The following is a 144,179-nucleotide window of genomic DNA, read 5'->3' as shown; positions in this document are numbered from 1 at the left end:
TAACATAAAAGATTATGGTTTTAAAAAGTCTAACTACAGCGCTTTAAATTATTTTTTATGTAATACATACTGGCATCAAATTTTGTCGTTATCTAGTGGTACTCCGGCAGCAATTGATGCAACTATTATTTCATTTTACAAGACTTTGTTTTATTACATCAATGATTGTGTACCGTTGTTAATAAATCTGGCCCTCCTTGGAATTCAAAACCTCTATCGAGATTAAAAAAATATAAAAAATAAGTTTTATAAGAAGTATACACAAACTGGATTGCTGAATGATTACACTAAACATTCTTTTTACCGTGCTAAATACAATTTACTTAATTTTAATCTTTATAAAAATTATCTAAATATAATGAAAATGAACTTTAAACGCGACCCTTAAACATTTTATAAATTTGTTAACTCGAAAAGAAATTCCGTTGGATTTCCGTCCTTAATATAATACCTTGCAACCGATATTTCCAATTATATGGAAATAAGTAATTGTTTGGGGATTTTTTTGCATCAACTTACTCTAATGCTGAATATAATACATCAACAACTTATCCATATTATATTCCTGAACAACAACCCATTTCATTTCCATTCATCACTACTGCCAAAATGACCACTCTATTAATCAAACTAAAACCATCAGTGACCTGATGGTATTCCTAGCTGCCTTCTTATAAATTGTGCACAATCTTTAGCAACACCTTTAACAATATCATTTAATATGTCTATAAAGAACGGCTACTTTCCGAAATTATGTAAAAAATCTATTATTATTCCACTGTTTAAATCTGGGAATAAATCGAATATAATAAACTAAGCTTTTTGAACAATATCTTACTGAATTTTTAAGACATCAAGTTTCTTTCATAATTACACCTTTCCAACATGGTTTTCGTAAAGGATGTTCGACTACGACTAATTTGCAAGAACTGACAACAATAATTAATAATGGTTTCATTAATGGATGTTATATACACTGGCCCATAATCATAGTCAGAAATAAAGAATACTTTAAGAGAATTAAACTCGACTTTACTCAAGAGTGGACTTTAGGTCTATCATAGACAAGTTAAAGTATACTTCTGACGTTGAAGTCGACTTTAAATATAAAACTAGCTGAAGCTGTTATTAACTCATTTAACAACAGCATCAGCTGTTCTTCACCAAGTAAAAAAGTTCGTCACAAAGTAAAAAATGTTTAAGTTACAAGATATTGGTAGAGATTTTGCAATTATTGAACAGTTATCAAAAAAATTAGTACCAAAATATTCTAATTATGATATTCATCTTATATATTTCATTTTTCCACAACAAACTACTTTTTTTCTTTAGTTGTCCCGGTTACTTTTATTGTTCACCTTTTTTGTTTTTTTTTTTAATTTTGTATTTCAGCTGTTCAACGTTGCCACTTGTCTGTATTTTGTTGTATATTGTATGAAAACATTTTCTACATTTGCGGTGGCACCCAGTTAAAGTCGGTTCAATTTAAAACATACTTTAATTTTGTCTAGTTGCAAAATAATTAAATGCAGGTTTTTATTTTAAAGTTGTTTCTAAAAAGAAACGACTTTAGTGTTTGACTATGATTATGCGCCACTGAGTTTAGTAAAGCCTTCGATAGAGTTAACCATGATCTTTTGTTGCACAAGCTGTATATAATGGGATTTACGAATTGCTGTTTGGAATGGATAAAATCTTATCTTGTCCGTCGTGAACAACGTGTGCGTCTTAATAATGCCTTGTCTAAAAGTATTATCGTAAACATATGCGTTTTTCCAGAAAAACTAGATCAATTGGATGCTATTTCCTTGGTGATTTCAAACTAGAGGCTGTTGATGTTTTCTTGGATCTTGGTGTATTATTTGACACAAAGTTATCTTTTATCGAACATATAAATATGTGTACTAATAAAGCCCGTGGTGTATTTGGTTTTATTAAAAGATGGTCAAAGGAATTTTCTGATCCATCTCTAACAAAACAGTTGTATATAGCTCTTGTAAGACCTATAATCGAATATGGATCAATCATTTGGGATCCATTTTATATCATCCATAGTGATCGTATTGAGTTTGTCCAAAAACAATTTCTGATATTCGTTCTAAGGACCTCTTACCCAAATTCATCTACATACATATCTTCCTCCATACAGAAACAGGTTATTGGAACTCAATTTACCAACATTAAAAAGTCGCCGAACAATGTTGAATGTGATATTCCTCAACGCCCTACACATTATGACCATCCGTTAACAATTCAATATTTTCAACAAAATTATACCAATGCTGTATGTAATAAATATGTTTAAATTTTAATTATTTGTACAATATTATCGATACAACTTTGAATATTAATATTATTAAACGTAATTTAATTTTATTTTAAATAGATTACATTAAATTTGTTTGTAATATTTATAAAATTTGAATTTTTTGTCTGAAAAGAGTTAATCCATAGACTAAATAAATAAACAAAAATCACGAAAACGATTTCCGTAAGGTTGTTACCGTATTTGAAACCAAAAAAAAGTTTTTACACATTAAAGGTATTGCCTCTTGTATAGATCCTGAGGAAATAAAGACTGCTTTGGAAAATAACGTTAGAAACCGCGACAAAATTCCTTAACTATTATTTCGAGTTGAATTAGAACCAGGTCACATTAAACTCAAGAAAAATGAAACACACCCAATTTACAATTTAAAATATTTACAGCATCGTAAAATTTCAATTGAAGAGCCACATAAGTGATGGGGACCCATCCAGTTTTAAATTGTCTAGAATATGGTTATACTAGAGCATATTGAAAACTATTATGGCGGAAACCACACAGCAAATTATAAAGGATGCCCAATATATCCCATAGTTAAATGAACATTAACACAGAAATCTAGTATTTATCTATATTATTGCAAGCTATTCTAAGTAAGACATGAACTGTTTGAAAATATGTTTCAGGAATGCAAACGGTATACTCCAACACAAAATATTCATTAAGAAGGTATATTCTCTGCGAGTTGTTAAGTGTTCCCTAATTTATTTGCCACGTAAAAAACATAAGGTAGACATGTTATACATACAGTGCCGGACTTAAATATTCACACAGCATACAGATTTATCTTTAATCTTCCATATTTTTTAAACGAAGGCCACAACTTTCCTACGGGTTTCCAAAAATTATTTATTTACATATAACTTATTGAAATATATGGAAAAACTAAACATAAGTTGGCACATTTCAGAAAAAAAATTAACTAATGTTTCGAAGTTCGATATTAAGGGGACAAAAATATTCACATAGTTTCTTATTTTTAATAAGAAAACAGTTTTTTTTTAATAGTTTAATATTTTGTGGAATAGCCTTTTTTATGACTTCTTTCAATCGTCTTGGCATTGAATCGACCAATTTTTGGTGACGTCAGCTCCAATATTTTTCCGGACGTATGGGCAGTGTGTTTGGGGTCATTGTACTGTTGAAAGTAGAAATGTTCCCAAGCTTTAACTTTAGAGCGCGTTTCACACTTTAGAGTAGGTTTTCTTTTAAAATATTAAGGTACACTGTTTTGTCCATTGAACCGTCGATGAAAACTAAGTTTCCTACACCAGATGCAGCCATACAACCCCACAACATGACACCTCTTCCACCATGTTTGACAGTTTTTACTACATTGTTCTTTTCCAATTCAGTGTTTGGCCTTCTCCAAACTGTTACTCTGCCGATAAATTTAATAAATTTAAAACTATACTTGCAAAATTACCATGCCTACCCAGTATAATTTCTGTTCAAGAAACGTGGTTTAGTACAGATCTTGTACAATTATATAATATTGCTGGTTACAATAGTATACACTGTTGTAGACCGGATGGATACGGCGGTACTTCGATTTTTATTCAAGAACATTTTCAGTACAAAGTTGATGTCTGTGAGAGTAAAAACTTTGTTGATTCAATAGTTTTAACGATAAATAATTCAAAATTAAATGGAAAATCTATAAAATTTGTATCATTTTATAGATCACAAAAGTGTACAAAAGAAAGATTTTTATTATATTTTGAAAGTCTGTTAAGTTCTTATGGTCGTGAACATTGTATATTTGCTGGGGATTCTAATATTGATGGGCTAGATTTGAATTCTTCGGAAGAACTACTGAATTTGCTTGCAAAATTTTAGCTTCGAAAATTGTCACACAATGATTACTCGTCCAAGCAGTGGGTCATCTATTAACCATATATACTGTAATGTTAAAAATTATTTGTATTGTAGTGTGCACATATAATTGTTGCACCAAAACCTTTTATATGCCACACACTTAGTTATTGATGCATTCTTGTGTAAGTGATCTTTTACTTATCGTAGTTCTACTTTGGAGTTATAGACTTCCAATTTATGCTAACGTAATATGTTTTAAAATCAAACAAAGCGGTTGACCAAGAATTAGGTCAACAGCTTAACATTACAATTAAGAGTGAAAGAGTTTGCAGCTAATTATGCTCCTCCTTCATTTTTACATACTGCACATGTATGCATGAATACAATATTTGTAAGATAAATGTAAGTATAAGTAATAAGTAGAACATAAGTTAGTGAGTGATTTAGGAATCACTCAAGATTAGCTTTTAAGAATTTTAGTTATAAGAAATAAAATTCTAAATAAAAATTTAATTGTTAATCTGATTTAGAGAAAGAAACACTTCTTGTTTATATTATTTAAACGACAATCCCTACGTACTACAGTATATTGAATCTGTTGAATGTGGGCTTTCAGACCATAACATTGTTTCATGTAGAATTAAAACAATCGTGTAAAAGAAACCCTTAGAATTTGCCAAGATTATCTCAAACTGGAGACCCTTCTACTGATACAGAAATTTTAATATCGTGTGTAAATGACGCTGTGAATAACTCTACTTTTGAAAAAAGACAAAAAATAATAAAAAGGTATGAAATTACTCCATGGATAAATATGAACTTGCAGAAATTGATAGCTTACAAACAAAATCTCTTAAAAAGGCGGAAAATGAAGCGTAATAATTCAGATATTGAAGTAAGGTTATAAAGAATCAGCAAGGTAATTAAGCAAGCCATTAAAGAGTCTTTGAACAATTTCTATACTAGTTCTGAATAATAATTTAAACGAAACTCTCGGTAGAAAATCTCTTAAAATATTAATTTAATGAATGCGGATGGTGCAATGACCGAAAATGATTCTCAAAAAAAAGAGGTATTAAATAATTACTTTCTCCAGTCTATAAGAGAATTAAGGCAAACAATTGAACAATCTCAAGTAGATTTTTGAAATTCTTTAAGAACATTAATACAAAGCGATAGCAGATGTCAATTCAGACACACAACATATAATGAGATGCAGATTCTTATTTCAAATTTAACGCCGAGTAAAAGTGCTGGTCATGATAACTTTTTGCAAAAAATACTTTTAAATAACAATAGCGACTTTACTCCTTATCTGGTAAATATCTTCAATAATATTATTAATTCAAGCATTTATCCAAATGTTTTAAAACTCCACAAAGTTACACCGATTCCAAAAGTGAAGGGTTCCTGTACCGCCGAAATGTTTAGACCAATTGCAGTGTTGTCAGTCATTGACAACGTGTTTGAAAGGATCAGATTTCAACCTATATGAGAAACAATAATTTCCTGAATGATTTTCAATATGGATTTAGAAAAGGCTGTGGCACAGAGGAAGCAGTAGTTAATGTTGTTAATTTTATTTGCAAAGGATTGGATGAAGGACATATTGGCGTAGCAGGTCTATTTTATGATTTAACTAAAGCTTTTGATCTCATAGATCATGAAATATTGATAAGAAAATTGAGGTATTATGGCATATGTGGCAATGAACTGTCTCTCTTGAAAAGTTGTTTGACAAATCGCAAACAATTTGTACAAATTAATGGTCATAGGAGTGCATTTGATGATGTTGACCATGGCGTACCACAAGGGACATAAATGACATAAAGAATCTCAATCTTTCTGGAAAACTTTTTATATATGCAGGCGATATTTGTCTATTATACCCATACAATCATAAAATAGTGGCAAAGGCTTATATAGAACGTGATGCGGCATTAATTTCTGAATTTGTGAGGATAAACAAACTGTTTTTAAACGCAAGCAATACTCGATTGCTTAGGTTTAAACCTTATTCTAATCGAAATACCAATTTCAGTATATACAGTGAGCCTCAAAAGTGATTTAACAGCAGCGAATTTTTTGATTTTTTAAGATCATGAAAATCATTATAGTCCCACTTAAATCTATATTTTTCACAACCAAAGATATTATTCAAGCCAATCTCTATCAAACCGAAACTTTAAAATTTTAATCATGGATAAATTTTAGAATTTTCATTATCTTAAAAAATATCCAATAATTTTTGGTGTATACTCACTTTTGCGGCTCACTGTATATGGAAAGCAGTTCTATAAAGTACTTAGGTATTCATCTCCAAAGTAATCTATCTTGAAACCAGCACATTCAATAACAGCAGCACAGCCCATCGGTTTGTTGTATAAATTCAAGAACAAATTCAGTCGAAACACAAAATTTTTAATATATAATTCGTTAATTCAGAGCCATTTAAACTATTTAGTCATTTTATATGGATACAAAAACAGCACCGATTTAAAATCATTACAACGTATACAAAACAAAGCCTTGAAAGTCGTATCAAACCTCCCCATCAGATATCCAACGGTTTCAATTTATAAAGACATATTTAAAACAGTGTTGCCAATTTACGGCAATTACAAAATGCAACTGCTAATATATGTGTTTAATGCCATGTTTCCACGGCAGTCTGAATTACTTAATTCGGGTTTTGAATAACGATTGCGAATCAACCTGTTTACACGACAACATTCGTAATTCAGTTTGACATTTATTTATTTCTTCTTCTTGTTTTTTTCTTCTGATTACATGTTTTGTTTTTTTTGTTTATTTTTTGGGCTTGTTGTATTTTTCGCCACAACAACCACAAGTGAATTGACAGATTAGACCAAAGTAAAAAAAATAGTCAGCTGTTCTATTGAGTCTACTTTATTAATTTACTTTGATCCCTGCTTTAAAACAGTAATGCGCAGCCCATACCACAATTGTGGAAAATAAAATCACACGCAAGGCGAATTTATACAAGGTGGAGTCAGTCAAACAGCTGATAATTTTTTTTTTTGGTTTTAACAGTTGTCAAAGCTTGTTTTTATATTTAAATATCTACATATTCTAATCGTATTAACAAAATATTTATTTTTTACATAAATAAGTAAAGCCCTCACTATACAATTATCTACACTACATTAAGTTTTAATACATATTTGTTTATTTTTTCATTTTTGTTTTTTGGCATTTGTTAAGACCAATTGTTGTATTTGTAGAACTGATAGCACCTTGTATAAATTCGCCTTGATCACACGTATTCTTATGCTCTTACATTTTAGTAGTCGTTGTCCACTCAACGAGACAACTAGGAATACGCATGAGCACTGGTGTATGACTTTTTCTTTATTTTTTCAGTTTTTGTATTTGTGTGTTTGTAGGTGCACTGAATAAAATAAAGAATTGAATGTGTTGGTGAGAGGATTTATTTTTGCGAACCTCTGCTTTAAAACAAACTTGAAAAAATATTTATTGCAACAGATAGAAGAACTTCTGATTTAGATAACTTGTTATCATTCTTTAATATAAACAATATGTACATATTTATATATTCTCTTTTATAATTATTACTAGCTGACCCGGTGCGCTTCGCCACCCCAATTAGAAGAAAGAAATAGTACTATCAAGTCTCACTTTGCGAATCTAATTGAAAATGTCTAATTCATATTTCTGGGTCTATTATTGTAGAAAATGCAAAATGTGTTCTTGATTTAAAATTTTTAGGTTTATTATTATAAAATACCATTGATTATCACTTTTAAATTCGCATTCACTAAAACATAACCCGTCAAGTTTGAATTTTAGATTCGTATATCATTTCCTATATTATCAACTAATTTTGTTTCTATAATACATAATATTTAAAAAAATTATCACAAAACCGAAACCGCGGTTTTGAAATTCTTCGATTTTTTGGAAACTATAGGTCCATTATTATAGGAAGTTAAAAAAAGTACCCATGAGAATAAAGAAAAAGTACCACGAAGTATGCCCTTGAATTTTCACTCACTTGGGACCATATACGCCTAATTTCATATTTCTACGTCCATTATTACAAAAAATTAAAAAAGTACCATTAGAATATATAAAAAGTACCAAAAATCCCCCACTTGTGGTTTCACATTCACTCGGGTCCATATAAGCTCAATTTCATGGCTTTAGGTTCATTGGTGAAGAAATTACAAAAAGTACCATTCGAATAAAGAAAAAGTACTAAAAAGTCTATTGTTATAGAAAATTCAAAAAAGTACCATTAGACATAAAAAAATTATCAAAAAGTCTCCCCCTATAATTCTCCGTCACTTAGGACCATATACGCTTAATTTCATATTTTTATGTCCATTATTACAGAAAATTCAAAAAGTTCCATTAGAATATAGAAAAAGTACCAAAAAGCAGCCACTTGTGGATTCCCACTCACTCCGGTCCATATAAGCTTAATTTCATGTTTCTAGGTTCATTGGTGAAGAAATTACAAAAAGTACCATTCGAATAAAGAAAAAGTACCAAAAAGTCTCTCCCTAGAATTCTTACTCACTTTAGAACATATACGATTAATTTCATATTTCAATGACCATTATTACAGAAAATTCAAAAAGTACCGCTACAATATATAAAAAGTACCAAAAATCATGCACTTGTGGTCACTCCAGTCCATATAAGCTTTACTTCATGTTTCTAGGTTCATTGGTGAAGAAATTACTAAAAGTACCATTAGAATAAAGAAAAAGTACCAAAAAGTCTCCCCCTAGAATTCTCACTGACTTAGGACCTTGTATGCTTAATTTCATGTTTCTAAGTCCATTGTTACAGAAAATTAAAAAAAAGTACCATTATAATAAAGAAAAAGTACCATGAAGTATCCGCTTGAATTTTCACTGACATAGGACCATATACGCTTAATTTCATATTTCTAAGTCAATTATTATAGAAAATTCAAAAAGACTAATGGTACTATAGAAAAAGTACCAAAAAGCAGCCACTTGTGGATTCCCACTCACTCGGGTCCATATAAGCTTTATTGCATGTTTCTAGGTTCATTGGTGAAGAAATTACAAAAAGTACCATTAGAATAAAGAAAAAGTACCAAAAAGTCTCCCCCTAGAATTCTAACTCACTTAGGACCATGTATGCTTAATTTCATGTTTTTAAGACCATTGCTATAGAAAATTAAAAAGTCTCCCCCTAGAATTTTCACTTAGGACCATATATGCTTAATTTCATGTTTCTAAGTTCATTGTTATAGAAAATTCAAAAAAGTACCATTAGAATAAACAAAAAGTACCAAAAAGTCTCCCCCTAGAATTCCCACTCACTTAGGACCATATATGCTTAACTTCATATTTCTATGTCAATTATTACAGAAAATTCAAAAAGTACCATTAGAATATAGAAAAAGTACCAAAAAGCAGTCATTTGTAGATTCCCACTCACTCCGGTCCATATAAGCTTAATTTCATGTTTTTAGGTTCATTGGTGAAGAAGTTACAAAAAATACCATTCGAATAAAGAAAAAGTACCAAAAAGTCTCCCCCTAGAATTCTCACTCACTTAGGACCATATATGCTTAATTTCATGTCTCTAAGTCCATTGTTATAGAAAATTCAAAAAAGTACCATTAGAAGAACAAAAAAGTACCTATAGTTCAGTTCACACATTTTGGTACCTAAATATTATCCCCTGTTCCTAACACTAACTTCACTCAGATACATATCAGCTAAATTTAATGTCGATAACTGAATTAATTTAAAATGTTAAAAAAGTACCATTAGGAGAAAAGTACCAATTTCCCTTTTCTTCCTTGAACACCCCTCAAGTTTGAAATTTAAAAATATTCCATTTTGCCAAAATTGTTTATGCTACAGGCATGTCTGAAAATATTAAAATCTGTGTTAATGTGCCCAAGAATAAATATGTTTTAAAAAAAAGTACCAAACTGTTTACCCGGATTTGGCCCAATATACACCTTGGTACTCGAGTTCCAAATAACACCCTGTTAGTTAATTTTTGTATGAATCCAGGAACCAACGTTAACAAAATTATCAAAATTGGCTTAATAATTTCAAATATAATGTATTTTCCCGATTTTATCCCCTTTTTGGTACCTTTTTTATCCCCATTGAGGTGGTACAATTTTATTCAAATAAATTTCTATAACGTGGTGGGAGCTCATAATAAAATATTCGTATGTCTATGTCAAATTATAGAAAAACATATTTTATGAAAAAGTACCAAAAATAATCACAATTTTTATCCCTTAAGGTTTCGAATTTCCAAAAAGTACCAAACTTGTATTTTTTATTTTTTGATAAGTAAAGAATACTATTTAAAATTTGATTCTATGTTTATTGGTTTAAAAGATACATAGGGTGCCAAAAAAGTACCAAAATACAGTTTTTACCCGTTTTCTCCCATAAAAGTTTCGAATTTCGAAAAAGTACAAAACACCTGTCAGCTTATTTTTTGAATAGAGTAACATGCAATTTTAAGTTTTTTGTATCTGTGCGATGATGAATCAGCCAGTCAGTCAGTCAGTGAGTCAGTAACGTTACTCTTTTATATATGGGGAATTTCACGTCAAGTGAACCAACTTTTGAAATCGATGTCTTCCGATCGCGATGAAATTTGCACCAATGTTAGTTCTATTGGATAGTAATTCGGACACCATTTTTCAACAAGATCGGTCAAGAACTCTCTGAGTTATAGGAGGTCAAAATTTGACATTTTGGCCAAACAGGTGTTTTTTTTTATCCATATAACTTATTACCTATTGTTCTTAGCAAAATGTGTCCCAAATAGTTTAGATAGCTATTTATGCAATCTTTCGAAAAAAAAAATTAAAAAAATTTAATAAAATATTTTTGATTTTTTTTTTTTTAAATCAAAAATATTTTTGACTTTTTTTTCAAAATGGTCCCTTTTTATTTTATTTTTTTATTTTTTTTAAGAAAGCTTAGGTCTTTTCCTAAGCGACCTATATGGTCGCTTAGTGGGATGCGAGTGGGATATCTATCAAAAAAAAAATATTTTGTAACTCAAGATTTAAAATTTTAGATTTTTTTTGCAAAATCAAAAACTTTGTTGACTTTTTTTAAAAAAATCGACCCATTTTTTAATTTTTTTTTTTGCTCAGAAGAAAGCTTATGTGTTTTCCTTTAACACCCTTTTTGTCGCTTAGTGGGATGCGAGTGGGGTATCTATAAAAAAAATGTTTTGTAACTCAAGACATACAATTTTTTACTTTTTTTTGAAAAATCAAAAACCTTTTTGACTTTTTTTTTCCAAAATGGACTCTTTTTTTATTAATTTTTTTTTTCTCAAAAGAAAGCTTAGGTCTTTTCCTTTAAAACCTTTTTGGTCGCTTAGTGGGATGCGAGTGGGATATCTATCAAAATAAATGTTTTGTAACTCAAGACAAATGTTTTTAAATTGATTTTTTTCATATTTGTGTGTAAGTGTTTCTAAAACAGTCACGAGCAAAATTGGGATTCTAATGCACGCGTGCATAGGCCAAAAAATTCTGCTGACGCTTTGTTGACACACCTACACTATAAGCTTGTGTGTATTAGTGTGTCTGTGTTTTACTGAAATGACCACTTGTTTGTTGCTTTGTTACGATCTCAGAGATCAAAATCAAATCAGTTGCTGTTTAGCATTTGTAGAAGCAAGGTTATGTTGCGGATTTTTTTATGTTTATGATTTTCTCTCTTTTATTACAGTCAGTGCCAAGGCGAATTTATACAAGGTGCTATCAGTTCTACAAATACAACAATTGGTCTTAACAAATGTCAAAAAACAAAAATGAAAAAATAAACAAATATGTATTAAAACTTAATGTAGTGTAGATAATTGTATAGTGAGGGCTTTACTTATTTATGTAAAAAATAAATATTTTGTTAATACGATTAGAATATGTAGATATTTAAATATAAAAACAAGCTTTGACAACTGTTAAAACCAAAAAGCGAAAAAAAAATTATCAGCTGTTTGACTGACTCCACCTTGTATAAATTCGCCTTGGTCAGTGCAGTCAGTCATCTCTCTGCTGCTTAACGCACACAAATATACTCATGGTGGTATGTGTTTGCCCATGACTGTTCTAAAACCTTAAAAATAAAAACCACAACAACTGACCGATAATAGCCACTGGAGGGGTGCAATATGAGGCCGACCGCTATTAATTTTCCACCCCCAAAATTTGTCTGAGTTTTGTATCTTGCGGCTTTTTTAGTCAATCCTAGAGGTAGTTTTCAGCGCACGTGATTTTCATTGTTAAAATATCAGGTGCCCCAGAAACAAATTTTTGGAATCAAGTGGAAATATTTTATGGCCCTTCTCCGAAGTACCAGTTTATTTATTATTTTATGACATTTGACTTTAAGAAGTGGGCGGTGAGGTAGAAGTTGACAGGTAGGTTATTTATATGGTGGTTTATTTTTATTATTATTTGTAACATTTGGTTAAACTAGGTACTTTAGTATGTAAGTCCTTCTTGACCCTAATAAAAGATTTTAGACTCATTCATTAAAACGTACTACCTATATGATCTTAAAAAACTATTTATTGTCATTCTGAAGACATACGGAAATCAGTTTTTTAGAAACAGCGTTAAAGTTAAGACGTGTGTTATTTACATAAATACTTACAAAATTCAAAATGTCTACGACTTCTAAAAAGGCTAAGGTTGAAAATGAAATTTATTCGTCTTTTTGTTTTAATCCCTTTAACAAAATGAAGCACAGATCATCAGATATGCGAAATATTTCCGACGGCTTATTAAAAAAATTCCCTACGCTGTCAAAACGATTGAAAATTTGTGGATCATGCAGGAAAGAGCTCGGAAAGTTGAACGAATTACCGAATTTGAATAGTAATGAGCCTTGCGTTGAAGTTATTCCAGATGAAGACAAAAGTAATTCCGAGAATGAAGACAGAACTGTTGATGATGATGGTTATTCTAACTTTTCAAATTCAACGAATGAGTGTCGAAACCAATACCATAAGGATGCAGTAGAAGTTCTTGAACAAATAAAAGAGAAATACAAAACGTCACAGAGTGAAGCTGAAAGAATTCAACTTCTCACGCTTGCTCCAAGAACATGGAGTTCTGCAAAAACAATGACTGAGTTTGGAACGTCTCAACGAAAAGCAAGAATTGCTAAACAATTGGTTGCTGAGCATGGAAAATAATAATTAAATTATATTTGTTTAATTAACAATTTTATGTTTTTACTTACCTTTTTTATCCATTGCCAAATTACAAATTTAAAATTCGCACCAAAACAAACAAAACATGTAAACAGAAGAAGAAATAAATAAATGTCAAACTGAATTACGAATGTTGTCGTGTAAACAGGTTGATTCGCAATCGTAATTCAAAACGCGAATTAAGTAATTCAGACTGCCGTGGAAACATGGCATAACAAACTTCATTTTGACATTTTAACAAAGTGGGCCTTTTCGGAAATGCATCACTGCGCTGCATTTGATGCGCATCTGTGATTAGTTTGCGATGCTCATGCAAATCAGCTGATGCGCAGACAATGCATCAGCCACATGACATTTGCAGTGTTGGCAACTTTTGCATTTTAGAATGTACTGCGCATCAGATGCAGCGCAGTTATGCATTTCCGAAAAAGCCCAGTCAAGGCGAATTTATACAAGGTGGAGTCAGTCAAACAGCTGATAATTTTTTTTTTCGCTTTTTGGTTTTAACAGTTGTCAAAGCTTGTTTTTATATTTAAATATCTACATATTCTAATCGTATTAACAAAATATTTATTTTTTACATAATTAAGTAAAGCCCTCACTATACAATTATCTACACTACATTAAGTTTTAATACATATTTGTTTATTTTTTCATTTTTGTTTTTTTGACATTTGTTAAGAAAACAAAAATGTTAAGAAAACAATTGTTGTATTTGTAGAACTGATAGCACCTTGTATAAATTCGCCTTGGGCCCAGTATTACAATAACAAATTTTATTTTTTATATTCACCTCAACAAAACAAATAGAAACATCTACAGCAACAAAAAACAATCAGCTGTTTCCGGTTTGTTTTCTCCTGGTTGTTTTGTTCACGGGCGTAACAATAAAAGTAACCGGGACATCTAAAGAAAGAAAGTTGTTTGTTGTGGAAAAATGGAAAAGATAAGATTAATATCATAATTACGATATTTTGGTACTAATTTTATTGATAACTGTTCAATAATTGCAAAATCTCTACCAATATCTTGTAACTTAAACATTTTTTAGTCGGCGAAGAACAGTAGATGCTGTGTTAAACGAGTTAGACCTAAAGTCCACTCTGAAGTAAAATGTACTTTATTTTTGACTATGTTATGGTCCATTCAATTTAATGAATCGATCAGAGGAACAGAATTGACATTTTAATTTGGTGCAGCGAAAAATATAATTGATAACACATATGTGCGACATTTATTTTTAAAACATTCATTTTTTTGGGCAGCTCTTGTTTTTAAAATATCGCGGTTTTAATTTGTTTGGTTATTCTATATGTTTTTTCTTATTGGTTAAATATTGCATAAATTGAATAAAATGTATAAATAAATCTGATACAAAAAAAATAGTAGTGTAATACTCTACCTTTGATAAACATTTTAAGATATTTTCACCAAAAACGCTGCGTATCACGTAAATACAAAAATCAAATTTATATTGCTGTAGTTCGATTTAAATGTGTATTAAGAAATAAGATCTAATTACCTAAAAAATTAATTTATAAAAAAATATTTTTTTTGGGATGTAAAATCTAAATCGGTGTATTATCTAAATATTTCATTACATTTTTAAATAATTTTTCATTTTAATTGAAAACTATGTTCACTTTAATGTGCAGTATTAAATTTTTATTTAGAATTTTCGGAATACATTTTATTGAGGACAAAGCTAAAATAGTCAAATTTCAACATTCTTGAAATATCAGACAAATATTCCAAAACATCTACCAGAATTACTATACTCAAAAGAAACATGTTTATGTAGACCAGTATCATAGTAAAAAATTTCATATTCTAAGTTGTAGTACCCAAAATTTAGAAGAAAAATACCTAAAAATCAGATATGTAATGTGAATATAAAAACGGCGATATTTCGAAAACGCGAGCAGACTGGAAAAACAAGTTTAACATAGTACTGAGGGTTCATCAACTCTTACAAAACGGAATTGAAATTTTCGGCATCAAAATGTCATTTCCGCTGTGCAATTAAACCAATATTGGGAACTCATTTACATTCCTAAATCACAAAATCGTAAATATCTTTTAAAAAAATTATTCTTTCTCAAATCTTTTGATATAATTTCAAAGAGCTTGAATTGCCAATCACGATAGATATAATTTGTTTATGAAAACTCTCACGTAAAATTATACACCTACAACAAGTATTAACGCATTTTTAGTCTTAGACTAAATACACGATCTTGTTAGGATCGTATATTGAAAAATCTGTCTATAACAAAATGTTTTGAAAAAGTAACCAAAATGAAAAATAAATACACATCTACACATCTGGAATACAAATAACCAATTTTGGTTATAAATAACCAAACACTGTACGTGTGCATTGTAGAGAAATAAATAACCATAGATAACAACTATATAGGTAACTGAGAGCCAAAAACCTAAGTCTGTTGTCAGAAACCTAATTCATGAGAATGTATTGCATGTATTTTGTTATTGTATCACCCGTATGTGTGAAAAATTAGTAATTTTTCCATATATATTACTCTCTCCTTCCGTTCTATGTGTTTATTCTATGTAAATAACTTTTAATCAGTCTAGCCAGTCTAGCTTGAGAACTCAAACAAGCAGGTTGAGTATAGTTTTTTTATCGCACAATTTGCCAGTGAAAAAAAAATGTCCCAACTTTTAAAGATGTATGATGAACAATATGAGATTTTACATTTTTAATTGGGGAAAAGAGTCGAAAGATTACTGGCAACGCCGATTCGTGGTGAGAGTGTATAACTAATACAATCGTAAAATGCAATAGTATAGGTTGCCTTTCCCTGCCCAGCGGGAAAAAATGATAGGACTTCAATTTGTAGGCCTTCTAAAAGGCATACTTACACATTCTAAAAGATCCGATACTCATTCCACCCTGCCTGCTCTTAGAAGGTGTTCAAGAAGCCCTATGAATCCCCTTCTAATAACAAGTGAGCTTGTTGGCTGCCAACAGCCCATCATAAGTAGCCTTCTCTCAGCCCTCTAACAGCAGCGAGTATGCAAGGCCTTGGCTCGCAATGACACGCCGTGTAAAATTGAAATGATTTTGCAATGCTGCAAAATGATTTTGCAAGTAGTTGTGTCTGCAAAATGAGGCATTTAGGAAGGTCTCTTTACTGCATCTTTTTGGGTGCTTTAGATGCAATCAATGTTATTGCAGGCTGTGCTCAACAGACCATGAACTGCCTAAGAATATGTTTTTGGAACGCTAACGGCATTCGCCAACATAAAAACGAACTCGAGTATTTTCTAAAAAGTCATGAAGTTGATATAATGTTAGTTTAGATAAATGGACATGTTTTTTATGGCACAAATGATCCAAGAGATAGAGCATGTGGATGCAATCTGTATGGATGATTGCCACAGAAACCTATTAATTTCGTCGATTACTGAAAACAAATATGAACATTTTTACGAATCACTAGGACCACGATTCCTGGCAGCTGGCGATTATAATGCTAAGCATACTCACTGGGGATCAAGACTTGTAACCACGAAAGCTCGCGCTTTGTTTAATACAATTTCTAAATTGAATTTGGATGTGCTGTCGAGCGGAGAACCAACATACTGACCCAATCAAAATACCCGATGTCATTGATTTTGCAGTTACAAAAAATTTACCAATGCAACTAATTCAGGTTAAATCTTCATTAGAATTATCCTCGGATCACTCACCCGCCTTCGTTACTCTATTGAACCCCCGTGAAATAGTATCCCCGACTGGTCACTCTGCAATATCAAGCACGAAAATAAATTGGTTGAAATATAGAAAATATATTAGCACACACAGTACAGAAAATATATCGATAAGAATACCAGAAGATATCGATATCTCTCAAAACTTTTGAACAATACTTAAAACTTACTGTTGAACACGCCACTCAAAAATGGATCTTAGAAAATATCGTAAACGCCTCAGTATGCTTCTTCACAAACGCAAAACTGACTCAATTAATAAATATCTGGAGAACTTAGATGCCACCCAGTACTTAAATTACTCTCTATGGCGAGCTACAAACAAATTAAAAAGACCTGTTATGAGCAGACCTCCTCTACGTAATTCAAGTGGAGGCTGGGCGAGAAACGATACTGAAAAAGGAAACCTGTTTGTTAGTCTAAAGAACGTATTTTGAATGAGTCTAACGACATATTATATTCCAACTCATCAATTTGGATTTCGAGAAATACATAACACCATAGAACAAACTCCCAGGCTGGTAGTCATTTGAAGAAAAAAATATTGTTCTGCGCTCTTCATCGATAAACAATAAAACAATATGTACCAGTAAACACACATAAGCTTCTAGAAAGTTATTTAAGACATCGAAAGTTCGTTCTTTTTAAGAACGAACTTCATAAGTTCACCACAGCCTATTAAAGCAAGCGTACCCAAAGGAGGTATACTGGGTCTCTTCCTATATTTGCAATATACTTGTGATATGCCAACATACAGTCGAACCCAGATATCAACATTTGCTGACGACACAGCTATTCTAGCCATTCATGAAAACCCCCCAAGAAGCATCTGTACTTTTACAAGATCATATACTCGACATAGAAAAGTGGTTAAAACAACGGAGAATATTTTTTTTTTTTTTATTACTTTCACATTGCGTAGAGAATCGTGCCCTCCAATCCTAATAAATAATCATATAATTATAACGTGGATAAGTATCTACCTACTTCCCCGTACATAATATAAAATAATAATAAAACCATTTAAATCATAATAATTAAATTACCACCTAGTAATTCTCATTTAGTTTATAATAATTTGCATACAAGTTTACACACTGAAGGCGCGGTTCATACGAGACAGAATTTGTCAACCACTTTGATATTAATTTATCAAAGTAGACTGACATAAATCGGTCAACCCATTTTTTCCTTTTCGGGACACGAACATAGTTCGAGTACCGATAATACATTTTACCAGCGACTTCGGTCGACTTTTCAATACAGAGGCTTCGGCCCACTGTTCAATACAGAGACTTCGGTCGACTGTTCAATACAGGGGCTTCGGCCGACTGTTCAAAACAGAGGCTTCGGCCAACTGTTCAATACAGAGACTTCGGTCGACTGTTCCATACAGAGGCTTCAGCCAACTGATCAAAACAGAGGCTTCGGCCAATTGTTCAATACAGGAGCTTTGACTTCGGTCCCCTAGTTAAGTGTATTTACGTGTATTATAGACTAAGTATCTAAAATATTATAGTTTTAGTTATCACCCGATCCTGTACCAACAAAAACATCACCAGAACCGTCTACATCCGAAAGTAGAATCATCACCAGAAACCCGTAGTTACCCGCTTGTGACAAACTGCCCAGTTTGTGAGTCTTATCAATACATCGTACCGCCGACGATTATTGAAATCCCGAAGAATCCGAAATGCACATCACCCGAACCGTCTACATCCGAAAGTAGAATCATCACCAGAAACCCGAAGTTACCGCTTGTGACAAACTGCCTAGTTAGTGAGTCGTATGAATACATCGTACCGCCGACGATTATTTAAATCCCGAAGTATCTGAAATACACATCACCAGAACCGTCTACATCCAAACGTAGAATCATCACCAGAAATCCGACAACATCCGAATGTATTATCGAAGCTGTTCATAATTCGTTATATATAAACACTTATTTGTTCAATTCACAACTGACGTTGTACAGTCGTATGAGTTATAAGTCGTCTGAATCTACAATAGTTGTGGAAATGTTGTTGATAATTTCTATATAAATGTTTTGTACAACACCTACAACAATTTTAAATATGTTTTTCGAATGTTGTATGAAAGTTTAAGTGTTACCAAAAGTTCATATTTTTACATAAACGAAAAAATTAGACAATTTTAGTGTAAAATAATAAGCAAACGGTAAAACTGAAATCAGTTGATTTATTTAATTTATGAAAAAGGATAATTTGTTTTAAATATTCGCCAATTGTTTTCATTTTTACGCAGTGCAGATATTAGTTTGCTATTAATAACGATTTTACATATTATTGGACTTTGGAATCTTTTGTTTTAAACTCCTTCTTTTGCCATTTTCAAGACTTGACAAGGTAAGCTTACGATTTTTCGAAAATTGTGTTCACAACCACAATAGTTGTATCATACAATGTACAACATACAACTACGTTGTGAATTGGACAATTATATATTAACTGTATTAAATATTAAACAATAAAGAAAGATATTATTAACCCCAGAAAGGGTAAATCAATTGTGTTTTCACTTAAGGTTTGTGGATCCGTAAGTCTACCCTGGACTCGACTGAACTACCCCAGCCGACGACAAAACCACGTTATATAATACCTCAACAAACTGAAGTTAAATATCTAGGTCTGCATTTAAACCGACGTCTTACCTGGAAAAAGCATATATGTAGATACGAAATTGACTCAAATGAAGTTAAAATTACAAATTTACTGGCTAATTGGTATAAACTCAAGATTAAGTTTATATTGTAAACTTTTGCTGTACAGCTCAATAATAAAACCCATATGGTGCTATGGAATTCAATTATGGGGCACGGCCTCAGCTCCTAATATTGCAAATATTCAAAGATTCCAAAATAAAATATTAAGTTTCTGTATTTCTCGAATCGAAAAACTTGCCGCATGAAACGATTGAATTGTAACAAAAACAGTGTTAAATGAAACAAAATTTGTTTTTTCTCGCACAAGTGTTTCTGTATCTTAAGTTTGCGGGAATTATCTGTCATTTAAATAATTTTCCAGCAATTATTGGAAGGATTTGAAATTGGTGAGAAAAACTAAATTTTAAAAAATATAGATATTTTTAATTTCGTATGTATAAATTGGAACCCAAATCAGCCGAAAATGTAAGTAGCACAGAGTCTGAATAAAATAATTATATATACACATGTAAGTACACAAAAATGTGTTTCTAAATTATTTTTTTAAATTCAGCAGTTATAAGCGCCACATTATACTTTTTGTTTTATATTTAAATGATGACAATCAATAAAACACAATTGTTATATTTTGGCATTTTAAAATTTTTTAGCCTTTCACTGTTTTGGTTTTATTATAATTTCTTTCGTTGTCTTGCATTTGACACTTAATTACTGGAAATATTCCAGTAAAGGTAGGATCACACGATTGCCGCAATGCACCAATTATTGGTCTATTTTATACGTCAATCGTGTGAGTTCACAACTTATTGGCTCATATGTCAAACCACAACAATATTGTGCTTATTTGGCCCAATCAAATGCAACCCTGGTGCGGCAATCATGTGAATGATTTGTTAAATAAAAACTAACTAAATTGCATTGGCCTTAATTATCGTATAAAAAAAACAAGTAAGAGTGCTATATTCGGCTATGCCGAATCTTATATACCCTTCACCTTTGTTGTGGATGCATTATTATTTTTTATAATTAGTATATAGGTATGTATGTACATTGCCCACTTTCAGCGTACAGCATCCTAAATTTATCAAGAACACAAAAAACAACAACAACGCCAAACGAAACAAAACACCAAAAGAAAAAACAAAAACAAAATACGCAAGGCAATGAAACCAACACACATCCAAACATACGTTTAATTGTATAAAAAACAACAACAACGCCAAAAGAAACAAAACACAAAAGAAAAACAAAATACGCAAAGCTTGCACATCCAAACATACGTTTTGTTGTTTCTTTGTCAAAAAAACCAACACACAACCAAACAAACGTTTAGTTGTATAAAAAACAACAACAACGCCAAGAGAAACAAAACACACAAAAAAACAAAATACGCAAAGCTTGCACAACCAAACATACGTTTTGTTGTTTTTTTGTCAAAAAAACAACACACAACCAAACAACCGTTTAGTTGTATAAAAAACAACAACAACGCCAAAAGAAACAAAACACAAAAAAAAAAAACAAAATACGCAAAACATCCAACCATACGCTTTGTTGTTTTTTTGTCAAAGCATGCAATACATTGTGTTTTTTGATGAAATTTTCAGAGGTTGTCTCGGATTTTTGCTCATATCTCCGTTATTTATGGACGGATTTTGCTGATTTTAAATAGCAAAATTCTCGAAAGTATGTCTGACAGAATTGTTGAAGATTTGGATCCCGGAGATATCTGGGGCCTTCAGAAAATTGATTTCAACAGACAGACAGACAGACGGACAGACAGACAGACGGACATGGCTTAATCGACTCCGCTATCTATAAGGATCCAGAATATATATACTTTATAGGGTCGGAAATGAAAAATGTAGAAATTACAAACGGAATGACAAACTTATATATACCCTTCTCACGAAGCTGAAGGGTATAATAATAAAGAAATGTAAAAAGATATACATCTTTTTATAATAATTTTTTCACAAATAGTTTTTTGTTTACATTTATGTGAACAAAACAAAATTTAACATCTAGCACAACAGCTGTTTCTCTGAACAATCGTGTGACTGGAATGCGACAATTATTGCCACCAAATCGCTTTGCGCCAATTTACGACAATCAAATTTATATAAAACTAGCTGACCCGGTGCGCTTCGCCACCCCAATTAGAAGAAAGAAATAGTACTATCAAGTCTCACTTTGTGAATCTAATTGTAAATGTCTAATTTCATATTTATGGGTCCATTATTATAGAAAATGCAAAATGTGTTCCTAATTTTAAATTTTTATGTTTATTATTATAAAATATTCAAAAAGTACCATTGCAATAAGGAAATAGTACCATTGATTATCACTTTTAAATTCGCATTCACTAAAACATAACCCGTCAAGTTTGAATTTTAGATTTGTATATCATTTCCTATATTATCAACTAATTTTGTTTCTATAATACTTAAGATTTAATAAATTATCACAAAACCGAAACCGCGGTTTTGAAATTCTTCGATTTTTTGGAAAGTCTAGGTCCATTATTATAGGAAATTCAAAAAAAGTACCATTAGAATATATAAAAAGTACCAAAAATCCCCCACTTGTGGTTTCACACTCACTCGGGTCCATATAAGCTTAATTTCATGGCTTTAGGTTCATTGGTGTAGAAATTACAAAAAGTACCATTCGAATAAAGAAAAAGTTCCAAAAAGTCTCCCCTAGAATTCTAACTCACTTAGGACCATGTATGCTTAATTTCATGTTTTTAAGTCCTTTGCTATAGAAAATTAAAAAAAGTACCATTAGAATAAACAAAAGGTACCATGAGGTATCCGCTTGAATTTTCAATCACTTAGGACCATATACGGTTAATTTCATATTTCTAGGTCCATTATGTTATAGAAAATTCAAAAAGTACCATTAGAATATAGAAAAAGTACCAAAAAGCACCCACTTGTAGTTGCTCACCCACTCGGGTCCGTATAACCTTTATTTAATGTTTCTAGGTTCATTGGTGAAGAAATTACAAAAAGTACCATTTGAATAAAGAATAAGTACCAAAAATTCTCCCCCTAGACTTCTCACTCACTTAGGACCATATATGTTTAATTTCGTGTTTCTAAGTCCATTGTTATAGAAAATTCAAAAAAGTACCATTAGAATATAGAAAAAGTACCAAAAAGCACCCACTTGTAGTTTCCCACTCACTCGGTTCCATATAAGCTTTATTTCATGTTTCTAGGTTCATTGGTGAAGAAATTACAAAAAGTACCAATCGAATAAAGAAAAAGTACCACAAAGTCTCCCCATAGAATTCTCACTTACTTAGGACCATATATGCTTAATTTCATGTTTCTAAGTTCATTGTTATAGAAAATTCAAAAAAGTACTATTAGAATAAACAAAAAGTACCAAAAAGTCTCCCCCTAGAATTCTCACTCACTTAGGACCATATATGCTTAACTTCATATTTCTATGTCCATTATTACAGAAAATTCAAAAAGTACCATTCGAATATAGAAAAAGTACCAAAAAGCAGTCACTTGTAGATTCCCACTCACTCCGGTCTTAATTACATGTTTTTAGGTTCATTGGTGAAGAAATTACAAAAAGTACCATTCGAATAAAGAAAAAGTACCAAAAATTCTCCCCCTAGACTTCTCACTCACTTAGGACCATATATGTTTAATTTCGTGTTTCTAAGTCCATTGTTATAGAAAATTCAAAAAAGTACCATTAGAATATAGAAAAAGTACCAAAAAGCACCCACTTGTAGTTTCCCACTCACTCTGTTCCATATAAGCTTTATTTCATGTTTCTAGGTTCATTGGTGAAGAAATTACAAAAAGTACCAATCGAATAAAGAAAAAGTACCACAAAGTCTCCCCATAGAATTCTCACTTACTTAGGACCATATATGCTTAATTTCATGTTTCTAAGTTCATTGTTATAGAAAATTCAAAAAAGTACTATTAGAATAAACAAAAAGTACCAAAAAGTCTCCCCCTAGAATTCTCACTCACTTAGGACCATATATGCTTAACTTCATATTTCTATGTCCATTATTACAGAAAATTCAAAAAGTACCATTCGAATATAGAAAAAGTACCAAAAAGCAGTCACTTGTAGATTCCCACTCATTCCGGTCTTAATTACATGTTTTTAGGTTCATTGGTGAAGAAATTACAAAAAGTACCATTCGAATAAAGAAAAAGTACCAAAAAGTCTCCCCCTAGAATTATCACTTACTTAGGACCATATATGCTTAATTTCATGTTTCTAAGTCCATAGTTATAGAAAATTCAAAAAAGTACCATTACAATATAGAAAAAGTACCAAAAAACCCACACTTGTGGTTTTCCACTCACTCGGTTTATATATAAGCTTTATTTCATGTTTCTAGGTTCATTGGTGAAGAAATTACAAAAAGTACCATTCCAATAAAGAAAAAGTACCAAAAAGTCTCCCGCTAGAATTCTCACTCACTTAGGACCATATATGTTTAATTTCATGTTTCTAAGTCCATTATTATAGAAATTTCAAAAATGTACCATTAGATGAACAAAAAAGTACCTATAGTACAGTTCACACATTTTGGTACCTAAATATTATCCCCTATTCCTAACACTAACTTCACTCAAATAAATATCAGCTAACTTTAATGTCGATAACTGAAATAATTTAAAATTTTAAAAAAGTACCATTAGGAGAAAAGTACCAATTTCCCTTTTCTTACTTGAACACCCCTCAAGTTTGAAATTTAAAAATATTCCATTTTGCCAAAATTGTTTATGCTATAGGCATGTATCAAAATATTAAAATCTGTGTTAATGTGCCCAAGAATAAATATGTTTTAAAAAAGTACCAAACTGTTTACCCGGATTTGGCCCAATATACACCTTGGTACTCGAGTTCCAAATAACACGCTGTTAGTTAATTTTTGTATGAATCCAGGAACCAACGTTAAAAAAAATTATCAAAATTGGCTTAATAATTTCAAATATAATGTATTTTCCCGATTTTATCCCCTTTTTGGTACCTTTTTTATCCCCATTGAGGTGGTACAATTTCATTCAAACAAATTTCTGTAACGTGGTGGGAGCTCATAATAAAATATTCGTATGTCTATGTCAAATTATAGAAAAACATATTTTATGAAAAAGTACCAAAAATTAACACAATTTTTATCCCTTAAAGGTTCGAATTTCCAAAAAGTACCAAACTTATATTTTTTATTTTTTGTTAATTAAAGAATACGATTTAAAATTTGTTTCTATGTTTATTGGTTTAAAAGATACATAGGGTGCAAAAAAAGTACCAAAATACAGTTTTTACCCGTTTTCTCCCCTAAAAGTTTCGAATTTCCAAAAAGTACGAAACACCTGTCAGCTTATTTTTTAAATGGAGTAACATGCTATTTTAAGTTTTTTTGTATCTTTATTAGTTTTGAAGATATAAGGTTACCGAATTTACCCGTTTTTACCCTTTTTTACCCCCTAAACGTTCGAATTTCCAAAAATCCCTTCTTATCGGATCGTTTTGGGGAGGGAGGAACCCACAGTTAAAATTTCGTGATTCTAGCTTCAGCCGTTTGGGCTGTGCGATGATGAATCAGTCAGTCAGTCAGTCAGTAACGTTACTCTTTTATATATATAGATGAGGCAATCATGTGACTGCAGAGAATTTGATTGGGACAATTTCTTTATTGGGCCACAATTCAGCACAATACAAATTGTATTAAAATCCTACCTTAAGAACAGAATCTGTGTTGTCTGTTTTCGCATTCAAAAACAGAAACACTTTTTTCTCGCACATCGAGAAACGGTGGAATTTTTTGTATCACGCTTCATGTGAGAAATATTAACATTCATAAGGACATAAGTGTCTTTCTGCTGAAAAATTAAATAAAAAAACAATCGGAATCATATTTGAAAAAGTTAGAAGTTCACCCTAACCCACTTGCACGAACATTAATGAGAAGTAATGGCTATATCCGACTAAGAAGAAGGAATCCAACAGACCTGCGCTGATGATAGGATCTATAAATTAAACATAATTTTTCGTCAAATTGTGGTGGAACGTAAATAAATATTAATATTTAGCAACACATTATTTTGAGAAGATACAATAAATAAAAATACGAAAAAAGGGCAATAGTTGAATATTGACGTTGACATATTTACGCCTTGATGCGGGCGAAATTTTGTTGATTCGAACAATATTTGATTGTGGAGCGCCGGATTTGCTCTTGTGATTCTTGCTTTTCTTATATGTGAATTTATAATGAGATGAACTATTTTTACTGGTGGTCTTGCAGTATCCCTCTTTATGACCAACAACATTACATTGACTGCACTTGGGATTGATGAAATTGCAATACTTGGAAAAATGCATTGAACCGCAATTCCAACGTTGAGTTTTTGGAATGTTGTTGTTATCATCCTGTTTGGGTTTTTGAAATTTTGATTTAATTGTATTGACAGATGTTGTATTATCCTCAACCATAGCATGTTTTAAATTCATTATTCTCTGAGCTGTTGTTACTACGAATTTGTTGACTGTCTGACTTGAATCATCTTCCCAAATTGATAGACTTCATTCGAATCTCCATATCTAAATGAGATTGTAATCCGCATACAAAAACTAAACATTTGAATTGATCTGCATTCATTTCTGACAATTTGAATTGTTCACATGATTCATTAATGCGTGCTGCGTAAGACACTAAATCCTCTTGAGGGGTTTTTACTGTTTGAAGACACTTATACCGCAAACGAAATATTCCTCACATTTTTGGGAAGAATGTAAGCAGCATATTTACCATAAGCGATAGTGTTTAATTTTCTCATTAAAAGTCTACTCGTGTTGTGTCATCCAAATCTTTACATTCCACTAAGAATATATAAATCTTCATGACGGCTTTACCAAACATTGAATTTGTTAGGTCAAAATAGAATTCAGAAATTGAATTTGATAATTTGTCCATCAATTGTTCTTGAGTGTTTGAAACTCCAACGGACAATATTGCTAGGATTTCTCCTTGCTTCTGAAGTAATTCCAACATCTTAGAATGTGTTGCCATTATCATCGTCGCCACAAATATGTTATGCATTAAACCAAAGAATATAAATTATTATAATGTATATTCTTTGATTAAACACATTCAAGACAGCAGGCTACCAACTTCAATCTGTCAAAAATAAAATGCACACGTTTATATGAAGACGATTATTTTGACGACAGCACAGCTACACGGCCACACGACTACTCATGCCGATGTAACCGAATTAAGGCTCCATTAGTCTTTGCGTTCTGTAACGTTTCTGTTCTGTGCCGTTCTGAATGCTGTTATATTGTAGTTAGTTTTTCCGTAAGACGTATCAGCTGTTTTTAAAATAATAACCAAAAAACCATCTTGGTGATTTTGTTACTATTTTTAGTGTTTTTTGTATTTAGACCTTCAATATATTATTGTGAACATTTTTATAAATACATACATATATTTTTTGTTAATGATTTTTTTACATACATAGTACATACATTAAAATAAAATTTATATTTATTTTATTAAATTTCAATGTTTTTTTGAAAATATTATATTTTTTATTCTTTTGTTAATAATAAATATTTCCCTTTCAAAAATGTTGGCACCACTGCTCTCATATTTGTTGGCACTTTTGTGTATATATGATATCAGCTGTTTTAGCTGTCACTTAACGTTGCGGACAAAATTCTGTTTTCAACAGATTCATCCGCAACAGAACGGCAACGTTACAGAAAAACTAACGACATACACAACTTTCCCTATGCTAAAAACAAAACAGCTGATTCGGAACGGAACGTACAAACTAACTAGGCCTTTAGGCTAATTTCTTTTTTTGTCAACTACAAAACAGAAATAGTGTTGCTAATATAATAAAAAATGTAAATCAAATTAGTGCTTAAAAAATATATAAATTTTTACTTAATTAAAATTAACAACAGGTACATAATTAATTATAAGCATATATATATTTTTACTCAAAATAATTGTTTCAACCTTAATTACTTTGGAATTTTGTACGGTTATTTTTTATTAAAGTGGCACCACTGAATTATAATTCAGCTGTTTACTTTGTAGCTGTCGTCTTTAAAATAATTCAGTAGCTGCCACACTACTACAACTGCAGCCAGCAACTGCAGCCAGTTATAATTAATTATGTACCTGTTATTAATATATTTCAATATGGTTATCAGAAACTTCTCTTAATTAAGTAAAAAAATATATTTTTTTAAGCACTAATTTGATTTACATTTGTTTATTATATTAGCAACACTATTTCTGTTTTGTAGCTGACAAAAATAGAAATTAGCCTAATTCGGCTACATCGGCATGAGTAGTCGTGTGGCCGTGTAGCTGTGCTGTCGTTAAAATAATCGTCTCCATATAAACGTGTGCATTTTATTTTTGACAGATTGAAGTTGGTAGCCTGCTGTCTTGACCCTAAGTCTCCACGTAGCAATTTTTATTGCTAAGCTCAAGCAATAACGTCGGCAGAGCAACAGCAGAGTGATTGCTGATTGCTTTAGGTGGAGAAAACGTTCGTCACAAATACAAAATTTTCAAAGCGAGAAGTTCTATGAAAAACTGTGGTTTATTTTACGTTAAATGATTTTTTCATTAATTTCTTTGTTTTTTTGTTTGTTTTGGTTCTTAAATAAATTAAATATGGATGAATTAATCGCATCGAATCATAGAAAGAAGAAATTTTACATTAATGACAACTGAACTGACAGCTTATTGCTTAGCAATAATTGCTCAGACAATCAGCAGAGCAATCATTGCGCAATGGATTGCTACATATGGCAATTTGCGGTCTACACTCGCAAATTTCATTGACGCAATCAAATTTGACAATTGCAGCAATAAATATTGCTACGTGGAGACCTAGGGTGAATGTGTTTAATGCATGAATGTGTTTAATGCATTATGGTTTAAATCATAGACAACAACTAGATAGGTAACTGAGAGCCAAAAACCTAAGTCTGTTGTCAAAAACCTAATTCATGAGAATGTATTGCATGTATTTTGTTATTGTATGACCCGTATATGTGAAAAGAGATTAATTTTTCCATATATATTACTCTCCCTTCCGTTCTATGTGTTTATTCTATGGTTTAAATAATTACAAATATGTAATTATTTACAAAAGAAAATATAAGTTTATTTAATTTACCCCCATTAACACGAAGTTATACTGACAGTTTTCATACAAAAATAATTTTAAACGAAAGTATAATTGTTAGCACCTAACCAGATTTCAGAAGTTAAAACAAGAATGAAAATGTTTTCACACAAATATAAAATATTAAAAGTAAATTTCAATGAAGAAATGTTCCTCATATAAATTATAGTACAAGTAAAATTATTGCAAGTATTTATATTACAATAGAAATTAAAAAGTCTACCTCGCTGGAAATTTTTTCAAATGACTTCATTCTCTAAGTGTACAATTTTAAGTTGTTTTGATATCTGGCATCCGTTCACAATATACAACAATGTGTAATAAGAGTCCATTAAATAACATCACTGTATAAACTACCTTTGTTGTTGTTTTGTTATTTTTTTTTGTATACTTGTGTACATTTAACAGTAGAGATTGACATTGGCGTTCTTTATTAATGGTTTATTGCAAATAACATTTGGTTCTAATAATGATTACAAATCGATTTAGATTTTAGTAAAAAAATTCAATTTGAAAAAAGTTTCACAACAAAAAAATAAAATTATTATAAATGTAAACATTGGTGCTTCTGATGCTGTTTGAGTTATATTTAAAATTTTATTGAATAAATCGATTTATGTTCCTTTGTTCCAATGGGAATGTAAAAAACTAACAGGTAAATATAAATTCTCAGATTTTTTTTAATAAAAAGTAGAAGGAATAATGTACTATATATATATTACATTATAATTATCTATGTATCTAAATTACATGTTTAATAAAAAAAGTTTTTTCAATTAAATGATTCGATACAAAACATTTGTATGTATGTACATATGTACCTATTTTCATACATATGTGCATATGCATATGTACTCTATATTATATATCATGATATAAAAAAGTGTTTTATTCTCATATACAATATACATATATTTAAAAAATATTTCTATATACAATTTTTATTTAACAAACTTTTTTAACAACTACAAATTTCAGTTATAATTCATCTCATCAAATTTAACAAGATAGTTCGAGTTAGAAGTTTTAGCTGATATAATTTCATCAGTTAGATAGATTCTTAATGGCAGAATTAAAAAATATTCAGTTGTAAAAATATACCTAGGTAAAAACGAATGAGGAATTAAATTTTAGCTATTTCTATCTATGATTCATGATTTTATAGAGGTCTGTGGATGCTGCTGACATACATTTTCCAATTATACCTACTTATTTGTAGTTTCATTAATAAACAAGTAGAATGCTATATTCGGCAGTGTCAAATCTTAAATACCCTCCGCCTAACACTTGAATTAAATTACATTCACCTTTTAAATAATCCCATTCACACGCATACACACATTCGGTGAGTCTTATTGTTGATTTACTTAAATAGTGTAAAAATAACGATTATAGCTAGGTATAACAAAAATATACAATTTGTACATTAGGGTTGCCCCAAAAAGTAGTTGCGAATGTTCACAACTAAAATAAATATACAGTATTTCAAACTCATTGTCCTGACGTCAATATTAAAAAGGTAATTTTTAAAAGTTTTTATTTTATCATATTTCTCACGAATAAAAAAATATGAAATATTGGTATCATATGAAGCGTCATTGAAAACCAAATTTAATGTCTTATCTGAAATTATCGAGTAAGTCCAAAAATATTCGAACTTCTGTAGTTTTTTGCTAAAATGTTAAGTTTTTAAAATTTTAACATATAATTAGGGTTTATCCATTTCTCGAACTACCATAAAACAATAATATAATGTTGCAAGTATTTTAGTTAAATTAGAATATTTGGCAATCGTATGAAATTTGTTCTTAAAAGATCCTTGTTTTATACACTGCCGTTAAACTATACAATAACAATAGTAACATGAATCTTTGAAGGCGCTTTGGAATATTATATAAAGGTTTATTAAACAATGTGACTAGATGTTTGTGATCAACAGTATATTGATGGAGACGTGTGTACCCAAACAATATAGCGAATAGTTCCTTTTAAATTTTAGCGTAATTCATCTGACTGTCTGTCAAGGACGCAGATGCGTATGCTATAGGGTTTTCACCATACATTATATATACGGCTACCGCAAACTTCGGAGCATCCAATGATAGTGTAGTAGGTTTATTCTTCATATCATAGCACGCTAATCCCGGGCGTAATATCTTTCTTTAAATTCTCAATTTCAATCTGTTGTTCACTGTTCCACCCTCAGACAGCATCATTTTTCAAAAGATCCCTCAAATGCTTGTTCTTATGTGACAAATTGTCAATAAAAGATCCTAGATAGGTAATCATTCCCAAAAATCATTGTAATTCCTGTCTATTTTTCAGTACGGGCATTGTCACACCTCTCTTACTAAAATATGACCAATAAAATTTATTTCAGTTGTTCTATTAAATTTTAGTCCTTCTTTCTCTCCCCTTTCTAGGACTCGATTTAAAATTTCGTTATGTCTCTCCACACTTGATGCATATATTACATTACTAAACCTGATATATCACCAAACAATCTTATCATTTCAGCATGAAATATCTCAGGTGCTAAACTTATGCCAAATGTCAACCGTAGAAAACGATATCTCCCAAATGGGATGTTAAAGGTACATAACCTAGACGATTCATCATCAAGTCGAATCATCCAAAAACCAGAATTAGCATTAAGTAAACTTAAAAATTTAGAACCACCCATACAGATCTACTCTACTCTAGGCAGACAAATCTAGGTCTCACAATTAGGTTATTTACATTCCGTGGATTCAAATACAATCTCAAATTACCATTGGATTATGTTACCAGTACGATTAAATTTACCCAATCTGTAGGTTGTTTTATCTCAGTAATTACATTTAATTTAACCATTCCGGTCAATACCGGAAATTATTGAAATTTATTATTTGTATTAAGAATAACATAGCTGATCTATCGATAAATATTTCGATGTTCAAATACAGCGTTTGGCCAAAAAAGAATGGATGTTCAAAAATTATCAAAAAAAAAAAAATTGTATGTACGTAATCTAAATGTCTGAAATTTAGTCCAAAAATAAAGATACATAATGATCCATTGAACAAATTTCGACATACAAATACATGGTTTGGCCTAAAAAACACTTATATTTGTTCTTATTTAAATTACCAGAACTTCTTGAAAAATACATACTCGCATTGTGATTTAATCTGCCACATGCATTGCATGTAACACCTTCAGCTGGGCGCTTGTTGTTGTGTTTTTGGCCACATTTTTTACAAATGTTGTTGTTGCGTTACCTTCTGATATCGTTGTTGTTTTTGATAAAGTTGCTTCTTTTGTATACGTTGTATTGCTGCTATCACTGGCGCTTCCTCTTCATGTATATTTTAGGGACAAATATTCGAATTTTTGTTATCGACTGAATTTTATTTGCGATAATGCCTAAACGAAGGGATCTAGAGATCTATGTGAAAAAAACGTTGCCCGGTCTTAATATTTTCTAATAATAAAAAAATAATTATTTTAATGTTAGCAAATAGGGATATACATTAGGGATATAACTATTGACAATTTTTGCAAATATGCAAATTGGCATAGCATAGTCGAAAAGAGCATTAAAAAATATAAAAAACCACGGTATTATTTTTTCGCGGTTTTTAAAAAAGTTCACGCACCAAACGCAATAAAGTTTTTCATTAAATTTTTTCCTTATTTTGAAAAACAATATATTTTATTTTAATAATAACTGCGGACATACTTCAAAAGATAGTTTTTAAATAAGGGAAGTATCCCTCACACTTGCAAAAAAAATTATGAAATTATTTATATAATTTTTCAGAGAAAAAAAAGTTTGGTTTATTTTAGTAAAAGGTGTTGGTGCGTGATGTTTTTGATTCCAAATGTCCTAAAAAAATGATTTTCATTACATCATTGGCCATCACGTGATGGTATGCCAAAAATTTCGCCAACATTAGTAATATGCCTAATGTACATATGTTTATTTAAAATAAAATAATTTTTAAGTTGTAGAAAGAAATTGACACAGTCGGATAAAACATACCGCTATGTTATATAATATTTATTTTGCGTATAAGTTTCTGGGAAGTATCCCTCACACTTGCAAAAAAAATTATGAAATTATTTATATAATTTTTCAGAGAAAAAAAGTTTGGTTTATTTTAGTTGTTGTTGTTGTAGCAGCAGTGTTTGCTGAGTTGACAGCCCTTGGCCGAGTGAACTCGGGTCATTCCGGTGCGTAGAACCGGCTGTCGTGGGAATGTGGTTTATTTTAGTAAAAGGTGTTGGTGCGTGATGTTTTTGATTCCAAATGACCTAAAAAAATGATTTTCATTACAACATTGGCCATCACGTGATGGTATGCCAAAAATTTCGCCAACATTAGTAATATGCCTAATGTACATATGTTTATTTAAAATAAAATAATTTTTAAGTTGTAGAAAGAAATTGACACAGTCGGATAAAACATACCGCTATGTTATATAATATTTATTTTGCATATAAGTTTCTGGAAACATAAAAATTAATCGAAAATCTTAAGTTTTGATTAACTTTATTATAACAGAAAATTATATATAATTAAATTAATAGATATATCAGAATATATAATTGAAATAAAATTTCACAATCTATTTTCAGATAAAAACAACCGCAAAGTATTAATGCGTCATTGAAAAAGTCTTTCTAATGAATCGAAAATAATTATTATTTTATTTTAATCCAGCCACAAAGAAGTGAAGCATCATAATGATAAGTGCATTGTTTTCACGACTCATAATGTAAGTATATTTATATAGTTTTAGTTGAGTGTAAAATATCTATAGGTATATGTATTTACTATTAAATTGGTATCGAGATTTTAAATCTTCAGTAGGTAACTAATAGAATTTTTTACTGAAATTTCTCTAATTCAGTATTTATTGGTGTATTCCTAAAAAATGGTTTTACATACATACATAAATAACTAAGATTTCATTAGAACATGATCATTGATGAAAAAATATGCGGTTTAGTCTTGATTGTTTAAGAACTAAAGGTACCAATTTTACCGATTTTTCCCCCATTTTATCCCTTTTTTATATAGTCTATTGAAATTTCCAAGTATGATCTATCAACTTTCCAAATTTCTATGAAATCGGTTCAGCCGTTTAGGCGTGATTGCGGAACAAACAAGTAAACTAAATTACAAAGACATTTATAATATATATATCGTCTCCATAAACGCAAACGGACGTAACTACATAAAAATTCGAAATCCATTTTTTGATTGATTACACTGTGCTAGTTGAAAAAACTGTCAAGCGGGCACTCGGTGGGTTAAACTAATTCGGGTACGCTGAATTCAGTGGTGCTAACCGTTTTTTTGGTTAGCTCGTTTTTAATCTTTACAGTCGTTTTAGAAATATAAATTTTTTAGCAAAATTTCGAAATTTTTGTGTTTTAATACGGCATGAAAAATTGGAAAATGAAACTACGCTGTTAATTTTTTCCAAACAAAACAATCTCTAAATGAATAAAATCTGTCCACAACTTTTGATTTTATTAACAAAAGATAAAGCAAATATACCCTAATAACATTTTAAAATTTTTTTTTGCATATTTTTGCCAAAAGTCTTCTATAAATTTTTTAATTCTTAAAAATTGTATACATTTTTGAAAAGGAGACACAATTTCCTATACGTGGATATATAATATATTAGGAGCCGCAGAACAAAATGTACTTTTTGGATTTTTTTTTATAAATTGAGTTTTTGGTATTTTTATAATATTTGGGTTGAAATCTTCTACAAAAAATCAATTTTTCCACTAGTCAAATTTATGGATTCAAAATCAACAACAGAAAATGTATAGAATCTTTCCATTTTGTAAAAACGGCACTGCATTGCCGACTATTGCATTACTTAACACAGAAGAACACTGCACGACGTATCTTATCTTTTGTGAATAAAATTAAAATTTGTGAACATTTAGGGCTTGTTTTATTTGGAACTTCATTTTCTATATCTGTGAAAAAAATTAAGAGCGTATATATATTTTCCAATTTTTAATGCCAACTAATAAATACGAAATTTTTCTATTTCTTAACTCTCCATGTGCATGAATGTATCTGGCCAGATATTTTAGGAATTTAACTGTGATTTAAATATATTTCTAATTTGGCTAGGGGTTTGAGTCTCCAGGTACTCTCTACAAATATTGTTAGGTATCGTTTTATGAAAAAACACATTAAAAAAAAACAACAAACTAAATTTATGTGGATTTTTTCATCTATACATCGTATACGTAGCGCATGTATCTGGCCAGATACACCCACATTTTGTGAGAAGAGTACTGTACTTTATTGGTATTTTTTATTTTTTTTTAGTTGCTTACCTGAATGTTGATTGAAATCAACATTGCACTATCACTCAATAAAATTGCAAAAAATTTAGTTAGAACTATTTTTTATCAGCTTTAGTGATAATGATTATTTCTTAACTAGAAATAATAGTGATCATTTTTTCACTATCACTAAACGAAGATTTAGTGCAAAAATCTGCACTACAATTAATGGTAATTAGGGTATTCAATCGATTAACCGTTAATCGGTTAACCGATTAATTTTGGACGGTTAACTGTTCGAATAATTTAAAATTGCCGATTTTCAAATAACAAATAAACCGATTAATTTGTGTCGATTAACCGAAATTCCTTTTTTTTGCACTTTAAAATTATTTTTTGTATTTATTTTTCACTTTCAATTCAAATACAAATTTCAAATTAAAATTAGATACTTTTGAACATCCAATAAACATGATTAGTGAGTATGTATAACAACTGACATATTTAATTTACATGTCTTTGAAACTTTGTTTGTATTTACATGTATAGACGACATTTTTTTTTGAAATTAGTCTTTTATCATAACTAAACGAAACTTAAATTAATCAAAATCTAAAACAATCCAAAAAGGAATATTCTTTATCATGCTTTTGATTTCTGAAACATATACAATCAGCGAGAGAGTTTTTTTCCAAGAAAAGTTTTATTAAATCAAAAGAAAAAAAATCGTTTAAAATATATTATTTTTATAAACCATTATTTCAGAAGATCTCACTAAAACCCTAAAAAACTCACACATCGCCCATTTGCTGCAACAACGTCATAATTCTAAAAAGTCGTCTTTGAATTTTTTATGACATTTTATTATTTCTTAAATAAATTTTCAACAAATCATGCGATTTCAGAAATATAAATAGTAGATGTTAATATCTTTCTAATCTGTATTTAACCCAAATTTTTACTTATCAATTATACGAGAAAACATGAATTTTGATGTTTACAACTAAAAAACACTCTAACACAAAAAAAAAATTGACTTTTTTGAAAACTGATAAAAATATATGAAAGATTATATTTTGTATTACTAATTTCAAAAAACACGGATTTTGAGTTATGACGTTGTTGCAAATAAGCGATATGTTTACAAAAATGATCTCAAATGCCTTATTTGCTGTTTTTTATGTTTTTGTACACAAAATTCGTTGTTGAATTTTCAATTTAAAATTAAAATAGAAATTATTCGGTTAATCGAATAATTTTAAATTAACCGATTATTAACCGAATAAATCTAAACCTCGATTAATTATTTGCTCGATTAACCGATTAAACCAGAAAGCCGATTAATTGAATACCCTATTGGTAATTCATTCCAAATACGACAGATCCTTATTTTAAATGAATGTTCGAAAATTGAAAGATGTATGCAAGGTACTTCAATTTGAATATTCCGAGTAGACCGAATAAAAGAAAGTAAACCAACAAGATAATTGGTTTGACCAGTTTCCATAATCTTGTAAAAATGTAAGAGTATACGTAGATGTAAGTAATTTGTAAAATTACAACGAAGAAATATGGGAATATATTCTGAAACACGGTCATGATCACGCAGCTTAAAATCAAAAACATATCTAACAATTTTTCTAAGTATACTCTTTAGACAATCAATAAAACCTAACGTAGTACCAGATACGACCTCTAGGCAGTAATTAAACTGTGACATTAACAAGCCATATGCTAAACGGTATCTAACAAATTTAGGTGTGTAAGCTTTAAGAGAATAAAGTCTTCTTAATGTCAGACATGTTCTTTTAGAAAGCCAATCAATGTGCAGATTAAATTAAATAAAGCAAATATCCCCTAATAATATTTTTTCCCATATTTTTGAAAAAAAAAACAGGATAGGCGTATAACACAATCGGAATCTACACAAAATTCTAAGAAAATTACCAAAAGAAAGTATGGGTCTAAAATTAAAACCTAGCTCCCGCCGAGAGACATAAAGATTTAAGATTTGTTTTTAAAAATTCCTTTACTGTCTATTTTTAAGTCTCTTAGCGCGAGCTAGGTTTTGATTTTAGACCCATAGTTTCTTTGTGAAATTTTCTTAGAATTTATCGTAGATTACGATTTTGCTATACGACTGTTGACCAAACAAATTGTGTATACTGAATATTTGTTCAGAGTATATAATTTTAAGAGGCTTGGGTGTTGCAATGGCAGTAAATGGATTTATAGACTGATTATCAACATAAAATTGTTTTTAGAAAAATTTAGCAAATTTAGCTGTGAAATCCTTAATTTCATCAAACTCTGCTTTGTAACTTTTGAAGAAATTGTAAAATTCGATACCAATTATTCGGCAACTTGGATATGTCTATCGGATAGTGCATTTGCATCATGAGCTATAAATCCACTACAATTTAACCCATTAACTCCGAATGGGTAGAAAAATATCCAAAAATAAAGCAATTTTATAAAAATTCTTGAAAAATCTACGAGAGCGATATCAAAAATTTTTTTTCTGGAATAGATACAGTAAGAATCAGGCTACTTAAAATAATTGTTTCGATAATATTAGGTCATGCCTTGAAGGGGAACTAGAGGGCAAAAGTTGAGCATTTTAAAAAATCACAAAATTCGAAAATAAATTGCTCTAGAAAACGGCGGGAGTGGAAGTCCCCAATGTCCTCCCTGTGCCTAGTAGTCTTGAATGTCCTCTATCAGTAAAAAAAATTAACTAAGTGATTAGACCCACTTTCCTAAGCTACAAGTACGATTTTGAGGATTGGGTATAAAAATACCCACTTCGGCATATGTATGTGGTTTCTAAAAGATATGAAATATGAATTAAATTTTTCAAGTAAAAATTTTTTTTTTTTAGAAAATCATAATATAAAACATCTAAGGGTATAAGAATACATGATTATATAAAATATTTAGATGGGGGAAGGTTGACACAACCTAACTAAATTTTTTTCGCCCATGAAATAATGATGCCAAACTTGTTATTTTATACTGATGGTGATTACCGCAATTGTCTTATGTTGAAAAAGTGGCAGTTATGTGTGTGTAGGGGTTTTAAGACCCCACAGTTCGAGGTGGCAGTCCGAAACTAGCAATGTCATCTACTTTCGGGTTACCACAGAATTAGTTAGGTGACATAGACTTGTCCAAGGGGGAAGTCAATTGACTGGAGACAGCAACTGCATTTTGTCGATTGCAAATGGACAATTTACTCTGCATTCGATTTATTATGACAGGTTAATAATTGATTTCTGAAGTACAATACAAAAAACAAGTTTCAAATGTCCCCATCTCTAGATTACTTAGGACCAGTAAAGTGACGACTGCCTCCGCCATGCAATACCTGGGAATGTTTAAGTAACAACTGTCTCATCTCTGCATTACAACGAGTAAATTATTGACGAATGACCCAATACGTACAACCAGGTGTTTATACAATAGTGAAAATTAGTGTATTTTACGGGTATGTTGTATCCTTGTCGAACTGCTGGGGAGTGTTAGAGAGTTCCATTTCTCCTCAATTTGTTATTCATTTGTGAAAACTTTTAATAATAGTCATAGAAAAGTTGAATAGGCTTATTATATATATATATATTTTCTATATAATGTTTCCTAGAGTTTCTCTTCATTAACAACAATATAGTTCTATATTATGGAAACCAATATTTCCATTATTTTCAACGTCAAGATACAACTTTAGATCTTATAAATACACTCCATCTCTGACTTACCAGTCTTTTTAGTTATTAGAATTTCATCAGACATTATAAATAATATTTTCTGAAAGTATCAACCTTATCTGATGGGCAATATATGTGGTTTGCACCATTATTTTCCTCATCCATTTATAATTGCACTGTCCAACAGCATTTTTGGAACAGAATAGCTACCCTATAATTCTGAATGGGCATGTTGAGTAGAGCATTTTTGTAGAATAAACTTCTTTTTTCAAACTTTTAATTTTTTTTCGAAGGGAGCAGTATACTAACTGGAAAAAATGTTGTAAGTTAATATCTGAGAGAATTCTTATGGTCAGAGTTATATTATGGAATTTTATGGGGATCATTTTTGTGGAAGATCTTAACCCTTTAGCTCCTCTCTTTAGGGTCCTTTCAAAAAGGACATTTATGGATTCAAATATTCTACGAAAATGTTTGCCGGAAAATTTCAGTGGGGATACCAAAGTTGTAAATAAAGCTCTTTGCGCTTAATTCGCAAGATTACACGCCATCTTGGGTCTCACATTTTTTAAAAAAATCACAAAAAATCTATTTATGGTCCGAATGAGCTGATATTTAAAATATAAATAGTCCTAGAGAAGATCTATATACATATGTAAATTATCACTTTTAGGTCAAGAGTTATTTATGTTTATTTATTTATTTTTTTTAAATTTGTTCCATCTTTTTTTTAGTTTTTTAGATATGTCGGGCCTATGGTGGTTCGAAATTGTTTTTTAAAATATCACCAATATTTGCGATAAAATTTCGAATACTATAAAAATAAGTTGTTAACAGTTATGTCGACCCTATAAAAAGATACACGCATCCAAAGTTGGAACATGTAAAAATGGCCGTATTTTTTACGTTTTATCAAAAAACACATTTTGCATGGAATATACATATAAAAAAACGTTAAAATTTTTCAAAAGGGAGCAAGATTTGTGGAGCTACTGATGAACAAATATAAGCTTTTTCTATAAGTAGTTGGTATTGGTGAAAACCTTAGGACTTGAAGATTAACAGTTTAGTGAAATGAAATAATTTTATGAATTTTTCGGACTTCGTTTACCTTAGAAACTAAAAAAATTTTAATATTGGGATTTTCCATGAACAAAAATATAAAATTTTAATTAATGTAAAATTTTAACGGATATTATAACAAAATTTGGAAATAGTGTAGATCCAAATGTCCTTAAAACAATGGAATTATAATCTTTAACACTTTTTATTTTCAAATACCAAAATTCCTAATACGGGGAAAAAGTGTTCCAAAAACTGAGTTTTTTAAAAAAACACCCTACGCCGACGTTATTTACTGTGCACAGTGGGGCAGAATCGAAATTTTTTGGAAATAAATCTGGCATTTCTAAACGGCTGGTCCGATCGGGATAAAATTTGAATTCGTAGCGAAGCCAAGGAGTATTCGAGTTAAGTTATTAAAATGGGCCCAACAAATAATCCATGGGCGGCGCTATGGGGGCTCAAAGTAGGGTACCTTCGACATGTAAAATTTTTAAACACGTGGCATTTTTTTGTTCCCATCCGATTTGGAAAGCGCTCGGCTAGATCTTGAAAAAACATGCTTGCGTGTGCTATTTATCTCTTATAATTTCCTAGTTATAGGCATTACAAAATTGAAATTTTAAAATTTTGCCATACCTTGGTCCGCTTTTTTAAAAATATAGGGCGCACTTTTGGACCGACTGGACTCGAATTTTTTTGTTACTTAGACAACTAAATTACCAACAACATACAAAAGATTTCAGAGCAATATCAATTACGAATCCAAAAATAACAGATTTTCAATTCAAAAAATATTAGATTTTTGCTGTTTTTTGGGCGAAAAGGTGACTTAACTCCTTTTTTATTAAAAAAAACTTTTTTTAAGGACATATAACAATTTTATGTTTTTCTATAAGGTATCTTTACGGAGAATATTTTGGTATAAAAAACATGTCCTTCGGAATTTGACCTATTTTTTATCAAAATTTCAACTTTGGGAAACATGTTCTAAAATCCCAAAGCTGGGATGAAAAAACGGAAAGCAGCTTTGGAAACCTTGATGTGTTCCCTATTTATTCCCAAAGTATTTTCCCAGCCCCGAAGGAAATGTGGACCCTATCGGTAAAATTGTAAAAAATATAATTTTTGTGATTTTTGCTCCAATTTTTAGGATTTGCGGGATTCCCTTTGACCTTTTGACAAGTTTTTTTACACCTTGTTATTTAGAATTAAAAAACGCTGAAAAATTCATTGAGTTTCGTTAATAAATAAAGATTTTATTACATATTACATATTCATTGATTTTCTAAAACTAAAATTTTAATAGGATTGCAAATATTAGGAACAATTTGATCCACATTTATTCCGAGCTATATATTTTTTTGTTTAGATAAGTTAATTTTTGGTCTTACAAAAAAAAATTTTCAAGTCAATATCTCAATTAGATATTGATGAGATATTGACTTGAAATTTTTTTTTGTAAGACCAAAAATTAACTTATCTAAACAAAAAAAATATAGCTCGGAAAAAATATGGATCAAATTGTTCCTAATATTTGCAATTCTATTAAAATTTTGATATAAATTTTAGTTTAAGAAACTCAATGAATATGTAATAAAATCTTTATTAATTAAAGAAACTCAATGAAATTTTCAGCGTTTTTTAAGTTTCTCATTCTAAATAACAAGGTGTAAAAAAACTTGTCAAAAGGTCAAAGGGAATCCCGCAATTCCTAAAAATTGGAGCGAAAATCCCAAAAATGGTATTTTTTACAATTTTGTCTATAGGGTCCACATTTCCTTCGGGGCTGGGAAAATACTTTAGGGATAAATAGGAAACACATCAGGGTTTCCAAAACTGCTTTCCGTTTTCTGATCCCAGCTTTGGGATTTTAGAACATGTGGCCCAAAGTTGAAATTTTTATGAAAAATAGGTCAATTTCCAAAGGGCGTAGGGCCGACATGTTCGAAAAATAGGACATGTTTTTTATACCAAAATGTTCTCCGTAAAGAAACTTTATAGAAAAACATAAAATTGTTATATATTCTTAAAGAAAGTTGTTTTTTAATAAAAAAAGAGTTATGTCACCTTTTTGTCCAAAAAACAGCAAAAATATACTATTTTTTGAATTTTTAAATTGAAAATCTGTTATTTTTGGATTCGTAATTGACATTGCTCTGAAATCGTTTGTATGTTGTAGGTAATTTAGTTGTCTAACTAACAAAAAAAATTCGAGTCCATTCGGTCCAAAAGTGGGCCCTATATTTTTAAAAAAGCGGACCAAGGTATGGCAAAATTTTAAAATTTCAATTTTGAAATGCCTTTAACTAGAAAATTATAAGAGATAAATAGCACACGCAAGCATGTTTTTTCAAACTCGAATACTCCTTGGCTACGCCCAATTCAAATTTTATCCCGATCGGACAAGCCGTTTAGAAATGCCAGATTTATTTCCAAAAAATTTCGATTCTGCCCACTGTGCTGTGTGATAGTAAAATAACTTTGTACATGTTTAAATAAGATATAGGGCTATACATGCATGGAGCTTTTTCGAGGATCGGTGCTTTGCCTTTTTAGAATTTTTTGCTCAAATCAAAAATTTTTTTTTAATTGGCAAAGTTTGGATAAGTCTGGAGGCGACTAGGTCCACTTAAGTGAGCCAAGTTTTACTTTCTACGCTTTTGCATTAGGTTCTCTTTTCGAATCATGTACAAATTTTATATAGTCCCGAAGAAAATTTTTTTCTACAAAAGAAATTTTTTTCTAACTTTTTATAAATTACGTTCCTATCATTGTAAGTAGTTTGACCTAAAATAGGCTGGATCAAATCTTGACCAAGATAACTAGGGGTAGCGAAACGCATCGGGCTAAAGCTAGTTTTAATATAAATATATTTCGATAAATTATTATTTTGTGTTGTTGTAAAACTCTTGCCCAACAACAAAACAGCATGTACAATTTTCTTCTCCTTATCCCGACATTACCTCTGGCATCTACAAACAAAAGAGACTTGCGCAACTAAATTGCCTAGTGTGAAAGATGTCTTTCAGTTTTCAATTAAAAATGGTAGCGATACTAATTCTAATCATTATTCCGAGCAAAAAACTTTTACGCAAACATGTTTTGCTTCGGAATCTTCAGATTCAGTACCTACAGAATCTGAGAATGAGATTGAAGAAGAGACATGTGTGGATAAAAGGGGTTACAAAAAACCAAGAATGTTACCAAAGAGATTACAAAATAAGAAACAACATGATACTAGTGTTCAGCCGTATGTGCAACTAAAAAATGTCAAAATCATTGTGGCGATAAGTTCACCGCATCAGATCGGTTAGAAATAAATGAACATTTTTGGGGTATTGGCAACAAAATAAGACAAAAAGACTGGTTGGTGTATCATACAAATGTCCGTCCAAAGACGAAGAGGTGGTAGTACCAAAAGGCAATATACCTATAATTATGTTATTCATTATAATGATAATAATATTAAAGTGTGCAAACAGTTTTTGCTGAAAATAATGCAAGTGGTTTGAAACTTTTTAAATTTAAAATACGACAAATCTATTAAAGATTCAGTACCTGAAGCAGATCAAGATGACATTTAGTAATTACTTTAAAGTTAATTATTTTTAACCCATTTACAGCCAATCAAAAACTACAAGCAAAATTTTTGAAATTTCATTTTCAACAATACAAAAAACAAAAGTAAAATAAAATTAAAAAAAAAATAAAAATCAGGACATTAGAGGAGTGTTCCCAAATTGGCGCAATGGCCACTTATGACTGTAATTTTGCTAAACAAGTTTTGTCAATGCAGAGTGTTTTTTTGAACTCCAGCGGCTTCTCTTGTGGCAAATGGCACAACGCACACGATTAGGAATCTTTTTTAGAAACGTGATCACGCCGTCATTTTTTTTTCAGAACACCATCTATTAACTTTTCCTACTGGTTCATAAGAATCGTTATTGGTCGCCATTGTGCAAATACTGTTATCCTTTCAGCAGACCAGTAGTAACTCATTATCTTTGTCAAATCTGTAATTGAAGTCGGTCTTGATTTTTTCATCATCTCTTTTGCATTTGGCAGTGCAAATTTTTTAGTGCGATTTTCTCGAATTATTCCTGTGGTACGACCTAAATGACGCAAATCATTGAGTAACTCAAAACTTGTGCAATAACTATAAAACATTATTTTGTGGTTGGTAGGATGCATGGTAAATTTTTATAGCAACATTTCTACAATTTAGTACCCACCCAATAGCTCAGTAACAGGTGTAGTTGATTTACCACAATAAATATCAAGCAGTAACAATATCCAAAGGAACTTGCTGCGACCCAGTTATTATAACCAAACAGAATAGGTTTTCCTCGAATATACGGTTTGGCTGAATGGCGACCGTAATATTTCACCATGGATTCGTCGATAGAAATATGTTCGTGGAAAACACCCCATTGGTTAAAATTTCTGATAAGAATATCAGTATGTATGTTGACGTACTTTAAAAATGTTGTCTGTAGTTTTTGCAGCGTCGATATTGTCTACAAGGTGTAGATTGTTAGCTAATTATTTTTTGACCGTTTGTTTCAAATTAATAACTGCCAAACTTTGTGTAAAAAAACGAAAAATAATGTTTATAATTCCTTTTTAGTATACTTGTGGCCATTGTACCCAAACTGGCAAAGCATTATTTTATGCCTTCTAAGATTTTTTATATTTGGAGTATGAAACTAAAAATACTTTTATATATTTCCCTGTTTATTGGATTTGATATTATAATACAAATAACGATTATAAACCTTAGTCATAAAATATAACTGTGGTTACCCTTAACCTAGCTCTACATGTGTATTTTTAATGTTATTAAATAGATTATTACAACAACAAAAATAAATTTAGTTAAATTGTTTGATATAATATTTAATCAGAGCAATTTTCACTACTTAATAAATACAGCCATAATAATTAAGTGTTCCCAAATTGGCACAGCGACCGAGAATGGGTTAAAACCATTGAGCCATTACAGGATAAACATTATTTATATTTATGTAATTTAGAATTAATTAGAATTCATTTTCTACTATATGCATTTAACCAATAAATTTAATGTTAAAAATGTTAATTTGAATTTTTGTTATTTGTTATAAATTATAACATAAAGTTGTTTTTTAATAAAATTTTTCATGACAACAAAAAAGACGTAAGCGACATAAATACCCGTTATCGTGGAAATATATGAAATAAAATAAATGCAATGTATAGATAAGAAGTAACAGTGCATACATACTCAATTTCACGGTAATACTTCGACTTGAACCAAAGATATTTAAAAAAACCTTCTCCTTTTTTGGCTGTTATGAATCGATATAAATATCTTAAATACTGTCTGTATAACATTTCATCAAAATCGGAAACCGGATTCGGGGGTCAGGCATTAATTGATTAAATGATAGTTTTGCAAACACAAACAACCATAACCATAAATACTGCAGTTTATATTTATACAGTCCATATCGTATATTATTCAATACACATACCACAGGTTAATAAGATTAATGAGTATTAGCAATGTTGTAAATAATTATTAAGGACACAAACATCAGTTTTGTTCTAAATAATACAATTAGAACAGAGTGGCAATATTATGGAAAAATCAATCAAACAACGTTATGTAGTTTGGTAAATTTGTCAGTATAACAAATAACAAGTTATAGTACATACTATATTCGGATATGCCGAATGTTAAATATCCTCCACTTAAATATAGAAATTACATTGGTATAAACACTCTAATATCCCTGATTATGAAGATTGGTACAATGTTAATGTAATAGTGTTTTATATATTGTTAGAAAAACACAGAAGATATTTTATTTCAAACTAGTTGACCGCCTGGTATCATTTACTAATGTTAGTTCGTCAAGTTTCTCCAAGCCACATACACCTGTTCTAATTTATTTGCAAATATAATAATTTATTACCCGGAATTTTTGAATTTTTTTTCTTTACAAACCATCTCCTGAAAATTTCGAATCGAATAAAAAAATCAGCCAAATCGCTCCAGCCGTTCTCACGTGATGCCATTACATACATGGACCATTTAATTTTTATATATATAGATGATATAGATGTATAAAAATTGTGTCTAATTCAGGAATTTATAATTGAAATAACTACATATTCCTTCTATTTCCAACAGAGTCTATAATTTATTTTATTTATTTATTTATTTATTTATTTCACCACAACCTAGCCTATTATAGGCCATAATCGGTCACAAATTTGAATTATGTAAAAATTAATAATTTAATTTTATAATAGAAATAAAATGTGCTATTTAACAATTTTTATACTTAATAATTAGTTAACAATACCGTTTGGCTCAACATTTTCCTTATTCACCACAAGTGAAGAAAAATCGTATAAAGAAGTAAGAGTGCTATATTCAGCTATGCCGAATCTTATATACCCTTCAGCTTTATTGTGGATGCATTATTATTTTTTATAATAATTAGTATATATGTATGTATATTGCCCACTTTCAGTGTATAGCATCCTAAATATATCAAGAAAGCTTTTAAAAATTTTACATTTAATTGCTGACGAACAGATTACACAGGGCACTACACAATTTAGATGTATTGTGGTTTTAGATGTTTAGATGTTTCTCCACATAATGATAACTCAAAAAGGGTTAGTCCGATATTATTGAAGTAAGCTTAGAAAAGTTCAAATTTACATAACCTTTAATCTTTTTTTTTTTTTTTCGTTTTTATAGGCTCAGTAGTTTCGGAGTTATAATAACAAATTGCAGCAAAAAATATATTTTTTACGTTAAAATATAAAATTTTGGTGTTTTAAAAAACTCATGAAAAATCGAAAACGGCTGAACTTGTTCAGGTTTATTACTTTGTCGCAAAGCCGCGTATTTTTAAAAATATTACCATTTTTGTGTTTAGGTAACCGTGATGCATTAAATCTATATAGTGGTTAGTGAAGCCTTTTTGTGCTGTTGACCTGTGTTATATTGTAGAAGTTACAAACGAAATGACAATCTTATATATTCCCTTCTCACGAAGGTGAAGGGTATAAAAACAACAACGCCAAACGAAACAAAACACCAAAAAAAAATACGCAAAGCAATGAAACCAACACGCTTCCAAACATACGATTTGTTGCTTTTTTGTCAAAGCATGCAATAAATTGTCTTTTTTTGATGAAATTTTCAGAGGTTGTCTCGGATTTTTGCTCATATCTCAGTTATTTATGGTCGGAATTTGCTGATTTAAAGTAGGAAACTTTTCGAAAGCATGTCTGACAGAATTATTGAAGATTTGAATCCCGAAGATATCTGGGGTCTTCAGAAATTTGATTTCAACAGACAGACGGACATGGCTTAATCGACTCCGCTATCTATAAGGATCCAGAATATATATACTTTATAGGGTCGGAAAATTATATTGTACTTTAGTTCTTTCCATCTTTCACATTCCATCTTTCACATTGGCAAACCCGTTTGCAAATACTTATAACAAATCTGCAAGTATTTTCCTCTTGTTCCTTCAGAAATAGAATGATCTATTTCTTTTGCAAGTTGAAAATCTACATTATAATTTGGTTTCGTTATTGTTATTTGCGGTTTTTACATTTATTAATAATATCTTTTAGATTTTTAGCAATCGAAATATTTTCATTTTGTTCGAGCTCCTCATCTGAGATAAAATCAATTTCATTTGAAGAGGATTTAAATTGAGTTTTGTTAGATAACTTACAAAAAAAGTTGAAGAATTGATTTTCTAGAGCCCCACTCAAGGAAAACCAAAAATATCGTTTTCCTTTATTAACTATATTGTAGTAGGAGTTGAGCTTAACAACTTTGCTGAACATCACTTTGCGATATTCGGGCATGTAGAATGTCAAAATGAATGAAAAAGTCACACAAAAATGACAATTTCCCCTATTTATTTATGAAAAACGGGATTTGGAAAATCCCGAAAACCCCGGGATTTTCGGGAACGGGATTCCCCGTTTAGCATCTCTAGATGTGCATAAACATGTTGTTGTTATTTTTCAAGCAAATTTAAAAACACTTTTATGGAATGAATTTTTAAAAAAGAATTTATATTGTGCACATCTAGAGAAAATAATCTTTTAAACCATATAGGTTTCATCAATATTGGTGGACAATAACATACTTAAAAGTGTACCACAAAAAACGTGTGGCCTATTTATATATAAGAAGATTTTGTTTTTGTTACAATAACAAAACACATGTTAAATTTCCACTCAAAGTACTCGTTCGCTATAGAAAAACAGCACATAATCACAAACTTCAAATGTATGTTTTGGTCTAACTCAATTTTGCATATGGAAATGAGTTATAGGGATGTGGAACTTATATGGGAGATATAACCTATTATGGATCGATCGTCATTAAATATTTTAATATGATTTCTATGTACTTAAGGCCTATTTAGCTTGAATTTTATCTCAACAACGTTATTTACAAGATTGGGCCTAATATGGGTGCTATGGTCAAATATGGACCGTGTATGGATCGTTGTATGATTTTTAGTCGACAATTTCAGTTCGATATCGATATATTTGAAATATTTATAGAGGTTAATGTGTTTTTCGGAAGTGGGAGCTAAGAATAATTACACTGTGCTAGTTGAAAAAACTGTCAACCCACTAAATCGGGTACGCTGAATTTTGTGGTTCTAACCGTTTTTTTAGGTTAGCTCGTATTTTCTAGAGATCCGTTATTTCGAAAATGGAGGAGGTTGCACAACATATATTCGCGGAACTCAAAAATGGTTTAGCTTATTGAATAAACTGAAAAAGCAGAAATTCCTTTCAGTAAGGCTAAACATGTTTTTAATCTTCGCAATCGCTTTAGAAATATAATTTTTTTTTGGCAAAAAAAAAATAATTTTTTAGAAAAAATTTTGTTTTAAAACGGCATCTAAAATTGGAAAATGAAGCTACGCTGTTAATTTTTTAAACGCATAGAAAAAAGTTCCAAACAAAACATATTCTAAATAATTAAAATCTGTTCACAACTTTTTATTTTATAAAAAAAAGATAAAGCAAATATCCCCTGATAACATTTTAAATTTGTTTCCCATATTTTTACAAAAAGTCTTCTAAAAATTTTTAATTTTTAAAAATTGTATACATTTTTGAAAAGAATACACAATTTCCTATACGTTGATATATGTATAATATATGGGGGATTTAATATCAAGTGGACCAACTTTTGAAATCGATGTCATCCGATCGCGATGCATAGTAATTCAGACACAATTTTTCAACAAGATCGGTCCAGAACTCTCTGAGTTAGAGGCGGTCAAAATTTGACATTTTGGCCAAGCAGGTGTTTTTTCTTATCCATGTAACTTATTACCTATTGTTCTTAGCAAAATGTATCCAAAATAGTTTAGATAGCTCTTTTTCGGTTTTTCGAAGAAAAATATTTTAATAATTTTTTTCCGATATCAAAAACTTTTTTGACTTTTTTTGAAAATTGGCCCTTTTTTCTTAAAATAAAGCTTAGATATTTTTCTTGAAGACCTATTTGGTCGCTTAGTGGGATTGGAGTTTGATATCTATCAAAATAAATGTTTTGTAACTCAAAACATACATTTTTTTACTTTTTTTTTGCAAAATCAAAAACTTTGAAATTATGCATATATGGTCCTAAATGAGTGAGAATTCTAGGGGGAGACTTTTTGGTACCTTTTCTTTATTCGAATTGTACTTTTTGTAATTTCTTAACATGAAATAAAGGTAATATGGACCCGAATAAGTGGGAAATTACAAGTGTGTGATTTTTGGTACTTTTTCTATATTCTATTGGTACTTTTTTGAATTTTCCATAACAATAAACTTAGAAATATTAAATTAAGCGTATATTCAAAAATTCAAAAATTACCGTTAGAATAAAGAAAAACTTAGATCCTAAGTGATTGAAAATTCAAACGGATTCTTCATGGTACTTTTTCTTTATTCTCATGTGTACTTTTTTGAATTTTCTATAATAATGGATCTATAAACATAAAATTAAGCATATGTGGTTCTATGTGAGTGAGAATTCAAAGTGGTACTTTTTATTTATTCGAATGGTACTTTTTCTATTTTCATCACCAATGAACTTAGAAACATTATGCAAGTTTATATGGACCCGAATCTACAAGTAGTGACTTATGGAACTTTTTCTTTATTCTAACGGTAATTTTTGAATTTTCTACAATATCATAATTAGATATATGAAATTTAGCATATATGGAGCTTAAGGTGGACCTTATTTTTTTATTTTTGATTTTTCAAAAATGAAGGGCAGTTTTGTGTTAGGTTAGTATAAAAAAAATTTTGACAAAAGTTTAAGCTCGATCGGTTAAAAATTGGCGTGCCGCACGAGGGTTAAAGTTCGTGAGAACATTTAAAAGGGGGAAAAATGCTATTATTTCAGTTTTTGTAAAAAGTTTGCCATTAAATAATTACTTTTGCAATTTAATATAAAAGAATCGAAATGTGTACGTAATTGTCGTTGTAATGAGACATAAAAGACAAAAATTGGTTAAAAAATTTTAAAGTTATTAAAAATTTCCCAGGCCACTGGAACAAGAAATATATGAACAAAATTAACATATATTGAGAAATATTAAAATAAAAGCACATTTTTACTTAAAATATATCCGTATTTATTTGTATATGAGTTTTTGGCTTCGTAGGATACCGCTAACCTATTCGCAGGTATGACCAAAAAAATTTATTTTTTTTAACGGCTGTTTCAAAACTCCATTTTCAAATTTTTAAAAATTTTATTAAACAAATTTAAGAATTTTTTGATCATTACACATGGATTTATTAAGAATATAATAGGGAATAAAAATATGCAAAAAATATGTCCATACCTCCTACAGTTTTTCCGTACCTGCGGCTTAAATTTTGCGATTTTCGGGAAAAACTAATTTATTGGCCACATTTTGTCGAATTATACCAAATCCCTTACTGTTATGAATTTTAAGTAAAACCTATACAGAATATTATAGGCCAAATAATTCTAAATATACTCTGAAAGTTTTACTAAAACCGGACTACGTTAACCTGTAGGAGGTATTGACATTTTTTTTTATATTTTTATTCCCTATTATATTCCAAATAAATCCCTGTGTGACGGTCTAAAACTTCTGATATTTGTTTAACACAATTTTTAAAAATTTTAAAAGGGAATTTTGAAACTGCCGTTAAAAAAATTTAATTTGTTTGGTCATACCTGTTGTGTAAATAAAGAAGAAATAAAGAACAAGGAAACCAATATTTATCAGGGGGCCAAGCAAATAAACTGTTTCACAGTGAATAAAATAATTAAATCAACAAATTGGAATAACTTTATTTACCAAAGTGAGAATACAAACGATATTTATACTAAAATTTATGAAAAATTCTGTGAAATATCAACAAAAGATAAAAAACATTATAAATCAAGATCTAATAATCCTTGGATAAGTGATGAACTTATCTAATGTTGTGAAATCAGGGATAAACTTTACAAAAAATAACAAAAATAATAAAGATTATGAAAACAATTATAAAAAGTTTAGAAACTTATTAAATATATTTTGCCAAAAATAACTATTATAGAAAACAATTCATTCAAAATAGAAGCAATATGCGTGTCACGTGGCAACTAATTATTGAAATTATTGGTAAAAAAAAATTTCAAAAATGATAATATTAATACAATACTTAACAATTTTGCTAATGGTTTTAAGGAAAACGTAATGAATATATTACATAACTGCAGCATCAAGACAATAAGCAACACCGATATAACGGTAAGAAACTCAATGTATATATCTGCTACTAACGAAGAAGAGATATATAACATACTAAAAACACTCAACGTTAAAAAAAGTGCAAGTTTCGACGGAATACGGCCAAAGGACCTAAGGAATAATGCAAGTTTTATTACACCAGTTATAACTGGCCTAGTTAACTCATGTTTAGATAGCGCACTTATACCTAACCAACTTAAAACATCTCTTACACGAAAAGTACTATCAAGTCTCACTTTGTGAATCTAATTGTAAATGTTTAATTTCATATTTCTGGGTCCATTATTATAGAAAATGCAAAATGTGTTCATAATTTTAAATTTTTAGGTTTATTATTATAAAATATTCAAAAAGTACCATTGCAATAAGGAAATAGTACCAGTGATTATCACTTTTAAATTCGCATTCACTAAACCATAACCCGTCAAGTTTGAATTTTAGATTTGTATATCATTTCCTTATTATCAACTGATTTTGTTTCTATAATACTTAATATTTAATAAATTATCACAAAACCGAAACCGATCGGTTTTTAATTTTTTAAAACCGAAACCGCGGTTTTGAAATTCTTTGATTTTTTGGAAACTCTAGGTCCATTATTATAGGAAATTCAAAAAAGTACCATTAGAATATATAAAAAGTACCAAAAATCCCCCACTTGTGGTTTCCCACTCACTCGGGTCCATATAAGCTTTATTTCATGTTTCTAGGTTCATTGGTGAAGAAATTACAAAAAGTACCAATCGAATAAAGAAAAAGTACCACAAAGTCTCCCCCTAGCATTCTCACTTACTAAGGACCATTAGAGTGACAATCAGTTGTATGGAAAAAATTTTTTGTTAAAATTTTGAAGAGTGCCGGGTGGAATATTGTGACACTATGCCTAAAAGTTAAGTGCTGAAAATTTGAGCCAAATCGGTCAACGATTTCTGGACGCGCATCGAGGTCAAAGTTCAGATATATGCAAAATTATACTATTTATATGGAATAAATAGGTGAAACTCGTTAAATTTCAGCATTGTTTTCTAGAAATGTATAGATTTATTTATATTAATGAATATTACATTAAAAAAAATTTTTTGGAAGTTAACCCTGCATCTCCTTTGGGTCAAAATGACCCAAAAACTGTATTATTGCCAAAATTGAGGAAAAATGCAAATTTTTCAGATATTTTAAAAATTTTGCTACTAAATAAATACTTTTGCAATTGAATGCAAAATAATCGAAATGTGTACGTAATTATCGTTGTAATGAGATATAAATGACAAAATTTGGTTAAAAAATGTTAAAGTTATTACAAATTCGCCAGACCATTAACGTGTTTCAGGCCACTTGAACAAAAAATTTAGGAAAAAAAATTAACATATTTCGAGAAAAATTAAAATAAAAGCTAATTTTTATTTAAAATATGTCCGTATTTACTTGTGTATGAGTTTTTGTCTTCGTAGGATACCGTTAACCTATTCGCAGGTATGGCCAAAAAAAATTATTTTTTTTAACGGCTGTTTCAAATCTCCATTTTCAAATTTTTAAAAATTTTGTTAAACAAATTTCAGAATTTTTTGATCATCACATTGGGATTTATTGAGATCAAAATAGGGAATAAAAATATGAAAAAATTATGTCAATACCTCTTCCAGTTTTTCCGTACCTGCGATTTAAATTTTGCGATTTTCAAGAAAAACTATTTTTTTGTCCATATTTAGGCGAATGAGCCCAATTTCCTTAATGTTATAAATTTTAATTAAAACCTATTCATAATATTATAGTCCCTGTAATTTTAAATATGGTCTGAAAGTTTTACTAAAATCGGAAAACGATAACCTTAAATCGTGAAGGTCAAAGGTCAAATTTTTCAATATTTTGAATTTCTAAAGAAAAGATGGCGAAATGTTATATATTTTTGGGCCGATTTTAATGAGACTTGAGGAAAGTATAACTTAAAGTCCAGAATTTAAAATAACGGCACAAAAATGGAATTTAACTCTTAGCAGCACTTGGGGTCCAAATTACCCTCAACATTTAAAATCACGAAAAACACAGCCATTTTGACCCCAAGTGCTCTTAAAGGACTAAATCCATTTTTGCACTGTTGTTGTAAATGTTAGACCCCAATGTATATTTTGCTCAAGTTTCATTAAAATCGGCCCAAAAATATATAACATTTCGCTATCTTTTCTTTAGAAATTCCAAATATTGAAAAATTTGACCTTTGACCTTCACGATTTAAGGTTATCGTTTTCCGATTTTAGTAAAACTTTCAGACCATATTTAAAATTACAAGGACTATAATATTATGAATAGGTTTTAGTTAAAGTTTATAACATTAAGGAAATTGGGCTCATTCGCCTAAATACGGACAAAAAATTAGTTTTTCTTGAAAATCGCAAAATTTAAATCGCAGGTACGGAAAAACTGTAAGAGGTATTGACATAATTTTTTCATATTTTTATTCCCTATTTTGATCTCAATAAATCCCAATGTGATGATCAAAAAATTCTGAAATTTCTTTAACAAAATTTTTAAAAATTTGAAAATGGAGATTCGAAACGGCCGTTAAAAAAAATATTTTTTTTTGGCCATACCAGCGAATAGGTTAACGATATCCTACGAAGACAAAAACTCGTACACAAGTAAATACGGATATATTTTAAATAAAAATTAGCCTTTATTTTAAATTTTCTCGAAATATGTTAATTTTTTTTCTAAATTTTATGTTCAAGTGGCCTGAAACACGTTAATGGTCTGGCGAATTTGTAATAACTTTAAAATTTTTTAACCAAATTTTGTCATTTATATCTCATTACAACGATAATTACGTACACATTTCGATTATTTTGCATTCAATTGCAAAAGTATTTATTTAGTAGCAAAATTTTTAAAATATCTGAAAAATTTGCATTTTTCCCGAATTTTGGCTATAATACAGTTTTTGGGTCATTTTGACCCAAAGGAGATGCAGGGTTAACTTCCAAAAAAAATTTTTTAATGTAATATTCATTAATATAAATAAATCTATACATTTCTAGAAAACAATGCAGAAATTTAACGAGTTTCACCTATTTATTCCATATAAATAGTATAATTTTGCATATATCTGAACTTTGACCTCGATGCGCGTCCAGAAATCGTTGCCCGATTTGGCTCAAATTTTCAGCACTTAACATTTAGGCCTAGTGTCACAATATTCCACCCGGCACTCTTTGAAATCTAAGAAAAAAAAATCGGCTGTCACTCTAAAGGACCATATATGCTTAACTTCATATTTCTATGTCCATTATTACAGAAAATTCAAAAAGTACCATTATAATATAGAAAAAGTACCAAAAAGCAGTCACTTGTAGATTCCCACTCACTCCGGTCCATATAAGCTTAATTTCATGTTTTTAGGTTCATTGGTGAAGAAATTACAAAAAGTACCATTCGAATAAAGAAAAAGTACCAAAATGTCTCCCCCTAGAATTCTCACTCAGGACCATATATGCTTAATTTCATGTATCTAAGTCCATTGTTAAAGAAAATTCAAAAAAGTACATTAGAATATAGAACAAGTAAGAATGCTATATTCGGCTATGCCGAATCTTAAATACCTTTCACCTTTGTTGTGGATGCATTATTATTTTTTATAATTAGTATATATGTATGTACATTGCCCACTTTCAGCGTACAGCATCCTAAATTTATCAAGAACACAAAAAACAACAACAACGCCAAACGAAACAAAACACCAAAAGAAAAAACAAAAACAAAATACGCAAGCCAATGAAACCAACACACATCCAAACATACGTTTAATTGTATAAAAAACAACAACGCCAAAAGAAACAAAATACGCAAAGCATGCACATCCAAACATACGATTTGTTGCTTTTTTGTCAAAAAAACCAACACACAACCAAACTAACGTTTAGTTGTATCAAAAACAACAACAACGCCAAAAGAAACAAAACACAAAAAAAAAAACAAAATACGCAAAGCATGCACATCCAAGCATACGTTTTGTTGCTTTTTTGTCAAAAAAACCAACACACAACCAAACAAACGTTTAGTTGTATAAAAAACAACAACAACGCCAAAAGAAACAAAACACAAAAAAACAAAATACGCAAAGCATGCACATCCAAAAACATACGTTTTGTTGCTTTTTTGTCAAAGCATGCAATACATAGTGTTTTTTGATGAAATTTTCAGAGGTTGTCTCGGATTTTTGCTCATATCTCCGTTATTTATGGACGGATTTTGCTGATTTTAAATAGCAAAATTCTCGAAAGTATGTCTGACAGAATTGTTGAAGATTTGGATCCCGGAGATATCTGGGGCCTTCAGAAAATTGATTTCAACAGACAGACGGACAGACGGACATGGCTTAATCGACTCCGCTATCTATAAGGATCCAGAATATATATACTTTATAGGGTCGGAAATGAAAAATGTAGAAATTACAAACGGAATGACAAACTTATATATACCCTTCTCACGAAGGTGAAGGGTATAAAAAGTACTTGTGGTTTCCATCTCAATCGGTTCCATATAAGCTTTATTTCATGTTTCTAGGTTCATTGGTGAAGAAATTACAAAAAGTACCAATCGAATAAAGAAAAAGTACCAAAAAGTCTCCCCCTAAAATTCTCACTTACTTAGGACCATATATGCTTAATTTCATGTTTCTAAGTTCATTGTTATAGAAAATTCAAAAAAGTACCATTAGAAGAACAAAAAGTACCTATAGTTCAGTTCACACATTTTGGTACCTAAATATTATCCCCTATTGCTAACACTAACTTCACTCAGATACATATCAGCTAACTTTAATGTCGATAACTGAAATAATTTAAAATGTTAAAAAGTACCATTAGGAGAAAAGTTACAATTTCCATTTTCTTCCTTGAACACCCCTCAAGTTTGAAATTTAAAAATATTCCATTTTACCAAAATTGTTTATGTTACAGGCATGTCTCAAAATATTAAAATCTGTGTTAATATGCCCAAGAATAAATATTTTTTAAAAAAAGTACCAAACTGTTTACCCGGATTTGGCCCAATATACACCTTGGTACTCGAGTTCCAAATAACACCCTGTTAGTTAATTTTTGTATGAATCTAGGAACCAACGTTAAAAAAATGATCAAAATTGGCTTAATAATTTCAAATATAATGTATTTTCCCGATTTTATCCCCTTTTTGGTACCTTTCTTATCCCCATTGAGGTGGTACAATTTTATTCAAATAAATTTCTGTAACGTGGTGGGAGCTCATAATAAAATATTCGTATGTCTATGTCAAATTATAGAAAAACATATTTTATGAAAAAGTACCAAAAATAAACACAATTATTATCCCTTAAGGTTTCGAATTTCCAAAAAGTACTAAACTTATATTTTTTATTTTTTGATAAGTAAAGAATGCGATTTAAAATTTGTTTATATGTTTATTGGTTTAAAAGATACATAGGGTGCCAAAAAAGTACCAAAATACAGTTGTTACCCGTTTACCCGGATCGTTTTGGGGAGGGAGGAACCCACAGTTATTTCATGATTCTAGCTTCAGTCGTTTGGGCTGTGCGATGATGAATCAGTCAGTCAGTGAGTCAGTAACGTTACTCTTTTATATACACATCTGCTCAAAATAATAGATACACCAAAATTTATTTTTTAAAAACGAAAAAAAATAATGGTATATTGTAAAATTATAAAAAAAATTCAGTCGATTTTTATTTATAGTTAAAAGGAGAGTAAAAAACAAAAACAAAATATTTCATAATTAATAATAAATATTATAAAGTAAATTAAATTTCTTAAATTTCGAAAAATTTGGTGCTCATAATAATAGATACATTTTTAAAAATTCTTATTAAACAAAAGCTAATAAATTTTATCTTAAAAAAATTAGTTTATTATTAAAGTAAAGCTAGTATCCAGTATATCCACCTTTGTTTTGTAAAACTTTCTCCACTCTTCTGGGCATACTGGATATCAAGTTCTGACACTTCTCCAATGGAATCTCGTACCATATTTTTTGCGTTTTCTCCCATAAATCGTCTTTATTTTTGAAAACTTCCTTCGAAAGCCTTATCTTTAATTCACTCCACAAGTTTTCTATTGGGTTTAAATCAGGGGATTGGCTGGGTCAGCTTAAAACAGGTACGTTATTCTCCTAGAACCAGTTTTTAACTAATCTTGAACTATGTTTTGGGTCGTTGTCCTGCTGGAATGTCCATATTAATGGCATATTTTCCGATGCATATGGAAGCATTACGTTTTCCAATATGTCTCTATACCCACTAGCATTCATGGTATCTTCTATTCGGAATATCGGACCAACACCATTCCATGAAAAGCAACCCCAAACCATTATGTTTCCCCCGCCATGTTTTACCGTCTTTTTTGTAAATTTAACGTGGAATTCTTTTCCTTTTGGTCGGCGTACATTTCTTTGGCAGTCGTTTCCAAACAAATTTATTTTTGTTTCGTCGCTCCATAAAATATTTCTCCATTTTTTTTCGCCTTCACACCCGGACCATTGTAAGTGCTCTTTAGCAAATTCTAATCTTGTCTTGATATTTTTTTGGCGCATTAGTGGCACTTTTCTGGCAATTCTTCCCGGCAATTTAGCTTGTAAAAGACGACGACGAACTGTTTGTGGACTGATTTCGTTACATAGCTCCGCAGAAATAGCTTTCGATGATATGAAAGGGTCTTTTTTTAACCATAAGGACGATCCGCCTATCTGTTTCTGGACTGGTTTTCTTTGGTCTACCGCGAGTTTCTCTTTTTTGTTTTTTAGATAAAGCATTTTGGACAAAATGTAAAGATCTTCCTATGCTCTTTGCTATTTCCCGTAATGATTTTCCTTGATTTCTCATCGTTTGAACAATTTTTTTCTCATCTTCGGTACAATGATGATTTCGTCCCATTTTCTTCAAAAGAGTCCTAATTTTTATAAAATTGTTGCTAAAATTTAAATTATACTTACTGTTTCACGTAAATAGGAACAAAAAATTGCACAAAAAAAAAATTGTATATAAACAAATTACAAATTACTGATGTGTATCTATTTTTATGAGCAAATAATTTTTTGTAATTCAAATAAATTCGTTTTTAAAAATCAACATGAAATCAAATAGTTGCCAGATTTTTGACTGACATGACATTGCCAGATAAAAATTTTAATAATATGATGTATTCTTAACGCTTGCGAGGAAATTTTCAATGTTACCGCCATTTAAATATTTTCCAATTAGGTGTATCTATTATTTTGAGCAGATGTGTATATAGATTACTTGTATACTTTTCCAACTACATCAACACATCACTAAGTAATAACAACCACTGTTTGGCATTATTCATTGACTTCAGTAAAGCTTCGAGATCCTATCACATGATAAACTTATAATAATTCTGGAAAGAAATGGCATTAGAGGCAACTGCTTAAAATGGTTTAAGAACTATTTGAGCTATAGATCTTATCATTCAAGATAAACAACAACCTCAGTAAACAAATTATGTCATCTCATGGAGTACCGCAAGGTTCCAAATTAGGCCCAATATTATATATCATATATGCCAATGATATGATGAGTATGCTCAAAAAGAGCAGAACCTTTGCTTACGCGGATGACACTGCGATTATTGTTACGCATACAAATATAAACATTGCTGGTGAAATTATGTAAAATCAACTAAATATAGTAACAAAATGGTGCCACGATAACGGGCTTGTGATAAACGCATCAAATACTACGTTTATACGCACGGCTTATTCGCAAATAAAAATATTGTAATTAGAAAAAATGCCGCATAAACAGTGAATTAATTTTTTATTTGCGAATAGCTAACTCACGAAAATAATTCCTGATTAACGACACTATTTGCAAATAAGATTTTAAGCATTGTCATATGTTTTAACGCTTTTAGTTTATTGAGACGTTTTATAAATATTTCATTGCGTTTTTGAATTAATTGGATTGCAAGACAGACAAGAATTTTTGATTCTATAATTTTTACATTTAAAAAAATAAAAAATTTATTTATATTTTATTCAACAAAAGAGCTACCAAATAATTAAATTTTACCATCCGGCATCTCATAAAAACAAGAATTTTCTCTAACCAATGTGACATATAAACATTGAGTTAGTTAATTGCAAATAATTTTTATTTGCGAATAGGCTACGTATAAACGTAGTAAAAGACTAAACTAATGCACATAAAACCGCCGCACATACTACAAACAAACGTGAAACTTAAATTTCATAATATAAATTGTTTACATGCAAACGTAAATACCCAAATAGATCCTAAAGATAACTGAAATACAACTATAGAAATGGTCAAAACATTTAAATACTTGGGAGTATATATAGATCAGAACTTTAAATGGAAAAGTTCTCTAGCCGAATCCTATCTCAGGCACGGAATAACAGCTTGGGGAAGTGCAACGTACTGTGGATCTCTACAAAACACCCAATATAGGTTATTAAAAATCCTATGGAAAAGCCAAAATATCAATAAATTAAGAAACAATTCCACAAACAACCATTCCTTAAACTATCAAAACATCAACAATAACGACAACATAAATGTCATGTCACAACTCCCACTCACAAACATTTTGGACAACAACCATAACAACAACATAAACAACTCAACAAACCACAATACAACACGCAACTCTCGAAAATCAGAAAGTATGGGTAAAGATCTAAACGTACTCAATGTTAACACCATTATTTATTCTACAACTATAGCAAATGAATTCTTTAATGACAGTAGATTCTTGCATGCTATTGGTCATATACACAACACCAGACGCAGAGCCGCAGGGAAATTTAAGGTTCAGCAATACAAAAACAATTATGGTAAACACACGCTGACCGTCTCTGTACCAACAATTTTTTAATAAATTGCCGCCTAACATCATGTATATAAATAATATAAATATAAGAAAAAAACTAATAAAAAACGCTTTATAGATTCGCAATGAAAATATTTAAATGAATTTTAAGATATATCATATTTTTCTGCAGACAAGCCTAATGGCTTCCAGATTAGTCTTAAGATACAATGTAAAACATTTTATTGGCCAATAAAACTGAATTTTAATTTAAAAAAAGAACTATTTAAGAATTTTGGCATCGATTTGTTATTTTTTCATATTTTACCCTTAAATGCATTTTTTTTAAGAGCATATTTATGTCATATTTGGCGTTTTTAGAGCATATTTTACTGTTTAATTGCATATTTTGACTTTATCAAAAACAAATTTTTTCTTACTTATTTTTCGCTGTTGTGTTACAGGTTTTTACTTCCTTTGTTTAAAATTCAAAATTGAAAAATATATTGCTTTTTTTTTAATATAAAATAAGCACTATTTTAAAAATAGCGCCATCTAAATATTAAATTTTAGTTCTAATTCAAACTTAACCGCTATAAGTGTTAAAGAAATATTGCCTTTTAAATTTGCTCCTATAACATCAGTAGATGTCGAAAGAACATTTTCTAAAGAAGTGGCCACTTAAAATCCGTATGCACTATAGTAATCATAACAACGTCCCCTGTTATCAAAATGGAATAAGATTTACACAGGTTTTTAACAACAAATCTACCATTATTCTACAATGAATTGCAAGTCATTATGTTTAGTTTTTAAAAGTGTAGACACAATGGAAAATGAAGCTAGAAATAAAATTGTGCACAAATATCTAGAAAATCCGACTTTGTCGGGTTAAAAGATAGCCAAAATCTGATTTTCGGCAGATATCAGGTCAAAATTTTTACATCTCGGTAGCTCGAGGTTGTGTGGCCTTTAAATATGAATACGTAAAATTGAACAAAAATATTAATTTGGCAAGCAATCCGCAGCTGCGGTTTGAAGAGTCAAGCTTTTCAGATATGTTTTTAAAGAATTTTCTGAATTATATATAAAAAGAGAATTTGGAAGAGCGATTGCTGTCATTTATAAGACATCACACATCTGATACAAAGTTTCAGCCATGTTATCATTACTCAATGACAAGTTGTCATTACTCAAATACAACTATGAAGTGGTATAATGAGAATAATATTGATTTAAACACATCAATTAAACAAATTGCCTAAATCTTCGTCCGATCGAGATATATTTGGGCAATTGTTAAACGTAAATTGAAAAAGAGTGCAGGTACAGTAAATAACCAGATTTGGATGAGAACAAAGTGGAATAAATATGCTGGAATAACGGTAGAAGTGGGAAGAAAAGTTGTGCAGCTATTAATGGGAGGCATAAGAAGAAAAGCCAGAAAATGTATTCGCAATAAAGACACATAAACCTTCAGTTGTATTTTTGTTAAAGCTTAACCCGGCAATTCCCATACCCTCGCCAAAGGGAGAAATAATTTGTTTTTATTAAAAATAGTAAAAATACGTCTAGTTTACACTATAAATAAGTTTAAAATAAAAAAAAATATAGCTAGTTTCGATTTTATAGCTGGGTCACCTATAGGTGACACTGGGCAGAAAAAAAATAATTTTCTAAAAATACTTGCTCACATTGTTAGCCGGAATATCTAGCAGTATTTATTAAAAAAAATTATTGTGATACTTACCCGTTTGGCATTTTTATAAGAACTTATTTATCATAAGACACACACCAGTATGTTAAAATCAAAACCACTGCTTAAAGATTTTTAAAAATCCCCTAGTTAATAAAATTCTAGCGTTGCCAAAATAAAATCAGATATAAAACAGGATCTTGTCTGTATATTAATAATACCAATATTTATCGGCGATATCTGTTTCTATGTTTAAAACTACCTTTAATCTTTGTCACCTGTAGGTGACACTGGGAATTGCCGGGTTAATAAATTACCGTTAATTTCATGTATAAAATGTTAACATACGTTGTTTCATTTAAAAGTTATGCTCGATTTAATCCGTAGGGATTTTAAGTGGACACTTCTTTATGTATAAAAATGTTTTCAGATCCAATAGACAACGATTTTTATTTGAAAATTTTAGTCAATATTTTATAATTTATTGCAATAATAACCTTAATTGAAGAAGTGACTATATTTATATAAAATATCATAAAAAATACCTCTCGAGGTCTTTTCATAGCTTATTGTTTTTATGTTGTATTTATTTTTTATTATACTTGTTTTAGTTCATTTTATTTTTGATTATTTTATGTTACTTTACCTTTTTAGAAATGAATTGTATTGATTTTTTTTAAATAAAAGTATATTTTTTGGTTAAAAATTATGTAAAGGTTTGTTTTTTAAGAGCATATTTTTTTAAATTTTAAGAGCATATTTTAAAGTTTTTACTGCATATTTAAAGCGCTTAAAACGCTTTTTTAGAGCATATTTCCGGTTTCCCTGATGATAACGATATCCTACGAAGACAAAAACTCATATACAAGTAACTATGGATATATTTTAAGTAAAAATTTGCTTTTATTTTAATATTTCTCAAAATATGTTAATTTTGTTCCTACATTTATTTTTCTAGTGGCCTGAGGCACGTTAATGGTCTGACGAATTTTTAATAACTTTGACATTTTTTAAACCTTTTATGTCTTTTATATCTCATTACAATGACAATTACTTACACATATCGATTCTTTTATATTAAATTTCAAAAGTAATTATTTGGCAACATTTTTACAAAAACTGAAAAAATATAATTTTTTACCTTTGTAAATGATCTCACGAACTTTAACCGATTGAGCTCAAACTTGTGTCAATTTTTTTTTATCCTAACCTCACACAAAACTGCTCTTCGTTTTTGAAACAGATGAGTTTTAAATTTTTCCATACATTGAACGTCCACCTTAATGGACCTAAGCGAAAGGAAATGTACATTTTAATTTTTCATTATTCTAAAGGTAGGGTCACACATGGCAAATATTTGACGATAAAGACGTAACCACTAAATAAAATATATGTCTAAACCTAAGAGTTATTTAATTTTATTTGACCTTTTAAATTTATTTTAATATAATAATTATTTATGCTTAAGGTCTTTTTTATAAAAATTAAATATTTTTATAAAAAAGACCTTAAGCATAAATAATTATTATATTAAAATAAGTCTAAACCTAAGTTTAGACAATAAACATAATAAAAGATTTTTTTTATATTTTATCCTTGAATTGAATTAAAAATTGTATTATTTAAATTTTGTAAAATTATATACATGGTACCATATATGAATTCCAAATGTACTATTTGAATTGTTAACAGAAAAATATGTATTACCTTAATTTAATTAACGAATTTGAAGTTGCTATCAACATATAATAAAATTATTCGTATTTGTTGCAAACAGAAAATGTTGAAACATAAAATATAATTATAAATCGTTCACTTGATTCACTTCTAATTCGGAAAAAATACTCACCTCAATATTTATTGTATTTATATATTAAATTTTTTAAATAATTACCGTAAATCTAAATCATTTACATATTTTATACTTACCGTAACCCTAAAATATATACTTACTGTAATCCTAAATCACATCACATACTTACCGTAACTAAATTATACTTACCACAAATTTCTCCATCTGTAAACCAAAATCAAAGGTAACTAAACACCTATAATAAAGAATGATTATAACGTTTTTGAAAAGAAACTATTAATCTCCTTTTATGTCTCTATATAAACCCTATACATATAATTTTAATCACTAACTTTGAGTGATTAAAATTATAATCTTCATTTAAAGCTTCAGCTCCCAAATTCCAAAGGCTTGGAAGATTTAAAGCAATCTATCACCAAATAAGCAAATAAATAAGCTATATTATATTTAATTATCTATCCATAATATACTTTACAAATGAATTTATAAAATATATACAAAAAAGGCGCCGGTAACCAGAACATAAGCGCTCGTAATATGATTAACTATTAAATAAGATAAAAATAGAGTACATGTACATAGTGACGAAAATAAAGAATAAAATAAATGATTCCAGGAATTAAAAAATAATAAATTAAAAAAAGAAGATTAATACATATTGTTACGTTTCATAGCTGTAACTTGTGAATAAAATACAAAATATAAATATTTTTTATATTATTTTAGTTTTTGTTTCCAATTATAAATATTTATTTTCCAAATTATTTATTAGTTAAATAAAGTATTTGTCTAATTTATTAATAATATTTACAGTTAAATTTATGCATATTTATATATTTTTAAAACCAAATAAATTATAAATAAAATCATTTTATATTAGCTTAATTAAATTATATTGATATTTTTTTTAGAAAATAATAAAATTTTATATATTCAAATAAAACAAAGTTGAATAAAATTTAAATTTATTTCATTTAGATACAAATAAAATCAACTAATTTCTTTGGAATATTTATTCAAACAAAACACAAAAAACTAAAATTATTCAAACAAAAAATGATTGAATAGAAATAATTCTAATAAAACTTTAGAAATATTTTTATTTTTCACAAATTTGAAACAAATAAATTTATTTTTCCAAAAATTACTGAATAGAAATAATTCTAATAAATGTTAAAGAATATATTTATTTCACAATAATACTGCTGTAAAATATCTTCTGATTGCATTCTGAGTTGAAAAAGTTATTTTCGAAACGAATTACAAATTTTTTTCAGATTTAACTTGTTTTTTCTTAGTTTAGGAATGGAAAAATTCCGGGTAATTGGAACCCTAGTTCTCTGATATCTAATATTTTATTTTTAAAAACTATTACTTAATCATTGATTATCACTAGAATATGGACACAGATTAATGGTTTCAATTGGAGGTTTATTATTAATTTAAATTGTGAAGAACAAAATTCATGAATTATTTTTAAAAACTGTTTTTAAAGTAACTAGTTGTTCAAAATGATCGTCTTACATGGCATTCCTCGTAGGACTATTTAATAACCCTGCAAGTGAAATTAGACGTTCAAAATATCGTTGAATTATTTTTGAGCATTGTTTTTGTTTATTTATAGCAAACGAAGGATCTTTTTCATAATCCTCGGAAGAAAAATCTTTATCGTCCGAGCTCATTTTCACAAACAAAAATATTTTTTTATAAAATTGTTCAAAAATTTGTTGTTAAAATATTTGACTTTATTTTCACAAATAAAATTATTCAAAGAAAATTTCTATGAATAAAAAAGTATTCTAAAATTTTTTGTTGAATATTTAAATATTTTTCTTTTTTTTTGGAGAAATAAAATTATTCAAAGAAAATAGCTTTGAATAAAATCTATCAACAAATTTTCGAATAAGTAAAATAATATTTTATTCATAACTAGTTGAATAAACTAAATTAATATTTCATTTTTACTATAAAAATATAATTTGAAAATAATTACATGTTTTCATATTGATTAGAATATTTTAAAATCTATTCATTATATAATAAATAAAATACAACTTATTGTTACTAAAATACAAATACTATTAGTATAATTTTATAAATGTTTATTAAAAACTTTTAAGTATAATTTATTTAATAACGTATTCTATTGAAATCAAATAATATTTAATGCTTTATATTCTAAATAGATATATACTAATTAGTATCCTATTTTGAATTATATAGAATGATTTCAATATAAATTTATTTTTTTAAATATAACTAAAATTCAAAAATAATTAAGTTTTTGGAAATATTTTGAATAAAAATATTCACAATTTACAGCTATGTTACGTTTTAACCTTTTCAAAACATTTGTTTATTTCCTTTAAATAAACCGGATACTTTTGATTGCAAATAAAAGCCATTTATAGTTTAAAAATTGTAACAACTCTTTATTTATTTAAAACGTACAACAACCACAGAATTAAATAGTCACTCAGTGTTTTTATACCCGTTTATAAATTCGCAGAAATACAGACACCTTTATAATGTACACGAATTCACTTGAAAAATACAGCACACTTTAAGACACTTATTTGATGTTTATTTGAATAGCGTCTCTGATAAACTAACTAACGACTGCAACCTCTGTCACTATTTATAACACTGCCATCTGCACTCTAGATTGCTCTTTATCTGTCAAAGCTCGTATATTCTAGAGCTTTCTAATACATACGCCATCTGTGGTGTACTTTCTACAATGTTCTTTAACTGAATATTCGAATTCGAATATACGGTCGCAGCAAACAGCGTTGCCATACTTACGATCACTGGTCAACTGAAAGCTTTTATAGTGCATTTACACTTGTAATTTTCAAACTAGTTTATGATCATAAGCTACTTTCATAAACTATACCGTTTACATCAGCATTTTAGACAGTTAAGTGGTTTATTTTTGACAAGTCATAAAACAGCTGACTTCAATGTAAAAAAATTTAATAAAAACAAGTAGGAGTGCTATATTCGGCTATGCCGAATCTTATATAACCTTCACCTTTGTTGTGGATGCATTATTATTTTTTATAATTAGTATATATGTATGTACATTGCCCACTTTCAGCGTACATCATCATAAATTTATCAAGAACACAAAAAACAACAACAACGCCAAACGAAACAAAACACCAAAAGAAAAAGCAAAATACGCAAGGCAATGAAACCAGCGCACATCCAAACATAGGTTTGGATGCAATCCATAATTGTATAAAAACAACAACAACGCCAAAAGAAAAACAAAATACGCAAAGCATGCACATCCAAACATACGTTTTGTTGCTTTTTTGTCAAAGCATGCAATACATTGTGTTTTTTGATGAAATTTTCAGAGGTTGTCTCGGATTTTTGCTCATATCTCCGTTATTTATGGACGGATTTTGCTGATTTTAAATAGCAAAATTCTCGAAAGTATGTCTGACAGAATTGTTGAAGATTTGGATCCCGGAGATATCTGGGGCCTTCAGAAAATTGATTTCAACAGACAGACGGACAGACAGACGGACATGGCTTAATCGACTCCGCTATCTATAAGGATCCAGAATATATATACTTTATAGGGTCGGAAAATTATATTGTGGAAATTACAAACGGAATGATAAACTTCTATATACCCTTCTCACGAAGGTGAAGGAGTTTTCATTAGAGCTCTTATCGCACTTAAGCTATCAGAGCAGATTAACGCTTTCCCACATTGTTCGACGCCCATTGTAAACGCTGTTCTGATAGCAGCAATTTCTGCTGTAAAAATACCTGAGTGATCAGGAAGTCTAGCTCCCTTTATGGTTTAAAATCGTGTACTTGAAGATAGTCTGGTTATGGAGTAAGACGTTAACCCGTTCTGGTATGATCCGTCGGTGTAAAAAACAAGTTGGATCCGTGCTATTTTTGGCAAAATAACTCAAACTATCATCCATTTTCACTAATGTATTGCACTCTATAGATGTGGTTGGTCTCTGAGGTATAGAGATTTCCATTTTTTTTTAGAATTGAGATTATATTGTTTGTTGCTGATGACTGGCAGCTAGATGTAGAGCAGATATTTTTCCAAAATGACTCATGTAGACCATCATACGAGGTAGTAATAGATCTGGAAGTCATGTTGACTGCTGTGATCTCCAATAGTTTTTCAAATTCCATAAATTTAGCCTCACTTAAAAAAAAGATTTTTGGTAAAAAATAAACCCAAAATTCTCATCCGGTCAGAAATTTCAAGCTCCACGTCTCCAATGCCACTATAGTTCAAAGTATCACTTTTTCCGTGCGAAATTAATAACTTTTAAAGTATTCTACTGTTTGATACCAAAATTGACCATATGTAGAAATACTTATATTTTCAAAAAATTTAAGAAAAAATTAACCCTTTGTAGACCATTAACCCATCAGGAGAAAAATAAAGTAAATTCATTGCTTTTGATTAGAAAAAAATTATTTCATATTAGATTCAAAATATTAATGAAGTATCAGATAAAACTTCGCACAGTGGTTTAGAAGAAAAAGAGGGAAATAAATCTGTAATTTCTAAATCCTTAGTCCTTAGTTAGATTTGAATAAAATTTTACATGCGCAAAGAAGAAGTGTTGAAAAGTTTAAATTTTGAATTTTGACAGCATGGGCCCACCAGGGGTGCGGCCAGAGGGCCCCATTGTAGTACACCTCGGGTATGTTCAATTTTTAAAACGATCCTATTTCTTCGTCTGTGTTTTCTATCATCTGCTTCGAATGTATTAATACCTTGTGTACTGTGGATGTCATTGGTAACCAAAGATACAAATCTGAAAGCATATATCACTATTAAGCCATATATTGTTTTCATTTCGAAAATTATCTTCCTTTCTTCTGCATTTTTAACATTTTTCTTTTAAGTAATTGTGGACAAAATGGCGGATTTTTCATCCAATAATTTCTTACAGCCCTTAGGAATAACAGGAGCACTAATTTTCTTCACAATATATTTAATAATAGCATCATACTTTGTGTCTTTTGGGCGTTCTATTAGAAAAAATTTAATTACTCAGAAAGCTCAAAAATGCGCAGTATGAAATAAAGTGAAATGAATTCACGACATTTCAATATATTTATTTTAAGTTTAACAAACGTTAACATTTTTTTAAAAGCTTCTATAAAGTTAAAGCTTTGTAATCAAAAGAAATTACTTTAAGGTTATGTTTAAAAATTGTAATTTTTAATATAAAGGGAAATAGTTTCCAAATATTTAGGAAAGAAAAATTAAGTACTTACACTTAAGTACTTAAATTATTCAAACACTATATATTGATACTATTCACAAATTTTTAAAAATGTATTGAAACTTTGACTTTGAAGGCGTGCTGTCAAGCAGAATTTTGTATTTTACAAAAACCAATTGCGAATTTGATTGCATTGGAGTTTTTGTAACAGGTTGACAACAAAAAATAATGAATAATAACAACTTCGAAATTTGAATTTCGCACGGAAAAAGTGATACTTTGATCTATAGTGCAATGCGACAATTACCATCGGTACAAGACCGCTTTCGGCGGTCAGCTTTGTGAGGGCTCTCTGCCCATTGATGAACTTTTATATCCAAATAGTTCAAATTCGATGTGACTATTTCAGGATTTCCGGAAGACACGGCGAATAATTTTTTCCGCGTAGATCCCAACATAATCGATTCCAGGTAAATTCGCATCCTAAATATATTTTACATTTAATTGATGACGAAGAGATTACATATATTGTAGAAGTTACAAACGAAATGACAATCTTAAATACATATACCAAACGAAACAAAATACCAAAAAAAGAAAAAAAGCAAAAACAAAATACGCAAAGCAATGAAACCAACACACATCCAAACAAGGCGAATTGATAATTTTTTTTTCTCTTTTTGGTTCTAACAACTGTCAAAGCTAGTTTTTATATTTAAATATCTACATATTCTAAACATATTAACAAAATATTTATTGTTTACATAAATAAGTAAAGCCCTCACTATTCAATTATCTACACTATATTAAGTTTAAATACTTATTTGTTTAATTTTTCATTTTCGTTTTTTGACATTTGTTAAGACCAATTGTTGTTTTTGTAGAACTGACACCACCTTGTATGAATTCGCCTTGCATCCAAACATACGTTTTGTTGCTTTTTTGTCAAAAAAAAAAAACAAAAACAAAATACGCATAGCAATGAAACCAACACATATCCAAACATACGTTTTGTTGCTTTTTTGTCAAAGCATGCAATAAATTGTCTTTTTTTGATGAAGTTTTCAGAGGTTGTCTATTTGCTCATATCTCCGTTATTTATAGACGGATTTTGCTGATTTTAAATAGCAAACTTCTCGAAAGCATGTCTGACAGAATTATTGAAGATTTGGATCCCGATGATATTTGGGGTCTTCAGAAAATTGATTTCAACTAACAGACAGACGGCTCCCCTATCTATAAGGATTCAGAATATACATATATACTTTATAATGTCGGAAAATTATATTGTGGAAATTACAAACGGAATGACAAACTTTATATACCCTTCTCACGAAGGTGAAGGGTATAAAAATAAATAAATCGCAGACCCGATTCAAACCAGCAACTATCCGTTTGCTAGTCTGCTGTTGTACTCACTACACCACTGCTTAGTTATTTTATTGTGCATCAAATAATGGTTTTCACACAGTAATACAGTAGTTTTGACTTACCTGCCTTTCACTTAAGAGCATTTTGTATATAAGTGCACAAAACTTGTGTTTTGTATATTTATTTACCAAACTCCATATAAATTCGTTAATTTAAGTGCATTGAGATAAGTACATAATACTTTTGGAAGCTGTAACTGGTTTTCATGAAAAATTTCATTTAGCTGCCTAATACAAAATTTAATCAAAACAAAATAAGGAAAATAGATTTTGAAAAAATTAAAAGTTTGCAACTTCTTAATAATTTGAAACGTAGATAAAATAACAAATTTGTCGTTATGTTTAGACGGAAAAATCACAAAGCTTCATGTAAATTATTTGCCGTTAGCTGCTTTTTTTGGCAGTAAACTTAAATGCACTTACCAGCATCAATGAACACGTAAGTGCATTAAGGTTAACTGCATTTTTAGTTGGCGTACCGTATTATTATGATAGCTAGTCTCATACGAATGATGTTATAGTCACCGGCAGATGAGAATCTGCAATCCAATGTTTAATGAAATGTTCATAACTTCCATAACGTAGTTGACATTTCGCTTTATTATGAAAGCTAATCCACCGCCATGGGCTTGTTCTCTATCCCTCCGTTGTAGTCGCTGGATGATGATCTCATCTCATGTCAGCATCGTTTCTTGCATGGCGTGCAACATGGATAACAAAATTATTCAGTGGAATATAAATGGTTTTTACAATAACCTTCTACAACTTCTAATACATGACAATTCACCAGATATTATTGCTCTACAGGAAACACACGCTCTACAGGAAACAAATTAACGGCTATAATGCATCACTTTCTCATTTCACTACGGAAAAACGTGGTGGATCAGCGTTATTTTTTAAAAATAATTTTAAATATAATATTTTAAAAGTAACAGATTATTATGTTGAGGTTGATATATACATATCAATCTACTTACATCCCTCCGAACAACTTAATACTACGGAACTTTCATAAATTTTTTCAAGCAACTGTAATAATACAATAATTTTAGGAGACTTTAATACTCACTCTAAACTATGGGGATCACCCCACACAAACCAAAGAGGCCCAATATTAAAACATATTCCAAATAATTCTCTATCACATTTACAACAGATATATCCCAGCAAAAACTTTACTTACAAATAAGCCGAAAAATAAGGGGAATTTGACGATTCTACTACTTATTTTTCTACTGTAAGAAGTCATGTAAGAAGTCATATGTTCGCGATGTCCCAAAAGTAATCCTTTATATTTTCGCAGCCAAGAGTCGAACCATTAACCATCCGTTTGCTAGTCTGTAGTTGTACTCACTACACCACTGCTTAGTTATTTTATTGTGCAAATTGGAAAAAAGTAAGAGTTTTTTTGTTTTGTTTGTTTATTTTATAGTAAAGTCTAAAAAACAAAAACAGTATACTTAAAAAGTAAGTTATTAAAAAAGACATTACTTAAGTAGCAATTGTAGCTTGTAGGGATAATTTATTTTTTACAAATGGTATAATTCCGCAAAGCTGGAAGATCTCAACAATAATTCCAATCCCCAAACCAAACAAAGATGTCATGTCTATATAAAACCTTAGAAAAAATTATAGCTACAAGAATCACTTGGTTTCTACATAGAAATAATATTTTAAGCATACATCAAGTTGCATATAAACCCAGCAGAAGTACTATAGATTAGACCGTCTCACTTTTAATTTTTATTCGAAATTCCTTCATGAACATCGACTTTCTTAATCTACTCTAAAAACCAAGAATTTTGGTGTATAACACTAAAATATGGATGAACGGGAAGTGGTCTCTCAAATCGCTTTTTCGTTTTTTAGGCAAAATGCTTTTTTTTCCAAAAAAAAAAAAATCTTGCTTTAGTAATTTGCTTCTAATTTAAGCAGTTCATAACGGATTTGATCCTAATTACATGCATTAGAAAGCTAATTAAATTTCCTAAATGTCTCTTAAAGTAACATTGCCATTTTGTTCGATGGTTTTTTATTCATAGCATTACAAATTCAGATTTTCAAATACAAATTTATCATTTTTTTTTTTAATTTTTGCTTACTTTTTCTTTTATAAAAATTGAACGAGGAACAATTTTTATATTCTGTGAATGCAGTATGGTAGGAAATTTAAAAATGAAGATTTATATGTAAATAATAGTAGCATTCTGTTAAGAAAAACTGCAGTTTTAGTTGAAATGATGAAATGTCTAAAGTTGTTTATTTGTAAATTTGCTTCAATTTCATAATAAAGTAAGAAAGGTTGATGTTGGTTTTTTATTTTTTCAAATTTGATAAAATTGTACTTTTGTTGGACGAAATGGCATTCGCTTTAAAAGTGTAATATTTTTGAAGGACGGTTAAAGGAAATCCCACAATTCCTAAAAATTGGAGCGAAAATCCCAAAAATGGTATTTTTTACAATTTTGCCAATAGGGCCCACATTTCCATCGGGGCTGGGAAAATACTTTATGGTTAAATAGAGAACACATCGAGATTTCCAAGTCTGCTTTCCGTGTTCTGATCACAGTTTTGGGATTATAGAACATGTGGTCCAAATTTTAAATTTTGATAAAAAATAGGTCAAATTCCGAAGGGCGTAGGGACAGCATAGTCGAAAAATAGGACATGTTTTTTATATCAAAATGTTCTCCGTAAACATACTTTACAGAGACACAAAAAATTGTTACATGTTCTTAAAGAAAGTTTTTTTTTTAACAATGAAAGAGTTAAGGCACCTTTTCGCCCAAAAAACAGCAAAAATGTACTATTTTTTTAATTTTTAAATTGAAAATCGTTTAATTTTGGATCCATAATTGATATTGCTCTAACATCTTCTGTATAGTATTGGCGATTTTGTTGTCTAACTAACAAAAAAAAATCGAGTCCATTCGGTCCAAAAGTACGACCTATATTTTTAAAAAAGCGGACCAAGGTATGGCAAAATTTTAAAATTTCTATTTTGAAATGCCTATAACTCGGAAATTATAAGAGATAAATAGCACACGTAAACACGTTTTTCAAGACCTAGCCAATCGCTTTCCAAAAATCAGATGGGAAACAAGAAATGGAACGTGGTTAAAAATTTTACAAGTCGATGGTAACCTACTTTGAGCCCCATAGCGCCGTCCCCAGAGCATTTGTAGGGCGCATTTTTAAACATTAAACTCGAATACTCCTTGGCTACCCTCATGTCAAATTTTATCCCGATCGGACCAGCCGTTTAGAAATGCCAGATTTATTTCCAAAAAATGTTGATTCTGCTCCACTGTGTAGTGATGGAAAACAGTATTTTTAGCATTTTCCCAAAATGCATCCAAACTGCAACCAAAGTACAATTTTAACAAATTTGAAAAAATAAGAAACCAACATTAATCTCTTCTTACTTTATATTAATGTATTTATGAAATTGATGCAAATTTACAAATAGTCAACTTTAGTAATTTCATCATTTTAACTAAAACTGCAGTTTTTCTTAACCGAATGCTACTGTTATTTACATCAAAATCTTCATTTTAAAATTTCCTACCATACTGCATTTACAGAATATAAAAATTTTACCTCGTTCAATTTTTATATAAGAAAAGGTAAGCAAAAATTAAAAAAACAATGTTAAGTTCTTATTTGAAAATCTGAATTTGTAATGCTATGAATTAAAAACCATCGAACAAAATGGCTATGTTGCTTTAAGAAACATTTAGGAAATTCAATTAGCTTTCTAATGCATTTAATTACGTTCAAATCCGTTAAGAATTGCTTGAGTTTGAAGCAAATTACTAAAACAGGATTTTTTAATTTTTTGGAAAAAATGCATTTTGACTAAAAAAAACGAAAAAACGATTTGAGAGACCACTTCCCGTTCATCCATATTTAAGTGTTATACACCAGAATTCTTTGTTTTTAGAGTAGATTAAGAAAATCGATGTTCATGAAGGAATTTCGAAAAATGTATAAAAACTGAGACGGTCTACTATAGATGCTTTAACTTATATAGACCATTTTTCGGCATCAGTCTTATCTCATTACAACCATGGCTTTCGACCGCATTGGAATATTTAATATCATTTAATTTTAAATATATGTGAAATATAATCAGAGATCTTTAAAAAAGATTCTTTGATGATTATTAAATTTAGGAAAGCATCTTTGCAGTCTAATAATTATTCTAGGTCCGAAACTTTAATAGAAATTAATTTTAAAAAAAAATACAAATAAATGTCTTTACGTTCTGTTATGTTTATGATACACACTTATTGCACTACTATAATTGTTAATAGGTCAACGTGCTTTAAGGTGTACATGTATATAAAATATATACATATCTAAATACATACTTATTTATATATAGTATGTATGCCTGACCGTATATACACATTTGCTTAAAAATGTGTGCGTATATTTTAGAGACGTTTGATTCATTAGGAAAGAAATATATAAAATATTTTCTCTTTGCTGCTCTCTTTGTTATGTTTTCGGTAGAGTTTATATTTAAATAATAATATTTATAATCAGTGCTGGGCATATACTTCTAGTGATCTAGTCATTATTCGCATTGCAATATTTATTAAGAAAGAATAAAAGTCGGACAGCGACGGATATGCGTTGTGTAGTGTTATGGATGAGATGGGCTAATATTATTGTATAAAATATGTTCTTCTCTGCATAGAACAATTTAGTTATTGCTATTTTAAGACTTGGAGTGTGCCTCTGCAATTTCGAGAAATATTTGCCCGTTTCTATTATAATTAGTTTTTCATTTGGGGCTGTGGAAGTCTGTGTATGGTGTAATGTTAATTTTATAATAAAAAGAAGGATCTGCTAAAACGATGGCAAATAATATTGCTATGTATCAAATTGACCAAGAATATTTTGTTGAGCGTTCCAAAGGCCCTAGACATTACATTTTCAAAGGAGAAAATGTTAAGGGTCGAGTAAGCAAAACATTTAAAAACAAATATCATTTCGACAATGATATTATCATAGCTAACCGGAAAAATCCATTAACTGATCAAGATGATTTCCCAATTTATGAAAAATTCTTACGCCCTGTAGTATATACTAGCACAAAAGACAGATATACTAATGATATGATTTCTGTTACGCACACAAATTACACCGATCGAGAATATATCGATGAAACATACTTTAATGAAGAACCATCTCAAGGAATAGATACAGAGAATGTTGTTCGAAATTTGACAGCAGTTAGACGTTTTTTGGAATTATTACAAACCATACCTTTACCACCATTATCTCTTACCACAACGTGTATATGTTTCATTATAGCAATTTTTATTTCACCACGCCCTTGTGTTGAACATATTATTTTTCCTGCTTTCAGATTATCGTTTGGTACTCTTTATCCAGCTTATGCCTCATATAAAGCAGTCCGCACAAAGAATGTAAAAGAATATGTAAGTCATCCAAGAAAAAAATACCTTTTTTTTTTGTTTTTAATGTATGTATATGTTTTTTTTATTTTTAGGTTAAATGGATGATGTATTGGATCGTCTATGCATTTTTTACATGCACTGAAACTTTTACCGACATCTTCCTTTCGTGGTTTCCATTTTATTATGAAGTAAAAGTGATTATTGTGTTATGGCTACTTTCGCCAGCTACCAAAGGTAGTTCAACACTGTATAGAAAATTTGTTCATCCAATGTTGACCCGTCGTGAACAGGTACATACATATAATTTAAATGTATACAATATATTTACTGATCCAAGGAAACTTTATGTAGGAAATTGACGAGTATCTTAATCAAGCCAAAGAGCGTGGATATTCTGCTGTATTACAATTAGGTTCCAAGGGTGTTAACTATGCTACTAATGTAATTATGCAGACTGCAATAAAGGTATTTATACCATTATTATTACCAATACAATGTTTAACAACTTTTATTATACTTACTCATACAAAGTACAGCATACATTCATACATATTTACTTGATTTTGTTCATAGTCATTTAGTGTCATAATTAATTATTTTTTTATTTAATAAGACATGGTCTTAGAATCAATCGCTCGAGTACATCCTATTTATCGACTGCAAGTACATATTAAATTCTGATAGCATTGTGGAAAACTTATCAATGAATATTAATTTATCATCAACTATGAAAAGTTTATCCTTTTAATAACATACACATTGTTTATAAAAATTAATAAATATTTTATGTTAAAATTGTTGTATTTTTTGTTTTTATAAAGTCTATTCATTAATTTTCGTTATTAATAAATATAGATCTAACGTTTTTTCATCTTGAAATTACAACTAAATCTATTATAATATTTAGATAGTTACATTAAGTATGTTTTTGCATAATTATTTAATAATTTCAATCTATTTTACAAATTTCTTCTAAAAATCCTTTATTCACATGACATTTGTACCACTGCGCTGTGGTTTAAAAACTTTTTTTTTTGGAAATAATTTGTTTGTTCAGCTTCCTAGCGCTAATGGGGGCCAGTGCTTAGCCCATCAATGTTGGTCACATCGGGTCTCAGATTTTTTAAAAAATCGCAAAATATCCATTTATGGTCCGAATGAGTTGAAAGTTTGACTATACAGTAGCGAGAATAAAAAATGCAATGTGATTTTCAACTGCACTGATTTTGCTCAAAAAGGTATCCAATTGTCCCCATCTGCTGTTTCTATATTCTTATTGATCATAGGCAATTATTGTATGACATTTTGTCCAATATTTGTTTACGTAAGGATAATTATAAAATATTTAGTAAAAACAGTGGTAAAATTGTGCGAGCAAAAAAAATGCAACTCTAAGAAAATTTACTTGATTTTTAAAATTTTTAAAAAAATAATTATAAAAAATAGCTAAAAACTGTAATACTGTTACAATACAGTAATTTACTGTTAATACTAATAAATTCAAGGATATGAAATTTACAAAGGATAACAGAATTGACGAATGATGCATTTTCTGTTCAATATGGTGAATTTTTCGAAAACCAAGACAATTTTAAGAATTTTAATTTATTTCTTTACCAATTTAAAATCTTGCGGATATTCTCTATGAAAAGGAAATCAAATAATTGTGGGGGTGTGCCTAAAACTGAGTGTATAAGAGCTCAAGATCAAAAGGATATGACTAGTTAATGTTAGAAGGGTGCTGACATTTAATGCTAAAATAATATTTTCATAATCATATGACATCATGTGGTCTTTAAAAATTACAAATAATGAAATCATATTCAAATATCCATTTATTTTGGTAAGTAAACGAATTCCAAAACAGCGGAAGACAACTGTAAATAATATTAAATTTGACACTGTTCCTATTTCATGGAATCCTATATTTAGCTTACATGATTACTAATATTTAAGGGAATATCTGTGACCAGACGGCCTGAGTAACAGACACGAATAAATTAGAATTACGTTAATTAACCTTCCATATCATACGACTGCACCATTTTAAGCATGAAGGATCTGCTTCGAAAAGCAAAGGCGCTTAATTTATTTTTGTAAATAATGTATGGTTTATTGAATTGGTTTCTCCTTATTATTTTTGCATCATTAAATTATCTTTTGGAGGTTGCAATAGTCATAAATGTCCACATGTGTTCGTTTGGGTAGCGTCAAATATATGATGTCACCTTCCATGGACCAGGTAACACAGCCTTGATTACTTAAATGTCTAACATTATAGTTTTATTTCAATAAAATCCGATTCAAAACTAGCCATCAAAATTATTTCGGCACTCTAATCATAACACAATTCTTAATTATATCTAAATTTTTATAACGGAATAGGAGTATGGCGTTTTTTGGATAAAATGTTTATCATTTTGAATTTTAATATCCTTAAATTTGTTTGTATTAATAGTAAATGATGGCAATACAATATTGTTATAGTTTTTAGCAATATTTTATAATTATTTTTTTCAACATTTTAAAAATTAAGTAAATTTCCGTAGAGTTGCATTTTTTTTGATCGCACAATTTTACCACTGTTTTTACTAAAAATTTTACAAAATGTCATCAATAATTGCCAAAGATCAATAAGAATATAGAAACAGCAGATGGGGACAATTGGATATATTTTTGAGAAAAATCAGTGCTGTTGAAAATCACATTGAATGGCGTTGCATTTTTTATGCTCGCTACTGTAAATAGTCCTTGAGAAGATCTACAAAAAATATCCTTACAAGAGTAGGTTATCCCTATTAGTTGAAGAAATATTCAGGTTTATTGATTTATTTCTTTATGGCGGGCCTACGGAGGGTCAAAATTTATTTTTAAAAAATCAGCTATATTGGCGATAAAATTCTAAATAAAAAACTTGCTAACAGTTATCTCTTCCCTATAAAAAATTATACGCATCCAAAGTTGGAACTTGTAAAAAGGGCCGTATTTTTTACGTTTTTTCCCAAAAAGCCCATATATTTTTTTCTTTTGTAGAAAAAAAATTTCTTCTGGACTATATAGAATTTTTATATGATCCGGAAAGCTAACTTAATGCAAAAGCGTACAAAGAAAAACTTGGCTCACTTTATTTTTACTAAAATATCAATCCGAAAGTCCAAATGTTTTCAACAATATCAAATACTTATATGTTGTTGTTGTTGTTGTAGCAGCAGTGGTTGCTGAGTTGACAGCCCTTGGCCGAGTGAACTCGGGTCATTCCGGTGCGTAGAACCGGCTGTCGTGGGAATGGGAATACTTATATAAAAAGTCTTTATTTACTCCTCAGAAGTTCCACAAACCATGACAAGTTTGTACGTTTTTTCATATAATACGTTTTTTCATAAAACACCTCAGCTCAAACCATGTGAAATTTCGTAACAATATCTCCAATAGTTCCCAAGATACCGAATTATTTCCAAAAAAAAGTTTCTAAACCACTGTGCGACGTTGCTCCCAAATAAAATGAACTAGTCGTCTTCCTTCATCACTACAATGATGTCCGCGACCTATCATAAATTATTTTTAATACATTTTTAAATTAGGTTTATTCCAAATTAATAAGATTTCACATATTATTTTACTTTTGTCGCAATATTCTCGAATTTTCCAAGTCTAAGGCAAATTATAGAAAAAAATCTCAAATTTGTGTACAGCATGTTGCAACTGAGAGGGATACTTCCTTTATTTAAAAATTATCTTTTGAAGTATGTCCGCAGTTATTATTAAAATAAAATATATTGTTTTTCAAAATAATTGAAAATACTGAATGAAAAACTTTATTGCGTTTGGTGGGTGAACTTTTTTAACGACCGCGAAAAAATAATACCGTGGTTTTTCATATTTTTTAATGCTCTATTCTACTTTGCTATACCAATTTGCATATTTGCAAAAAATGTCAAAAGTAATATCGTATATTATATTATCTATGTAAAGAATTTAGTATCCGAGATATAGAAACAAATTTATTAACAAATAGGGGTCTTTACGACTTCCATACCTGAATATGTATGGTCACAAATTGATGTTGAAGGAATTACAAGCGGAATCACAAATTTCTTGCTAATAGTAAAGGGTATATAAATAAATACTTTCGTTATTATTATTTTTTTATATATAATATTTTTTTTTTTGTTTAATTACGTTCTTATTATTTTATTAAGTTAATTTTTGTTGCTTTCTTTTTATTTTCAAACAACATTAACCGTTAACTCATTACGTTACACACTGCACGTGCACGCTTTTACTAGACCTTTCATTATGGCTTAAATGCTTCAAATCATCAACAGGGCATGTTGCCATCATCACAATCAGACGATGCAATTTATGCTCGTAGTAGAATACGAAATCAAGACGAATTTGACGAAATTGACGATACTCAATGGGTATCAAAATCAAATTCCTTAGATTCTATGCCTTCAATGCATGTAGAATTCTCCGAAGACGATGAACAGATTTTTGATATAGACGAAGAAGTTATTGCAAGGGATGACGCGGGTGCAGCTCGGATTCGAGATCCTCCCACAAGAAAAACTAAAATTAAAGAACCGAAAGATGAAATCTCAAAACGTTCAAAATTGTCAAATCACTCCTCGAAAGTTCCTACATCTGGATTGCGTCCACGACGAAAATTGCGTGAAGCTACACCTGATATAGACGTGGATGTTGTATAAACTTTATTTTAAACAATAATTTTTAATAAAAAGCATAAGATCTCTTTTCTTCTTTTCGAATATTAATCGATATAATTTATATAAATCGTACACATTTTTATACCGTTTTAATTGTTAAGATACCTTTAATAATATATTTTAAATTGTTTAACATTATTAATTGATTAATAATACAAATTACATTTCTCACAAATAATTCCTCACAACTAATTGTTAATTAAAAAAATAATAACAAAAATACAAATGATTTGTGTACATACAAATGTATATACATTTATATATATTTGACGTTAGGGAGGCGGCAATTTGGTGCAAACTATTAGACGTAGTTACAGTCTCAGTGATCTTTCGGAGCCAGATATTCATCGTACAGAAGATGAGGTATACATTATTTCGTTAAACGTATATTATTTACAGATTATGTAAAAATACATGTTATAAATTAAGGTCGATGATGTCGTTACAATGCGACCCCAACAGAGAATGCTACGCCAACGTTTAAATACTCCAGTTGGACGATCAGCTTCAGGTACTCGCCATTCAACTGGCATGTACTTTACAGAAGTGGATGTTGCTGCAAAAGGAGCAGGAGATTTCAAGTATTTTAAACATATTCAGCGTATATTTATTATACGATATTAATAATAATTTTAATTTATATTTTAGTTATAATGTTCGCTCCTCTGACGATATTAGTTCAGGATATTCTAGCGCAGAACCCATTTCGGGTGGCTTAAGTCGCACTTCTTCTATGTCAAATGCTTCAAAATCACGATTAAAAGCAAAACGCTCAGAGGTAAGTTAATAACTATAGAAGTTTAATATTAATTTATAATCACAACTAAGTCTATGTCAAAATACTGTAAAAAATATTTTTAAATTAAAAGTATTTTTTTTAACACTACGTCATACATTTTGTTTATACTATGTATTGAATAAAAATAAATAATACTAGTGGATTTTACTGTTGGCGGTATGTTTATAGAACTAGTATATTTACTATGACTATTGACTAAAAATATATATGTATTTATATTATAACCTATTGTATTGTAAACTAATAAAACAGCCGAATTAAAACTTTATAAAATACTAGCTGAACCCGGTCCGCGTTGCCGGCCCTTACAATAATTCTGTTTTATATTGAATTTCGATTTGAATATACAGTGTCGGACTAAAAAAAGCACTGACTTCCCCGACCTGACATCGCACCCGAAACACTGAGGTGGTCATTTGACAAAGTTGTAGCAGATAACTATAAGTACAGTGGCATGATATGCCCTTAAAAAAAAGAAACGGATGATTTTAAGGCAAATGGGATATTATATTTATGAATTCATCTTAAGGACAGGGGATATACGTTTCTTTTTTTTTATTTACTCGGGAGCAAACCACATACAAAACATGAATTTTCCAAATATAAGCCAGCAATAGTCAACGATTGGCCTTATGCTTTGTCGTTGGAAATTGCACGTTCCCACAGACAATCCGAATTTTTGTAGTTGGTTGTAAGACTTGTGAATACCTTATCGACAACGGATTGAATATTCATTTGCATTTGGCAGAAGTTCGGTGGGAACGAAATCTGATTTGTCGACGTTGTTTACTATATTAGTTGTACTTTCGGAAATTTTGTTTATCAACGGTTGATAATATAAAAGCACTTTTATAGTACAATGTTAACAGCAGCCTACTTGTTTTATCGAACGATATGAAAACTAGGTATGTACCGGACATGTTACACCAAATCATTCGCTTCAGAGTACACCACTGTGAATTAAAATTTTTACAATGATGTTAAGCAACGAAATTAAAATTAGCATTGTTTGATCGTTGGGAATGAAAAAAAGCATTTATCTCTCGAATGAAAAAATAAAAATAATTTTTTTTTAATTTTTTTTTTTATATGCAAAAGTTTGGCCACAATTACTGACCTTGAAATCATTAGGTATAGTGTCATTAGCGGTATAATGTAAAAATCTGAAGATTCACTGAAAATTTGATAAAAATCGGTCCAGCCATATCTCCGGAACCACTATGCCGATTTCGTGAAAAATTCACATAAACCATCTACAGACCATCCCCAACGTACCCTGAAATTTTGAAATCGGTCGACCCGTTTTCGCAGTTAGTGGTGACATCAAAATTTGCACTTCTTTTTATATATAAGATTTGAAAAACGGAGAAGTATGTTATATATTCTTCGACATACTGCATATGCATTCGCTGAAATATGCGAATATGTGCGCGAAAAATAAACTAAATCAAATTGTTTAACAAAATGTAAGTTTCATACATTTTTAGTTTTATTTGCTTTTTAGTCTTAATTTAATTGAAAACATATGTAATTTAAATATAGCAAAGTGGCCTAAATATGCCCGACACATAAATAGAAATCATCCTCTACAACCATACTTTAGTGAATTATTAACCCGCCAATGCACAGTGGTCGGTGCTGTATGGAGTCGGCGGCCAAAAATACTTGCAGTGTAGGTATCAACTTGTAATTTCGGTCACGGCTTTATAAATATGTCAGAACTATTTAATGATAAAATGCGAGTGGTTGATGACTCATACCCACCCCCCTACCATACCTTAGCATGCAAATTCACCCCAACGCGCAGTGCGCATATCTCGGTAATAAATAATAGTACATTTATAATTTTTGGTACAATATATAATAAGGATATTTATTACACACATTTTTTTCAATGGGCGTAATTGGACAACTGCCACACCCATATAAGTGAAACTATAAACTTTTTAAAATTGATAAAAAATTAAAAATCAATAAGAATTCTTACTAAAAAAAATTGCAAACTAAATCTGGCCGTAGCCGCCCACTCATGTGAGTTTAATAAAATCGACTCCTTTTAGGCAAGCCAATCAGAATATGTATTTTGAACTTTTGTTTTTATACGATTGCATTTTTGCAAAAATTTTTAATTTTTTTTCCAATTATAATTTAATGACTTTCTTCAAATGTGTAGCCCTCATTTTTAATATAGTTTTTCACGACATCCTTCACTTTTCGAGCTTTTTCAGCATTCTAAGCACCAAACATCAAAAATATGTGAGCGCTAAAGTTTGCAATTATAAGATGTAACTATTGCAAAAACAATTTATAATAAGGACCAAATTCATAAAGTAAAAATATTAAAAGTCCGTGGAAAAGAAAAAAACAAACACAATTCTTTACATGCATAACAATAACAAAGCAACGCGAACATAAACTAACAAAACACCTCACAAACATTCAAAGTTGGACATCAAAAACAACGAGGCCGCTTTGGTGTATGGGAGATAAATCAAAGAGATGCAAAAGGATGCAGCTGAAATTTTAAATTTTAGAATCTTGGAATATTAACTAATAAACCAGAAAAAAAATCCCATTGGAGACTTCAGGGGGAACACAACTAAAACTCTAGTTGAAATTGAAATATATGGACGAACAAACACGAAAAATGACACTGGGCAAATATTAATTTTATAAAAAATACGAAAGAAGGTAAACACATTGTAGTTATCTTAAAATTAAGTTAATACCTTCCAATTCAATATTCATTTTGATTTATTTCAAAAAAACATGTTTTTATATGGTTTTCATTAATTTAAAGTTGAGCTTAATTTTCCACTTTTTCACTCTGCAAAAACCAACTGTCAACATGCTCTCACTTTTGAAGCTATTCTTGAAGAGTATAGTTGGAATAAAACAAAAATAGCTATAAATATTAAAACCATGTTTTTATAAGTCTGGTGCCATTGGAGATTGTGAGGCGGTAATCCTGGTAATTCCAGCGAGTTGGATAGTTGACATCATCTTGGGAAGTAACAAAATCCACCGATTTATATGCCATCATTCGACATATTCGACAGCAATATCACTTGGAATCTTAAAATTCAATTCGTCGACATCAATGTTTTTCGCTGCCAATATAGCACGTGAGCTCAACCAATCATGATTTTGTGCAATGTTTGGAAACACCTTTCGGATGAAGCCGTTCGAAATGTCAATCGGGATTTTTCCGTTGCCAATGTCCAGCAATTCTTTGGAAAATACTTCTCCAGATTGATCGTTCTGCAGCTCGACACATGTTCACAGTCAATTTGAGTTTCATGATGTGTTTCCACAAAATGGACGACTTCAAACATGCATTAAGTTCATCGGTTTGCATTGACCGTGGAATCACTGGCAATGTTTGCCGAAAATCAAATGCCAACAGAATCATAGCACCACAAAACCCGCTTTGATTGTTTCGTGAATATTGCAACGTCATCCTAAACGATCAGTTTGCTTGCTGCAAAACTTTGACCATCGCATTGTTCTTGGAAATGTTGCATGTTGGATTTTCATTGATTTGCATATTCAATGGCAACTTGAGTGCTGAATGTGCAGTTCGACCGCCTTTCAACAACGTAGCTGCAATTCCTGATGAGAATCAAAAAGTTTTTCCAGTTCAACCGGGAGCGTGCAAAAAAAATCCTTCCAGTTCCATCTTTCACAACTTTCATAAGAACGTCGTGCGCATATTTTTGTTGACGATTCAACAGTGGAATGTTTGTTCGAACTGATTCCCATAGGGCATCGCAATCACATTGTTTTTCGCGTCGCATACTTGATTAAATGCGTCGTGCTTCGGACGATTGGGAGCTGTCATGCCTAACTCAGATAGAGTAAGTTCGGGTAATGTGGTATACCTATTTTTTATTTGACTATAATTTTTAGAATCTTAATTCGATTGGAACAGTTTTCAGCTGGTGTTTTACTACAAGTGTTAGGTTTACATCCATGAAAGTAAAAAAGTCTTTTAAGTTCAAGTTTCAGAGAAATTTGGGAAAAAGAGAAAACACCCATAAACAAGCCATTGAAAAAATTTAATGGATGCGGTTAAAGTTGGCGGCTGACCAAGCTTACTAGAAGCTCTTCAATACATTCTTGGCTTCGTAGGAGACATTGAATGACTGATGCGAAACAAATTTTCATATGTTGTTTCTAATAGCTCAGATATCGTTCTTAAAATCATCCGCTGCCCATTTTCATACTTCACATTTTTTGGCATATTATTTGCTTGAAATTCTTTAGCTGTACCACATTAGCCGACCACGTGGTTTATTGAAATTATTATAAAATTAAACATATACACTAAATTACTATATTGTTACATATGTTCTTCAATAGCAAAATATTCCCATTTGACTTTAAAATTAAATTAATAATGTTTAAAACACGTGATTATAGAAAAAAATAAATTTTTAACAGATCACAAAAAAAGTCTACCATAAGATAATGCTGATTTTTTACAACTGACTATTAACATGACCTCCAAGAATGAAGTACACTCACCCAATGTGAATTTTATGAGATCATAAAACTCTTAAGCTTGGTACCGCTACTCCTATGCTCTTAGTTTTAGAGAAAAGCAGCTATACCACATTACCCGCCTATACCACATTACCCGAACTTACTCTAATACCTTTTTGGACATCATCAATCACATGTCCTTAATTAATATCAAAGCCTTGTTGAAAAATTTCCTCGCCCAGTTGCAAATTTGGATTTGATGTTCTAATACGCATCTGATGCAAAATATCATCACACATTGCATCTGCTTCCCATATGTTGAGATGTACATACGTATTTGATGACAATTTGACGAAAGCACTGAATCTCCGAGGGAGTATTTCCAATAAGTGTCATTATCTAACAATCGCAAGCGTTGACACGCTTCTCTATACGTTACACAATTCAACATTTATAGTTCGTAAATCTCGGTATGATGTTGGGTGACGAACGTTGACTAATAGCAAACGCAAATAGAAACACTCATCGTTTCTTGGATGGACTGTGTAAATGAGACCTAATGCGTCGTATAAAAATAAATGGGGGAAACCTGGAACTGGATTTCCTTGTTTCCGCCTTTGAAATTTCTTTGTCGAATGATTCCAAGTAATATATTGGCATTTCGGAGTATAGCAACGTTTGGGCAAATTCGTCATTTCGGCACATTTCTAAACATCTGGTCAATATTGTAGATGCCTTTAATCAACTCGTAATACATTTTCCTCAGTAAAATACACTTTTTGGCCATTTTCCAGATGTACGGCTAAATGAACAACAGTTGGATGTCTTTCATGAATGGCAAATAAAAAATGCGCGAAATTGCTTCGTTACTGCTAACATAGCGGCCCATTTGAAGTTGATTGACTTCATCGTTAGAATTATCCGCACTAACTCAGCCAAGTCACTGCGTTTGGTTACATATATACAGAAGTATTTGATAAGTGTTCCGATAAGTCGAAAAAAGTGGCCGTAAAAGTAGGCAAGGTCAATTGTTCTTTCCGTAAAAACCTAAGTTGGACTATGACGAACATTTGACAAAAAAAAATTCCAAATCGGTCCAGCCGTTCTTAACTGATGCAATTACCAACGAACGACATTTGATTTTTATTTATATAGATATGGCATTAGCGGTAAAATGTAAAAATTGGATTTTTACACGCCACTCCACCAACAGACCGAAAATAAAAAATCTGACTTAAGAGTGTTACCCGCTAGGCTATTCTGAATATTCCCTGAAAATTTCATTAAAATCGGCCCAGCCGTTTTTGAGTTCATTCGGAACATACATCCATTTTTATATACAGTGGGGAGCTCAAATGAGTACACGTTTCTATTTTGTGCACTTCTTATGGAATAAAAATAAAACTAATAAAGCAAATCCAAAAATGTTATCTGTCATTTATTTTATGTTTAATATGTAACAAAATTAATTACAATTCAAAACAAAAAACATCCAGTTCTAAATAAAAAAACAGACAAAACTAAAATAACTCGCATGTACTCAATTTTGCACCCCACTATAACTTTAGGGAAGAATTGCATTTTTTAAAAAAAAATTTTAAAATCCTTTATTACGTAAATAAAATTTTACACGCATTGGCATATTTTCTATAAATTTTGCATCAACTTTTTTTGGATTACTCTCTCTCTCGTGCTCAATCCGCTGTTAAAGCTCGTGCAAATTGGTAGGAGTTAATCGGTATTGTTTCAACCGCCAATTCACGATTCACTAAAAATTCTCAATAGGATTGAACTCAAGATATTGAGCTGATAACTGCATTAATAAGAAATTTTTCTCGGAACACCATTCTTTACGATTTTTGACGTGTGCATTGGGTCACCATCCTATTGAAAAATTACTGTTCCAAAAGAGAAACCATTTCCTGACAAGAAAAACAAGAAATAACAAAACGATATTTTAATCCAGTTTATAAGCATCTATAAAATAAATAGGAAAATATACAAGGATATAAATGATCACCAGCAAATGAATCGGCTAAACGAGGCTATCACAAACGAAATTGTTAAATATAATAACAAATCGTGGAATAAAATGCTATGTAATTTAGATAAATATTCTACGACATTCTGGAAATTATCAAAAATATTAAAAAGAAAACCCAAAAATATTCCTTTACTTAAGGAAATTCTAGAATTAGAGTAGAAAAAAATGTAATATATAGGCATACACTTTTTATTTGAACAATAATGTTTTAAACCTTCGTAATGATGAAGTTAATAATGTCATTAATTAATTAAAAAAACACTGAAATAGACAAGATATTATATATCATATATTATGAACAAATTAACAACAAATGTATTTAATGCATGGTTAATGCTATGCTATTATCCAAAACAATTGAAAACGTCAAAAACGAAAGCAATACCTAAACCAAATAAACCAGCTGAATCTACGGTGTCGTATTAGTAATTTACCATCAATTAGAAAAATATTGGAAATTATAATTAAATGCCGTTCTTTTATATTTTTCAACATTCACTGGTAATAACTAGAAATTAGCGATACATGTGATCACAAAATCACTGGTAACAACTGGAGAAAGTAACATGTATGAATCGTTTTCATTTTTATTAGCAGAAATACTGAAAATATAAAAACAAAATTTTACTGCAAAAACATCAATCATGCTAACAAATTGTAGCGTGAAAACCATAAAGCCAACAATATGCGCCTTAGAAAATACAAACAATGGAAGATGCTAACAATTGTCAACGCTTGTTTTTATATTTAAATATGTACATTAGGGATATAACTTTTGACATTTTTAGCAAATATGCAAATTGGCATAGCATAGTCGAATAGAGCATTAAAGAATATGAAAAACCACGGTATTATTTTTTCGCGGTTGTTAAAAAAGTTCACACGCCAAACGCAATAAAGTTTTTCAATTATTTTGAAAAACAATATATTTTATTTTAATAATAACTGCGGACATACTTCAAAAGATAATTTTTAAATAAGGGAAGTATCCCTCACAATTGCAAAAAAATATATGAAATTATTTATATAATTTTTCAGAGAAAAAAAAATTTGGTTTATTTTAGAAATTGGTGTTGGTGCGTGATGTTTTTGATTCCAAATGACCTAAAAAAATTATTTTCATTATAAATACAACATTGGCCATCACGTGGTGGTATGCCAAAAATTTCGCCAAAATTAGTTATATACCTAATGTACATATTCTAAGCTTATTAACGAAATATTTATTTTTTACATAAACAAGTAAAGCCCTCACTATTCAATTATATACACTACTAGCTGATCCGGCAAACGTTGTTCTGCCATACAAATTATTTCTAGTGAATATTTTGGTTGTTAAATAAAAAATAGCGAATGTATTCTAAGTGAAGTTGGCATTATAGGTATTTTTGATGCCAAATGAAGAGAAATAAAAACAAAATTTTTTGGCGAAATATATTTTAAAAAATGGGTGGATAGGGACATCCTAATGTCCTAGCGGTATGATATATAATATTCTCGTACCTACCAAAAATATATACAAAATTTCATAAAAATAGTTAAATATTGATATTTGGATATTGCTCATACAAAATACTAAAATCTCGGCTAAAAAACGGGTGGGTGAGGGTCGGTTGATGAAAATTTGGGGTTATAAGTATTTTTTAATGCCAAATAAATAAAATGCGAAAAAAAGCTTTTGGTCAAAAAATGGTAAAAATAAATTCTGGATAGGGTCACCCTAATGACCTAGCGGTATGAAATATACTTTACGACCTATTCTCATACCTACCAAACATATATACAAAATTTCATAAAAATCGGTTAAGCCGTTTCGGAGGAGTTCAAACACTAACATTGTGACACGAGATTTTTATATATTAGAAGATATTAAGTTTTAATACTTATTTGTTTAATTTTTAATTTTTGTTTTTTGACATTTGTTAAGATCAATTGTTGTTTTTGTAGAACTACCACCACCTTGTATGAATTCGCCATACGATGTTGAAAAATGTAAATACGAAATTGTGCATAGTTAAACATTTTTGAAGCGAAAATATTCATATATAAAATATTTCCGTCACATACATATGTATTAGGGATATAACTATTGACAATTTTTGCAAATACGCAAATTGGCATAGCATAGTCGAATAGAGCATTAAAAAATATAAAAAACCACGGTATTATTTTTTCGCGGTTTTTAAAAAAGTTCACGCACCAAACGCAATAAAGTTTATCATTCAATTTTTTCCCTTATTTTGAAAAACAATATATTTTATTTTAATAATAACTGCGGACATACTTCAAAAAATAGTTTTTAAATAAGGCAAGTATCCCTCACACTTGCAAAAAAAATTATGAAATTATTTATATAATTTTTCAGAGAAAAAAAGTTTGGTTTATTTTAGTAAAAGGAGTTGGTGCGTGATGTTTTTGATTCCAAATGGCCTAAAAAAATGATTTTCATTACTTATACAACATTGGCCATCACGTGATGGTATGCCAAAATTTTCGCCAACATTAGTAATATGCCTAATATGTATGTATATAAAATATTTCACAACATATGTACAGTCACTCACATTAAAATTCGTGCAGACGTATAATAAAACTTCTAGTCACAATATCTATGTGTTGATGAAAGAAAATACGTTTTTTTTAATTTATTTTATCTCAAAAACTCTCTTATTTAAAAACAAAAAAACAATTCATTTCTTTTCAGTCTCACATTTAATACAGCAACCAAGTCTTCACATCATAAGTTGAATGCTTGGGTCGTCCTGGTAGAATTGGAAATTACTTTCAATGCCGAGTTTTCTAACCCTTTCAAAATTGTTAAATAGACATGTTTATTCATTATTCCATCAATTAAATGCAAATTGCCAACTCCTGAAGCCGCCATCAAAATTGTTAAATAGACATGTTTATTCATTATTCCATCAATTAAATGCAAATTGCCAACTCCTGTTCTGTGTTCAGTTTGCGCTAAACTTTACCCCTTCCATCACATCCAAATAAATTGAATTTACTTTCGTCAGTAAACAATACCTAAAAATTTATAATTAAAAAAACCATAAAATTGTTATTTTTGTCCCTACTTACAGTGCTCCAAAAATCAAAATCCTTAGCCATATACTGACATGCAAGAAAGTCGTTCATTTTGGTTTTTCTTGCTTATTGGCGGCTTCTTCCGAGCAACTCGGCCATGAAAATCATTTTTTCGAAGAAGTCTTCTTATTGTTTCAGGGTTTACCTCCGTCGCAGAAGCTTCTTTGACCATCGCAGTCAATTTAGGAGCAGAAATAAACGGATTTTTCTTCACTTCCCTTAAAACCATGATCTCATCTTTGGAGGAAAGTTTTTTTTGGACAGGCTCCACGTTGTTTATTTGCAATTAAACTATTACCTTTGTATCTAGCGATAATATCGTGCAGTGTTGATTTACTTTTTTGGTCAATTTCAATATTTCTCGTTCAGATTTTCCATCTAAGTGCAGTTGAATTACTATTTTGCGTTCTTCCAAGGTGGATTGTTTAATGGTACGCGGCATTTTCAAAATACTTTTATAAACTTCACTGAATGATTGATTATGCAATAAAAAATAATTTTTTAAACAAATGCAGAAAATTTAAACATTACGGTATATTTACCGTTTTCATTGTACAAAACATTGTTTTGCCCCATAAAGAAATAAACACAGATGGCGACATGGCTCTCTTCAAAAAATTCTCTTAAGCTCAGTGACTTCAACAGTGACCTAAACTGATTGTATTATATGAAAATTGTATATGATTTATAATGGAAAAGTCAATAATTATGTTTAAAAGTTATTTATGTTTAATAAAAAAAAATGTATTTTAGGTTTTATGTTATTAGACATATTTAACTTTATTAATTTTCAATATTTTTGCTATATTTTAGTTCACGATTTTGGTTTTTTATTATTATCTTATATATAAATAGGCCACACGTTTTTTTGTAGTACACTTTAAAGTATATTGATGAAACATATATGGTTTAAAGGGTTATTTTCTCTAGATTTGCAGAACATCATTTTGTTTTTAAATTCTTTCCATAAAAGTGGTAAAAAGTGTTTAAAAGTGGTCGAATTGCGGCCACCAGGCGATCATAAAGGTGGTTAGGTTGTCGCGTATATATTATTTTATGAAGGAAAATCAGTACTCGTGTTTTAAGTAAATTATCAAAACTAATTCCATATATTTTATGCGAAAATGCTGAGATGTGGTCGTATCTTTTTAATCCGTACACATAGCGAACAATATTATTAAATGTTATGTTTAGTTTTCTCATACTTCGTGAGTCACTGCTGGCAAATAGCTCACAACCATACAGTAGTATTGGCGTTAGGTACGTTTTAGCAAGCATTATACGAATATTTAACGGAGTACAGTGTTGAGTGTGCCAAAGAGACCGGAGCATGGAGAATGTGCGCCCACAAACATAATTAATATGATTTTTAGCATGGTTTACAATTTCAATTGCTTGATTGTTTACAGTTATATTAACATTAGATGTTAAATAGTTGGTTTTTAAGTTTTTCCCGATAATGATGCATTTAGATTTCTTTGGATTAATACTCAGTCCATTTGCTGTTGCCCACAAATAAATATCATTTAATTCCTTGTTCAATGTTTTATCACATAGTTCAAACGAGTTAACTTTGCAGCTAATATAAAGCTGAATATCATCCGCATACATTCGAATTTTATATTCATGTAGTTTTGTTTGTAAGTCGTTGGAATACAGTGAAAACAAAAGAGGGCCTAGGATTGAGCCTTGAGGAACACCTCTTCTTATTGGCAAGGGCTTACCAATTGTGTTGAGAGTTTTAACATACTGAGTCCTGTTACTAAGATTAATGTAACTTTTTTAATTTTTGTTGCGCCAATATCTATTATTATTATTATTTTTGACGTTTTACAACAGACTGATTCATAATATTTAACTATTTTTAAAATTTTGTGTCACTCTCTTCTTTTTGTTCTGTTACAAATTTTTTGCAGTCGAAAATTGTACGTAGTACCACACAAAAAAAAAATTCGAGAACCAAAACGAGTCGAAGCACATTTTCGAGAACCGTAATAAGGCTGATTATTATTATTATTGCAATTTTTGACTGCACACCACATTTTAATTAATTTTTCACTATTTGTTTTGAAATTTCATACAAAAAGTAAGTATTTTAGATTCAAAACATAAGAAAACAATCACTGTTGACGTCATGACGCCGTGACGCGTCACGAAAAAAGAGTACACTAAAATAACGGAATTGTCGATGTTGCAATCTTATTTATTTCATTCATGGTTTTGCCCGATTTTCAATGTGAGACTGAAAAGAGACTTTTTCTTAGTCTTTTATTCATATACATTTTATAAGGGAACTTAGAATATATATTCTTTGTTGTTTTTAAATAAAAGAGTTTTGTGTTTAATTGTAAAAATATTGGATGCAGTTTCTTTTATCAAAACATTAATATTGTTGCTAGAAGTTTTCGTCATGTGTCTGTCCGACTTTAAATGTGAGTGACTGTATATGCAATGAGTAGAAAAATTGGAAAAAAATAATTAGAAACTAGAAATATGTTCATGTGTTCGTTTTTTTAGATGTACAAAATAATCTATATATATAAAACACATAAAAGGTTTCTATCTACCTACAGTATCGGCCATAACTAAAGCACCCCCTCAGTGAATTTTTTCATATTATATTTTCTTTTATAAAAACAAAGTTTTAAATTTCGATTATGTATTATTTTTATTTGTTAATATGTTTATTATTGATAAACAAATACTTTTAAAGTTAATCGTTCCATAAGTGGTAACATGAAATCAAAAAATATTTTAAGGCAGAAAATTAAACGGACAAAACTAAGGCACCCCTTGATGGATATAATATAACACTATTTTTAATTACTGTTTTGTTGCAAATACTTTGCATTGGATGACACAAACACATCACTTAGGCATAGAAAATATTAAGTTTTTTATCTTGTCTTGCAATATTCCTTTCCAGGCTATTTTAACGGCTTGAAATAAATCGTGAAAATTTCCGATCCTTATTTCGGCAATTTTCACGTTTTATTTTCATATTAACAATATCCCTGAAGTTCTCAATAGGATTGATATTAGGAGATTGAGGAGTCCAATGAATAACTTGTATTTTATTGCTCTGTAGCCAAGTCTTAAAAATTTTGGAGGTGTGCTTAGGATCTTTATCCTGTTGGAAGCTCTCTTTAAGTGGCATCTCTTCACTGGCATAAGGCAGCATTACATCTTTCATTATATCACGGTACATGAAATGATCCATAATCCCATTAATTTTATGAATTGGCCCAATTCCTTGACCAGAAAAGACACCCCAGACCATTACATTGCCTCCTCCATGTTTAGTTGTTCCTTTGCAATACTTAGGATTCAGTCTTTCTCCTTTTGGTCTGCGTACACGTCTTATTCCATCGGAACTTTTTAAGTTGTATTTGGATTAATCAGTGAACAGTACTGTCTTCCATTTTTGGACACTCTAGTCGATGTGCGCTTTGGCAAACTCCATTCTAACTTTCTTGTTCTTAGCTGATATAATGGGTTTTTTTGCTGGTCGTCAACTGAATAATCCGACTTCTACAGCTCTTCAACGGATTGTTCTTTCGCTAACGCATAATCTTAAACTTGTTCATACTTGACTAGATTATGCTATAGGATATTTTTGAATTGCTCTTTTGATCAAGGACTCATAATATCGTGTTTTTTTTCGAGGACGTTCTCCAGAATGCACCGTTGATATGCGACCAGTCTGCAAAAACTTTGAAATGAGCCTGAAAAAATAAATTCACTGGAGTACTTTTTCCATGCCATTGTTTTTATTACAATAAACTGTATAAAACTTAAATTATACACACTACGCCTTCCTTTATTTTTATCTTCTGGAATTTTTAAATCCATTCGTTGTCAGTCTCGTCAATTCACAATGCAAATATACAGTAACGTAGTCAAATTTTTAAACATCTTATAAGGGGGTGCTTTTGTTTTGTCCGTTGCGTTTTGTATTTTTATATGATTTATCATTTTAAATTAATTGTTCATAAAATTATCTTTTCCAAAATGAATGTTATATGAACATTAACAATATAAGTTAATAAAATATATACAAATAAGAATTCAAAAAAGCATTTTTATCAAAAAAATATGTTTTGAAAAAATCTATTGAGGGGGTGCTTTAGTTATGGCCAATACTGTATGTCCGTTATAGACTCTGAAACCATCCAGCCGATAAGCACTTCATTATAAATACTTTTTAACAGGTATTGCGTCGTCATGATGGATTACTACGGTTTCATACCTGGCCGCATATTCTGCCCGTTTTTCGGCCAATGCTCGTTTGAAACGAATAAGTTGCGTTCGTTACAGGTTCCCTGTTATGGTCTGGCCAGATTTCAGCTGGTTATAATAAATATGACTCTTTTGCACCCACCAAATACAGAGCATTATCTTAGCACCATGGATATTTTGCTTTGGTGTCGATTCGGCTGGTTGGCCGGGCTTGACATATGTTGCTGTTGTTGTAGCAGCAGTGATTGCTGAGTTGACAGCCCTTGGCCGAGTGAACTCGGGTCATTCCGGTGCGTAGAACTATACATACGTATTTAGTAGTGTTCGGTTCAAAAATAATCTTTATTTGCAGCTGTTTCTAGTTTTCAGTTTTATTTTAATACATATTTGGGGGATTCAAACTGTCTGTCTCAAATTGTCATAATGTCGTAAAATATTTTTTTAGTTTAAACAAATTCTTGTTGGGCTGCAAACAAAAAAGTGTTATTTTATGACAAACCAATAAACATAGTTCTAAAAGCCTTATTAGTTTATAACTTTTTTGTTTGAAACCCAACAAAAATTTAGTTAAACTAAAAAAATATTTTATGACATTATGACAATACGACCTAATAGGAGACTGTTTGAATCCCCCAACTATTTAAATTTTTTTTTCAAATTATAATGATTTGATTTGTGGCACAATTGACATTATTACGTTTTTCTACATATTAATTTCGGAAATGAATATTAAAAACAATTAAGTTATCTTTGTAAAACTTCGTTATATAAAAAATTTTCAGATACAAGGGATGGTAAATTCACCAAGTATACTTTTTCAGTACAAATCTTTTGATTAAGTTATATTTCAAATTTAGTCAGTAACAGCCAGTTTTTATGAATAATATTCGCCACAATAACGAAAGAAACTTTGTTTCGACTTCATAAAGAATTCTTGTGATTTATAAAAACGAAATTTATATCAAATTCGTTTGTGCACAAATTGTTCGTTTGAAACTTCGTTCATTTTGTAAAAATAGACTTTAAATGAAAATACTAAAGTTTGATTATTATTTAATTGTTGAATTATTGACTAAAAACGCATGCAAACGCGTAGTTAAAATTTAAAAAAAACGTATCATACTTTTTCATACATTTTGCAATATGAAACATTATCAAAGTTTACACGGTTGTGTTAAGAATCGCTCGACTTTTTAAGGATGCATTGCATACATACATTTTGGAATTCACCCTTATTCTAAGTAAATTTATAAATTATATAAAGCATTTTAAGTACAATTAGAATACAAATACAGTTCGAACAATATCATTATTTGCTTTTTGATGACATTATTAATAATACTGTCAAACAAATTGAGACTTTTTGATTGCAACAGAATAGCGACCCTATAATTCTGAAAGAGCATGTTGAGTAGATTATTTTTGTAGAATAAACTTATAGCCCAGTTGGTCTAGTTTATGCTGGTCTATATATATGCTGCAGTTGGTCTATATATATGCTGAAAATTATAAAAAGCTGTCTTTCTCTGTCAACCTGGTCAATATGTCCGAAATATGATTTCCGTTTTTAACTTAAGATATTTTTCCTCCATTGTTATTTCATCATTCCTACAGAAAGGTAATCTTTATTGAAAATAAATCCAATAAATTATCCTCATGCAATCCTAATATCATGCTTTTTTATTCTGATTTCCTTTTGGGAAAAACAAAATAATCATATTTATTTTGTTTATCGGCTACGAGAATAGTTGCAAATTCCATTCAGATTTCAAATAGAAGCTTTTCAAATAAACACAGATCTAATTGAATAAACTAAAATTTAATTTTTACTTTAAAAGCAGAGAGGGTATTCATTTCAAAAAAATGGAAAATTACACTCTGATTTTTTTACACTTTTTGTGTAAAGGTGTAAAAAAATCAAGGTATAATTTTCCCTTTTTTGAAATGAATAACCTTAGAATATGAAAACATGTTTTCACATTGATTAGAGTATTTTAAAATCTATTCACCACATAATATTTAAAATACAACTTATTATTACTTGAATACATTTATCAAAAATTTTTATTCAAAAACATTTAAGTATAATTTATTTATTTAATTCCCTATTATATTCGAATCAAATAATATTTACAGCCCACTATATCGAAAGAAATAGTCGAACAAATTTGTATGAAAAACACTTAGTTTTTTAAAATTCTTTCGAACAATATAATTTTTTTTTTTAATATAACTAAAATTCAAAAAATAATTAAGTTTTTGCAAATATTTGAAATAAAAATATTCACAATATACAGCTATGATTTCAATAAGCTCAATTATTAATTACAAATATCCAATATGTTTAAATATTGAAAATGACCGTAGTGTTGAAAACTTCACGACAATGTTAAATACTTAGGTACTTTAATAAACTAATTAAATGTAAAGTCACAATTTATTAAATTTTTATATTAACCTAGGTCGAATTTGAGGCATGTGAAGACAATCCATACATGTTTAAGTTGTTAGATTATCAACTGTCCCTAAATAAAGTCGAATATAAAGACAAAATCGATCATGATAATATATTATCTTCTGTGCAAAATATATATACACAAATGGATCTGGTGAATGATTATAACTTAGATAATATTGAAAACGAAGATTTTGAACAATCTGCAGAAGAATTTTTTGAAACAATGTCAAGTGCATCAGACGACATTTATATGGACCATAATAATTTTACAGATATTATCGAAGATCAGAAATCTACATCATCGGATCACAATAACGATTCAATATTAGATACAAATATAAACCTAAATGAAATGCGCACAAGTTTACAAGAAATTGAAAATAATTTCCGAACAAATATCAATAAGTCTTCGCCAAGTAATATCACTCGGGCCTATTTTCATAAGAAAGGAAAAGCACCACAACCTCCCTCCACACAGCTGTTGGAAATATCAACAATAAATATTCCTAACTCACCCCAAATAGAAAAATGCTGTGCCAAGGAAACCGAAATATAAATAATATGGACACGGTAAATACATGTGGTCAAATTACCCTCGATATATTGTAAAAAAAATCATGAGGATTTTGTTCCTTATAACAATAACATTCGCCAAAGCAAATCCATTCTAATATTCTCGTACATTTACTACATTTCGTGCTGAGCTTCAGTTATCTCCAGTAGAACCTTTTATAACATTTCAGTGACTACTAAAATCGATGAATGCCGATTTATGTGAAAATTAAAATTTGTATATATATATAAAATAAAATAAATATGTACTGTATTTTCTTGTTGCATACAAATATATTTTTTTTGTGTTAAGCATGTAGAACAATTTCAAAATGTTATTTTGTTTATAATAAATATTTAACAATAATAATTATTTCACACATGTACTCCTCTCCATATTTTACAGGACAAAATATCAGCCAGTTGTACAACATTACCACGGAGCAAAAAAAATGAAAAAACTATAACAGCAACTGCATTGGCCAAAACACGAGCTAAACATGAAAAGTAATTTAAAATCTGACTAATGTTATAATTATTAGAATATAGTAAGAAATCAATAATAATAAAATTTAAATTAATTTATTTACTGCGTGTTTCTACTGAATTATAAGTATGTAAAAAGGAGTAATGATGCAATTTTGATATGAAGTATTTTTACATTGCAATAATGGCTTATCGTATCACGGTTTTTGAAGATCCCAACAAAATATAGTTTACTTGGTTTGACTATACAGTAGCCCAATAAAGTCTACATACAGGAATTCAAATTAAGTTTCTTTAGTTGAAAGCTGTATTTGTAAGTTAAAATTAATGAAATATATTTGTTAAAAAAATAAATTCACACTAAAAAAAATTAAAACAACATCACTTAAGTCCGAAATTTCACCGTTATTAGAATTTTTGATTCTGAGTCAAATATCGAAATTTTTTTTTGGTTTTTTGGGCTTTAATGTTCAAAATATTATGAAACTAAATAGCCCCGCCCACCCAAAAGTAGGCGTCGCCGAAAATGAATTTTTCGTTATTTGACTCAGAATCAACGGTGCAATTTTGGGCGTTATTTGAATTTTTTTTTGCTAAAATCGCCATAAGACATGTATTATTATATATCTCATAAAAAAAACTAAAAAACTGCTTTAAATTAAAGTAACATAATCATTTTTCCTGTATGTAGACTTTCTTGGGCTACTGTATATGGTGCAGTTTAAAGACAAATTACATCATCGTGAAATCAAAATATAATTTTTGTGAATAATGTTAACATGTCTGTGTAAAATCATCTGTATTTCAAAGTAATTTTTAGTCATCTATTATTAGAGTTTTTCTTTTCCCGGGAAATCGGGATTCATTTTGAAATTTCCCGGGATCACGGGAATTCCCGCCTGGAACCAATTATTCAATTTTTCGTTAAATATCTAAGAAATGTATTTGGTTTTAAAATATAATTGGATACAAATAAAAAAATCCAATAAAAATTTAATATAAAGAGATAAACTGACTCGATTTATAGTTTTGGTTGTATACAAACCTTTCACCATTTGTCATTTTTAACGTAATGGCTTCAATTTCCATTAGATTTTGTTCTACCTTCGTTAGGTTCCAATTAATTCTGTTAATTCGCAAACATTTTATTAAATTTTCAATATTTTGCTTATGAAATCAAAAATTATTAAAACTTGAAGAAAACCCAATAATATTAAACAAAATTCAATTCCACGGAAGGTGGTTTTATTCCAAAAATTTTCATTTTACTCTTGAAAAAGCAAAATACTAAAATAATTCCACTTTCTATCGGAATAGAATTCTGTGACAGCCCTGAACATTCACGAGTTTTTGGAATAAATTGAATAATGAACTTGTCTATTTGGGTTAAATGATGTATAAATCCTCTGCATTTGTTTTGGAACTTTAAGAATTTTTAGAGAAAGTCGAGTTCAAAAAACATCACATAAAACTAAGGAAAATAATTCCCGGGATTGAAAATCTTGCGGAATTCCCGGGACGACAAACCGTTTATTATCATAAAGAATTCTGAAATGATTTGGACAACAGGTAAAAAATCATAACAAAAAATTTATTTAAAGTAGTTTTTAATTGTTATTATTTAAAAAAATATACACCCTATTATGAAAAAAAATACCCTTTTCGTTTTTTAACATAGAATTTGAATAGGAAAAATGAGAAAGGGAAAAAACTCCCTTGGAATTTTTTTCATAATTGGGCTGATAGATTTTGTCATTCATAAATTTATCAAAGTTGAATTTTTGAACATTTCTGCATATTTTTTAATAACAAAATATACGTTGCGAGGACCCAAATTTAGAATTTGAGCCCATACAAAGTTGTAATTAATTGCATTTTTTTAATAAGATAATAAATTTAACTATATATTTGGGGTATTCACACGGTGTCCTATCAAGTCATTGTCATAAAGTACTAAAGTTTTACAATAGTTTTAAAAAATTGTTGTTGTGCTTCTAAGAAAAAAGTCATAAAATAATAAGACCTTTTATACTGTGTTTATTGTTTTGTCATAACTAAACAGTGTAAATCTAAGTCGAAAGGGAAAAACTCTTCATCGAGCCGGTGATAATATTTAGAAGTAGCCGCATTGAGACATATAAAAAAAGTAAGAAAATGTTGTTTGTATACTTTAGCTGACTGGCAGCCACCAAACGTATTTAAAATAACCGCCGTCAGAAAAATTTGGCTTAGTCACCGACAACAGCTGTTTATGTACTTAAACAATTTATTTTGTGGCAAGAAATTTCTTAATATATTTTTTTAAAAATGGATGGTTTAGAACAGGGGTGCCCACAAGTTCCTTATGGAAGAGTAAACACCAATACATTTAAAGAAAAGCCACTTTTTATTCAATATTTGTTGTTGCTAAAACCAATTCATACAAAGAAAAAAGAAAAAAAAACTCAATTTCAACATACACATTTAAAATATCATACGATAAACAAAAACAAAATCTACATGGATGATCGCAGTCGTCAATGTTTACCAGCAAAGCATACGAAAGTGTTGGTGCTTTCAACATGCGTGTATTCAGTGAAGAACGACAAAAAAATAATAAGACAAAGTTGTTTGTGTATTTTGTATTGCTAGTGCTGAGTGCTCTAGTGAGTATACAAAACACACAGCCTATAGCTAAGAGCAATTACAAAAACAAAAGAGTATCAAGAGTATAGGGCTTGGGCATGACTGGTTTAGAAGATTATCAGGTAAGATTTTATTTACTTTATTATTAAGTTTATTTAAATTAAATTGTTTTTGGCATTTTTTATTAAAAATATTTGTAATTGTTTATAATGGTTTTTTCTTTTATCAGCTGGCTCAAATTTGAAATAGCACACTAACTTATGAGGGTTGCTCACAGCAGTCATATTTTTTCGTGTTATTATTTTATGACATACGACTTTATGACTACCGTGTGAATACCCCAATTATTCATTTTATTGAGTTGTTACAATTGAGGATTACAAACGACAAATATACAGTCAGAGTCAAAATTTAGTATACAGCAAGCATTTTCATCTATGAAGCTATATATTTTAATTATAGAAAGAAATATATATTCAGTTTGATTAAACTGAAAATTAAACTTAGAGTTTAATCTTTTATTATTTTAAAAAACGTTGTAAATTAAAATTGATTCGTGGAAAATTTATGAGAAAAAGAGAAATGTACCTAAAAACAATAGTCAAAATTAAAAAGTTTATATTTTGTTGGTCCCCATTTAGCTTAATTACGGCCTTTTCATAGAGTTTCCAAGATATTCAGTTATATCTTTAGTAATTTCCCCCCCCCCCCTCTCTACCGTGAAAGAGGGTTCGGAGTTCGTCCTTAGATGAAATGCTTCATTTTCCAATATTCCGGTATAAAATTTCCGACAGGAACTCTATTTGGTTAAGGCCTTGAGATTGCGGAGGTGAATATAACTGGTTAGGCACGTTCTACAATAGTCACTTCTAAACAATTATTGCAGTGCGCTTTGGGTCCTTGTTTTTCCGAACTACCCATGGTGTTACAGGACCTAAGTTTTCAGCACTTACTTTCAGATTGTCCTTTAAAATTTCTAGGTAGTGTCAGCTGTTCATTATAATTGCAATGAATACAAGATTGCCAGGTCCTGCATCTGATATACAGCCCTGATCTGATATACGAAATCAATTTTAATTTACAAAGTTTTTTAAAATAATAAAAGATTAAACTCTAAGTTTAATCAAACTTATATTTTTCTTTCTATAATTAAAATATTTAGCTTCATAAATGAAAATGCTTACTGTATACTAAATTTTGACTCTGACTGTATATGGGGCATTTCATGTCAAGTGAACCAACTTTTGAAATCGATGTCCGATCGGGATGAAATTTGTACCAAGGTTAGTTCTATTCGATAGTAATTCAGACACAATTTTTCCTTGAAGACCCTTTTGTGGATGCGAGTGGGATATCTATAAAAATAAATATTTTGTAACTCAAGATGGGCATTTTTTAATTTTTTTTTTTGCCCAAAAGAAAGCTTAGGTCTTTTCCTTTAAGACCTATTTGCTCGCATAGTGGGATATCTATCAAAATAAATATTTCGTAACTCAAGACATACAATTTTTGAATTTTTGCTCAAAATAAAGCTTAGGTCTATTCCTTTAACATATTTTTGATCGCTTAGTGGGATGCGAGTGGGATAAATATCAAAATAAATGTTTTGTAACTCAAGATATACAATAATACCATATATACATATTTACATACAGTGATGGACTTAAGTATAGGCACAACAGCAATTTTGTAGTTAAAGATTGCATTAAAAGCAGAAATAATATTTTTTGTATTGAAACTACTATTAATCTATTAAAGGTTGCTATGTATTCCAGCCTATAATACGGCTCATGTCTTGCCACACCCCCTGTAGTCCCCAGACCTAAACCATTTGTTGGAGGAGTTGGAGCGAAGAATCCAAATCATTAAAGGCTCATGTATTCCAGCCTATAATACGGCTCATGTCTTGCCACACCCCCTGTAGTCCCCAGACCTAAACCATTTGTTGGAGGAGTTGGAGCGAAGAATCCAAAAACGCCCAATTTCAAATAAGACTGAGCTAAAAGCTGTTTTCATGGAAGAATGACATAACATAGGCGAAAATAGAACCAAAAAGTTAGTCCACTTCATGCCAAATAGACATATTCAGTAAAAAAGACTGCCAACTAAATATTAAACGTTAACCCGTGCCGCTCGTCGCTCAAAGTTTTGAGATGCATTTAAAGGGTGAAAAAATTAAATTTTTACAGTTTTTGTAAAAATTTTGCCATTAAAGAACTACTTTTGCAACTTAATTTAAAAGAATGCACATGTACACGCAATTGTCGTTCTAATGAGATATAAAAGACTAAAATTGGTTAAAAAATGTTAAAGTTATTAAAAATTCCCCAGGCCAATGTAGGAACAAAATTAACATATTTCAAGAAATATTAAAATAAAAGCTCATTTTTGCTTAACGTACATATATCCATATTTACTTGTACATATATGACTTTCTGTCTTCGTAGAATATCGCACAGTGGTTTAGAAACTTTTTTGGAAATAATTCGGTATCTCGGGAACTATTGGAGATATTATTACAAAATTTCACATGGTTAGAGCTGAGGTGTTTTTGAGTTGAATTACATTTTTTCAGCTTCCTAGGGGTAATACGGGCCAGTTTGTGCCCCCTCAATCCTCAGGTCATAATGTTTTCAACAGTATCAAATACTTATATAAAAAGCCTTTATTTACTCCTCAGAAGTTCCACAAACCTTGCCCGCTTTGACAAATTTGTACGTTTTTTCATATAATGCGTGCAAAAATCTGTTACACTAAAATTTCTGTTAAGTCAGTATGTGTTTGAATTCAAAATTTACATTTGATATGTTAATAACATTTTGTACGCATTATATGAAAAAATGTACAAATTTGTCAAAGCGGGCAAGGTTTGTGGAACTTCTGAGGAGTAAATAAAGGCTTTTTATATAAGTATTTGATACTGTTGAAAACATTATGACCTGAGGATTGATATTTTAGTAAAATTAAATAATTTTATAAAATTTTGGGACTTCATTTACCTTAAAAACTAAAAAAACTTTCATATGGTGATTTTCCACGAATAAAAATATAAAATTTGATTTAATGTAAAATTTTAACGGTTAAAGATATCATAACAAAATTGGGAACTAATTTAGATCCAAATGTCCTTAAATTAATGACATTATAATTTTTGACATTTTTTATTTTCAAATACCGAAATTCCTAAAACGGAGAAAATGTGTTCCAAAAACTGAGTTTTTTTAGAAAAGTGCCTACTGTGACGCTATTTACCGTGTGATAGTAAAACAACTTTCTAAGTATTTAAACAACATATAGGGTTATACAAATACGGAACTTTTTCGAGGATCGGTGCTTTGCCTTTTTAGAATTTTTTACTGAAACCTAAATATTTTTTTCAAAATTGTCCAAGTTTGGATAGGTCTGGGGATACTGTGTCCGCTTAAGTGAGCCCAATTTTACTTTACATGCTTTTGCATTAAGTTTTCTTTCCGGAACATATACAAATTGTATATAGTCCCAAAGAAAATTTGTTTCTACAAAAGAAAAAATATAGGGACTTTTTTAGGAAAAATCGTAAAAAATTAGGCCCATTTTACATGTTCCAAATTTGGATGCGTGTAACTTTTTACACGGACGAGATAACTGTTACCAAGTTTTTTTATTTTATTTATAATTTTATTGCCAATATAGCTGATATTTACGACCCTCCGTAGGGCCGCCATATCTAAAAAACAAAAAAAAATCGAGCAAAATTAAAAAAAAAATAAATAAGCCTAAATATCTCTTCAACTGAAGGAGATAACCTACACATGTAAGCGTATTTTTTGTAGATCTTCTCAAGGACTATTTATATTTTAAATTTCAGCTCATTCGGATCATAAATGAATTTTTGGGGATTTTTTTAAAAATTTTGAGACCCGAGGTGACCAAATTTGAGGGGGCACAAACTGGCCCGTATTACCCCTAGGAAGCTGAACAAATGTAATTCATCTCAAAAACACCTCAGCTCTAGCCATGTGAAATTTTGTAATAATATCTCCAATAGTTCCCGAGATACCAAATTATTACCAAAAAAAAAATTTCTAAACCACTGTGTATCGTTAACCTATTGGTATGACCAAAAAAAAAATTATTTTTTTAACCGCAATTTCAAATATCCATTTTAAAATATTTCAAAATTTTGTTAAAAAAAATATCAAAATTTTTTGATATTCACATTGTGATTTATTGGCAATACAATACCTCCTATAGTTTTTCCGTATCTTCGATTTAAATTTTGCGATTTTCGAAAAAAACTAATTTTTTGACCATATTTTGGCGAATGAGCCGAATTTCCTTACTGTTATGCATTTTAAGTAAAAGCTGTTCAGAATATTATAGTACAGGTAATTTTAAATTCAGTCGGAAAGTTTTACTAAAATCGGAAAACGTTAACCCTTAAATCGTGAAGATAAATTTTTTCAATATTTGGAATTTTTCATGGAAAGATAGCGAAATGTTATATATTTTTGGGCCGATTTTGATGAAACTTAAGAAAAATATAACACAAAGTCTAGGATTTACAATAACAGTATACAAATTAAAATTAACCCTTAATAGAACTTGGGGTTAAAATGACCCTCAACTTTTAAAACCATAAAAAAACCTTGCCATTTTCAATAGTGCTGATCAAAATTAGTTTTTTAAAAGAAACAAACTTTAAAATATTGTATTCTGTATTAGAAAATAGTATTAATAAGCTATTTTGAAAAAAGTTCACAATTTTTATCATTTTAGACCACACATTTTTTAACGGCAAAATATTGTGTGATTTTTGAAGAATAAAATCGATTTTAACCCTTTAGTATACTTTTGATTTATTTAATTTCAAAAATAACTTAAATGATTCAGTTTATTTAATTCTGAAAAACATTAAAATTAGCTTCATTCATATTGACTGGGTTTTTCGTGATTTTAAAAGTTGGGGTCATTTTAACCACAAGTGCTATTAAGGGTTAATTTTAATTTTTGTGCTGTTATTGTAAATACTAGACTTTGTGTTACATTTTTCTTACGTTTCATCAAAATCGACCCAAAAATATATAACATTTCGCTATCTTTCCATGAAAAATTCCAAATATTGAAAAAATTTATCTTCACGATTTAAGGGTTAACGTTTTCCGATTTTAGTAAAACTTTCCGACTGAATTTAAAATTACCTGTACTATAATGCTCTGAACAGGTTTTACTTAAAATGCATAACAGTAAGGAAATTGGGCTCATTCGCCAAAACATGGTCAAAAAATTTAAATCGAAGGTACGGAAAAAATATAGGAGGTATTGTCATACTTTTTTCACATTTTTCCCCTATTGTATTGCGAATAAATCCCAATGTAAATATAAACAAATTCTGATATTTTTTTAACAAAATTTTGAAAAATTTTAAAATGGATATTTGAAATTCCGGTAAAAAAAAATTTTGTTCATACATTTCTTGTTCTAGTGGCCTAAGACACATTAATGGCCTGGGGAATTTTTAATAACTTTAACATTTTTTAACCAATTTTAGTCTTTTATATCTTATTAGAACGACAAATGTGTGTCTATTCTTTTAAATTCAATTGCAAAAGTAATACTTTAATGGCAAAATTTTTACAAAAACTGAAAAAATTGCATTTTTTTACCCTTTAAATGCATTTCAAAACTTTGAGCGACTAGCGGCACGGGTTAACGTCGTTTAATCCAACTCAAATTTCGGCTATCTCAATATCTGGAAAGGAGAATCGTTTTGTGGGGTCCAGACAAACAAGATTCCGATATTGTTTCCCCCCATATGAGATCTGGTCACCCTAATGTACATACATATTGTTACGAAATTGTACTTGAATTCAAATATAACGATTTTAACGGCTGATTTAAAAGTAGCATAATGCTTTCAAGTAACAGTGCTGTAAAACTGTAACATATCTGTGGGCATTGTTAAATAAAAGCTTTCAGTTGATTTGATTGTAAGTTGGCAACGCTGTATTCGAGTTCGAATAATCAGTTAAAGAACATTGTAGAAAGTACACCACAGATGGCGTATGATCTAGAATATTAGAACTTTGACAGTTAAAGAGCTTTCTAGATGGTAATGCAGTGTTATAAATAGTGGCAGAGGTTGCAGTCGTTAGTGAGTTGATCAGAGACGCTTTTCGAAGAAACATCATCTAAGTGCCTTAAAGTGTGTTGTGTTTGTTTCAAGTAAATTCGTGTACATTATAAATTGTGTCTGTAATTCTGGGAATTTATAAACGTGTATAAAAAAACATTGTGTGGCTATTTAATTCTGTTGTTGTTGTACATTTTAAAGAAATAAAGAGTTGTTACAATTTTTAAACTACTAAACGGCTTTTATTTGCAATCAAAAGTATCCGGTTTATTTAAAGGAAATAAACCAGCGTTTTGAAAAGGTTAAAACGTAACAATTGGTGTCAGAAGTAGGATTGCAAATTAATAAGCATGAAGTTTGAGGAACTGAAAGTTGAACAACTCAAGAAGGAACTGAGTAAGTTGGAGCTACCAACAGCAGGTAACAAGGCAGAATTGCAAAAGAGGCTTATAGACGAATTCAAACGGCGTGATATTGACATCGGTGCTTACGAATTCGATTATAAGGAAGAAATGGAAGTTTCTACACGTTCAACAACAAGCAGCATGGATTTAAGTACAATGTTCGCGGCTATGATGGAAAAAATGGAAACAGCCAACGAGAAACTTCTGTCTGAAGTTAAAGCAGAAGTTCAAAAAACATCTAGAGTCAACAATGAGAAACTTCTTGCCGACAATGAGAAACTTCGTTCTGAGGTTAAAGCTGAAGTCAAAGAAACTATAAAACACTTAGCGGAAATGGAAGTGAAACTTCAAGAATCTTCTAGAGTAACATATGAGAAAATTCAGGAAATGTCTGAGGTTATTAACTGCAGAGTGGATGTCATTGATAAAAAGGTTTCGGACTTAGAAACAAAAGTGATTAATGTTCAATGTCAAGAAGGAGCAGTTATTAACAACAGAATGGATGAAATTGACAAAAAGGTGTCCGACTTGGTAACAAAAGTGAATAGTCATCAGTATCAAGAAGGAGCGGTACGAATTATTCCAGAATCCTCTAGTAGAATAAAGGCCCCTAGTTTTGATGGCACTACACCATTTAATGTGTTCAAATTCCAGTTTGATACAGTTGCCATTAGAAACATGTGGAACAATGAAGAAAAAGCTATAGAATTGATTTTGGCCTTAAAAGGGAATGCAGCAGTAGTTCTTGAAAGCGTACCAGCAAGCAACAGAAATTGTTATGATGACATAATGGAGGCGCTAAAACGTAAGTACGGTGGCGAACATAAAAAAGAATTATACCGAATGGAATTGCGTGGTAGAGTGCAGAATGCCAATGAGACGCTACAAGATTTTGCGATGAAAATCGAGCGTTTGCTACAGCTTATTTATCCAGGGGAGAACCATCCGATTTTGGAGCATTTGAAGATAGAGGCATTTGTGAATGGTATTCGCGATCCAGAGATAAAATATGTGGTATGTGCCACACCAAAGTCATCATTCTTTGAAACCGTCTCATTCGCGCTGGTACAAGAAACTGCAAAGATAATTTCAAAGCCCCAGGTGTGTAATGTGTGGAAAATCGAGGTTGTCGCTGAAAATGATAGAAGTATGGTCAACGAATTAAAGGAATTAAAAGAGGCAGTTTTAAAGGCTTTAAGTAAAAGACAAACTAAAGCCAAAGTTAAATGTTATAACTGTGGAAAAATGGGTCACATTCAGCGAAACTGCAGAGCACCAAGAAAGCGAATCAGATATGTTTCACCATCAAGAAATAACCAGTTGGCGAATCATCAAGTATTACAGGAGCCACCTTTAAAGCGAGCTAACACTGAGGGACAGGATCTGACACCCACACCTGATGGCCCTACCATCTCCATATCAGTACTGCAGCAGGAAAATAACAATCTTACTGCTAGTGGGTACATCAACGGTCGGAAGCACATCCTTACTATGGACACGGGAGCGTCGCAGTCTATCATCAGAACAGATTTAGTAAAGAAATCGATGGAACCAATTTGCAATGTAAGTCTACGCACCGCTACTGGAGAGCCTGCCACTGTCCATGGTAAAGTTAATGTGAAACTAACTATTGGTGGTATTAGCGTAAATCATGTCTTTGTTGTTGCCGATATTGTGGACGAAGTAATCATTGGTGCAGACTTCATGATTAATCACAGCATTACTTTGGATATGGGACAAAAAGTCATGAATTGGCGAAATGTTAAAATACCCCTTGACGTCGGATATGAGAGCAAGTCTCAAGTAAGAAAGTTAGTTTTCGTTGAGCACAAAAGGTTGCCACCGCAGTCAGAGGATTTGGTGTGGGCCCGTGAGGAAGTGGAAGATTGTATAGACAATGGTTTATTGGTGTTGGAACCAGCGGATGTGAGAAGTGGCCATGTAACAATGGAGGCCCTCGTTGAACAGTGCAACGTCAGAATGGTTAATGTTGGAGAGATAGGTCTGTCCCGCAGAGAAAAGATCATCAGGCCGGGTTCTAAGATGGGTGAAGGTGCTTCAGCAGAAAAAGAAATGCATGAACTCGTTCGGAGCCGAATTAAAATGATAAATGATCAAATGAAAACCAGATATAGCTCACAAAGTAATAAGGGTTTGTCATCCAAATTAAGGAATTACTGCAAAGGACCACATAGGGCAGTTAAGAAATTGGACGACATGGTTTATAGAATACGGAAATGTGGAAGACTGATATCGGGAATTAAGGTCGTACATCTAGAACGACTAGCTGCATATGGGAGAAGTGAATCTATGCCTATTCGGGACGAACAGGCTTAAGCGGGGGGCAGTGTTACGAAATTGTACTTGAATTCAAATATAACGATTTTAACGGCTGATTTAAAAGTAGCATAATGCTTTCAAGTAACAGTGCTGTAAAACTGTAACATATCTGTGGGCATTGTTAAATAAAAGCTTTCAGTTGATTTGATTGTAAGTTGGCAACGCTGTATTCGAGTTCGAATAATCAGTTAAAGAACATTGTAGAAAGTACACCACAGATGGCGTATGATCTAGAATATTAGAACTTTGACAGTTAAAGAGCTTTCTAGATGGTAATGCAGTGTTATAAATAGTGGCAGAGGTTGCAGTCGTTAGTGAGTTGATCAGAGACGCTTTTCGAAGAAACATCATCTAAGTGCCTTAAAGTGTGTTGTGTTTGTTTCAAGTAAATTCGTGTACATTATAAATTGTGTCTGTAATTCTGAGAATTTATAAACGTGTATAAAAAAACATTGTGTGGCTATTTAATTCTGTTGTTGTTGTACATTTTAAAGAAATAAAGAGTTGTTACAATTTTTAAACTACTAAACGGCTTTTATTTGCAATCAAAAGTATCCGGTTTATTTAAAGGAAATAAACCAGCGTTTTGAAAAGGTTAAAACGTAACAATATATAAAAAAGGGAAAAAACTAGAAGAAATAAATTAAATAAAGATTATTCTGTGCTGCTTGTAAATGAGCAAACGAAAAGCAACTAGAAATATCTTGTAGAGAAAATATTTATGTGTTTCCTTTTTAAAATTTAAATCAAGAATAATAATTTTATTGAAAATTTTTCATAAAACATAAAACAAATAACAATGGTAAAAAGATTAAAATATAATTTGTAGAAATAAAAATTGTAGTTGTAGTTTGTACACTACATTATTCCCCCTCTATATAAAAGTCACTTTTTTTGAATGTTTTGAAGGTTTGGATTGGTTTTTAGAATTTTGAATTACTGGTTCGTGAATAATTTCATTGATTTCGAATGCTGGTTTAGTTCTATCAATAGACACGTTGTCTTCTTTTCCTTTTTTATTAAGTGAAAAATATTTTTCATGTCTCTTGATTACTTCGTATGGACCTACATATTTAGGTTGAAGTGGTTTTTTAATCGCATCATCTCTTATCCAAACGAATTTGCATTCACTCATGTTTTTGAATTTAAAAATTGTATTAGAAAGGTTAGTTGAAAGTTGTGGATTTAGGGTTTTAATTACTTCCTTTAATGACAAAATAAATGTTGAAAGTGACTGCAAATTTGACAATTTCGATTCTAGAAATTCACATTTTCACCATATACAAATTCTGCTGCTGAGGCTTGTAGATCTTCCTTAAAAGATGCACGTAACCCTAATAACACTATCGGTAATGTCTTAGTCCCTACAGTGGACATGACATGACATGATATTGACGTTTTGAGAGTTCTATGGAACCGCTCTACCATTCCAATGGATTGTGGGTGGTATGCTGTGGTGTGTTGAATTTTCGTGTCAATAGATTTTAATACATCATTAAAAGTTTTTGAAGTAAATTGTCTACCTCGATCACAAATGATTGTATCAGGACAGCCAAATCTTGATATCCAATTATTTACAAATGCAGACGTTACTGATTCTGCTGTACAATCGTGTAAGGGAATGGCTTCTGGCTATCTTGAGAAACGATCAATGATTGTCAGTATGTAAGTAAATCCTTCAGATTGTGGGAATGGACCAACTAAATCCATATGTTTGACCATAAATCTCTGTGAGGTTATTGGGAAGTTACCTGGTTTACTTTTATTGTGCTTCGTAATTTTTGTTTTTTGACAAGACTTGCAGGATTTATTCCACATTTTGCAATCTTTGTTCATTTGAGGCCAAACAAAACGTTGAGAAATCAATTTGCGAGTAGCCTTAATGCCCGGATGCGAAAGATTGTGAATCATATCAAAAACGAGTTTTCTGAACTGTTGAGGTAAATATGGTCGAATTCTATCTCTTGAAACATCACAATCAGCGTTGCCACTCATAAAATATTTTTCCTACCAAATTTCTAATTAAAAACTACCAAAGCCTACCAAAACCTACCAAATTTAAAATATTTGAGAAATGCTATATGGATTCGTTTTAAAATTAATAGTTAACTATATAATTATATTATTGCTGCTATAAAATTACCCAGAGGAAGAAAGTTATTTAATAACACTACAATCATAAATATGTTAAAATCGTTCAGTTTTCGAGATTATGTTTTTGAGTCGATTTAACGATGTCCTTCCGTACGTCTGTCTGGCTGGTTGTCCATGTATTTCACATAGCCCCCATATAAATGTCCTCCAGAAATAAGACATTATCCGTCAAAAATGCTTGATTTATATAGATATTAAATAACATTTTTACAAATAAATTACACCAAAAAATTATATTCATAATTGATCATAGCTTTCATATAAGGCCCTCTTCCGAAAATTACTTAAACGAGCATAAAACTCCTAAAAGTGTTGGTATCCCGAAAAAATTCAACACAAATAAGTTTCATATAGAAATAAATTACGTGTCCTAATTTCCATAATTGGAGATTTAAAGTGTCAGATGAAACAGAAATATTGAAGCAGAGTTTAACACATATTATTAGAAAATAAAAGTTTTGAGAGCCCTTTGGCATTTTTTGAACATAACACTACTAAATAAATACACATTTACCTGACTAAACTAAATATTTAAGAAAATGCTATCTTCATATTTTACAAATATGTAGTTTTATTATTTTGGCTTAACATAAGTAGTTTTTTCGTTATTATTTTAATTATTTTGTTCTTAAAAATACTTATTTATTCAGAAATATCGTAGCCTACCAAAATACGACAAATATCGGAACAAACCAACCAAACTACCAAAAGTCAATTTGTTAACTTCAAACTACCAATTTTGGTCCAATTGGACCAAAGCGGCAACGCTAATCACAATATATCTCTACATTACTACCTGGTAGTTGATACAACTGAAGTTGAAGACTGTTTGACGAATTCAAAAGATCCTTTAACTCTTGATCATTATGTTGCGATTCAGAAAGTTTTTTATAGTTTATTGATGATATATCTTCTATACGAGATAAAGCATCAGCAACATTGTTGGATGAGCCGGATATATGGACAATATTTGTTGTGTATTGTCCTATAAAATCCAAATGTCTACGCTGTCTGGGTGTGGCTTTTAAAGGATTTTGAACGAAAGCAAATGTTAGTGGTTTATGATCGGTGAATAAAGTGAATTCTTTAGCTTCTAATAAATACCGGAAATGTTTTATGGCTTTGTATGCCGCAAGCAATTTACGATCATAAGTACTATACTTACATTCAGCTGGACTCAACTTCTTGGAAAAGAATGCAAGTGGTTGGGAATTATCATTTACTTCTTGTTCCAGGACTGCTCCAACCGCAAAGTCTGAAGCATCAAAGAAAGTGGGGCATCTTTAACTGGGTGGGCTAACATTGTTGCATTAGCTATCTGCGTTTTACAATCCTCAAATGCTTCTTCAGATTCTGTATTCCTATATATTTCATCCATTAGTCTTGGAAACTTTGTGCTGCGTTTCGCAAGCCAAATGGCATTTTCAGGAATTCATACAAACCGAATGGTGTAATAATAGCAGTTTTGGGAATGTCGTCTGGATTCATTGGTATTTGATGGTATGCGCGTACGAGGTCAATTTTAGAGAAGATGGTTCGACCATGTAAAATATGAACGTAATCAGTAATTATTGGGATGTGACATCGATCAGGAATAGTTATTTTATTCAACTGACGGTAGTCCCTGCAAGGTCGCCAATCTCCATTCTTTTTACGAACCATATGTAGGGCATTTGATGGACGTATGATACCATTTTCAAGCATGAACTTAAATCGTTTTTCGCAATCATAATCTTTTGGAATCTAGTGGTCTTACCTTTGATTTAACTGGTGGTCCTGACGTTTCAATGTGATGATATACGTTATTTGATTTTGAGTAAACCGATGTCGATACGTTATGAATTTCTGGAAATTATTTAAGAAATTTTTGGTAAACTGAATGATCTTTTAAAATTGTTGAAATTCCAAATACCGGTGTTTCTTTTACAGAACCACGTGACGAAATTAATGTCTTACCATCAACAAGGACACGATTTTTTAAATCTGGCAACAGATGAAAATGTGTTAAAAAATCAGATCCAATTATGGGCTTTGTTACATCTGCTATAATAAACAGCCATGTAAACGATTTTCGCAGAACAAAATCTAATTGGAGGAGTTTAGTTCCAAAGGTTTTAATGCGTGTACCATTAGCTGCAAAAAGTTGTACATTTGAAAATTTATCATTTGATTTGTATTTTGATTGAGGAATAGCCGAAACATCAGCTCCAGTGTCTATTAAATAAGTTCATTTAGTAGAATTGTCACGAATAAAAAGGCGGCTTGAGGTATTCGTTGTTTCGGTGACCGCAACATCCGAAACATTTTTTAGTTTTTTGGATATTTGCAAGCGGATTTACACTTTTTGGCTTTTGAACCAAACTTATAATGGAACCAACAGTATTCATTGTTACCATTTCTTGATTTTGATCTCTTCCGTGAGAAACTTCTTTGACGACTCCTACCTCGACCAAATTCTTGAAATTGATTTTGAAGTGATTCGAATTTGTTGGGATAATTCTTGGAATGTATCATTTTGTGGTGTTGTTATTGATGAAACGTTAACGGGACGGGCGATATCAATAATTATATCAGCTTGTTGGGCAAGTTTAGTTATATCTTGTTGTTCACTAATAGCCAGAATTGATCTTACATTCTCCGGAAGTTGTTCCAAAAATAATGATCTGATAACATTATCTCCGACTTGACCACGATGGTTGTTGATCGCCAAGAATTTTTCCACTGAGTAATCTCTTAAGCTGCTTTTCATCGGATTCACTGAATAGGTTTATAATTCTCCTCTTAAGGGTTTCGTATCTATTACCAACCGGGGTAGTTTCAAGAATGTCACTCACCAAGTCTAGCATCCATATTTGCAACTAAGTGACGAAATTTGGTTTCGTCTGATGAGATTCTTGCAATTGTGAAAATTGATTCTATTTGCAGAAACCATACACGAGGGTTTTTGGGCCAAAATGGAGGAAATTTCTGGAGTTGGCTTGATGTTGCAGAAATTTCTTGAGATGGGCATGTGTTATTTAATGTATCACCTATTGCTTGATCCAAAATAGTATCGTCGTTGTTTTCTGCTGATGTGCTAGCTCTTGGTGGTGTGTGGGTAAGAGACATCTTAGAATACGCACGTCGAAGTCACCAATTGTAGAGAAAATATTTATGTGTTTCCTTTTTAAAATTTAAATCAAGAATAATAATTTTATTGAAAATTTTTCATAAAACATAAAAGAAAGGTAAAAAGATTAAAATTTAATTTGTAAAAATAAAAATTGTATTTGTAGTTTGTACACTACAATCTCATTTAAGCCTTATCCAAGTTCTTTAGTTAGATTATTTAAAACCAAAGTCTAAATTCAATTCCCGAGGAATCAACATTGACAGGTATATCTCTTCAAACCAATATGTCGAATCCTTCAAATGAACAACCCTCTATGAACATCATCCCAAATTTTCACCCATTCGAATCGCTTAACTTGTATGGCATATTCCTTAATTGGGATGACATTAAACAAAATTTAATTTTATATTATTCTGATAAAAGGACAGAAACGTCATTAATTTAATAACGTTGTAAAATTTTATAGTGAGACACTTGAAATTCAAGCATCTCTTTTCACTGAGAACCATGACACCCGGAAACCAATACAAGAGAGGAGAACTATTTAACTTCCAAAACGATAAGTCCCTAGATTCATTTCCACCAATAACATGTCACCAGCGGAATTTATAAACGACATCTCAAATTTTCACAACTTTGCCTCAAACAACCAATTGAATACCTAGACATCAATAAACACGGGTTTGAGATAGGTTACATACATATTTCTTCCATACTCGGTAGACTCCTCATATTTCTAATTGACACTGGTGCCTCCTCGTTGTTTATACACCCGAAATATATAGATCCATTAGACCAAACGACTTGTAAACCCAATATAATAACATCAGTTCTAAACAAAGAAGTCAATCTTCTAAGTTTTGTTAAATTTAATCAACCAGGTGAATTAAGATTTCTTTTATTTAACTTTCATAATTATTTTGATGGACTGATTGGTCTTGACATTTTATCACAGTTATAAGTCAATATAGATTTTTGAAATAAAGTCTTGACAAAAAATGTTACAATCGCTCTAGAATTCAAGCATAATTTTTCCTTTCCTAAAGTTATAAAAAAAATTACAGTAGATATTCTGAATGAAGACATCTACATAAAGAAAACACATTATACCTAATAATTCTGAAGTTATAAAAAAAATTACAGTAGATATTTTGAATGGAGACATCTACATAAAGAAAACTCATATTACCGATTCCCTTTATATAATAAAAGGTATATATTATGCAGAGGATTGACATAGCTTTCTTGAAATAATTAACATCTCAGACGAAAATCAAATTTTATACATGGAACAGCCATTAAAAGTAACTAGATATAACAGACACTGACAAGCAGGAAGAACTGATTAAAACCTACCATCAAAATAAAAATCACCGCGGTATTAATGAAACACTAGAGTAAGTTCGGGTAATGTGGTATAGGCGGGTAATGTGGTATAGCTGCTTTTCTCTAAAACTAAGAGCATAGGTGTAGCGGTACCAAGCTTAAGAGTTTTATGATCTCAGAAAATTCACATTGGGTGAGTGTACTTAATTTTTGTAGGTCATGGAAATAGTCAGTTGTAAAAAATCAGAATTATCTTATGGTAGACTTTTTTTGTGATCTGTTAAAAATATTTTTTTTTCTACAATCACGTGTTTTAAACTTTATTAATTTAATTTTGAAGTCAAATGGGAATATTTTGCTATTGAAGAACATATGTAACAATATAGTATATTTAGTGTATATGTTTAATTTTATAATAATTTCATTAAACCACGTGGTCGGCTAATGTGGTATAGCTAAAGAATTTCAAGCAAATAATACGCCAAAGAAATGTGAAGTATGAAAATGGGCAGCGGAAGATTTGAAGATCGTTATCTGAGCTATTAGAAACAACAAATGGAAATTTTTTTCGCATCAGTCATTCAATGTCTCCTATGAAGCGAAGAATGTATTGAGGAGCTTCTTAAAAGATAATTTTATTTTCCGTTTATGAAAAATAAAATCACACAAACAAACAATTGCGATAAATGTGAAACACTCAAATACGACAGGAACCCTCCAAAACCGATATTTCAACCGATAGAATTGTAATAACTACCAGAAAAGAAAACCAACTTAGTGAGGACCATGACTACATACTGACAGAAACCCTAATAACTTACAATAATTCCATACATTCTGCTACTAAATTAACCCCATTCGAACTATTTGTTGGTAGAACCTTCAAATTTAATAACACTGTCACATTCAATAACGAACAGGAATATCTTACGAAACTTAACGAATTCCAAAACATTTTATATCCAGTCATTAAAGAAAAAATGCAAAATGATACTAACCAACGGGTAGACAAACTAAATGAAACCCGTTCTGAACCCGAAAATTTAGAAGATCAAACAATATTACGAAAAGGAGCTAAACGCAATAAAATTACACCTTGATTTACGAAACACAAAGTCAAAAGAAATAACAGGGTAACGATAATTACAGATAAAAACAAAAAATTTCACAATTCAAAAATAAAAAAGATACACAAAACACTAAAAACATCTGATTAATTATTCCCATCTATCCATAGGATACCACTATCATTCTCTCAAATCGTAGATATACAAAAAATAAGTAATCAGCAGAAAGTAGTTAGATTCCGATTAGGCCCTACAAGGATAATTACAAATTACAACAATCTCATTCACATTATTAACCTCGAAGTATACGCAAACAATGTTAACAATATACAAGATACTATCTCCACATTTGAGAACACCCACAAATCTACAAGCTTCACAAAAATAACTAGAAAGTAAAATAAACACACCTGCCGTATACACGACTTAAACGCGGACTAATTAATGAACTGACAGTACCCATCAAGTTCATAACTTTTCATGAACAATCAAATACAAGACATGAAAACTAATACAACTCATATCGAGACTATACTGACAAACCAGAACAAACTCAGTTATGCACGAGAGGTTACAAAATGTCACTGACCACATAAACACACCACATAAAGGATAGAATAGAGACCTATATCAACAAACTGGCAAACAACATATTGAAAGAAGATGACCAACTTTTTGAACTTCAATACATTAGTGAAATCAATAATAACATAGCCCTTTTAAATAATCGCACAATAACATTGTTGAAGCAGTTATTCTAGCAAAATTAAATGTGATATCTAAATTAATACTAAGCACCACAGAACTAGAGGAAATTCATAAATATATGGAAAATCAATCAATAGAAATCAGCTGCAAAGAGCAAATATATGAACTACTCAGACTACAAGCATATTACAATAATTCAAATATTATATTCAACATACAAATACCAAACATATCAAAAGAAAATTATGAACTATTTCACATAATTCCTCTTCCTATAAATAATACCAAAAAGATAAAAATATAACCATATATAACATATAATAAAAACCACATTCAATTTTTCGACGAGCCTTGCCCAAGAGTAGAAGACTTCTATTACTGTAAGAAATCACCATATTGAGAAAACAACTAATTCCACCTGCATCGGACAAATAATGAAGAACAAAGACGCATTGTGCGACTTAGAAGATGTTTTCAACATATGTAAACCTAATATTACAACCTAAACCACACTACATACTACTTTTTATCAATGCATACAAAACTATGGTAACAACAAGCTGCAACGAAGATCCTTACGAAGTTAGCGGTACAACTCTACTACAACAACTGTACAGTCAACATCAACGGTGAAAATTACAAAGCCATGCCCATGGCATACAGAAACGAGCCTTCCCTACCACTAACAACCCATTCGGAAATAAATGCCAAAACAATAACTAACAAATTGAGCCTAGACAAATTGAGAAGTTATCAAATAAAAAACTACGAGTCAACATCAAGGAAGAACAATGGAATACTCATAAAAATCTGTTATTATGCATCAATTTTACTACCGTCATCATATACATCAAAAGAAAGACTAACATCCGAATGTATCCTTTAAACATTCCAGTCCCTATGTTTTCTTTGTGGCCTTCACTTTACTCTAAGGGGGAGGAGTTACGGAAACCACCGCATCCTCAACAACTACACAACCACCAATAAAAGCACCAAGACTAAATAGCTTTATTAGCAAATAAGAAATTAATAAATAAATGAACACGGAATTATTAAGAAATTTAATTGACACAAAAAAAAAATTATTAAAATATAAAAGTAAACTAAACACCTTTGTAATTAGGTCATAAAAAAAATTCATAATTGGAATGAATTTTGTAATAAATATTATTAATCGAACTTGACTTTTTTTTCCCAAACTTATTTCATTCAATATAAGAACATGTTCATAAATATTATAAAATTTTACATGACGGAAATTTTTGCTTTTTTTACTTAATTTTTTTAATAAATTGCATTATAATTGTATTATATAATGAATTAGTGCAAGAATATTTGCATAATAGCCATATATTGGCCAATATTTTAAGATAAAAAGGAGAATATCTGAAACTGAAAAATTATCATTAAACATAATAAAACATTCATAAATATAAAAGCATTTCATCCTCTTAAATCAATTTAATAATTTTCGCGCTTTCTATATCATTTTGTAGCTGAAAATCATAAAAAAATCATAAAAATTTTCCATGAAAAATTTCAAACATTTTTGAACAACATAAAAATAAAAATTAAATTGAAATTATATTTTCGAGCCTTCTAGATTTTATTTCAAAACATAAAATATTAAAAAAATCATACTATTTAAGAAATTATTTATAAATGTTATGAATTGAAATCAATGAATTCGAATCATAATATTTATGTTGAAACTTTGTTCTGTGTTATTGCAATTTAAAATATCTCTGGAATTATAAAAATAAAAACAAACAAGCACATTTGCATTTACATAATAAGTTTCAGTGTAAATAAGAATAATAAATAGAATTAATTGTAAATCAGTGGTTAAACGAATAAGTTGTGTTTTTATTGGGTGATTTCTCTATCGGTAACGTAAATCATGTGCAATTTATGTCTTATAGTTATTGAGTTATACGAAAACATTTTAAAACATTTTTTCTGTTTGTTTTTTGCATTTTCATTTATTTATTTTATCTTCATTAATTAACGAAAAAACAATTTTATATCTACTAGCGGACCCGGCGAACTTCGGCTCGCCCCAATTTTAAGCCTCCAGACAAACTTTAGAGTAAAATTTTCTTCCCTAAAAACCTTCTCCTCAAAAATACGAACAACTGACATTAAATTTTACAGAAATCGGACCAGCCCACAGTGGGAGTAAACCCTAATTTAGTGGAACTAAATTCGTATCTTCTAAACGCTTGGCCAAATTAATTTCATTTATATGGATGTTCAGTTCTAGTTCAGTTCGGACGTGTTTATTTTTACTCCGAGTTAACTCGTTATTTTAATGTATCTATCGGAAAATAAATATAAATATCACCTGTTTATTATTTACGCGAAAGGACGCTTTTTTTAATAATATTATTAAATAAAAAATCAAAACAACAACTAAAAGACAAATAAGTAAAAAAAATTCTTTATATTTTTTTTCTTTTTTTGAACCTTTTTTGTGCATTGACTATTAAATAAAGATCAAGAGTGTTAACGAAAGTAATTACAAATACTCTTAAATGAGTCTCTTCAACGAAAACAGTGAGCGAAGGTTAAGTGTAAACGGCAGAAATGCATACGTTACAGTTAATGTAGACGAAAAAAATATAAACAAAACAAACAGAAGAATAGATGACAACTTGTTTTTAACCGCCAAACCTGTTAACCGCGCTCGTTCTTGTTCCCCCGCATTGACAACAACTAATGATTGTCAAACAAAAGAAAATTCAATTCAATCAGAAAATAAAAATATTTTATCTATGCCTGAAAGTATGCTAGCTATATCAGCTTCAGATACGAAATCCACCACACTAACTACAAATAAAATTAACCCATTAAGCGGCGCTGTACCCAAGATTAGTCAACCATTAAATAACGATAATAAATCCCAAATACAGGTTGGAATGGACCGGTATATTACAGTATTAAAACGGGCACGAAGTCCCAAGTCCTCGAAAGCGGCACCCTTGGCCAAATTATATAAGGATAGTGAACCTCATAGACTAAACAATGAAAATCGTTTTTCTATTCTGGAATGTGAAACTAATGAACCAGTAAATAAAATCCATTCTACAAAACCACCCCCCATTTACTTGAGAGAAAATAATTCGAATCCACTGATACAGAGCCTGATCTCATTAATAGGAAAAAACTCTTTTTACGTAATCCCAATCAAGAAAGGCACGATTCATGAAACTAAAATACAGGTCAATAGTGAAAACGATTATAGAAAGGTTGTAACATATTTTGAAACTCAAAAGAAAAGTTTTTACACTTATCAGCTGAAAGGAAGCAAGGGTCTACAAGTTGTAATAAAGGGTATTGACTGTAATGTTGAACCACTCGAAATAAAGCAAAGCTTAGAAGATAAAGGCTATAAGACAAAAAATGTGATAAATATTAGAAATCGCGAAAAAATACCCCAACCACTCTTCCGTGTTGAACTTGAACCCGGTGACATAAACCTGAAAAAAAATGAAACACATCCCATATATAACTTGAAGTACTTATTGCATCGTAAAATTACGGTAGAAGAACCACACAAACGATTTGGCCCCGTTCAATGTATGAATTGCCAAGAATATGGACACACCAAGGCATATTGCAAATTGCCACCAGTATGTGTCATTTGCGGGGAGTTGCATAACACATCCCAATGTAACAAATCTAGAGATGATCCTAAAATAAAAAAATGCAGCAATTGCGGAGGTAACCACACAGCAAACTACAGGGGTTGTCCTGTCTACTCAATTGTTAAAAAATCACAAAGCCAGAAACCAAAGATTTTCCCCGCTCAGCCATTAAATAACATCAATTTGAACTACCCCCCGTTGCAACAGACATATGACAACAAAGTAACATATGCAAATGTACTTAGAAACAACCAAACTCAACCGCAAGTCCGTCAACTCCAAAACGAAAATATGAACCCAGAGGTAAGAGAGCAAACGCCAATTTTCAATTTTACCCGACTAGAATCTACAATAGAAACTCTTGTGCAATCGGTAAATAACTTTACAAACTCAATGAGTAGCATGATACATGAAATGCTTAAGATGCAATCAATGTTATTGCAGGCTGTGCTTAACAGACCATGAACTGCCTAAGAATATGTTTTTGGAATGCAAACGGCATACGCCAACACAAAAACGAACTCGAATATTTTTTAAGAAACCAACAAATTGATGTAATGCTGGTTTCTGAAACTCATTTGACGTCCAGAAGTTCCTTTCGAATAAATGGATATGTAATATATGACACCAAAGATCCCAGAGGTAGAGCATGCGGAGGCTCGGCAATTTTAATAAAAGCTTGAATAAAACACTACTTAATGTGTGATTTTTGCGAAGATTATCTTCAAGCTACTACAATCTGTCTTGAAGATTTTCATCGAAACTTAGTGATTTCATCGATATACTCACCCCCTAGATTCTCAATTACAGAAAGTCAATATAATAGATTTTTTAAATCATTAGGCCCCCGTTTCCTGGCTGCTGGCGATTATAATGCTAAGCACACATTCTGGGGATCACGACTGATTACCCCTAAAGGTCGTGTTTTGTTCGACTCAATTTCTAAAAAGGGTTTGCATGTGCTTTTGAGCGGCCAACCTACTTACTGGCCTACTGACCCACGAAAAATACCGGATGTTATTGATTTTAGCGTGATGAAAAATATCCCTAGAGAAATGCTTCAAATTGAATCCTCGCTGGAACTATCTTCAGATCACTCACCCACTATTATTACTTTATTGAGCCCCCTAGAAATTGTATCCCCGACTGGTAATTTAGCGATGGCAGGCACAAGAATAAATTGGCTCAAATATAAAAAATACCTCAGTACACATTGCTCGGAAAACATACCGCTAAGAACACCAGAAAACATCGATCAATCTCTTATCAATTTCGATATAAATCTCAGAATGGCTGCTCAACATGCTACCCAAACCCCCCGACAATTCAGATATAATAGAATTAATTCTGCAGATGTCGAACGGCTCTTAAATGAAAAAAGAAGATTTCGAAGAGAGTGGCAATTGCACAGATCCCCCCAACTAAAATCGAAGCTTAAAGATTGTATAAAAAGACTTAAAAAGCTCTTGGAATTTCGAAAAATGGAATCATTGAATAAATATTTAGAAAGCCTGGACGCAACCCCGCAATCGGATTACTCATTATGGCGAGCAACAAAAAATCTTAAAAGACCCGTTATATGTAAGTCCCCCTTGCGAAATTCAAGTGGTGGTTGGGCAAGAAATGATACTGAAATAGGGAATCTGTTTGTTAATCATTTAAAAAAAGTATTTACACCGAACACATCAAACGAAGCAATTGAGTTGCCACCTGTTGCACCCTATTTTGGAGCAGCCGTACCCCTACGTTTTGAGGTTCGAGAGATCGAAAATGCTATTGCTGATTTAAATCCCAAGAAAGCGCCTGGTATGGACAAGATCAGCAACAAGATGCTTATGGAGCTACCCCGGATAACAATAAAAATAATTCTTTTTATTTTTAATGCTATATTACGACTTGAATATTATCCTCCAGAATGGAAGGTTTCACTGGTTACCATGATACCCAAGCCGGGAAAAGATCACACAAAAGTAGAATCATACAGACCCATCAGCCTATTGTCTAATATATCAAAGCTATTTGAGAAGATACTTATGAACAAGTTGTACCCGATGTTAACTGAAAACAATTGTATTCCGAATCATCAATTTGGATTTAGAAGAAAACACAGTACTACCGAACAAATCCATATACTTGTAAATATGGTGAGAAAAGCGTTTGAAGAAAAGAAATACTGTTCTGCACTCTTCATCGACATCTCTCAAGCGTTTGATAAGGTATGGCATGCTGGATTAATATACAAATTGAGTCAAAATTTACCGGCAAACACACATAAGCTGTTGGAAAGCTATTTAGCTGGTCGAACATTTAAGGTTAAAGAGGGAAACTTTTTAAGTACTGCACAATCCATTGAAGCTGGAGTCCCCCAAGGCAGTATCCTGGGACCTTTTTTATATTTGATGTATTCGTCTGATATGCCAACTAACAATCGCACTCATACATCAACATTTGCTGATGATACTGCTATTCTAAGCATTCATGAAAACCCTCAAGAAGCGTCTCGTTACTTACAAAACCACATACAGTGAATGTCACTTAAAATCGTACACCATAGTAGTCAAATTGTATTCATTAGTTTTAGAAAGTTGATGTTTTGGAAATATTTTAAAATGCAATTTTTATATTGTGTGTGCTATTACCTATCAGAAAATAGGTATAATTTTAATTGCCCTTATCCACAAATAAAAAAATTGGTTAAGACTGTCAGTGCCCAGAATATCAACGCTGCATTTAAAATCGTAAAGGCACTAAAAAATAACAAATGATACCCTACAAAGTATTAGGATTATTTAATATTATCATTTTTTTTAATTTTTAACGTTTTAATTATAATTTAATATAATTGTACGAATTTAAGTGAAATATGAATTTTGTGATGTTCTTTAATTTTCATCAATATTTTTTTAACGAATTGAGGTTTTGTTAACTTTTTTGTTGAAATACATATTTTTTGTTCCAATTAATAAAATGACTTTTAATTTTTTATATAATCACAAATTATTGCCTGTATAATTTCATAATATTTAAAAAAAAAATATGTTGTACGATTTTGAGTGACACTCACTGTATTTGAATTAGAAAAATGGTTAAAACAATGGAAAATTAAAGTCAACGAGCAAAAATGTACACACATTACATTTACATTGCGTAGAGAATCATGCCCCCCTATTCATATCAACAACCAAACAATAATTCAACAATCGGAAGTGAAATACCTCGGAATACATCTCGATCGTCGCCTTACATGGAAAAGTCATATAGATGCAAAGTTGACTCAAATGAAATTGAAATCAATTCAAATTAATTGGCTTATTGGCAGAAACTCCACGCTTAGTTTAGATTGTAAACTTCTACTTTATAACATGATCATAAAACCGATATGGTGTTATGGCATACAGTTATGGGGCACGGCCTCAGCGTCAAATGTAGAAAAAATCCAAAGACGCCAAAACAAGTTTCTAAGAATGATCACAGTTGCCCCCTGGTATATCAAAAACGCGAATATACACAAAGATCTAAACGTGCCCATTGTAAAAACTGAAATCTCGAAAAACGTACAAAAATATTTAAAAAAACTTGAAGTTCACCCAAACCCGCTGGCCCGCAACATATTAGATAACCGTGGCCACACTCGATTAAGAAGGAGGGACACAGCAGACCTAATCTAGAAGGAAGAATGCCAATTTAACCAAAACAACCATGAACACAAAATTTTTTCGTCCGGCACTGGCTGGACTAATTAAATAATAATATTAGATATAAGATTTGAACCACTTATTGTTAGTTCATTAAATAATGAAGATACAATAAATAAATTATGAAAAAAAAAAAAAAAAAATATGGAAATATTGCAGGCAAGGAGGTAAGCTAATAAAGTAATGAAAAATGCTTACTGCTACTTCAGTAGAATGAGCGGGAGAGGCTGCTAAACTACACTACCTCGGAAGAAATTTTATAATATTTTCAATTGTAAGAAATTATTTTCTTTCAAAAAATTTAAATTATATAAGTTATTTTATTTATAGCAAGTAACTATTTAAATCTATAGATTTTGGACATTTACCCTATTGCCGGCATATGTCGAAATATTCATATAAAATTAAACTTTTTTTAGTTTATTTTTAAAAACGAATAACAATTATTAGTTATGAAATGATTTTATTTCATTATTATAAATAATTTAGTTATAATTAAACAATGAAATAAAGAGTAATTAAGCTAACTAACACTTGTTAGAATTTTGTGAATTTTTATTATGAGATTTTTAAAATTTATTTAAATTAGTCGACTTCAGAGTCTGATGAATCACTAGGAAGTAATGGATCCAACAAAAGTTGCCTAACATCTTTCGATAACGGTTCCACTTTTTTATAGCTTGCAGATGAAACTAGAGATACTAATCGGGACTGATTTTTGAAAATCCCGGGGTTCGGGATTTGGTAAAGAATCCCGAAATCCCGACCCGGGGTTTCGGCATTTTCGGGAAATCTAAAATCCCGAAAATCATAAGAAAGAAACGTACATAATTATGTATTTACAATTGAAAGAAAATTTTTTATTTAGCAATTAATTTTTATTAGACACCAAAAAGCTTAAAATACTTGCATGAGTACATTATATAAGAACAAATAACAATAAAGTATGTACATTACGGTGGGTCGATTTTTTTGACAAAAAAAAACCTAAAATCAAATCCTATTTTGCGCATTTCGTCTTTTATCCAATGATATTTCAGTATTTTTTTATTGGATAAAAGGCGAAATACGCAAATGTTATATTTTTAATCTAAATAAAGCACTACCATATTTAAAAGGACTCATAATTTTAAGGCAAATTTGGTATATGGGCATTTGTTTTTAGCAACTTGTAAGTAGTTAGAATTATTATATAATGTAATTACCAATAACACTTCTTATATACAATTTAAAAAAAAATAAAGAACAAATTTAGTACAAGATTTTACATCGTCCCAACGATAATAATTTCTTAAAAAAATTATATAAATTCACCTCGCACTTTTTCGCAGCTAAATTTTTTACCATATGTAGTCTGTAATATGGCCTTGATATTGGTAAAAAAAATAGGACTGCATCTCACAGCATTAGTAACTGGCAACCTTCCGAAAATTCAAAGAGTAAAAAAAATAAAATTCTATAAGAATATGGCCATTGGTTATCACAAATAGCGGAAAATATATTTTTATTTTTCTGATTTACCAAGCCTAATATTCCATCTACATAAAAAAAAGTAAAAATACAACTTAAAGAAAACCTTGTACTATCCAACTTAATAACAACTTTGAAACCAATTCTTCATAAAAAAAATTACTGAAATATTTTTTACATTTAAATAGTTGTCAATACCAAACCACTGAAGTTATTAATAAATGTTACAGCAACAACTATAGATTGAAACTACATAACAATAAATCAAATATGCGAAAGTTTTTTTTTTATTTTGCGCCACTAAATTGTTGATTTCTCCCACAGTGCAGCCGTTCTCATTTTATGAATTCTATACATTTTTTACACCATTTTTATATATCTAATAACTATTTAATTAGTCCAGCCAGTGCCGGACGAACAATTTTTTATTGATGGTTGTTTTGATTAGATTGGCATTCTTCCTTCTAATTTTTGGATTAGGTCTGCTGTGTCCCTCCTTCTTTATCGAGTGTTTTCTTATATGTTGCGTGTACATTTTTGCTCGTTGACTTTAATTTTCCATTGTTTTAACCATTTTTCTAATTCAAATATGTGAATTTGTAAGTAACGAGACGCTTCTTGGGGATTTTCATGAATGCTTAAAATAGAAGTATCATCAGCAAATGTTGATGTATGAGTACGGTTGTTAGTTGGCATATCAGACGAATATATCAAATATAAAAAGGGTCCCAGGATACTGCTTTGAGGGACTCCAGCTTCAATGGGTTGGGGACTACTTAAATGTTCGACCAGTTAAATAGCTTGCACTAGCTTAGTGTGTTTTCGGGTAAATTTAAACTCAGTTTGTATATTAAACCATCATGCCATACTTTATCAAACGCTTGATAAATATCGATGAAGAGAGCGGAACAATATTTCTTTTCCTCAAACGTTTTTCTTACAATATTTACAAGTCTATGGGTTTGTTCTATAGTACTGTGTTTTCTTCTAAATCCAAATTGATGATTCGGAATACAATTGTTTTCAGTTAACATCGGGTAAAACTTGTTCATGCGTATCTTCTCAAATAGCTTTGATATATTAGACAATAGGCTGATGGGTCTGTATTATTCTACTTTTGTGTGATCTTTTCCCGGCTTAGGAATCATGATAACCAGTGAAACCTTCCATTCTGGAGGATAATATAGCATTAAAAATAAAAATAATTATTTTTATTGCCATCCGGGGTAGCTCCATAAGCAGCTTGTTACTGATTTTGTCAATACCAGGCGCTTTCTAGACTTTTCGATCTCTCGAATCTCAAAACGTAGTGAGTAATCCGATTGCGAGGTTGCGTCCAGCTTTTCTAAATACAAATTTATTCAAAGATTCCATTTTTCGAATTTCCAAGAGCTTTTTAAGTCTTTTTGTGCAATCTTTTAGCTTCGACATGGCAATTGCCATGTTGATAACGTTTTGATGTAAATCCTAGTAGTCTGTTCATATTTGCGAAAAATTCGTGCGAAAGAAGTGCTGCTTATGTTATTTCGTGTGGAAAAATAAGTGTGCCAGATGTTTTTCACATGTTTTCCACAATAAGAACAGAGTACTGCTTTTGCGAAATTATTTCTCATATATTTCATTCCAAATATTTTATATGTAGTTTGACAGCATTTCGCACGGAAATTTGAACAGAGTACTTAGCTTAACGGTTGAATATGCGCAGTGCAATTGGATGGTAGATTAATTGCTATAATTAAACCGTCATCACTTTTTAGTTACTCAACTGGGTGACACGTCGCGTTATCTAAAAGCAAAACTGCATTTCGCGGCAGACCTTTTGAAGCCAAAAATTCTCGGACTAAAAAAATGTTTACTTATGTATGAACAACTCACTTTTTCTAATTGGTGAAAATTAACTTAAACTTAATCCTTAAACTTGTAATGGTTAAACATATAAACAAAAACTAATAAAAATTGATGTGATGAGAAAATTTTTCTCACGGTGTAATAAAAGTTCGGCAACGCGAAATATTAGTGCATTTTAACGAATGCAACCATGCAAAAATGAATGCAATTTACAACTATGCAATTTTTGACAGACGCTATGTTGGCGGCACTGCGAAGTTTTTTATAACTTTAAAATGGAGGATTTCCGTTCCTTTTTAAACACAACGTGGTGGCGTGCAAACGTGGCATCGACCATAAAAAAAAAACCCAGTACAGCTTGGGGAGGTTTTTATAAATTAACAATAGAGACGATAAATAAAAAGGTAAGGAATTGAATACCAACCGTGCAAAGTGAAACCATTCCTAATATTGTGTAAACATTAAAGACAGGTGCTGTGACACAAACAACCATCTCGTGTCAGCGTCTACAACCACGTCTGTTTGTTGGCTGGATTAGCTGCACCAAACTACCACCTCGTGGCAACATCAACTACCGCGTTCACTGGAGTGTTGTGTTAACAAAAACATTCGTGGCAGCAGGAACCATCACGTTGTGTTGAACGGAGTGCTGTGTTAACAAAAACATTCGTGGCAGCATTAACCGCCACGTTCTGTTGTGCGGTGTTAACGAAAACACTCGTGGCAGCAACAACCACCAGGGCTGTTCGTTTGTTTGAAGTGCTGGGTTAAAAAGAAAAAAAAACAAAAACATTTTCGTGACAGCATTAACCACCACGTTATGTTGTGCTGAGTTAGCAAAAACACTCACGTGGTAGCAGCAGCTATCAATTGTGGAAGCAGTAGCCAAGATAATGTTACTAGGGAACAGAATTTTTAATCTGCCAGAACAAGTTCCCAGTAACAACGAAATTTTAACAAAAATAAGTTATATGCCAGAACAAGTTTCCAACAACAATAACTTTTTACATGCCACGACAAGTTTCCATTAACAACAACAATTAATCTGCCAGAACAAGTTCCCAGTAACAACGAAATTTTAACAAAAATAAGTTATCTGCCAGAACAAGTTTCCAACAACAATAACTTTTTACATGCCACGACAAGTTTCCATTAACAACAACAATTTATCTGCCAGAACAAGTTTCCATTAACAACAACAATTTACCTGCCAGAACGATTTACCAGACTGAACAATTTATCAACCACAACAAGTTTCCAGCAAAAACAACAACATTTTACCAGCTATGACAACATTCACCAGCCATGACTTTTTACCAGCTATACCAACATTCACCAGCAACATTTTTTGGTATCATCAACAAATTTAACGGCTTCATCTATAATTTTTTCAACAGCACATCAAGTTTACATCTGTCTATATCAACATCCTAGTCATCAGTTTCACCGATTCAAAACAAACGACAAAAATAGATAAGTACCAAGAAATAGAAAAGTAGCATTTAGATTTACATTTTTTTACACACTTTAATCAATAGGTTATAAGCAATAACCGGCCATTTTATAAATTCCCGAATGACTAATAGTAGTCGCAAATAATAATAAAGTTCGAATGTTTATTATCATTTACTACGTTGAGAACTTTAAATAGGTATATTAATCATTTAAATGTTTGTAACTTTTTGATAGGGAATATCTCAGTACAATATTTCATAGCTAGTAAACCTGACATACCATTTAATTTCTTTTATATAATAGTACACTGTTTTTTTAATTTTTGATTTGACCTAATAGACATAATGGTTGTCAAAGACCCTAAGTTTTTAGTTGATTAACTAGCCACTCGATGAACAACAACAAAAATAGCGCTATTTTATAGTTGAATTAAGTATAGTGGACCCAAAAGTAGGGATATAATCAACTGGAAGGTCGGCAGGTTCAAATCAGGAAATAAAAGAAAAGATTTTATGATCATATACCCTAATAGCCATATTTATCTTGATTTAGTTTTATATACTGCTATATAAGCCTTATTTAAGAATAATCTTAAGAATGAATTTGAATATATAACTGGAACTAAAAAATATATTGTTTTGTAATGAAGAGATAGAGAGTGAGAAAACAAAGGTAGGTATTTGGGAGTGAAATGTCGGATTAGGGGTGATACCGGTAGAAGGCAAACGTGTACACCAAATGGACGAACGTTGCTTGATAGCAATATGTGGGAGGGACGCCAAGTAGATAACTAATACCTAATATCTACAGTGAGTGCATTATAAAACAAAATCGTGAGAATTCGAGCCCTGTCTTTTATATTTTTGTATTGTCGGTAGCACTGGCACAACTTAACAGTGCCCATAACCCATATGTATATGTGCAACGAACACCCGCCCAAGCCCGCTGAGTCATAGCCGCACAAAACGACAAGTTGCCAGTGTAGCATATGTCATATGGTGACAACCCTAAGGTTGGATCGGGACAAACTCTTTCACAAATGGATCAATAAGATAAGGTTTCGAAGACAATTTCTCGTTCGTAATTTTTAAAAATCTAATTCCATGTAGACGCTTAAATTTCTTCAAACATCCCGCATTGAATAATGTTGGTTTGATAAATTTTGGAATACAAATGACTGGCTTTTGATCGTAAAATAGCTGCTGATATTGGAAAAAATTGTCCCTTTGTTTTACAGACCTCTTATATAGCATTTTTTCCATTCTTGAATACTCAGCACAGTGGTGTTAGGTGTGATGATTTTACGTCATTTTGACGATTTTTTTTAGTAAATTTAGGCCCTAATTGTGTAAATCACTTGCGTTAAACGCTTCACCGACGCTGTTGTGAAAGCGTAACAAAAAATATAAAATTTTATAAATCACTACGGCATTAAAATCATAAAAGTGAAGTTTTCTGCTGGGGTAGAGAACGATACTTGTGGAAGCTCAGTACCAGAATTCTGTAACTTTTTAACGACAAAATTTTGTCGTTAAGTTATCAAAATTCATAAGTTAACAATACTTATCGTTAAGAGATACTCCGAATTGAATTATACGGATTATTTTCGTTAAAAATAGTCGGTAAATAACGACATTTGTCAGGTTAACAACAAATAAAATGTTCTAGTTAAGCCATAACGATAATTGTTAAGAAATTAGTTTTGTAACATAAATATTTGAAATAAGCCGTTCTTTGAAAGTACGATTGATCAACCTTTTGGTGTTCGTTAGATACATACTGATTTGAGTTTTAAATATACAAATTAACTTGCCTTAATTATCATTTGCTTTTAAAAAATAGTATTAGAATTTTAAGAGCAACTTTTATATGGGACATAATATCCTTATTTAACACATTTCTGGAGTGTATAATGTTTATCCCTATATTCAAATTTCCTAGTGAGCAATTTATTTAGCGATGTGACACGAGTATAAACTTATATAAAAGCTAAAAAAATCGATTTTAAGACCGTGTTCTTAGAAGAAAATTCATCCGAATTTTTCGACGGTCCTTATAACAACAAATATCTAAATTCTGAATCAATGATCACTTGTGGTGGCATAGACATATGGATTACACCGGGTTACTTTGATTTTTAGAAAAAAAACTGTTGTTCTTCTGTTTTCAGTAGGTTTCGCGAATATATGTATTTGGGGAAGCTGGTGTTTGATTTTTAAATATAAATGCGATTATTTTTTCACACGACTACAATTTTATCTACCAACACGAAAATACAGTGAACATTTTAATAAATAAAAATGATTTTTTTAATTTTAAAAATATTGAAATTTATATTTTTAACTATATTCGTCGTTAATTTGTATTACCGAAATCGTTAGCTTCAAATACTGAATATTAAATTCGTTAGAGCAACCGATATTTTTCGTTACTTAACGACATCAGTAGGAATATATAAAAACTTACAGAATTGCGGTACTGGGCAGACATTTGATGCTAGTCCAAACCTAAAGTAGTTACATAAATATGTTTATTTCAGAAACAATTATATTTAAAAATGTTTAAATATTTGTTATTTTTTTTAAGAATATTTGACCACTTTTTAAACTAACGCCAAGAAAATTTAAGCTTTAAATTTGACAATCAAAGTGACAAAAAAAGTAAGCGTTGCGTTGTATAAAATGTACAATTTCAAACAACTGCAATCACAATAACGTAAGAATCAGATGTTACAACGCGAGCAGTCACTGCTTGAACGCAGTGATTTGCAAACTGTAATTTAATGCAACGCAAAGAAAATGGAGGCGTTGCGTTTTATAAAATTAGGGCCTTAGTGATTTGACGTTTGACGATTATTTTGTAAATTCGCTAACATGCCGACGATTTTTCTACTTAAATTTTATTTTAGAAATTAAAATAAATATAAGAGAGTTTTTCTTGAAATTTATGTAAATCTAAAGATTTCTCAATCAATGTACAATTGAAATTTACAATCAACTTGTAGATAAAATAAGAATGAACTATTTTTCTGTTAGTTGTTGTCGAATAAAAAATGGTTTTGCTTGAGAAATACATAAAGATTTCTTAATGTTACTTAAATAGCATATATACCATTCGATTTCTTATTTCTAAATCCGCAGAGAAACTAAAAATCAGTTGATATTCAACTAAACTACTGGCTTAGGTGCCAAATCACCTCATTCGTGATCGAATGAGCTATCATATCGAAAAATAATTTCGATATCGAAATTCTTGCTCGATTTCGAATGCCATAATCTCAAATAGCAAAATTACGATGCATTTTTCTCGATATAGAATGCGCTAATCCGGACCCAGAGCTTCGAATTAATTCAATGTGAGCTTAATTCACTAATAATTTAATTTGGAATTAAAAATAGACAGCCATTCATTCCATAAATCCATTCCAAACATCTAATTCTTTAGCTTCATTCAAAGGCTTTTATTTAAATAGAATTCATTAATCGTTGAATTAATTTATAATGTAAAAAAAAAATTAACTTGTAACAAAATTCATAAAAATTTTGTTAATTCAAATCGAATCAAAATTTAATTGAAGAAAAATTTAATCATTCATTTGAAGTACAAATGAATTAGGCCTATGAATTGATTCATAATGGATTCATTAACGAAATGGTTAAGAGATACAGTTTAATTTGATTTCGAGAATGGAATCAATTCTATCGAGACTTTGCTTATAAGTGCATAAAGGTATGAAAAACCGATTTTTTACCCGCAACTAAACATTTTTGAGATGTTTGGCAAATATCTAAAACAGATTGCTGTTAAACTCGACAACTCCTACCAGAACAAGTAAGAATGTTATATTCGTATTTAGTATTTAGGGAATTGTATGAAAATTACTACTATATATTTAAAAACTGATTATTTTAATTTTTTATACAAATTTTCTAAATAAGTCAGTAGTTTGGAATCTGTAAAATAGTAATTTTTAATGTTATATTTCCATATTTGTATTCAGGATTACTGCTGTGTTATATATAGTATAAATTAGGTTTGTTCGCGTGCTTTTCAGTAAGAAATATCCAGTAACTTTATTTAAGAGAGTAAAAATAAATTACTCTCAATCTGAAAAATAACCAAAAAAAAATACGCAAACAATCCAGTATGCAACATTTCGAGTCAGTTCTTTTCATCGAACTTATTTCGAATTAAAATCGAAAATATGAATTTATTATGATGCTCTATCTAATCTACATTTTTTAGAATATCGTATTTTAATATTTTATAGAAATGGCGAATAATGTTCGAGTTTTTTTTTAATGTCAAATTTTATTTTTGCACAAATTGACAAATTCATATACATACATATTATTCTTTTGTCAATTTGTGAGAAAATAAAATTTTATTTCTTATCCTATCAATAACATATTCATAAAAATATAGTTTAACACGAAAAATGGACGTCTTAAAAGAAAAGCGCAGCCAATTATTGATGTTGTTTTTGACAATTCGAATCTCATAATCAGCAAACATCAGAAATATGTGCAGAGAAATATGTGGATAATAATAAAGGTATTGAATATGCATTATTTCAAGAAGAAATTGCCCGATGGTATAAAGTATACGAAATTGTTCGTATATTTAATCGAAATCGAATCAATTTAGAACATTTTTAATACCGAAAAAGGTATAGTATATCGATAAAAATTAGAATCAGAATAATAAATAATTTTCGACTCATTATCGCTCTGCGCTCTACTTAGGAAAACACGCACATTCTCGACATTATATCGAACATAACGTACGTTAGTGTACTGTACATCTTAATGTACAGTGCAGATACACATTCGCTACAAAATCTACGGAATACCATACAAAAAATTTAGAGTTTGCGAACAACAATTTGTAAAAATATGTTATATTTTATTATAAATCAATTTAAAACATTTGTTTTGAGTTATTTTACTTCTTTTCTTTGCAAGACTTGTAAATTTTGTTAATTTTCAACTTTTTTGTTTTGTTTACGTTTGCAACAATAGTTGTGTTCGCGTACTTGATAATTTGTAAAAATTATCACTGGAAGTCAGTGATGTTAACCGTACGGTAATTACCGTATTGTACGGTAATTTAGTCCTCCGTACGGTAGGCAGGTAATTTCTACATTTGTACGGTAATTTTAAAAAGTTATATTTCCATAATGTGTCTACATATGATATACATATTTCTTATTAAAATAATAATAAAATTTTGAGGATTATGATAACCAACTACCGCTACCGCAAGTCTTTCAAGTATGGATATTTCAACATCAAATCAAATGCAATCATTAAAAACATTGACGTAATAAATACCCAATTGCTCGATACCAATATTTCTGTAGTTCCTTTAGTTTTGCATTTCCCAGAAGCTGTTCAAATGGATGAATTTAATGAAATTGATTAGGAATTTATGCTTATAAGACAAATAAAAGATGTTGATGAAAATGGCATTCTGCTGCTTTACACACTTGGTCCTATATTCAAAACCCTCTATCTTTGATATTCATGAAAATTACTTTTTGATGGTAAAATGTTCAGTAAAACAGCCCTCATCTATGATGTGAATTTCTTACAAACATATTGTTTTTGCTATTTTATTTGCATTTTTGTTATTTCTCTATGTTATACAATTAATTTTTTCCGAATGCAAAAGTATATATCTTTTCAAATAATTAATTTTCAGATATTTTTTTTGGAATAATTTCTACTTGCAATTCATGTTTTTTTTACTAATTTTTGAAGCTGAACATGAATTTTAAATTTTTCAATCATTTAAAAAAATTAATTACCATGGAAATATTTTACCTTTTTGTTTTTGGAATATATAATTTCCATGGCATAACAATTAATGGTTAAAGTTGGAGTTTGCATAAAAAAGTGTCTACTTTTAAAGTGTTTTTTTATCTTATGTTGTATTATTTGCCGTTATCTAAATAAATCACGTTAAAAACTGACAGATGGCATAAATGAAATCAAAATAATTTAATTCTATTAAAATGCAAAATCCTCTATCTTATTTTCTTCTTTATAGAAGAAAAAATAAATAATGCAAAATTTTAAAAACAAATTATATATGAGATTCAGTAGTTCCTTTAAAATAATAATTGTAGCATACCGAATTTTAATAACTCAAGTAATACGCGAAATAAAATTTTTTTGTCTTTCCTGAAAAGTTGTGTTTTTTAATATAGAGAGTTTTGAATATAGGCCCTCGATATATTGAATTATAAAAATAAACCTGTTTCAATGAGAAAATATTATTATTTTTGTGCAAAACTTTGGATACGGTAATTTAACTTAAAAAACGGTAATTTTTTAGGGCTGTACGGTAATCGAAATTAAAAAGTTAACATCACTGCTGGAAGTTACGGGATTCCGTTCGTTTACTTTTAAAAACTTGTAACGAGAGAGCAAGAGTGTTTAAAGTGACAGTTCGTATATTACTGGACATTTTTTGTCCAGTGAAAAATATCAACATAAAAAATATGTTTAAAACACATGGTTGCAAATGTAAACAAAAATAAAAAGTTGAAAATTAATTCAATTTACGTTTTTAATTTAAGTTTTGCAAAGAAAAGAAGTAAAATAACCCAAAACTAACGTTTTAAATTGATATGTAATAAAATCAGATTTCGAAAATAAACCGTACCTTATTCGTACTGTACATTTAAAGAACACATTCCCTTCATCTGTTTTTAGTGTTTGTGCACATGTACATATACAATATACCGTACACTACGATTGTGAGATGATGTTTGCAAACATTACGAATATGGTACGGTATATTGTACACATTCACTACGTTTAGGGTTTTTTTAGCGTACATTTAGCTAAGATTTTGTTGAACATGTGGAGTATTGATGAAGGCAGAAATTGATATATTTAATACAAAAATAATGACGGAGAAGTAAGAAAATGGAAAGATATGTATTTATAAATGTGTTTAATTGTAAATTCATTTCGTTTTTTATGTTCCGAAATATTTTATAATTTTTTAGGATGTTTTTAGATTTTTACTTTTGAATAGGACTTGAATTTAAAGATTTTTATTTTTTAGAAAATTATAAATAATTTTTATCGAAAATAATTTAGGCCCCAATTACACTGTGCAACAAGAAAATCTTTCCCGAATGAGACCAACGGGAAATGAAAGTAGATAATTAGTATACCAAAACCCCCAAAGGGTTTTTAAAAGTTAGCTCGTGTTTTAAAGTTATTCGCATTTAAAGTTCAGCTTTTTTGAGTAAAAATTTTTGATATATATTTTATGAATAATCTATTGAAGTAAGTCAATATTTATATAAAGTAATTTTAGTTGAATGTTCTACTCCTAATATACTTAAAATTCATTAATTTTAACACTTTTTGCAGATTTATTTTTTTTTTTATTTTTATAGTTTTTGGTACTTAGATACGCAATTACCAATTACCAATTTTTGGAGAATTGCTGTAAAAGTATCGTGTATCGAGTATTTGCCATATTGTTTGAGTACTCAATACTCAAAAGTAGTTACTCAATACTTTTAGACTTGTATTTTTACAATTTACGGCCATTTTCACAATGTACGATTAAAAGTTAACGTGAACTTTAACCGCAAGTTAGGCTAATATGAATTTCACAATGTACGATTAATTCTTAACTGACACTATTTAACAACAAAGTTGCTGTAAAATATAACCGAATAAATTTCGCCAGTTAGCATCTTAATTGTGAGAAATATAATAAAAGAACATGGAAAAACATTTATATTTTTGTAATATTTATAATTTTTAAAAGTGTAAAGCGATGAAAAGTAAATTTTGCACGGGGTGATCCATATACCACCCGGATATTGCACTTACAAACCAAACAACAAACGTGCACTTTTCCTTGTTGGTTTTCAGTAATTGTTGTTCAGTTTGTTCTGTAAATTTTACAGTTAGGTACCTTATGCCCAGTTTTTGACTTGTTATTTAAATACGTATTTAGTTAATTTTAACTTAAAATTAAGTTGTATTTAAATACAGTTTGAGTTTTTCAGTGCTACATAATTTGTCTTATTTAAATAAGATAAAAGTATGGTAGCACTACTAAATATCAAAAATTTATCGATAGTTTTGCTTAAAACAGCTGTTCAACCAAAACAAAAATTGATACATTTTGCCCAATAAGAAATAAAAGTTTATTAAACAATAAAATTATTGGTAGGAAAATGCACAAAAGAAGCTCCAATTGCCCCGCATCGGAATTGTAGTTTTTGCAAGACGCTTTTTTTAGCAAGACGCTGTTGTTTGTTTTTTTTTTACTACAATAGAGTGAAAAAAAAACCAAACAACAAAAGTCAGCTGTCAAAAACATATGGTAGTTTATGAAACTTAAATAGAATTTAAATGGCCAACGTTGGCCATTTAAGTATCATTTAAAAAAGCACTGAGAAACTCATTTTCGTATTTAAATAGAACTTAAATATAATTCATATTTAAATACGAAGTCAAAAACTGGCTCTTAATATTTTTGAATTTTGTACGTTTTTTTATTATACTACTAACGGCCATTTTCACAATGTACGATTATTTCATTTTAACCGGAAAATTAACTAACTGTCGGTTTGTTTAACGGGGACCATTTAACCAACGGTTACCGATTTACGTTTCACCATCATTTGATTACTTAACCATGGCAGTCTGAATTACTTAATTCGCGTTTTGAATTACGATTGCGAATTAACCTGTTTACACGACAACATTCGTAATTCAGTTTGACATTTATTTATTTCTTCTTCTTGTTTTTTTCTTCTGTTTACATGTTTTGTTTATTTTGTTTGTTTGGTGCGAATTTTAAATTTGTAATTTGGCAATGGATAAAAAAGGTAAGTAAAAACATAAAATTGTAGCATTATTAATTAAACAAATATAATTTAATTATTATTTTCATTATTAGAAAAAAGAAAAAGTGCAAGCAAGTGGGGCCAGGGGAGCGAGCGGGCTTTATTAGAGATGTGGGCTGAAAGAATGGCAGAGCTGCGTGGCTTTAACTTTAATCAGACTTTTTATTTCTTTTAATTTATTTAATACAAAAATCTTTTTCTTTATTTTGTTTTGTTTTGACATCTTTGTTTGGCCAGCTGATTTTGATACATAAATAATCGATAAAAATTAGAGATGACAGTCATTCGTTCGTAATTCATAATGTAATTCAAACTGAATTACGTACGAACAAGGTAATTCGCACTTGAAATTTTGTATGGCGAATCATGTAATTCAGTTCGTAATTGGGGGTTGAATGACGAATGAGAGCGTGAATGACGAATAATGCCGTCGTGTGAACATGGTATAAGTGTTGTGATGTTAGCAAAACAACACAACACCTAATTTGTTATCGATGAAAAAAAAAAAAAAAATCCGTAAAATTACATCGCTGCGTATAAAAAACTGTCAAGTTGGAAAAAAAAAGCTTCTAGAAAATTTGTAACGCGCAATATTTTTAAATTAAAAGTGAAATAATGGATATAAACACCGAATTATTTTTTGATGATGATGATAGTAGGACGAATACACATATGGCACGTTTACGGAAGAGGATTCGGGATAGTTCCAACCCCTTGGAGCTACCAAATGCTGAGTACGTATAATTTGTCTGAAATCATTAGCTATATTAACACATATATTTCAGTTTTATAAAATTTTTCCGAATAGATAAAGATGTTTTTTTGTATTTGCTGCCAAAATTAAGCGACTTTTTAAAACCGTTAACACGGTGTTTGGCCATTCCACCGATTCTTAAATTGTGTTGTGCGCTGAGATTTTTCGCAGATGGAAGCTACCAAAGAAGCAGCGGTAATGACTTTAATATTGGAGTTTCGCAACCAACAGTCTGCATGATTTTGAAGGATATAATAGAATTCTTTGAAAGAAAAATTTGCAAAAAATGGATAAGCGCCCGGATGACTGAAGAAGAAAAAAATTCCAACAAAATGTAATTTTTTCTCAAAAACGCGATTTCCAGGTGTAATTGGCTGTATAGATGGTACACGCGTACGAATTGTAGCGCCTGCAAAGGAATTGCAACATTTGTATTTGAACAGGAAGGGATATTACAGCCTGAATGTCATGATTGTGAGGAAGATTGTCATTCTTCAACTCAAGTAAATTATTAATGAGTGAATATTTCTTTATTATATTAGGTGTACGACTTCGAAATGAAAATACACTATGTAGATGCGCGATATCCCGGCTCAAATCATGACTCCTTCGTGTGGAATATGAGTGACTTAAAGCAATATTTACACAAAATATGGAGGAGAATGCATGGATTTTAGGAAGGAAATTTTATTTTCGTATTTCTTTTTCTTTAAATTCACAAATTTTTAGGTGATAACTCCATTTCGAAGTGCTGCTGAGGGATCGCAAGAAAGTCGTTTTAATACAGTCCATGCAAAAGCAAGAAACGTAGTTGAAAGAACAATTGGAGTACTTAAAAGCAGATTCCGTTGTTTACTCTCTGCGAGAGGTTTGCACTACACTCCCGAAAAAGCGACTCAAATTACAAATGTTTGTTGCGCATTGCACAATTTAAGCAAACATTTTAAAACTGAATTTATTGAAGAATTGCCTTTAGTAGAAGGCAGAAGTAGAAGGCGGAGAACCTACAGTAACAAACATTGATGAGTCTGCACAACAAATTAGAAATAATTTAATGCTTGCTATTTTAAATGAATAAAAATTTTGTTAACATATTTATTGTTTTAATTCACTTGACCTTGAAAATAATATAAAAAAAACAAACTTAACTTATTCATATGTAAAAAAAATAAAAAGTAAAAAAATAAAAAGTTAAAAAAATTAAAAGTAAAAAGAATATAACGTAAAAATAATAAGTAAACTAAAATAAAAGCTATTTATCACAGTCCTGAATTATTTTATTTGTTAATTGAAGTTTGGCTACTATCAATTTCATTTGTAGGTCAGCCTTCTTTTTTTTTAATTCATACATTTTTTTATTTATTTGGTAATTTTTATATGAATTACTCTCCAACCTTTTCAAAGTCTCTAAGATCTTCTCTTGATTTTTTGATTGCATTTTTAATATTTGCAAACGTTCGTCCCCCAACTTCTTTCTGCAATTTTTTGGCAATTGTGTTTCGGCAGATTCAGCAGTCTGTGAAGGCTCCTTACGTGTCATTGTTATTTCCGCCCCATCGGAATCTTCTTGAATATGCATACCCATTGCAGAACCATTTGGATTAACTTGGGTTTGCATTGAGATGAGTTCCACAGTGCTCTGTTCTAATGAGTTCAAACTTATTTCTGTGGACGGACCACAACCAGTAGCTTGAAATTTTTTTTATTTGATGCCAATTTTCTTTTCAAATTTGCCTTATAGTGAGTCCATACCTCTTATAAAATACAAATTAATTTTAAGTAATATAATACAAATTAGATAGTACATATACTACTAACTCTTTGCCATTCTTTGGTGTTTTTAATTGGCGGTCCCAAGCTATTTAATTGCTCCGTAAAAGTATCCCATGTGGCCTTAAGTTGCATTTTGCTAAATCCAAATGGTAACTTGCCTCGCCCAATACCTGGATGAATTTGCATCAGCTCAACCATCTTCTCCATTTGTTTTTTATTTGTAATTTTACTAAGAAATATTTATAATTTAGTATTTTTTACAGTTATTTATGTTTTGCAAAGAAAATTGTATGCATACTTACAAATTTGTCTCCATTTTCGTTTTTCAACTTGTAACGTTCAAAAACAACACCAAACAAGCAGTTGTAAGTTTTTGACAGTGCTGACAACATATAAATACACATGTTGTAAACCATAATCGATGTTACAAAACACAAACAACTCCAAATACAACAGTGCCGACAACAGTTGTAAATCATGATCGCATTTTAAAAAATACAACACTAAAATAACAACTGTTGTAAAGGGTAATCGGGGCTGTTGCGGCAGCCCCTTTAAGGGAATAAACACTGTATTTTAGTTTCCCGTATTAATTCAAAACGATAAGTTCAATTATCTAAAAATATAAAGTTACATTAAATTCATTAAAAGACTACAGTCAAAAAACTTACTTAATTCTATCCCTTCTTATTAAACGATGTAATAAAATTAGGACTTTTCTTCTTTCAAGTTCATTCAGATATGACAGAATGACACGAGATTAACAAGACATAACTAATCGTTACTTACAACAAACGAGATCAACATATGATTGACATAGATAAATTGAAGTACATTTAGTCTGGCAATAACACATAAAACGGTCATAAATGATATTAATTTGTAACATTCCGCCGCCCGTGAGTCGATCTGGGAGACTCACCAACGTCGAGTACAGCCAACTTTGACGCTGGTCTTCTTAACTCGCCCACTGCTGTCCTAACCACCACCGAGCGAATCTGCCCATCAGCTGCCATAAAAACTTCTTCAACCACCCCTTGTTTCCACTGCCAACGAGCCTCATTATCATCACATATAACTACCACATCATTTACCTGGATTGGCCTTACTGGATGATGCCATTTTGTCCTACGCGTCAACTCTGGGAGGTTCTCCACTACCCATCTCTTCCAAAACGTTTGTTTGAGTTGCTGAAGTATTTGCCACTGCATTCGTAGGCAACCCTTATCTGGCACTACCGGCGTCTGGACCATATTTGGACATCCCATTAAAAAATGGTTGGGCGTCAGAGGCTCCTGATCCGTACTATCTATTGATAGATGTGTCAATGGTCGAGAATTGACTTATGAATGTGTCAAGTTGAGGAGATTTTTCCTTTAATGTAATTTGCAATACTCTTTTTACGGTTCGAACCATCCGTTCCCACGCGCCTCCTGCATAGATTGATTCTTGATTCTGGTGCTTGAAATCCTCGTGGTACTGCTTTACAATCAGGTTTGTAAGTAAGTGTTTTTTGGGTAAAATTATAATCTCTCTAGTACAGGTCGGAAGGCAAGTAGCGTTGCTTATTCGTCCAGATAATCGAATCATACCGTC

General features: G+C 30.4%; 1 protein-coding gene and 1 pseudogene across 3 annotated transcripts; both read left to right on the top strand.

The window, feature by feature from the left end:
- The first annotated feature begins 29,446 nt into the window (after positions 1-29,446).
- Positions 29,447-99,305, top strand: ReepA (Receptor expression enhancing protein A). Of its 3 annotated transcripts, XM_065511112.1 has the most exons (10): positions 29,447-29,666; positions 33,632-33,771; positions 76,275-76,347; positions 76,419-76,616; positions 76,678-76,791; positions 81,330-81,416; positions 81,483-81,634; positions 81,702-81,831; positions 98,173-98,738; positions 99,127-99,305. In XM_065511112.1, exons 2-9 carry the CDS (start codon positions 33,740-33,742, stop codon positions 98,722-98,724), a joined length of 1,338 nt encoding a protein of 445 aa, XP_065367184.1. In that variant the 5' UTR covers positions 29,447-29,666; positions 33,632-33,739; the 3' UTR covers positions 98,725-98,738; positions 99,127-99,305. The 3 variants fall into 3 exon arrangements, with proteins under 3 accessions (XP_065367184.1, XP_065367185.1, XP_065367186.1); XM_065511113.1 differs by lacking the exon at positions 98,173-98,738 and having other exon boundaries at positions 29,503-29,666; XM_065511114.1 differs by lacking the exons at positions 81,330-81,416; positions 81,483-81,634; positions 81,702-81,831; positions 98,173-98,738; positions 99,127-99,305 and adding an exon at positions 80,613-81,231 and having other exon boundaries at positions 29,505-29,666.
- A 41,366-nt stretch (positions 99,306-140,671) lies between these two features.
- LOC135961205 (putative nuclease HARBI1) lies at positions 140,672-141,833 on the top strand (annotated as a pseudogene).
- Positions 141,834-144,179: the final 2,346 nt, after the last annotated feature.

The sequence above is a fragment of the Calliphora vicina genome, chromosome 5 (genome assembly GCF_958450345.1).
Source record: "Calliphora vicina chromosome 5, idCalVici1.1, whole genome shotgun sequence".
NCBI lineage: Eukaryota > Metazoa > Arthropoda > Insecta > Diptera > Calliphoridae > Calliphora > Calliphora vicina.
The sequence above is the reverse complement of the archived record's forward strand: the minus strand, read 5'-3'. Positions and strand labels throughout refer to the sequence as shown.

What these genes read in the sequence shown, in the direction of transcription:
- ReepA (XM_065511112.1), top strand. Translation starts at nt 33,740, where the DNA reads ATGATAAGTGCATTGTTTTCACGACTCATAAT. An exon ending in TTATGCAGACTGCAATAAAG is followed by an intron (nt 76,792 to 81,329) that starts GTATTTATACCA and finishes ATTTGACGTTAG; the next exon opens with GGAGGCGGCAATTTGGTGCA. An exon ending in TAAAAGCAAAACGCTCAGAG is followed by an intron (nt 81,832 to 98,172) that starts GTAAGTTAATAA and finishes ATATTAACCTAG; the next exon opens with GTCGAATTTGAGGCATGTGA.